Here is a 121,896-nt window from a genome sequence, read left to right on the forward strand (position 1 = left end):
CAGATGTTCTTAAGGGACCAGCGCATAATTGGTGGTGTGTAGCAAAAAACACAGTCCACAACTGGCCTGAAATTAAAGAAGCTTTTCATGCAGCTTTCCTACCTCCTGACCACCCCATGGAAGTAGAGGAGAAGTTGAGGGATATGGTGCAGTTACTCGAACAGTGTTTGAGGGATTTTTCCTATGATCATCAAGCCCTTTGTCTACGGTGGAAGCCCGATATCACAGAGGCGAAGTATGTGAGGAAAATACTCAACAACTGTAATCCCAGTATAGCGTTTTGCCTTCAGGGCACGGTCACAGCCGTGGATCAACTGTTGTCTATAGGCACATTAGTGGAAAAAGATTGCACAGCTGAAAAAGAATATTGGGGAAGAGTGGATCAACAGAAAGCTAAGGGGACACTGATCAAAAAGCCCCAGGAAAAGTGGACCACTAAGAAACCTGCTGATGTAGTGACCATAGTGCAGCAGGGGAAGAAAATTCCTGTAAATCTCCTACATGTTCCCGTAGTGGTGAGAGGAGAGGAGTGCAGTGTAGAGCTGTTTTTGACACTGCCTGCACATATTCCCTCATGCTGCACAGCCAATGGTTGGATGCAGTCCGGCAGGGGGCGCAACTAATGCGCAGTGAGAACCAAAGCTTTGGTCTTGCTGACGGGAATGCCACATGGAGCCTTAGGGAAGGTAAAGCTACTCTACGACTGGCATGACATGATGTGGTCACCAGAAACATACATCATCAATGATAGCAACCTGGCATTCGCCATCATTCTAGGCTTGGATTTCCTTACCAAGACCTCAACCATTATCAACCTGGGTGACCGAACATATGGAGTAAAGTGACCAAGGGTTACACTTTCTATTCATTCCTTCCTCAGCCTGCTGAGATCCATGGAGACCGAAGAGATTGCCCCAGATTTCTCAGCTCATCCATCGGAGGTTAGAGAAATCTTGAAGGCTAACTTCAAATAAAAAATAGGAATGCCCTTTTCTTTAGGAACATGTACACACCTATGCGTGAAAGGCTGTGTAACAGTTGCGATCGCCTTGTAAGCACAAGAACACTTTGCAGGTCACACAACGCACTCAGGTTCTTCCAGTGCAGCCTGCTACCCTGCAGCGAGCTGCGTTCTTCACGCTGATCATCTCTGGGAGATGGGCATTAGCCCTCCTGCGGACTGAGACATGGGGCACTGCCGTCACAGGACGTTTGTTCCCTTGATTTGAGTTGTCTTCTTCCTCTGACTGTTCAGAGAGGTCTGCATCGCTTCCTTGACCGTGAAGCTGGGCCAAGAGGTTTGTAGCCATTTCGGTACAGAACTCAAGGAACTGCATGATGCTCTTCTTTGGTGCAGCACATATTGCGAGGTCTTTGCGGTAGAAAGAACTATACTGGCATTTTTAGATGTTTTATTTAGCAAAGTCTAATCTAGCCTTTCTATTCTTGAGGCGTATGAGTGGCTTGCACCATGCAGTGAACCCTCTGTATTTACTTTCATGCAGTCTTCTCTTTATGGTAGACTTGGACATTGATACGCCTACCTCCTGGAGAGTGTTGTTCACTTGGTTGGCTGTTTGAAGGGGTTTCTCTTCACCATGGAAATGATTCTGTGATCATCCACCACTGTTGTCTTCTGTGGACGTCCAGGTCTTTTTGCGTTGCTGAGTTCACCAGTGCTTTCTTTCTTTCTCAGGATGTACCTTGTTTCACCTGCATGGAGAGCTCCTTTGACCGCATGTTGTCAAAATCTTCCAAATGCAAGCACCACACCTCAAATCAACTCCAGGCCTTTTATCTGCTTAATTGATAATGACATAACGAAGGAATTGCCCACACCTGTCCATGAAATAGCCTTTGAGTCAATTGTCCAATTACTTTTGGTCCCTTTTTAAAAGAGGGTGGCACATGTTAAGGAGCTGAAACTCCTAAACCTTTCATCCAGTTTGAATGTGGATACCCTCAAATGAAAGCTGAGATTCTGCACTTGATGTCCATGTCCATTATATAACTATAATTGGAATATGTTTCAGTAAACAGGTAAAAAAACAAAACTTGTGTCAGTGTCCAAATATATATGGACCTAACTATATGACTGCCAGCTCTACCCACTGAGTTATACTCCGGTGCTACACATTTATTTGTTTTTTGGGTTTCTGAACAAAACAGAAGATCACCTTTGGCGCAAATCACACCTCTCTTGTATACAAAAATCTCCTTCTTGTCCGTGCTCTCGCGAGACTTGACGGCAGACTCTCACCATAAATGCACTGTGTGCGACAATACTGACACCTGCTGGTCATCTCCCAAAACATGGTAACAATACAAAGCAAAACAAAACAAACAAAACAAAGGAGCTGATTGTGGACTACAGGAAGAGGCAGAGAGAGGCACACACACCCATCACCATCGACGGGACTCCTGTGGAGAGAGTCAGCAGCTTCAGATTCCTCGGGGTAAACATCAGTGAGAACCTGACATGGACTTATCACACCAGGGTCATATCCAAGACGGCTCGACAGCGGCTCTTCTTCCTCCGCAGGCTGCAGAAGTTCAACATGGACTCCAGGATACTCAGCAACTTCGACAGGTGCACCATCGTGAGTATCCTGACTGGCTGCATCACCGCCTGGTATGGCAGTTGCACCGCCCTCAACCGTAAGACTCTACAGAGGGTGGTGAAAACTGCTCAGCACATCACCAGGACGGAGCTGCCATCCATGGAGGACCTCTACACCCAGCGGTGTAGAAAGAAGGCCGGTAGGATATTAATGGACCCCCATCACCCCAGCAACAATCTGTTCTGTCTGCTGCCGTCTGGCAGACGGTACCGCAGCATCCGGACCAAGACCACCAGACTCAGGGACAGTTTTATACCACAGGCTATAAGACTGCTGAACTCCTGAGCTCTGTGAATGTCTACTCACATCTGTTTATAGTACACACATACAGTGGTATGCAAAAGTTTGGGCACCCCTTAGGAAAACCACTGCATCAGTTTGTCACTTGCTGAGCTTTTGAAGCAGCAACTTCATTTTAACATATGTTATACCTTATGGTAACAGAAACATCTCAGTAGTGAAATAACTTTTATTGGTCAAACAGAAACATGTTTATGTGCATTCAAACAAAAATAGGCATGTGCATAAATTTGGGCACCCCTAAGAAATAATTCCATTAATATTTAGTATTGCCTCCTTTTGCTGCAATAACGGCCTGTAGACGCCTCCTGTAGCCACAGACAAGTCCCTTAAGCCTGGCAGGTGGTATTTTGGCCCATTCTTCCACACAAAACGTCTCCAGTTCAGTCAGGTTTCTTGGCCTCCGTGCATGGACAGCCTTCTTCAAATAAATCCATACATTTTCAATGATGTTAAGGTCTGGGGACTGGGATGGCCATTCCAGAACATTGTACCTGTGCTTCTGCATGAATTCCTTGGTGGATTTTGATCGGTGCTTAGGATCATTGTCCTGCTGAAAAATCCAACCCCGGCGTAGCTTCAACTTTGTGACTGACTCTAGAACATTCTTGTCAAGAATCTCCTGGTACTGTAAGGAATTCATGTGGCCCTCAACTTTAACAAGTTTTCCAGTACCTGTGCTAGCCACACAGCCCCATAACATGATAGATCCTCCACCAAATTTTACAGTGGGCAACAAGTTCTTTTCATTGAATGCAGTGTTTTTTTTTTCGCCATGCATACCTGTTCATGTTATGACCAAATAACTCAATCTTGGTCTCATCTGACCACAGTATTTTGTTCCAAAATGCTTCTGGCTTGTCCAGATGTGCTTTTGCATACCTCATGCGACTCTTCTTGTGATTAACACTCAGGAAAGGCTTTTTGCACATCACCCTTCCAATGAGCTCTTCCTGGTGCAAAGTACGCTGGATTGTGGAACGGTGAACAACTACACCATCAGCAGCCAGATGTTGTTGTAGTTCTCTGGAGGTGGTCTGTGGCTTCTCTGTGACCATTTTCACCATCCTTCGCCTGTGCCTTTCCCCTATTTTTGTCGGCCTACCACATCTTTCCTTCACACGGACTGTTCCTGTGGCCTTCCATTTCACAACTACGTTTCTGACTGTGGAGACAGACAGTTTAAACCTGTCAGATAATTTTTTGTACCCTTCTCCTAATTTATAATGTTGGATTATCTTAGCTTTCAGGTCAGTGGAGAGTTGTTTTGAGGTCCCCATCTTGCCACTCCCTAAGAAAGAACCTAGGCCAGGCACAGCCAGCTATTACCTATGTTAAATAGCCTTTTTCATGATTGGTTCCACCTGTCTTTGTAATTGAAGGTCTAATGAGCTAATCAAAGCAATTTTGTGCAGCAACCTGTCAGCTATAAATCCGTACAGGTGTTGAAATGAATGCTATTTATAAGGGTGCCCAAACTTTTGCACATCCCATTTTTTGCATTTTATTTTATTATAATAAAACTATGTAATGCTACCCTAAGAATTTTGGTCTGGAAAACACTAAAACGTCTACATCTTTGTAGGAAAACAAATGTTGTTGCTGTGATCTTCTATTATAAAGGAAAAGCAAATTGTCATGAAATCTCAGAGGGGTGCCCAAACTTTTGCATACCACTGTATCTATATATTATACACATCTGCCATACATATCTGTTTATAGTGCACATATCTATATATTACACATATCTGCCATATACATCTATTATACGTAATATATGCATCTGTCCATACCTCCTCATTCAACAGTGTAAAGTATTTAAATTACTGTACAGTGTATTTAAATACTTTCAATGTATATATTTCACATCCTCAAATCTTTAGTGTTGTTATTGTAAATATTCTTCTCTCTTTTTGCACTATTTTATTTATCTTATTTGTACCATGTATGTTGAGTTGTTGGAGGAGCATGGGATATAAGATTTTCATTGCCAACATATACGTTGTATATGCTGTGCATATGACCAATAAAACCTTGAGACAATATTGACCACGAACATAACCATTTTAACACAATAAGTTACTTTCCCAACCATAAGCAAAACACAAAAACAGCATATTCTCTTCTATTGCTTACTTGTAACTACTAGATAACTTGAATAATACAACTGTATGCCACTTATAGACAAATCATGCTGCCTTGACTTGGGCCTTTAACTGTCCAAAGACTTCTTCCCGGCTGACTAGGTGGATCTTGCGACTCCAGCAATTTCAATTTAGGGGTCCGATATAGAAAAGGCCTGCACAACATAGTTCCTGATACTCTGTCCAGAGCGGTTGCACATCCGTCCGCAACTGCCTATGTGGCCTCAAACACCTCTCACTGTAATTCTGACTTGCCAACTACCCTGTCAGACATACGAGAGGCCCAGGAAAGGGACCCTGAAACCAGTGACCTGTAAGCCAGATAGGATAGGGTACACTGTGTTTCAGGGTATACTGTACCGGTGGTCGCCTGTGAGAGTAGGGACAGAGCCCTGGGAGAAGCTGGGGATCGATCTGATGGGTCCTTTTCCCCGCAGTAAAAAAAGGCAATTGCTTTCTCCTTATAGTTGTGGATTATTTCACAAAGTGGGTTGAAACGTTTCCCCTAAAAGACAGCAAGACTCACAGGATCGAGGCCGTCTTGAAGGATAAGCTCTTCACCCGTTTCGGAATCCCACAGGAGTTGGTTTCTGATCGGAGAGCGCAGGTCATGAAATGGCTAACCTCTGTAAATCCTGGGGAGTAACACAAAAGTTCACCACCAGCTATCATCCTCAAGTCAATCTCACAGAACATTCCAACCGGACCATCAAGTCGATGATTACTTGTGGGGACACAGCACAAGAACTGGGATCAGTGGATCAGGGAGTTTCGCTTCGCCACCAATGCTGCCTATCATGAAACAACAGATGGGTGTGCGGGTATCCGAACAGTTTATTGATTATTCCTCGCTGTATGTGTGTATGAGCAAAGGGGAACTAAACAAGCCTGGATGTTGCATCGCCCACCTGTCGCACGTCGCCGTGGAGAGGACGCGTGTGCTGAGAACAAAGGACTAGAGTCTGGAGTGGGCTTTAAAGACAATTTTTGTTAAGCGCCGAGCTGACCTTTTTCAGCTTTGTATGTTTTTGGGCTTGGCAGAAAGGCTGATGATAATAATAATAATAATAATAATGTTAATAATAATAATAATAATAATAATAATAATAATAATAATAATAATGATAATAATAATAATAATAATAATAATAATAATAATAATAATGATAATAATAATAATAATGATAATAATGATAATAATAATAATAATAATAATAATAATAATAATAATAATAATAATAATAATAATAATAATAATAATAATGATAATAATAATAATAATGATAATAATGATAATAATAATAATAATAATAATAATAATAATGATAATAATAATAATAATGATAATAATGATAATAATAATAATAATAATAATAATAATAATAATAATAATAATAATAATAATAATAGTAGTAATGAAGCATAAAAATGAGCATAGTAATGAAGTGTTTCTTTGTTTGGGGGTTAAAGGGGTAGTTTTCCGCTTTGTTGTTTCTATTATTCCCTTTCTAATAATATTTCTGGGCAAGTATCCCCTTGCGTTTAAGTTAACATTGCTATTTTGAATAGCTCATTGTTACAAGCTTGTTTAAAGTGTGTTTTTTCTAGCAAACTGTGAGGCTAATGGTAGCTAACTCAGTATGTGTATTATGTGTGTCCTTTGAAAAGTAAAAGAAGAACTCAGTAACAACAAGAAAGCAAGCCTTGTCATTATTGGGGGACTTTTGCACGTTAAGCTAACTGTCTAGCTACGCCAAAGGATACGCGCTGTAAGGGCCGTACAACCTTCTTTTTTTTTTATCCCTGTGGTAATTCTGACAGCGGGTTAATTGTTTAATTTGTTTCTCCACTCATTTTTCCCTTTTTATCTTTGCCTGACTAATCAATACATGATGTTGTTACTTTTTATGTAAGCAACCTTTTAGTCGTAGGAGCTTTCGCCAGCACTTTCAAACACAAAATGTCTTTATTTAAATGCTAAATGCATTTTCAGTGTAGTAAAGGCATCTACTGTATATATGCATCGCAATTTCTGTGTTTTGATGCATATGTTCATAAAGGTTTTTTTGTAGCTTTTACATTTTTTTTAGCCATCTTCAAGGTTTGTCAGCAGTCACACATTTTCAGAAATGTTCACACCTGAACTATTGTTCTCGTGGATTACACCCAAGCAGACAAGATTTTTGTTGCCTTTTAGTTTCTGTCTATGTTTGGTTCAGACCATCAAACAAAGCTGTAACTATTGTTGGAAAGTTTTGGTGGCCTGTTATTATGTGCTGCACAAATCCACAGAGGACAATCAAAACAAAGCTAGACCCCCAACATCATAACCCACATTATCTGTGTTGGGAGGATTTATCCATCTCCTCTGTTTTGACCAGCAAACAGACAAAGGTGATTTACAAGGATAAGAGCATTAGTCTCGACTGTAAGTAGGCAGCATCCAAAATAAATAACAAAGAGGACGGGACATGATGTGGAAGAAAGTTCAATCAGGAAAGATAATGCAAGTAAACAAAATGGCAGAAGACTTTTCCATTGACCCTATTTATTATTGATCTGTAGGGATACAACCTTCTTTGCACGGTGGCTGACACTGGTGTTAGTGCGATGGTGGAGGGACGACTGCAGTGAGAGCAGAGAGACTAAGGACAAATCTCAGGACCTCTTTAGGAGTAATGCGTAAAAACCTGTCACAGACTTTCTGGAGGGAAATAACTTTACAAGAAAAACGTCACTTGAGTATTACTGGATACAGCCCTGTATTGCTTGACAAGAAAAACTGCAAAGTCCAGTTGAAATTATTGCATAATAACTGGAAGAGCTCTGTTCCTGCTTTAACTCTGCACATCAAACTTTATTTGTTTCATGATAACACTATGAATCAGCAACACCACCAAGGTTTGCAAGGATCTGAGTAACCTCTTCAAGGTGATTGATAATGCGAAAAACTAAATGGATCAGGGGAATCTTTTCTCTCTTACTGAATCAGAAATGGATTGAGAAACACATATTGTAAGATAATCCAATACAAGAAAAAGTGTGTGTCTGTCTAACCTCAAGAGATCCTGAAACAAAATGCCTCTTGATAGTCAAAGACAATGGCAGGAAAGTCCAAATAATAGGTTTGATCTCCTGGTGAGCCTTTGACTGATTGATCACTTTGAGAGGTTTTGGAGTTTCATTTATTTTCCTAAAGCCCTGCGCCTTAAAGGATAAGTCTGCCACTATGGTCTAAACAAAACAAACATTAACAGTCATTCATCGTGCAAACCTGCTGTTTCAAACATTTTATCCAAAGGAACTAAGGCATCTTGATTGTACGTGCTTAGGGAGCAGAGCAGAGTATGCCTGTGTTTCAAAGATTGCATCATGTGTCGAGGTGCAGCTTCAAAATGCTGATCATTCTTGTGGGCAATCTGACGGAAATGAAGTGGATTTAAAAAAACTAAACTAAATGTCTTTAGAAGTTTGCAGTTTGATAACAGAAGACAAAGCTTCATCTGACAGCTATGTGGGTGTGACAGTGTGCCAAGTCGCCATACAACAAGCTTTGAGTCATCAGGATGGACAAATAATTAGGTGGATATAGAAGTGTGGGAAGCAGAGGCAGCCTACGTTCACCTTTGTGGTGACCGTAAACGTCTTCCTCACCCACTGAAACAATGTGCAGTTTCCACAGTAGGAACTGATTGGCAGCGCTTTGAGATTACCAATAACAAGGCGGACGAAGTGGGCAGATTACATTTTATTAACAACTCCTTCAAGCTGATTGAAGTTTAAAATGACCACATAAAAGCAGTGGGTTTTTTACTAATGTGATTTATAGTCGACACAGTTTGAGTCATTATCTGAAACTCCTCTTCGCATTTATTATTCAGAAGCTATTCTTCTGGTTTGTTTATTAAGTAATTAATCCGAGCACTGCAGAAACCAGTGACTGAGGTTATCTTCGTTTTTCTTGTTTGAGGAACCACATCCTCACAAGACAATATAAATAATGTGCCGTGAAAAATCGTCTGCCGTAAAAGGCCAAAGGAAAGTAATAAAAGAGAAGTGAACATTATGAAGAGTCATTCTTCACATTTACATACCCTAAAATATCTCTCCATATTTCAGTTTCCTCAGGGATAACACTTCAGGCTATTAATGAGAGTTTCTTTTCTATAAACCAGGCACAAGGATAAACATTAAAACCCTTCTGAAATGTCTGACTGTCTCTCTTTCTAAAGTGCACAAGGTTAACTACACTGAGTGTTATCAAACTTTTAAAAGTTAAGCCAGGGGTAGCTTTGAGGTTTGGTAAGGGGAAAGAGATAAAGTGCAGACACATTACATAAATATTCTATCACTATAATAGCTGAGCAATGCGTGTTTTAGAGCACTCAGCAAGTTTTTCTCTGCAGTTAAAAAAAAAAAAAATGCTTTTGTCTTGAAGGACCGACCTTAAAAAGGCAGTAATTGGCATATAAAATCTGTCTGTACTTTGTGTATGGAAAACGTAAAGCTATAGGCTAGATAGCATTCAGCAGCACACCCATAGATAGAATGCACACAGCAGAGCACACACAGTTATAAGTCCTCTGCATTTAACCCATCCTAGTACTAGGAGCAGTGGGCAGCTATCGTGCAGCGCCCGGGGAGCAATGGGGAGGGGGGATTGGAGGTGTCCGGTGCCTTGCTCAAGGGCACCACAGCAGGGCCTAGGAGGTGAACTGGGACCTCTCCAAGCAGTCCACTTTCCATCTTTCAAGTCTGTTCGGGGACTTGAACTGGCGACCCTACGATTCCCAGTCCAAGCCCCTACTGACTGAGCCACTGCTGGACCATAATGTCTATTAGCATAACAATAACAATAATAGCACATAATACTTGTTACTTAGAAGTTGGAATTAGTTATATCATTACTTCTTATTAGGTTCTGGTCCATGATTGTGGTATAACAAACTTAAAATGTAAAATGTTGGATTATCAAAACTGATTTTCAAATACAATAATACACAGGTTGAAAGAAATCTGTGAATTAGCTGTTCCGGTTTCAATAACAAGAAAAAGGTTGGAAAACGTTTTTAGATTAGCTTTGGTTCTGCATGGCAGTGTTGTCCTAAAGTGTGTAGAAGTTCAGGGTTTTTCTGTTTAGTTTTTCACAATAAGTAAACAGTAGTCTGAGCTACAATTGTCTGCACAGGCAAACAAATACATAAATGTATAGGCAACTAATGACATGTAAATAACATACAATGCATGTCAACCTTACATTTTTTTTTGTAACTACATTGACATGTTTTTCTGCCACTTATCAAGGTAGCGAGGCAGCAAGGTAAATGTAATGTTCTTCACTCCAGTCACGTTCCCCACCTCCTCCCGGGGGGACTCTGAGGCATTCCTAAATAGATGATATGTAATCATTTTCAGCGTGTGGTGGGTGTGCCCCGGGGTCTTCTCTCCTCTGGCCGTGCCTCGAATATTTCAACAGGATTCATGCCAAACTATCTCAACTGGCTTCGTGTCATAACAGTGAGCTGAGGGAAAGGTGGTGGACTGCAAGTACATAATTCACATTTTTTTGTGGTGAACTCTGACCTTATGTGTATTTTCTATGATGTTTGACCTTCACACTATCACATCAACAGCTGGGGACCGGCAGTTTTTTTACTATGGAATACAGAATGTTGATAGTGACTGGTTCAAATGGTTTTCTTCTTGAGTTTTTTTTAGCTGTGGTGCAGTTGTTTGTCTCTGTTTTCTTCTACAATCTCTTCATTTCAGCAGCTACCCACATCTCATCACTGTAGGTGAGGGTTATAGCCATAAAGAACTTGGTAAATTGAGCACTTCTTATTAACCAAACTTTACCAAGACTGTCTGGCTGATATGTCTTTCACCATTCACTACCCTCACTGTAAAGCACAGCCACAGGCACCTTTCTTATCAGATAATTTGCCTTTACATACCTTCCTAAAGGTACAAATGTTGTGCAACGTAGCCTTTGTTACGGCCAACTGCTGTTTTGAACCACTCATAACAGACTACTTACCAGCAGCAATATTTTATGGCGTCTGATTTATAATCCTCACTGATCCTTGACGCTGATTAAGATAGAGATAGCCAGATTATTGAGTTTGAAACATATTTTCATTTAGGAACACCACTCTTGAAAGCATAGGGGCAACACTGCATTACATTTAGTTTAATTGTCTTTTCATAACACAATAACGCAAAGTCGCTGAACTATCATCAAGTATTATATTTTGGATTTGCCTCAGATTCTGTCTAAAAACCTTGGAAAAAATGGCTTTAGCGGGATACACATGCTTGCAGGCTAAAGTGTCTGCCATAAGTATCACCCTCCACCACTCCACACCTTTTCAACGAAGTCAGTCAGTTCAAATAACATTATAACTAATTGATGATTGCCTCAGGTTTGAACTGGTCTTCCATTGATAGCGGTTTTCATTTGAAAGCATTGTGTCCCTCAATAAGAACTGGGAAAGGAATCAGATCACTTTAAGATAAAACGTTGTAGCAGAATTGTTTCATTCAAGATAGATCTGGTAGAGCTGTAGGTGCTGCAAAGCTGCTTTCAATGAAGCCGAAAGTGATGGAGGTTGCATCACCTACATGTCCATAGGAGGAGAGGGTATTTGTGTTGCTTGAAAACAGAAACTAACTGTCCTTTTTGACAGGAAAGCAATGAATATAAACTGCAGAGCTCATTTCTCTCTGGATAGTTGACATCATTCCTGCTCTGGTAGGTGTAATCAGATCACAGGAGATCAGTTTGATACACAAACACGTGCACATACAGAAAGGGAACATTGTGTCTGTTATTTCAAATGTTGAACCACATAGTGATGATGGCAAAGACAGTTCAGTCTAGCATGTTGCTGGATCCACCACCTGCAGCATCTGACACATTTTTAATAAGACAGCCATCTCTTCCTTTCCTGGATGTCCACTGATCAGCAGTCAGTTAATATCCTGTTGGGTGTGGAGTAAACAGAACACACATTGCTACACGCACGTCCATGTACATACACACAAAGGACCATAAACACACCCTGGAAATGAATTTGGAAAAAGGTTTTCATCTACAATGCTTGTACAATGCTGGATCCTGTTAAATATCTTCTAAAATACATAAAGACTGCCACCATCGAGAATATGAAACTTTTAAATTGAAGGATTACAGAACATACATACTAATACAGTGCCTGAATTGATTGTTTTACTGCTTTCCATTCCCGTCAAGATCACATTCAGCCGACAGGTTCACACTGCTGACTTCATTGACAGATCTAGAAATGCACTTTAGCACTTGGTCACTTCAGTGAATCCTATCACATAACTAGTTTCACACTGTGGTAAAAGCATCATAAGGTTATTACTTGTTAACTGACCACATTTGTATAGACCCTAATCTGCAAACTCAGTGACATGGATACCAATCAAAGTGCAATGGAAATCTGATGCATATTAGTATTTCAGAAATGTAAATGTACTTTTTACGAAGGAATTTATTGCCATCTAAAGTAAAGTTTGATCAGAATATAGTCAAACAAATAGCATTATTATTAGTGTAGACTTACAACCTATAAGCTGGGCATATATAGTATAAACATCCTGTAATTCGTAGAAATAGTACTAACAGAAACTTGACAAAACCTCCTAAAAAGATCCCATAAATCATCAATTATTGGATCAATGTTTAAGACACATATGTACTGAAATAATCTATGTATTATGGAATAAATTATCCTTACAATACTACAGAACAGGAATCCCTCAGCGAAAGGAAAGCGGTTGTATTTTAAAACCAACAAACACTTGCCTTTGAGTTAACCTTGCTTTTAGTGTTACAGTACTTTTTGGGTTCCTGAGGGAGAGTATGTTCTTATCTTCCTAGTTGTCTTTGCTTTATGCTTTTGCTTGATGAATAAAATATGGCTCAGACAGAAAATGAACCAGTGAAGGTTTTATTCTTGTCCTAAAGATGTTATTGAGTGATCTTACACTGCTGCAGTCAATCCACTATCTGACTGGAATAAGAATTACATCTTTAAAGTTCTTCATCAATACGCTGATGCAGTTTAATCATACACTGGTGGCCTCAGTAAATTGTGGCACTGTACAGTTCCAACTACAACTTCAGCTACTTTAATGATTTTTCAATGAAGGCTTTTTAAACGGTGAGGCCTCGCAGACATACTGTACAGTGTAAACAGCACACAGCATTCTTATTCCCAATCTTTGCCTTATGGAACATGCTCCTGTCAAGTTTGCTTGTTGTTCCAAAGTTAATGAATATTTAATGAAGTGAAGTGGGAAAAAGCATGAGGTGCAGAAAATATGAAAAAGACAGAATCCCTTTTGAGCACAGCTTTTACTGCAGCACCAACCTATCCTTTGAAATCCACATTCTTGGAGTCACACATTTCTGTTTTTGTTCTTGCTGTTTTTACAATGGAATACATGGATAACTTGTGGGATAATGGGTTTGCTGGTAGTGATGAATCTTAAGAGAATTTGATCAAATCATTGGTTAAGTTGCCAAAAAACAATGCAGTTTGTTGCATTGTTTTTTTGGCAACTTTTGGCAAGCTGTTTCTTGCCTACTCTCATCCCTCTCACCATGTTGTTTTTGGTGACAGTGTAGTACTGTTTTCATTGAAAAAGCTTTGATAAACTACATGCTCAACACTAAGTGACTAGTTGGTGACAAAGTGGATCATTTACAGAGGCTAATGAATGTGTCACACATTTCTCTCAGAAGTTGGAGGAGACCAAAAATAGAGCTAAAAAAAGAATGCATATTGAAGCATTGCTCAGGTGGCCAGAAAAAAGACCCGTATGAATGAATATGTATAAAGTAAACAGATGCATTACAAGTTAAAGTGCTGGACTGAACTTAAGTTGAAGTTTAACATTGAAATTAGTTCCAAAGTTGATCATACAGTATGTGCCATTTATCAAATTATTATCTGCAAACCCATCACTAATGTGTAATAGTATGTGTTTGCATTTTTTTTTTAACTTGTAGCCCATAAATAAAAATGGCAGTGTGTTATTTTTAGTTCAGTTATTGTTTATTTTCTAGATTCTGTCATGATTTGAGCCACTGAAAAGCAAAATAAAATACATTTGTTTTTGAGCGGACAGTTATTCAGTAAGTTACGGTTGAAACCTCCCTGTCTTCTTCTCCCTAGCATCATAAATTTAAATCCACCGCTGATTGCTCTGCTCAGCGGCCACAAAACTTGGTGACACATTGAGACGTACTCATTCAGGGAATCATTCAAGCCGTCCTTCAAGCCGTTAGGATCTTATGTCTTGCATGACTAACCTGCCACAGAAAATAACTAATGCCCATTGGAGGCCTGGACTTCATTCATCACACCCAAACACACACAGCTCCTCTAGCTATCTTGGATTTTCTCATGATTAATTACAGCTGGTCTCTTTTTAGAAGCCACATATTTGAGGATTTATAGTATTTCAAAATGCTCGATTGAAAGCTATACATCTACACATTTCACCAGAGGAATGCAGGATATTAGCAGCACTATTACAGTCTTTTACCGTAACATTTTATAAAGATCTGTAACTTTTTAAAAGGGATTGCTTGCTTTCTGATGGAAGGATTAAACCAGTGACCCTTAATTTATTGGAAGGTTATTTAGGGCACAGCCCATACATATCATATCACAGATTTTGGTTGACTATCTATTTTCATCAAATTAATATAGCAGACTAAATGACTAATTGAAATTGTTTTCTAAAGTGATTGGAAACATTTAGGTTTTGACTTAGATAGGTAGTCCTAGAGGAAAGGTCAGTGGATCTCCAGTAATCAGGGTACATTGTGTATTTACTGTGAATTTCTGTACCAGATTTAATGGTAATCTCTCCAGTATTTGTTGAGACATTTTTTCAATTTAGGCTGACATTACCATCCTTAGAGGCTTGTTGCTTGTGCTGTGGTTTCAGCTCCAAGTGTAAGAAGTGATCGTTTTTCTCTGTGTTATAGTATTGTTGATGTGATTCGTACAAAAAATTGTTAGGTGGAGCGCTAAGTACAAAACTCTACCACAAACATTTTACATTTTCGAACCATGCTACCTGGTTCTAAGCTACCGGTGTATTGTATATTATGTTTTTTGGACCATGTAGGTGTTTGTCAAGCATTGTTTCTCTTTCTCATTTCTTTCCCTATGCTCATTTCTCAGTGGCCTCTCCAGTAGGTGTTTGAGCAGAGCTCATTTGTCAGTGAATAGCTCACTCTGTTAAGGATGGGTGTCGTTAGCCAGCGACGACAGGGCCTTCACAGTCAAATAAGCTTCTCAGCATGGGATCCCAGCCTTGATTAAAAAATATAGAGAAAACACCCTGTGGAAATGATGAATTGCTGTGCTCAGGTGGAGATAATAGCATTTGAGGTGAAGCGCTGCCAAGAAGAAAGGGACTGCAAATGTGTTGGACGGCCAGTGAAGCACAAACCCCACAATCACAAAGACATACTTACATGCATAAATGCATGCATGCACCGACACACACTCTGTTACATTATATGGAGTGGAGTAGATAAACATGGTTTTGACATGTAGTAAATCTAAAGCTCATTGCCTTTGTTCCTTCTTCCAGTATTTGTCCTTGCATAATTGAGCAGTAATCTATTCCAGGCCTATTGTTGATGCACATTTTTTTCCCTCCTACAATTGGATTTGGACTCCACTGCCTTTGGACAACGTTCCTCACATTCCAACTAGAAATGTGAAAGCTTTTTATTATAGGATCAGCTTAAATCTCCTTGACGTTTTTGACTTGGCGTCGATGCATTTGAAGTTGTGAGCGTTCTCTTCCTACATCCTTTACAGTATATAGAGGTCTTCTGTTGTATACGTTTTTATGTGTCTGAAAGAAACCAGCATCAACATCATTTGTTGTTTGAATTAATGCTCAAGGTTTGAGTCAGTGTCACCTTTAATGGAAATTTGATAAATGTAACTTTCAGGTTTGTTCCCTCACCTCATACAATATTAAACAAATATCTTCTGACAGACCTGCTGCGTTGTGAACGAGATCAGTGTTGGGAAAAACTTCTGCTTATCTTATCCCATGTCCTGTCTTAGTGAAGGACAACAACACAGCATCTGTGATGTCTCACAGAGCCTAGCTAGTCAGAGTTTGGTTTGACTCTTCTTGCATTGTGCGATAACTTCTACAGTGTGTTCAGTGAAACAGACCCTTAGGAGAACAGAGGAGAGCTTATCACCCATCGCTATCACACATAATGCTCTAAATAATAACATTGAATGGAAATATGGATGATGGTGTACATGGGGATTTAGTTTATGATGTTAGAACATGTGATCACTGAAATATAGATGTGTTAAGCAATTACCGATGTAATAATTATATCTGCACAAAGGAATTAAAGCTGGAGCAAAGTAAATATACCTAAATAATAACACACATGGTTGTATACCACATGAAAATACTACATTTAGTGATAGATGGACAAAAAGAAGGGAGGAGAGACACATTTCCATTTAAATGTTTCACCTTCCTCAGAAAAAAAAATCCTCAGTTTCTACGCCTTCTGGACTCTCATTGCACACAACAAAACACATTTGCAAGCATGTCTCTCCACACGGCACCTTGATTTATTTTTTTAGTGGTGGGTCTTTACCTCCAAGCCGTTTTTAATCGTGCTGACACAGCCCTGCGACTTGCTTCACTTGTCTGTATAATAGGGGTGTCACCCCGCCGGCAGCACACAGCTAAAGTCTATTATGGAGTAATGTTCCAATACAATTTTCTTAATCTGCAAGTGCATGTTAGCATTTAGCCGACTAAGATGACACACATGCACAGGCTCACATAAGCACACTGGCACATAAAGACAGACAGATGGACAGATAAGGCGCCTGAATCAAATGCAAATGATTGAATCCATTACAGAGAAAAAACATATCTAATATTAATTGCCATTTTCAGGAAACAACACCAAAAGTGTGTGTGTGTGTGTGTGTGTGTGTGTGTGTGTGTGTGTGTGTGTGTGTGTGTGTGTGTGTGTGTGTGTGTGTGTGTGTGTGTGTGTGTGTGTGGTTCTCTGAAAAAAGAGTGGACATAAAGACTGAGCTGCCTTTTTTCAGTGCATTCATCATCCTGAGTAGATCTGCTTCTGCATCCATTATTTCGGGGATGCTGTTTTGTTCCCGACAATAGTTTTCTGTTTACTAGCCTCTGAAATAAAGGCTCCTTGACACTTTGTCAATGAAACCAGAGCTGTTTTTTTACCTAATACACCAGCCACAAGAAGCGTTTTCCCATTGTATCAACAAGTCATTCAGGAAGACAAAGCCAGCTTCACCTCCTCTTTCACTTTCTCTCTCCAGCTGTGTGATGTGCAGGTGTTTTTGGACAAGTGACAGGTTCTACGCTGTCTCAGAAGTAACAATCTATTAGTGGGACAAGCCCAACAACAAAAGAGGGTCAGCTTTGTAGAGACATTACAGTTCGGACTCTGTGCAAAAGTGACAAATACGGAAACTTTAAATCAAGAAAGTCCGAAGAAAACTCCCTCTAGCTTCGCAGGTCTACAAGAGAAAATAATGGTCAAGTATCTTGCCCATGGATACTTGACAAGTTTAGGGAGTTGGGTCGAACCAACCCTATATTAATTCACTTGAAACAGGATCTGTACCATGGCCCCTCTGACTCATTGATACAAGGTCTGTGCCCAGTAAGCCCGCTGAATAACCCATTCATGTGTTTTAGCTTTTATTGTAGACGTCTACATTTTTCATTTCTTGTCATAAAAATACTGTATATCTGCAGACCTGAATACGCCGACAATAGCATACTTAATTGTCTGTCACTACATCCGACCTGAGAAATATTGTATTTCTCATGAAGGACAGGCCAACACAGGCAAAGAGACAGCTTAATAATAACACATCATATAACCCTTCAGGCTTTCTTTCACTTTGCATTTTTTAAAAGGATGTTACAGTTTTGTTTTAGATGTTGAACATGCCGCCCCATCAGGCCAACCAGTGTAAAACTACACTTTTCTAAATGTATTTATTTAGCTGCCATAAACATGGTCTCTCTAAGTCCTTCATCATTTCTTTTATTACTTAAGTTTTATTCTTAATTCATTTCTGTCGTAAGTTTTCTCAACAGTTGAGGATGAATCAACTTTTTGATTTGTTGCCGCCTCGATGCTGCTGCATCTTCACTCACTCTGCTGGTTTTGACCTCTCCATCTTATCATCAGTAGTGGAAGATGAGAGCAACAAGCGATCATCTTCCTCGTCTGTGTCGCTCTTTAATCTCACATCAATATGCACATGATTGTTGGTGGTAGATTGTTTATCATCACATTTGGAAAAAGTTCCCTTGCAGAAAGGCAAAAATCAGAAACTAATGTTGAGATGTTTACACAACACAGTCCCCGAGTTTCCTTCAACAGTAAATCAAGACATTCTTAGTCTTGAGAAAGGGCTTTTAAAAAATATTTATAACCAGGATATTATATAAAACATGAAAGGGACATGCATGTATATTGTCCTTGATGTGTCCCATCATTCACTTTACAGTGGATAAGGTGATTGTTAGTATTCTTTTTTGAAAGAAGCCAGGGAGCTCAATTTAGTATAAAGAATCAAAACGGGGTCTGACTCTGTCCAACAGTTACAAAATGTTTGGTTCAATCTGAACAAAAACCACAAGCAAAAAAAGCATATTTTCTATGCATAGCGGATATAAATCATGTTAAACAAAGTTATATCAAAGGAAGTGCATACAAATGAAAACTAGTTTGAACATAAAAAGCTATTGTATGGACGCTGATGAAATGGATTATGTTGTTTGAGGGGTTTCAATTCAAGCTGACCACAGCTGCTGGTATAAAGAAGGAATCCAGCAACTGTTAAATAATGACTCAACCTCTCTTAATGGTGGCAGCAAAGCCGATAAATCAGCTGGAACAGAAAGCACCTTTTAGGGTATCAATGGACGATTCCCTTGATTCTTCTTTAGCCTCTTTCATGATTGAATGAGAAAAAGGTCAGAGCGACTTTTCTCATTGTGATGGTCGTAAAGGAAGACGTTGACATAATGTTGTCCTTGACACAGGGTGTGTCCTCGTCTGCAATGAAAGTGTCTATTTCCTTCACTGCCACTACCGTGCAATTTTCCCGGCCTGATGATGCTGACACAGTGATTATCCGAGCCACAGCTTCAGTGGCTCTTGGAAATGCTGTCATCAGGAGTCATTCACTCAAGTATAATCCCCTCCTGATCAATGTTTCTCAACAACATGCTTACAATGCAACACACCACATGCAATCACAGAAAAAACTATCTTATGCTAAAGAGGATAACCCTGTGTCCTAATACAATATATACGCTTCACATATCACATATCTGCGTTACATTTAAAAAAAATGCGAATAGATTGGTTGAAAGCTTTGGAAAATTGCTTTTAAATGTACACCAGATTGTTGTGTGTTTGGATCAAATTACTAAATGTGTTGTAAAATGACTTCTTTGTTGTGACGTTTCCAGAGAAAGCTTCCAAATATACCAAGCAGACTGTGTTATGAACCATGTTTCAGGGGTGCAACAAGTTTTAAAGTATGGGTGTGTAGATAAGCAATTTTCTGCTTAAATGTTTGCTATAAAACTAATTGATTACAGCGTTAAGAGGTTGTTTAACTGCCTTTCAGAAGCAAAGAACATATGAATAAATAATTAAGCAATCCTTGAAAGCCACAGCTTTACATGATGATAGAACGTGATTTTTAATAATGCAGTTGCAGGAAAAGAACTGAAATAAGATCAACATTGATTTAAACTGTAGAGTCTGGATGGTGATTTGAACCCATTGCAAATTGGAACATTTCTTCTGCAAAGAGTAGTACAGGAATATACTTTCCCTGGATTCTAGACACTGGGGTTTAATGCTTGTAGATGGATGGACGTAATGTGGAGGCATCTGATGATGGAATGAACTCTAGGCTCTGGATGTGATGAACATTTTGGGGGGAGGAAGCTCCCCCTAAAATGACAACCGACAGCTCCAGAGAGGAGAAAAATGCAACTTCCACAGAAATGATATGGATCAATAACATGTTTGAAAAAATGTGGTTGGTTTACCAAGAGTGAACATCCATGTACAGCAGATTAGTTTGAAAAGACAGAGAGAGAAATTAGTAAGATTGCACAAAACTTCCTGAAGTACTGCTAAGCTTCATTTAACACTCTCTTTCTTGTACGACCTTATTGTTTTCTCTCTCTCCTCTGCCCTTTTCCCTTCCCCTCAGACTCCACTTAGCAGATTTATAAACCTCCATATTTCTTTATTCCAGAACATCCTCGGTTGCCAACCGCTTGAGTAAGGTTTCCCAGCGGAGCATCTTCTCCTGATCAGCTGCTCCATATTTTACCTCTTTGCCGTCCTGTTGCAGCCTGAAGATTGCCAGTCCTCATCTGGCCTGCTCTGATGTTTAATTACGCCAACCATTTTTTATCCTAAATCATACACTGTCCATAAGACTTGAATCTCTGTCTACTCCTTGACATTAAAGCAAATTACCCTAAAGGTCCCAGTTTTTACACATTTATAAAGCTTTTTATCTTCCAGAAAGGATATGTTTATCTGGTTGTGCGTGAGTGTGATGACTTTGTTATACCCTTGACTCTTCCTCTACCACATGCACCTCTAGCAGGTTAACAGTTTTGGTGGCTGAGATCCCTCTCCGACTGTGGCTGCGAGGGAGTGTGGCCGTCTTTCAAACAGAAGGTTGTGGGTTCGATCCCAGCCAAAGCAGTCAAAATGTTGATATATCCTTTGGCAAGATACTTAACCCCGAGCTGCTCCCTATGGCATGGCAAACATAATAAATCTGTTGCCTTCTCTGCAACAAAATCAGACTCCCCATTCAGTGCCAAGACAGTCCCTTATATACCCATAGCCCCTCCCAGTAGGCTTGTCTCTCAATTAGTCAACAATTACTACAGAACAGTGTATTATCTGCTTGTTGACTTCCTTATAAATCATAACATATACGCCATATTTTCCAACAGTGTATGAATTTTAGTTGACAGAGCAAGGTGCACTGCTCTGTGTGAATGGGTGTAAAGCACTTTGAGGGGTCGTAAAGACTGGATAAAGCACTATATAAGTACAGTCCATTTACCATGATAGCTATATAATGGAGGGCGTCCAATTAGACTTCGATCGTCTCTTTGGGAGTAATTGTTATCACTTTAATGTTTCCCTTTAGCAGCACCACTGAAATGTGAACTTTTCCAAAATGTACAGCCAATGAAATGACAGATTGTGACAGCTACTGTGATCATGGTAATCATTGTATCTGTTGACATCCTCATGTCCTTAGCCCTGTTTTAGTTCTTTTTTTAAAGCACATTTTATGCAAGCCTTCCAAATGTTGTTTCCAAAATTGGGCGCTTTTCCATCAACTGGCTTAAGGGGCAACATACCACACCGTCTCTTCAGAAGTTAGCGCTGTAGGCTTGCATGGCTGTAATCCACAAGAGACAGTAGAAGTAGAGTGTATGAACCAAGAGTGTATGCCATTTATGAGAGAAAAATGGTGAGTTGTCTTCAGGAATTTGTTTGTTGAATACAAGTTTTACCTTTTTGTCAGCTAATACATGGATAAACATGTCATGCTGTCCGGAGACAAAGACATTATTGGAATTATCCAAAAAGCTCAGAAAGTATTCGACAAAGTCATTTCCATAATACATTAGTCATGAGTGAGCATGGAAATGTTCTCTTCCTGCAAATGAAGACGATTTATCAACATTTTCAAATTCTATGAAGCTTTTCTAACACAATCGTCAAGATGTGCACAGAAAATATTTATATGGAACCACGGCTACTGTGGTGGAAGCTTCTGAAGCAAAGGAGACCAAACTCAGAGACACTGGAGAGCAGGAACTAAATGGCAAAACACTGTTGGGTTTATTCGGAGTTACGGCCGGAGAATTGACAAGACATTTACTGTAGACACGAGTTGCCACAGCGGTTGCCAAACCAATTCTGAAGATCTCGACAATAGGAAGAGGTTTTAACTAGTTCCAAATGGATAATCAACATTCTTCAAACATCAGACTAAACAAGCTCGGACAATATGTTTGACTTAAACTGTCATCTAGGTCACAGATAAGGTGTTTACCGGAGCATCTGTGTCCAGATAAACTGGAGCTAGCTGTCCCTAAACAATAAAGCCAATCATAGGTCAGCGTGAGTTTGTACCCACTGTGGGAACAACAAGGCTTCGGAAGCCCAGGCTGCCCCTCCTTAATGAAGACAACAGCACCTGCAAGGCCGTAGAGCCAGGTCAGAGGAGGACAGAGAGAAGAGATGCAAGTGAGCTGAAGATTTACAAGCTTACACAAAATATTCCCTAACAGCTACTGTCATTGTAAGCTTGTCCCAATGCTGACATAAACATTCAACTTGAATGTGCATCACAAAGCTGGTGGCATGATTGCCGATTCTTGGTCCAATGTCGTGGTCCCCCTCGTTTATCATGGATGTCTCATTAATTTTAGAAGCTCACAGCTGGGAAGCCGCATGGCTCGGAACAATAAAGCGATTGAGAAAACAGCCACAGTCTGGAAACTGTTCATAGTTGGCCAGTCCAAGCTAGCTTTTTTTGTTGGCTCTTCCTGGTTATAGTAAACAGAAAACAATTTCTGCACATGCCAACTCATAAAAAGAATGCTCCAATGCCTCAAATATATAATTTAGATGTAAATGCACATGAACTGCTGTTGCATAGAAATGAGCTTTGAGGCAAAAGGGGTCCATTCAAACATATCTCATTAGGTTTTGTTTTACATAAGTGGGGAATGTGACAATTTGTAGGGGGGAAAGTTTGTTGCGGGTCCCTCTGTGATGATGTTCAGTTGGTCTACTTGAGCTTTATAAGTATAATGAATCCATACATTAAACACAATGTATGATCATTCTTCACATGCATCTCTATAAGTTGTCTAGCCTCAATAAGGTATAACTTTTAATCACAAAATATTATCTATACACAAATAAGTGTTATCAGGTATGTTTGAGGTCATATTGCTTCAGTAGAGCAGATAGGTGAGTATATTTTACATTTTGAGCAAAGTAAAATGCTTTCAGAAACATCAAGTTTCAGCCTCACAGAATAACAATGAGATGGTTTTCTTTTAGCTGATTAATTTACTTTCATTTCCGAGATTGAAGAGCCAACACACCGACACCAAACTGATGCATCATGCCCAGTGATGATAATGATGTCGCCGGCGCTACTTGTCTGTGACACATCTGTTCAGTTATGCATGAAATTACTCGGACTCTTGAGATTCACAGATGTAAAAGGACAATGTTCCTGAGGATAAAAGCCAAGATTCAATAGTTTGAAGAGCCAAAATTGAAACTCATGTGCAGGTTTTTTTCCTTCTCTTCACAGCCACAGTTCTCTGCATGATGTAGGTGATAACGGTAAAGTTACAGCACAAATACAGGTTAATCATTTTTTCGTCACAAAGAAGTAATAAGCCCGAAAGCACTTTTCAAAGTTTCATCCTATAGAAGAAAGGTTCAACTTTCTTTAGAAACTTAATTTCATGACACAAAGGTCATTGCTGCATTCATTGAGACGTTCAGGATCAACCAGTTTAAACTTTAAAAAAGAGTTAACCCTAACCCTAACCCAAGTGTCACGATTGAAAGACGTAGATATACATTATTAAATAAAAAAGGTGTTTTTATGTCACCTATATGAAGTAGCAAAAGGATAGCTATGGTTTTTATTCTACTTATATTAAGTAATCGGGAAATACAGAGACCAAATTAGGTTAACTTGATGTGCTATTTAAATCAAATCTGTCATAACATTGATCCATTTAACCATGTGTTTATAAACCATTGTTGATGCTTAAACTGTAAGAACACACCCAAACACACTCACAGATACAGTATATACTCAGTCATGTGCGACCATATGCATACCGCTTGAACTTCAGCCTCTTGTATAATAGATCTAGCTGATTTACAGTAGAGGGGCAGCAGTGGCCAAAGAAATGTTCACACTATGTTGACGGCCCGCGGCCCTTTAACAGTACTTGCGGCGATGTTAATAGGTCAACATGAGCTACAAACCTAGAGGGGTATCAGCCGAGCAGCATTATGTTATGTGTAACAGAGGGTGTGATTAACCTTTTCACAGACACAGAAAGAAAACAGAGGTATGCACACTGTTATGCCGTAGAGCACACTAAATGTAATATCAGCAACAATATGTGGCATTTCAAGCTCAAAACACACGCTGCGGGCACTGGAGGTATTCCCACCTCCTTACCTGGATTTACGTTGACCTATTAAGGTTGAGAGGTCAAACTCACTCATCAGTGTCTTGGCTATCCACCAGGCAAATAAATCAGGACAAAATAAATGAGTATATATAACATATTTATCATCGGCTGTATGAGCAAAAGAGTGTCATTATTTTTCATTAACTCCATGTTTTTGTGAGGGAAAAACAACCAGCATTAATTATGTTTTACAACCTTTGGGGATCAAAACTACACGGATTTCATAAATTTATCTGAAAAAAGTATGGTATCCATAAAAAAGCCCTTAAACACCATTTCTCAGAAAGAAAATGCATACTGGGTCCTCAGGTTTAGAGAGGTGGAGAGCAGATGCTCACACACGCACGCACGCACGCACACAAACACTCTTGGAAGATAACATAACATTTGAAATCAGGTAAACTTTGACATGTTGATCACTAAACATCAATAATGTGAACACTTTTATCCGTACCGTCCACATGTCCATGCAGTTGACAGATTAAATTCATTGAGTTACGTGGATTATCAGATCAACACAGGTTGTAACTGTCATAACCTGAGATATAGTATATTATGTTGGATTTATTGTCCTCCCTTCATAATCCACCTGCAAAGACAGCTCACAATGTCAAAGAACAGAAATGATGTGTGTTGTGTGTTCGCAATATAGATATTCTTGCACCTGCAACCTATTTCATGTGTCTTGAATTATATGACATGGTACAGCATGTGTGTTGCTCAATAAATCAGAAACAATCTAGATAGAGAAAAATGAAATACTGCTATCTGAAAACTATGAAAAAAGTTACAAAATATATGCTTTCCTACCTTTTCATTTCACTTTCAAATTCAGTATTTCTGCACCATTTCTGCAGTCCTTTCCCTGTCTGTCCTTGCCAGATTATCGCTGCTGCTTTGTCGTTTCGGGTCTCGCTTTCCAGGCCCTGAACACTGCATCCTGAACCCTGTTATCTGAACCTGTACCTTGCTGGTCTGCCATAACTTTTCCCTGACCCATTCCTACTGCTTAGGACTCATAACCTCCACCAAGAAGGTTATTTTTGGATCCTTGTTTTTCAGTTTTTACCGGGAAACTATTGCAGCAATTTGAATGTAACTTCCAAATTACAAAGCTGGAATACCGAAAATAGGAACATTTGGCTCTGCTTTATAAGGGACTTTACTACTTGTGTTTGTCAGCTTAAACATCATACCTTAAAATAATTATTTCCGTCTTTTCAATTGACTGCATTAAGGTCAGTAAGATGCATTTCTGTATTTCTGAATGTATAAAATATTATCCTGAGTATATGATTGTTCACATTGTTGTCATTGTAATCTGAATGTCATTGTTCAGGCATATAGAGCACAGTGTGTGAGCTGTCATTTGTACTTACAAGCCATGAATTACAGCTTTTCACTGGAGTCTTTTACATGCCAAAAACCTATAAATCCTCTGTGTGACAGCTTAATACAGCTGCATTCTCAAACACACAGAGAGTTACAGCAAGGGTAGTACTTTCTAAATAGGATTTAACAGATTCCTAAAAACATGTCTTACATAAGGCTGTTAAGAGTGGAACACAAATACCTGATTATATTGAGTCAAATGTAATACATTGAACCAGAGGATTGATTCTTAAAGCTGCTGAACAAAAAGTATACCGTAGCTATACCGCGTGGATGTCTGTAAACACACTAACAAAGAGAAGCTCTGCATCATTTACTTAACAGGGAAAAAGAAGACGGGACAGCTACAACCTTCATGTGATGGATTGAGTTTATTCATCATGGTAAGGGTTTATAGGAGAAAACATGTGTGCCATTTATAATTTATAGGAATTGATGGGCCTTGTGATGCATTCCATGAAAATAATCCAATTCAGAGTGTTATGTGCATCATTTCAGATCCTCAAAGGGGTAAAAATATGCAATAAATCACACACACTGCTCAGTAACAAGGTATCACTGCGTAAGTAGGTGGAACAGAACCGCAGTGGCAGGATGTCTGGCTGCATATTCACAGGATATAATAACCGCTGACTTGTGGAGTTATTTGATTAGCAAACAGTCATTAACGTCAATATAAGGCATTAAATATACCAATAACATAATGATTAATCCCATGGGGATTTAAGACATTTGCAATCCTCCCCGGATGAACTCTTGTTTATTATGGGTTTGTATTGGCATGTGTTATGTTTATCAGCATTTTGAAGCATTTGTAGATGTTAAATTATGCATGCTTTACCACCGATGTATAAAGCAAAGCCATCTCATGGTTACTTGACCTCTGATGCAGACTTCTAGTACTGCACCTAACACATATTTTTTTCACACATTTAAATATAGGTTGATGTTTCTTATTGAGTACTCTGATTATTGTTGTCATAGTCTATAATAGTGGAAACTGTCCAATTGTTCTTGATTTGTTCTGATCTAAGGAAGCAGACATCGCTTTAGACACTTCTGTGTCAAGGTGAAACATTTGCAGAATCAACATCACATTCAAAATAGGCTTTTCATCACTTTCATGGTTCAGTACTTCAGGAGGATGTGGCTTATCATCCTGACAAGACCATTTCCATTTTAGTTTTTGACTTTTTGAACCTGAAGTCTTTGCTGGGATTTCATTAATGCCGTGCTTTCATGTCACGCCTTTGTGTAGGGATGTTCAACGATCATCCCCAGTGCCAACCCTGGTCTGTCAACCACAGTTAATCGTAGCTGTAGCCACATGTAGTCATTTTTATCTCCAGTAACCTACTGATGTTGCAGGGAGAAAAGAAGACAGATACAGAAACCCCCAGAAGTGTGAAAAGAGATGGAGACCACCATGGGTGGCCTCACAGACTTCAATGGTGACAGGAGTAATAAGTAGTAGGACATACACAAACAAATGTGTGCACACACTAAGGTTGGTTAGGATTGAGTTGACAGATTGCCTCCAGAGTCTTAGAAAATAATCTAGAAAATAGAGTTTCCTCGTCTTCTGTCTCATCACTCGAAGATTAAAAAAGGACTAGGGAAACACTATCATCAGCTGTCTGACTGGATAAAATATGGAAAAGAAGAGTAGAAAACGCTTATCCATTTCAAATAGGAAATTCAAAATACATGACAAATAATCAGAAGAAGAATCTGTTTTCAATATGTTTTTAAGAGAAAAAGAGTGTGGAAACAGGAACAAAAACAATGTGATGCACTAGTCAGAGATGCATAGATTAAATTTGAGGAGTCCGTCGTTGTATAATAGATTGTATGGATGGCTACCTAAATGGTGCAAAGCTGAGTAAATTAAGCCAGAAGAATTAGCTTCAAATTTCCCAAACCAGCCTAATATCAAACTGTTTTAGAGATTGAAGCAATCTGCCGGAACAGAAAGTCCCTGAGGCAGAGTCTCCGAGGGAGACCTTTGAGAAGAAACTATAAGAGAGCAGAATGAGATTCTGGTCAGAAAGTGCTGCCACAGCAGTTGGAGCCTGGAGTCATGCCATGTGGGGTTAGATGCTGGGGATTTGAGTCTACTCCATCTCGGCAGCCTTGAGCAGTGTTCAGTATTTTGGTGGAGTAGAAAAAAGGCAATTGTGGCATAAGAGAAGCACAGCTATGAGAGAAGTTAGCCGCAGCTGAGGCTTGACGAAGCCTTGGCTGGTTTGAGTTGGGGAGTATTTTATGAAAAGTATTAAGGGCAAACCAGACAGAAACACTACATTTATTCCCCTCTGAAAACATACACTGCACTGGATGTGCTGTAGGCGGAGGAGTTATTATATAGTGGGTGAAGAAGAAGAAGAAGAAGAAGAAGAAGAAGAAGAAGAAGAAGAAGAGGAGGAAGAAGAAGATGAACCTTTATTAATCTCCCTAGGGGGAAATTCAGTTTTAACTCGTCTTTATATGCGGTGTGTGAATAATGAACTCTGATTCATTATAATGCATGCATGAGAAAATGTGTGTGCCCTTTGCTCACCACTCATGAGCTTGTATGAAGTCATCTCAAATCAAGGTATGGAAATAAGGGTTGTGTGTTTTATAGCAATACAATACGTATCGTGATGCATATGTTAGACTTAGGTGTATCAATAATTACGTACACCCCTAATGGAAATCTCTGGAGCTGTATTCCAATGTCCAATTCTCTGGACGTCATGTTCTCATATATATTGCAAATGAAGTTGCTCACTTTCTTCACCCTACATCCCCAGGCCCCCAGCCTGTCAGGAGAAGGAGACAGGGACAGCCACCAAGTTCACCACTACTCCTCTTTCACAGCAGTTCCTATTACTAAACGTTCGCTGATATTAATAAAACATGAATGTAACATGACATTTCCAACAGTTACATTGAAAGCACACAGATGGGTTTCTGTCTTAACGTGTTGCTTGAATGGCCCAAATGGCTTGTATGTCCTGGCTAATGTGCGCTAACTCACCATGATGATGTTTTATTTATGATTTTATGAATTATTATTGTAAAGTGTCTTGAAAAAGTATCCTTTGAATAAAAGCAGAAGTAGTAGAAAGCACGTATCAGCATAGCAGATATAATTGTCCGATTTCATCTTGTCAGATATACAGTATAAATTATGTGCCGCTTGACGTTTCAGTTCATTGGGGAAAATGACAGGATTTCTTTTAGCCATGCTAACGGTATAACACAGCAACGTCACTTGATTGCCACATAGTCGTTTCAACTTTGACAATCACCTGATTTTCCTCCATGACCAAATAACAAAACCAAGCATTCCCATCAGCCTCAGCTTTAGTTTTCATTCAGTGTAATATCATAGCAAATTTAGCATTGTAACATGCTACATCCTAAAAATAGTGAACATTGTACCTGCTTAAAACCAGCATGTTAGAATGACCAATGTGAGCTTGTTAGCATGCTGATGTTAGCAAATTGCTGAAAAAGATTAGTATTTCGTCCAGTATGCAAACAGTTTTGCTACGTAGTATTTCTTTTAGGCTAACAAGGTATGTCTGAATGCTGCACAGGTTTGCAAAGAACTTAATTTGAAAATGAGAACGAGAAGGAATTACTTTCATGATTAAGACATTTTGGGGTGACAATGAAAAAAGTGATAGCTTCATATCATCACTGAACCCACCTACAAGACTAGCAGAATCTCCTATCCCTCAGGTCACGCCGTTGTATTGAGCTTCATACCGGACCCAAACTATGTCTGTATAAAGACAGCAGTATGCTGAGCCTTTATGCAGACACATTCAAGAGCGGGGGAAGGCTGCAGCTCAAAAACATATTGTATAATTCATGTAGTGTCTGTACCCTCTCGCCCTGCGCAGCTTAATAATACATACACTTTTCCCACCATGCCTTCACCATAAAAAATATGCAGTACAATCACCTCAGAGCTGTCATTTCAAGAGGTTTAAATATATGTTGAATGTGGCAGCGGAGCAGTTCTTCTATTATTTTGTGGTCATGGTAAACCAATCTGGCCATCATCAGTTCAAACGTGATTAATTGTGTTATTACAAAAGCTGCAACCATAAAGACAATCACCCTCAGCTGCTCTACGTGCTCATGGTCAAATGGTAGCACAATAACGCAGAATGTAAAAACACACACATTTGATATGGTCTGGCTCCAAACAGCGAATAGAGGGTTTAATTTGTCTATTTGGCAATCTACTGTTGGTGGGTACAATGGTGCAATTTTTTAAAGGAGATATTAGTCAGTATAGGAATTAATATCAACTGTGGTGTTAATGTAGCTCAGGACAGTCCAATCGACCTTTTACATATACATAGCAGAAATCATTTGTTGAAAGGACTCATTGGAGATGTGCACTGCTCACATGTTTTTCTATTGGAAATAAAATGTATTAAGAAAGTTATGAACATGTAAGTCAGAAAGTAGGTCTGGGCAAGGTTTGTGAAATGTATAATGAGCAGATGATGCTCAAAATCCATTTGACCAACTCTCAGCTTAAAGCATCAAAGAACAAAGAACATTCACAATAATTCAACTGCCTTCTTCACTATTATTGTATGAAATCCACCATTTATGTTTTTTTACTATTGCAAAATAAACGATGTGGACTGTTTACTATACAAACATGTCTCATAACAAAATTTCGCTTCGGGCCCCAAGTTGGCCAGGGGCAGCCCTGAGTTTAATTATCACACAATATGCAATCCTCCTCAGCTTTGTATAGAAAATCCGCATCTTTCGGATCATTGTTTGAGTTTAATGGACTATACCTCTGTCACCAATCTCAAAGCGCTCTATAGCACATCTGAACCTTTGGTGGTTTGCACATAGACACCATTTTTGTTGTCAAAACTACTTGCAGCACATCTCCTCAAAATGAATGTGCTGCTTTTGAAAATCTGCCACCAAGACTGCAGTCATTGCAGTGATGGAGGTATTGTTATCTATAAGTGAGGCGAGCGAGCAAATGAGATGGTTTTTCAGTCCTCAAATCTTAAATCAGATTAGAGGACACTCAAACTAAATGCACTAGGTTTCTAGGCTTGGTAGATTATCTTCACACATGAAGCACGTATGGTAATTCACACTTTAATATGAGGATGAAAGAGGCTATTTTCTTGTACAAAGCCATTTTCAAAGGGCTTGTTTGCATCATGACTTTGATTTACATAAATTTCAAAGTCAATGAGATAACAGCACTTTTAGTTTGAACAACTGAACAACAAACAAATGTGCAAATTGTCCCTGCAGCTCAAAAGTACAGTAAGTGCTTGATAATATATAAGGAGATGGTTTCGAGTGGAGTTAAACAGTACACTGTGCAATTTAGGCAGCGCTCATAATTTATATGATGGTCCCTTAATAAACTGGCTGTAATTACAGTGAAATCAAATCAGAGGTTGCCTAATAGCTTCTGGCAGAGCTACTGTATGCACCTCTTCCAAATTTTTCAGATCTCTCTTTAATCATTATTAGAGGCTTAGTGTAATTACTTCTCAGTCAACTGTTAACTTTCAATTACTGATAAAGATTTTTGCAGTTTCTCTCTTTAAATCTCTATAAGAGCTGCGCGCTGATTGGTTATTTGTAGAACTAAATCTTAGAAAGCGGTTGTTATTTCTAGCTAATTACAGTGCAGAATGGATAATGCGCAATGAAAGCTGAAGTGATCAGTATTCACAGAATCACACGACTTAGAGCCGGCGGATGGACAGGCTCTTCTATGGTTCAGGGTGAGTCTTTTGATCTTGAAGTGACCCACTAACATGGCCGACTATTGACATTTCTCTGTGATTCCCAGTGGGGTCTGAGACAGCAGGAACAATATCGACCTCTTCATAAAAGAGATAAAGGCAGGAGCGAGGTCACATGGGTTGCTGTATACATGTGTGGATTGTGCTGAAAGCTGGAAGATTTTTTAAAAAAAGGATCGAGAGTCTTGAATAGAGCAATGTAGCTACTGTGTATTCTCTTTCTCAGCCTGGGTAAGAATACACAAGAAGCTCTGCATTTCCATGTTGTCAGGACTGCAAGTGACAAATCTATCTTTTTAAAAAACTTTTCTAATTTCAATTTCATTTTAAAATCAGCTTGGTTAGTTTGCAGCATTAGAATGAAATGGGATAGGATGAAACCCTCTTTATTGGTCACGCACATGCACACAGCAGAGCACACACAGTGAAATTTGTCTTCTGCATTTAACCCATCCTACTACTAGGAGCAGTGGGCAGCTATTGTGCAATGGGTAGGGGGGATTGGAGGTGTCCGGTGCCTTGCTCAAGGGGCACCACAGCAGGGCCCAGGAGGTGCTGGACATCTGCAGTTACTTGCGGTCTTCCTCTAACATTTGCGAGTTTTAGGCAAAAGTAAGTTGTCTTTTAGGAGGCTTTCCCACCAGACCTCTCTGTTCTGTTCAATTTATTAAGGTGGGTGTAAAGGATGATAGTCAAACACTGGTATGGAATGAACACCTGGTAGTCAGAAAAGACAGAATGAAACACATCAGTTTTCAGCAAGTTACATCATTAATTGTTCTCAGCAACCAGACTGCATATGAGTCGATATGTACTGTAGCTCTCATACCAATTGGACCTAACGAGACACGGTCGGCAAACCTGGTTGCTTTGAAGCATACAAAACTCTTAAAACGTGTAATAAGAAACTGTTGTTTTTAAATAAGATCAAGTACAGTAGTTATAATAAACCAATCATATGGTAAATGGTAGAATGATTGTGAAGCATGAGGTTTATAACGTTAATTCTGATTATACTCAAAGAGTGAAAACTGAATTTCCCCGTAGTGGGATTAATAATCTTGGGATCTTCCATTCACACACAAGCTGTTAGCATCAATCAATGTAAACAGCTGTGAGAAATATTTCTCTTGTGTGACTATTCAAGGAGAATAAAACCCTCCATGTGTGCTTGGGGTAAGAAACAGACTTTGCTGCAAACTGTGCAAATTGAACTTTTTGCACTGCTTTAATATCGACAGGCTACATCTTCCCACTCATAGCTTTGTGTGACCCTTCACAGCTACTGTGGTTTTATTTTTGACACTCATCACTCTTTCCCGTGCTTACACTGACAGTTGATTCACTATGTTTTAATACTTTATTCTCTCTCAGCGTGTTTACTCATGTGCTGAAAGCCGGCGTTCAGGTACAGGAGTAGTATTTTCAAGTGAGAGACAACAATGCTCCAAAAGAGTCATAGGCTGCAGGTTGGATTAGGTAAAGGCTCAGGAAATAGAGAAGACATTGAATGTGGAGTAACAATATTTACTTTGATGAGCAGGATCGAATGTAATGGAGTTGATCTTGTAGTTTATTGAGTAGTTTAAAGTTAGGCTTTTGCTTTTCTTATGAGACATTTGAAGAGGACTAATGTTGTGTATATCTTGTTTTTTAGTCTAACTTCTGTGTTAAATTGGTTGACTAGAAAGATACAAGTACACTGCTTCCACCCTTAAGGTTAAGAAATGTTAGGGTTGATTATTATTAAAATTCCACCTCTGCACTCCTTGCATTTGGGCCATATGCCCAATAGACTGTGTCAGCTGCTTTTCACCATCGTCTGGTGATTCAGCTGCTTTGAATTGCCCTGTGAATTGAGGCTGCTCTTCTGACTTGACGTCCCATTTGTTTTAGATTATGCAAGTTAAACTAAATAAATATTTTTTCGCAAACCTGACACATTTCTTTCTTGCTATTGTTTAAAACACATTACAAGAGTGTTAATATAAACACTGAATCAATCTGATTACAAAATAAAGTCTTTCACACTTTCATAATCATGAATTGTTTTACATTATCATGCAGCTTTGCTATCGTCAGCAGCAGTCAAACCCTGCCAACAGTACCGATGGCATAAGTTGTGAGCAGTCACGCCTGCTCCTGCAGTGCCCCATGAGAGGCTTCAAGCTCCCTCACATCTCCTGTCACTGAAGTCCCCACATCCTACAGGGTGCTTATACTTCTACGGCAACCTGTCAGAAGGAGCGCCAACCTCCTCCGCATTTCTTGTCTAAACTGACTTCACCGCCCTAAACTACAACTGAGAGCTGTTTCACACTCCTGAGGGGACAGAGCTGCTCAAGAGAGAGGGGACTAATGGCAAAGGAAGAAGAGAGGAGAAAGGAGTCTTCAACATTTTTTCAATTTTTTATTTATTTTAAGAAGCCCTAAGGAATGATCAGCGGAGGGTGATGTGGATGATTCATGTATACAAGGAAATGTATTTAAGACTTGACATTTGCTTAAAGATACAAGAAGTAGTCGATTTGATTATAATGGGTTATCCAAAGTCATTATTTCCTCTAAATTAATATAGCCTTCAAGCCAGAAAAGATTCATCTAACTTTTTGTACTTGCAAGCTACTTAGTTAAGGGTAGGGCGAGAAACAAACTTCTAGTAGAATCGGTGAAAACAAATCCTTTGTGGCTCTATAACAACATCCCACTGCTTAACTGACTTAAAGAATATGGAAAAAAGAAATATGTATTTTTATTTAATAGCTATTTAAATGTGTGGTGCAGAACTGAATATGTGGCCTATTGCTTTCACAGTTGCATGCTAATGGTTTCTAAAAAATGAAAACCAAAATTCAGCAGAAAAACAGATTGAGTATTGGTAGCTGTCTTACACACTTGGTTATTCTGCTCCCTGAATTTTCCCTCAGTCATGTTCTACATATATACAGTATATTCTGATACGTTAACACTGTGCATCTCGGTTGCGAATGTAATCGATCATTATACTAATTATATTCAACACCAAACATTATAACATTTATAAAGGGGTGATTGCAGGGCTGCTGTACAAAATGTAAACCATAGCTAGCTGTACATAACAAATGTGTAGCTAGTTAAAGGATAACTGTTTTATTTTGTTATTCCGAGGGACTTTTGCTTACACCAGGGGTGTCCAAACTACGGCCCGGGGGCCAAATGCGGCCCGCAGGCCATTTTGAATCGGCCCTCAGCACATTCTAAAAGTACAATGCAATATGGCCCACAAATTAAACTTTTGCTTGTCTTATATTGTACTTCTCAAATATATATGTTAAAATATATTAATGCCGTTAGCATATATTTTTCTGTATGTTGCCCTCTGTGAAAAAAGTTTGGACACCCCTGGCTTACACCGTTAGTAACAAGCAGTTACATCTGGCATGGATGCCAGTACACCTGCAGTCAGAGACAGTGTTTGCTTTGTGCAACCGAGCTGCAGCTTCTGAATACTATTATCTACAGAATGAATGTGGGTGTTTAAGATATTTGTAGGTTTTTGTTGAAGTATGAGTGCAAAGCAACTGATCTTTCTGAAACAATAATTAGTGTTATTTGCAGAAATGGGTAATTGGGTTGGAACTGCTTGACAGTGACAGTCATCCAACCCTCTCCAGCTCAGCACACCAGCCTGACAAACAGCCGCTGACAAGGGGTGTCATTGTTATAAATGGGACCTGAGTGGATTACCTTTGATCTCTCTGAATTAGTGATCAAACTCACAGAGCGTGTGCACACCTGCCTGTGATGGAGGATTCTGCCTCCCACAGTCTCTCACTGATATCTGGATGCATCGTGGAATGGAGGAGGAGGAGGATGAGAACAGAAGGTGATAAATGTGTTGAGAGTGTTGGGAAAAGGAAGGGAAGTGATATGTTGAGTCACACATACTGATATACACAAGTCAGTATCAATGCATACAAAATGTGTTCTACACTATTTTATTCGCCACTTTAGAAGCATGGTACTATCTATAACAATGTTAGTTGACTGGTGGGATTCCTTTTGAGCTGAAGTCTGAATAACTTTAATATATTCTGTATGCATTGCCTATAAAAAGCATAGACATTCATGATTCCCAGTGGATGCACCCTAATGACTCTGGGGTTCCCCTTTTCTAGCGCTTCCATGAGGTTTTAATTTCAACTATTATTAAATAAATACATTTTGAACAAACATAAAGTTCCCACCTCATATTACATTGCAATAGGTTTTGTTATCCTTTAACATTTCATCCACTGCAAGTGTCAAAATAAAGAAATGCCGCCTCAACTTCACAGATCTAAAGGCACACAGAGCATGACAGTGAAGGGGACCCTGTGAGATTCAAAATGGGAAATGTAACCCCACATGCAAATTGGTGTGGAAGTCACATTGCGGATTATTCAAATATCGGTGGCAATAACATGCTCTGTGCTAAAACCAGTAATTGATGTTGTATGGCCCCAAATAACAAGTTGTATTACCTCCTGAAGTCATTTGAAGGAGTCATTTGTTGGTAAAAACGAAATATTGTAGCTCTAATTATGCTGATTCTCATGGCACTAGGTCAAAGACGCAAGACAGCCCGGCTAATGGTAGACTGTTGTAAAGTGGAGAACCCCGCATGAAGCACATGACTGAGCTGACTAATTGATGTGACAATCAATCCTCTCCTGTGAGCCACTATGCAGTGCAAGTAGAGAGATGAAGAGGAAGACAGAAAATAGAGTGATTGACCCTCCTGGGAAGCTGTTAGAGTATGGAAGGCCAAAGGAAAAAGAAAATCGACACTTAAAAGAAATTGTAAACACTAAAGAGTGTGATGAGAAATACAGTTCCTGATGTGCCCTTTTCATTTCTCCTTGGTCAAATGTCAACTGACAAAAGGGGTGAAAATTCACAGTACTTTGAACCTTGAATATATCTGATCCTGCCGATTCAAGGGTTTAGTGATTCAAAGATTTAAAATTGTCTTGAAACCATGTTGTATAACGAACAAACATATTTTTATGGTTTTATGTCCCAATATCGATAATTTCCTGCTTGAATTTATGTACAGACAGAGACATTTCCGCTTCAGTCAGAGTGGATAGAACAATCTTTTTGCTTTCACCCTGAATCCCTGTGCTGGCTCACTTCTTCAGAAAGGATGTGGACTGAGACCAGGACTTTAATTGTGCTGGACCATGCCAGCACACGATTTGGACCCTTCCTGATTGGGACCAGCACAGACAACATGTTGTAGAATCTGGCACTTCATCTGTTACTAATAAAATCTGTGATTCGCTTTCTATAAATACAATTCTCCATTCTAATTTCCAAACAAAGCACTGACAGGTAACAATATTTTGGCTCGAGGGTGGCGAGATTGATTTTCCCCCTTGTGTTTAGTACTACTTTTCACAGCAATAAAATGGAAGCTGGATCTCAAATTATAACTTGCGTTATGATTTTTACAGGATGGAACAACTCAAATGTAAATGTGTGTAAATGTAATGTCCTCCTGCAGTTACAGACACAATTTAGAGTTGCTAAGGACAGACTGCTTTCGGAACAGATGCTTGCTTGCTGAGGCTTAACAGCTTTTCCTGATTTAAAATGTGCATGAACTCAATAGCTCAACTCCTGCAGCAGCTGTTGGAATAAATTAAAAACAAAAAACATTACTTATGATTCAAATTTACAACGTCTTACCTGTTTTCAAGTTTTACTACCTCTTTTTCTATTTGGTGCAGACTGAGCTGCCACACGTGTTAGAGCAGGAACCATTGATATCGCCCTTTTGATTGGCTAATAATTGATGCATTATTAGTAATGACGTCGGGTTACAGAGTAATGTCACCGTGTTGTTGCCGGACGACCACCATGACTGCAGGAAGTCACTGAGTCTGAGTTGATTGGCAAGTTTTAGAGATGGTTTATTTTACCTTTGGACCGAGCCACACTAGTTTTTCCATTATTTGTGCAAACTAAGCAAATTCTTGTTTGTTTTTTATTCATAACATTTTTGCAATCTCTTGCTTTTAACTGCTTAATGCACCCCATGCCATCCATCAATCTATCACCTACTGATGCATTTTATCTCTCTCTCTCTCCCGCTTGTGATTGTGGGATCAGACAGAATAACTTGAGAAGCATATCCTGATTTATTCGCCCACCCCTGCTATCAGCTGCATGCTGTGCCAACAACCCATTAGCAGGGAATTACAACATATGGTAATTACTCACATTCATTTAATTAGAATCCCTTTTCTCCCTCTATTAGAGTTTAATGCCCTGCGAGGGAGAATTTCTTACTTGGATGTCTGATTAGACAAGATGTTTGAATTAAAATAGAATGCGTCAAAAATGTGCCAACATTGCACACTGTCTTTATGAGCATATAAATAAACTTGAGTTAAATGCATTTTATCCCCAAAATATTTGTCTATTTTTTTAAATGTGTATGCTTATAGGCATTTTTAACCATTCTCTGTATTTTAATTATTCACATAAAAATCTGTATGATTTACTGCATTTTATAACATGAAACTTACTAACTTAATAATCAACCTTGCCCTGAACCATAAAAATGAAGGACAAACTTTACAACCTTGTATTTTGAATGAGACAGAGAAGCAGTGACTGGTTGAGGGTCAATGCTCTTCTGTGACTTTCTGTCTTGTGTTCAGGCCGTTCATCAAACTCCACCTGACACCTTTACATGAACATTATACACTTGTCTTCATTCATCTCTGGAGCTTCTCCCTTGAAATGTAATTCCCAAGTCAAGATTAAAATTGCCACTTCTTTGCACAAGAGCTGAGCCGTTCTCAATGTTTCAATGATGGCACTTTGTCCTATTTGCAGCCCTGAAATGAAAACATTGTACCTATAAGCAGACGTCTAATGCATCAGACATGCATTATCTAGTAATACTTATAACTCATTTCATTTGCCCTCCGTGTCACAACTTGCTCTTACACAAAGACTTTAACAGTACTTTAGCCACAGCGTGTCTGATGAGTGGAAAAAAAGAGGGGTGTTTCAGGCTTGTAACGTCTAAACGGATTTGTAATTTGACCCTGATGAGATTGAATGGAACATTTCAAAAAGATGGTTCTATCAAATTTAATGGTGAAAATCATGTGACACCTTCAACAAATTGGATCCTCAGCTCTGATCCAAACTGGCCATGACAGGAGGTTACATATCTCGAATTAGGGTAGTAATGCATTTCCAACCACTTTGAGCTTCATCCATTGTGAGTTAAAATGTATTTCGCTGGTTTGCAATTTTTCCAAAGGCTGTTTGATGGTTAATATTTGGTTTTGGATTTAAAAGTTGAGTCTAGTAATATGTAATATATTTTATTTGTCATTAAATGAAAGACCAAAACCAACAGTTATAAATATTATCTGGCCTTATAATAACTCCTTCCTCGGCACTAAGAGAATAGAAATGCAATACGGTTGTACTGGTGACATGGTGTTTCACTTTCAAGCAACCATCACAATCCAACAACTTCCCCACAATATTCCAATCAATAACAGGCTTTCAAAGGGCCAATTATATAACGTACTCCAATGGGCCAATAAGATTACTACAGTAGATGACTTGACTTGATCCAATGGGTCAATCAAATGAGTCTATCCACTGGATCAAAACAAAGTACTATTTAGGGACCACTAAAATGACTACACTGTTAATCAATCAAAATCATCAAAATACTTTATTAAATCCCAGGGGGAAATTAGGTTTGGTGACAATTGCACCATATTTAAGTGACAAAATGTGCAGAAATATTCCTTGTAGCCACAGGTACACAGCGCCCCAGGCACAGATACGAGGCTGCATGTTGTTTAATGACTCATGGTGAAGCCCTCGATGCAAAACGCTGTAACAAAAAAGCTGATATTGGTCATGTGTTCATTAGAGCGACATAAAATGAGGTGAAGTGAGGATATGTTAAGCAGCTGGGCGTTTTATGAAATAATGATGATTAAAAAAGGGTCCTCACATGTTAAGGTGTACAAAGGTGTACCAATGTGCTTGCATGTCAGCTTCAAGTATTTGAAATAGTGTGTCAGACCATTACTGCTGATTTACCTTTGCACTTATTTGGCACGTATTGCCAGAATACACATGGATTCTCCCCCCCCCCATACACACACACACACACACACACACACACACACACACACACACACACACACACACACACACACACACACACACACACACACACACACACACACACACACACACACACACACTCTAACAGCCTAGCCTCCTGTGAATATCATAGCATCTGCTGAATAATTATTCCACAGCAGGAAAGTGTGGTGTTTTTTTTTAGGATAACACAAATATGTGAAATCCCTAAAAGCATTCTTATATCCCGTAGGGAGGAGGAGAAGTAAAAACTAAGAAACACTAATACTGTAATCGTATTAATTAAAAGGTTAGAAGGTAAGGTCAGCTAATGAAAACAGGTGAGGAAACCATTTTAATTGGGCTAATCTCATTTTGCTGACATGACATTTGTATAGCTGTTTAATACAACGTGAATTTCCAGTGAAAGTTTAAAGTTCTGTAATCTTAACATTATATTCGAACTTTGCAGCTTTTCCAGACTCAGTGTGGATGAAAGTCTTGTTATATCATCTTATCTTGTCTATAAAAGTGAAGAAACTACAACTTCTGCCAAGTTAATCAGACAATTTGGCTCCAGTAACATCCCAGAGGGGCTTAAGGGCTTTCCGGCTAAAATAAGTGGTGAAACACTTTAAGTGCAAGGAATACTGAACACAATGTGTTTATTAGGATCTGTTATATATATATATATAAGCTTACTCAGCATTTGGGCAGCCTCCTTGTCTGTCTTTAGATCAATTGGAAATGAGAAAATCTGCGGGTTAATCTCGTTTTGCAGTGTTTTTAAATAAATCATTTTTTCTCGTAGTCAGAAATCTTCACTGCAGAAGCGCTCACATACACCTTCTTTGCAGTTGTTTTCCTTTCTTTATTCTGAAGGTTTCTGCAGAGGGGGCTCGTTCATACGAAGTTATACCAAAAGGTATCTAAAATTCCCTTGAACACTAATATGTCGACAACACTAAATGAAAAAAGAATTGTCACGTTTCAATTTTGAAGATTTCTTTCCCATAAATACATGAAAATGATTGCATTTAATTGCAAAATGCTTCAATTACATATTTTAAACATCATTAGGAATATAATTATTGAACTAAGGAACTAGGGAAGTTTCATGGTGATCTGTTTTAGCTAAAATGTTAAATCCTATTCAGTAGTGTCTCCCATAGAGTGTCATAAGCTTTAAAGCAAACCGAACATTGGCAGTAAGTGAATCCTCTGAAACTGGATACTCAATCTTCGAAAAGTAAAAAAAAATGAGGGAGTGGAAAGACTTTATTTCTCACTGTTAACTGTATGTGTATTTTCTACGAGTTCTATGTGACTGCTATTTTTATTTCAATATTAGTATAGCCATACTCAATACTGATTTGTATACTGGCACAATGTTTACAGCTGCAGAAAAGGCTTTCATGTACACAAGTTCAGTTGTGATCTGCTTCTTGGTGAAACTGTGCTGTATTCTCCTAAAGCTAAAGTCATTATTTGTGTCTGTGCATAAACATTGCCTTCATTACCTATGCAAATTAAAAGAGAAGCATGGTACATAATGGACAGTTTTGAGCAAATTACTTTGAATCTTTATTTTAATAGCAGTCCTGCAAATAAATGTATTATGTCACTACTCCATGACCTGTATTTACAGCGACAAGTCATTCCATTTATGACTGCTGTGTACATGGAAGCATGTTGCATTGCTTCACTAATCAAAAACAACACATTTTTCTTCACTAGTTTAGTCGGAAATATGTTTAATCTTTTTTAATTTTAATCTCGAAAATCTTGTTTATTTGAATAAACATGTTACAGGTGAGTGAAATGCTGTCAACGACTAGCATTAGTATGCATCCCAGTTGACTCGTCTGTCCTATACAGTTAGAATGCATCCAAGTCCAGATGTGAATGCAGTCAAATGTAACAAGAAAAGAAAAGTGAGTATCTTGGATCAACTCCATCTGATTGAGGATTATAGACATTGTGCATCTAAGTGTAAATGTATTGTTAGTTTCAGGTCGCACACGTCACCTCTCAACACCTCTGTAATGGGATAACGTAATCAGAAGCACAGCTCACTGAACATGCTTTACCTGGGTTGCCTTCACACAAATATGAAAGGTTACAAAGGGTTTCAGACCGACCAAACAAGAGGAAACAAAGAAGATAGAAACCGACAGGGGCCACTTTGTACTTACAAGGACAGTCTGATTTAAATATTGAACTAACGATGCTTCCTTAGTTGTAGATATAAACACGTCAGCTGCTATGGTTGCATATGGTCAAAAAAAATCCAGAAACTTTCTGAACATTTTCCAATTAAAGTTAAGCTTGGTTATTTTGCAATATTTCAATATCAATATCAAAATTGTACATTTGACAACGTTTTGATAACATTACCAAAGTGAATATATTTTGTATGGTATTTCAGATAATGCGCATATATTAGCCTCTGGTAAAGTACGACATGTATTTTATAATTCATTTGTTTGTATACAGCCCCCTTTAAAAGTATTTTTCCCCATTAGTTAACTTGCTATCTCAACACATGTAATATATTCAACGAATAAGTGGATTTCTTTGGCAAATGAATGTATTATGTCTGTTGATTGAGTACTAAACGGTTTATTTCTATCTGCATATGACATGGTAAATGTAGTCTGAGCAATTAGTTTTTCATGTTGTATTTTATTCCCTTTCCTTTTCCTGTGAATTTCCCCCAAAATCACGTTACTTCCTGCAATCCTGGTTAGAGCGCCTACTTACAGTTGAGTTATTCATGTTCAGACTCCTGGATAGCATTGCGCTGTAAGGGTGATTTAAGCTGTTTTTCTTACTCGCTGCAGTGTGTGTGTGTGTGTGTGTGTGTGTGTGTGTGTGTGTGTGTGTGTGTGTGTGTGTCTTTGTCGGCAGCTGTTCATCATATCAGTGCACAGCATTGGGCTGAGCTGTGGGTGCAGGACATTTACAGAAACAATCTGCTCTCTGTAAACTCTCTGCCGTCAGTGTTTTGAGCCTTTCTAAACATACAAATGAGTCTGAATTAGTAGCTGTTTACTCTGTGTTTCAATCTGTCCTGTCACTGTATCTAGTCAGTCGGGTCGGATGGATTTATGAGGGCTTGCGTGATGTGTTAGTGTCTACTAATAGACTCAGTGACATTGCGTTAGACATCTACAGTGTGCTTGCGAAGTACACGACTTAATGCCGGATGTCTAGGAACACTGAGGTTTTCTAAGAAGGTACAGTAAAACATGTTAACAGCACAACAAGTGTTTGTTTTCTGTTTTGAGAGCATTGTTAAAAATGAATTGTAGTTTGTGTTGATTTAATACGTTTGTTTTTACTTTATTATTGTGTTTGTCAACATTTTATTATCCAAATAAGAATACATATCTTTTTCAACGACCGTGGGTAAATATAATAGATAGATTTGATACAGTTTGCCAAGAGTCAACAGATATCCACTAACCATTGGAATGAAAATGCTTACTTTTTAAAAATAATACATGAAGATGTTGAGGATAAATGGTTTGATCACTAAGGAGAGGTTCAAGAAGCAGCTTTGTGTTTGCTGTGAAAAAAATACTGTGTTAACACCTTCAGCTCAGGCACAAAAGACAATCCCTTTAGCTTCTTGGCTCACAATCCCTCGCAGAGCAACACATTCCCCTTGGATACATTTTAACAAGAACTCCTGGCTGTGCTCACTCCCAATCCCTCGTGTAGTCAGCATTTAAAGGTCGGTCTGCATGGTAGGATCTGAACTGACAGACCTTTGGGTGAGGAGCCAAGTTCAGGGAGCATCCAGTGGCAGCTGGCGTCAGGATTAATGAGCTGATCCCTATTCCATCATTTCCACTAGACAACACAACTGTAAGGAGCAAAAGCTTGACCTGACTTAATGCGTACAAGTGGTGTGTGTGTGTGTGTGTGTGTGTGTGTGTGTGTGTGTGTATGTGTGTGTGTGTGTGTGTGTGTGTGTGTGTGTGTGTGTGTGTGTGTGTGTGTGTGTGTGTGTGTGTGTGTGTGTGTGCGTGTGTGTGTGAGCGCAGTTGGGCAGATGCATGGGTATGTTTGAGTGGGCTCACCAGTGCTAACTGTCTGGGACAGGTGAGTCATGTGGAAACAACATTATCCTGGGGCAACCTGAGGGGGAAATCCCACTGGGACTTAGACTCATGCATAACTTGGAGAGGAAAGTTTCTGTACACACAGGTGTCTACCTGCTCTTTCCTCTTTAGCACTGTAGCCGGGCTTAAAATTAAAAGAAAGTGGACCCAATATTGTAGCTCTGGCTCTTTTCTCTTGGGTCTTTAAAAAAAACTTGTTCTGACAACACAAGGGATTAGTTAATGGGACACTAATATAGTTATTTACAATCCATTTGGCAAAAGAATACTCATTAGCGACTTGTCATTAGACACAGATCCCATGCATGCCTGTGGTCACATTTTTTGAAAAAATATTGATCATTGGTCTACCACTGAGATGCTAAATGAATGCTCCTGAGACAGAGGGCCTGCTTAAATTGATAAAGTGATTGCATATTGAATTAACGCCAGAATAATGGACTGATTACATGTGTCATTACTGTTTAACAGCAAGAGATATAAATGATGTAGTGTGTCTCAAAACAGCTTGATTCATGACATTCATGAACATTCAGGACTGTTTGTTTTCCTGCAACACTAAGGTCCAATTCCAATCTGGTCCCTACGTCCATTTCATGACAACGTGAACTCAGTTTTGATTTAAAGTCATAGCTGAATAAAAGTCCACTCCTTAATGTGTAGAAGTGTGATTCATGGACTGTAAAATAGATGTAAAAACAGCTGCACAAGACTGGACAAACTTCCCTCTCGCTAAAATAGGAATTAAAGAAAACAAAAACTACTAAGCTTATTTAGTGGCATTTCTTTATTGTAAATATCTGCTTGTTTTAAATCTGATTTTTACAGGCTACTTATGTAGTGGTTAATGCTCTCAAAAACGCAAAAGTGCAGTTTTCTTTAATGCAGCTTGAGACCTGACTCCTCCCCCGACCACTCCCCTCAATGTGATTGGTTTTAAATGCCCCTGTTGGCCTTGGTGCTTCCGTTTGGCTCTGTCTGTCACGGAGGTACAGGTAATTACTGGATGAATCGGTCGCCTCAGTCTGTTGTGATATGCTCACTTGTTTTTCTTACAGTTTGCCCTGCTTCATATTCTCCTGCACACCAGTAGTTTGATGAAACCTGTGGTGAGTAGGGCCAAAACATTTAAATTGTTTGTACGCCTCATGTTTTGCTAGTTCAACCTTTTTTGTAGGTTCACCTGCTGCTGTTTTCCGTGTAGTTTGTTTAGATTTGAGCTTTTCCCCCTGTGCTCTTCCCACTTTAGTTATCCTATTGTTTTGCTTGGAGTGGTTTTGTTTGTATTTTAGCTTTTGCTTTGTACCTTGTCCAATTTAATGTAGTGTTTACACCAACTGGGATCTTTTTGTTAAATTTTGTTTCAGTTGTTTCCATAGATTTTAGTGGAGCAGAGAGCCAGTCATTGGGGGGAGGCTAGTCACCCTCACTTTAGTCAGCATCGATGCAGACTTGCTCTTTAAATCAACTTCCAATCCCCACTAAACTTAAATATGGCAGACTCTCCATGTTCTGACACACAGGGAGTGGAAAGGGCAGAGTGTGTAGAAGTATTTAGATGGTCTCCTTTCGTGTCAGAACACTCGCTCATGACCAGCAGTAACTCCTGTTCTGACCATCACCTGTCTGCATCACACACCTGCTCACCTGTTTCCCATTGCTTTCATATGCCATGAAGAAAGTATGCCTTTCAGTTGTTGTTGGGTTTTTTTTGTTGACAGTATGTAAAGACAAGCTTCCATCTCAGTCTGCCATATTAACAAACATTCCCACGTATCTGAGTGTTTTGATGAGCTACATTTCTGGTATTAAACCATTATTGTGTTTGGTGGGAGATGTGAGTGCTTCTCTGGATCGTCCACAAACAATAATCCTGAAAATTGCAATATAAAGTGTTTCATTAACTCAATGTCATTCATCCTTTGCAGAATATTTCCCCCTACCTCTTAGTTTCTGCCTTTTCTTCCTAAAAAAAGTCCTCCACCTCATTCCTAATAGATTTTCACTTAACAAGGCAGTGCTTTGTGAGTAACCTTATCTTAAGAAGGATTTGGAACAAACTGTAATAAGAAAGAGCTCTCTGTCCCCTTTCTGTCAGGAGTACACGGTCAAGCATGATATTTTTTTACATCTGTATTTTATTTACCCCCACACAGCCATCAATCCGTTTAACGCCGTCACAAGTAGTCAGACTCAAGGGTCATTACTCATATTGTTGTTCACTTCATGAGAAAATTATAGAGAATTAGGAAGAATGGGCGGACTGATGTCATGTGATGCATTTTTCTTTTTGCGGGTAGTTTTTGGGTTATTTACCTTTGCAAAACAGAGACTGGGGACCTGTCCTCATCATCTCGTCCTGCCTCTGAAGTGTAACATCTGAAAAAACACAAAGCTTTGACACAATAGTCCGTCAGAGCTGAGCTCAAACATTTTTCAGGGTGGTGGACATGTTTTGTTTTGTACCTTTTGGCAGCAGATGGCAGATTTGTACTCGATCTAACTTCTCAGTGTGGATGGAACACAATTTTGTCTATTTCTGTCTCAGAAGAAATGTCTCCATTTCGCTCTGATGAAACGTAGGAATGTGTGCTTGTGCTAGCATAAATGGGAAGTATTCTCATTGGTTAACGTGCAGGAAACTTACCGGTGCACTTTAAAGGCGATGTCAGGCGATAATTTAGATCCATTCTATACTGTAAAGAATGATATTGTCATGTGTATCCATACCATTCTGCATGTTTGTCCTAGGGCAGTTTATTGTGGTCAAACTGACAGTTGGTCATTGAAACTAAAAGTATATTGGTATAATCTTTCACTAGTTTGTGTTTTTGTTGACATTCAAAATCTGTGTATTAACAAGTCACTCAAATTCAGCCTTGAAAAGTTATACCAGCGAGATGGGGTTGGATCATTTTTACATTTCCCCTGATATCAATCATTCTAACAAATGTACTGTATCTCAATAAAAGACTGAGTACTGCAAACTGCAGTTGTAAAAAGACCCATGATTCTTTCAACAATTCAGTTTGAAAAGTCCAAAAATGTAATGACAGTTAATGAGTCTGCAGAGATATACCTTTTGCACTTTATATTAATATTAAAGTAGCTCTGAAACAGTTTGGAGTCTCTTGAGGTCATACAGTTTGCACACTGAGAATTTGCTCATTCATACCATGTTGTGTGTTAATATTTCATGTCCATGCAGGCATATAGGGAAATCATTACCATTAACATTACAACAACCCTAAGGCCGCTGCTTAATTAAAAGCCAAGAATTGACAAGAATTGTCCGTAAGTGAAGCAGGTTGTGTTTTTCAACCTGAATCTAAAGAGTTGGACCACACACACTGATGTTCATAGGACAGAAATACAGTCGAATAAAGTGAGCACACTATTTAACTTAGATTGCTCATATAAAATATATCCTGTAACCTATATGTTTTCAGTAATATCATAAAGATATTTGAAGTGACTCGCACAGGGGCTTCATCAAACTGTGGTTAATACTTTCTTGTCTTGAAAAAGCTGAAAATCTATTTGAGAGATAGATGCAGTACTGTGTGTTGACCTGTCACTCAACCAGCAACTGAATCAATAGCAGGATGTGAAGCAATTACTTTTCTGCTTTCAGGACATTCAACATCAGAGGGTGTGTGGCGTAAGTGTGTGTATTATTGGTATGCCGGTCAACGAATGAGACAGAGGGAATAATGGGTTCAATATATGGGTTAGAATTGCCTCCTCTTACATCCAATTGAACAAGAAGATCCAGATACCCCATGATCGAAGTAATTAAAACTATTCACTTACAGAAAAAGGCAATTTGGGAATTAACAAGCATTCAAATTGAAAATAACTGTAAATGTTGAACAGCTTAATTGATCTACAAGTACATTTGTAAGAACAATTTGGAATTTGAAAATCGATTAAATTTTGTCAGGTCTCTGAATCAAGTGAAAAACTGTAATGTAGTTAAACACTTTTCTGCGGAATTTTACAGCAAATTAATCTAAACCAGGCATTTTCAAGCCATTTAGCGAGAAATGATTGTTTTTTATAATAATGTAATACTTCTTGGACTGTTGTGAGTATATTATTGCCAGTACTGGTCTTATTTCTTATTCTTTTGTTTATTTACTAGTCTTCCTTTTGTTTGATGACTTGCCTGTGTTTCTCATCACGTTGGCCTTTGTACAGCACAACTGCTGCAAATACTTTTACTCAGGAAATCAGATAAAAGGAAACACAGCTCTAGAACCAAATTGCCTTCAGGGTTATATATAAAAAAAACAGTTCTTTTTTTTGATTGGCAAAACTGTAGTGAGCAGCAGACTTGAAAATGGGGAGCTACAGGGAAATGCTGGATGTTGAAATTGTTGAAATTCACAGTATGAAAAGTACTTGCATTTCTTAACAGTTAAAAGAAAAGGTAGTAACACTCTCAGTCTGTTAGGGGTTCGTGAGTTAAGAGTTCAGTCTCTCATAACTTTAATGAGGATGGATTAGTGTGAGAGGGTCAGGCGTCAATCAAGCTCTCTGTGGTAAGTAATTAATTAAGGACTCATCAGTAAGGCGGTCTGTTAATTAAAAGAAAATCGTCATTGCTTTTTAAATATTTGTTTTACTTACCGAAGCAAGCTTGTTAACTCCCACGTAGGACTTAAATAAAAAAAACAATATATAAATGATAACATCACAAATAAACAAATTCAGAAAATGGCTGTCTTATTGGCTACATTTGGATTTATTGTTTTTAAAGTTCAATGATTGGCCTAAAAATCAATGTATCAATATCAAATATATATCAATGTGAATAAAAAGGCTGATCCTTCAATTGATATGAACTGCAGGTTTTAGATTTAGATTTGGAAAGGAATGCGTTTCAGGTAAGAATGTCATAAAAAAAAAGCTGTGTTATGTTTTAGTTCTTGAGGGATATGTTGTTTCCTTGAGGATATGATATTAATACAATTATGCCTTTGTTCTGTGCTTCAGGAACAGGGAGGGGTTTAATCGTTTAAGTTTTTACATGGGAGAGGCAATAAAGATATCTGCTTCCTTCTTGATCAGTCTCCAGGAGGTTATAATGTGCACACTCATCCTGCTTCACTTACCACTAAGTCTTAAAATGCTCAAATAAAGATATGATGGGATTTATTGGAGTCTCGCTGTTACCACATGCTGCTATTGCAATGGGTTTCAAATCACTGAGGGGAAAATGAGTCTGTTGATTAGGAAGAGTCATTAACTGTGACTGCAGAGTACAGGGAGGTGTTTGTGTTTTCAGACTGTATTCCCTGTTTATGGTATTTAAATGTACATTTCTTTTGTTGCATTTCTAAAGACAGCTCAGTACTTTAATTAAGTTAAGTAAAACAAAAACAAACACAGGTCTTCCCCCTGTGAGTAGGTTGTTTGTGTCGCCTCTAACACGTGACTCACCTAACCTAAACCTAAAACACTATCTTTTCAAAAACGTTAGCCATTCATTTTGTTGTCTAAACCTGAAAAACCCATAAGTAATTATTATGAGTTCTAAGATTATTATAACTCTGTCTGGTCATAAAAAAAGTTAAAAAATGTATTCTGTCTCATACGACTATATAGAGAGGTTGTCAAAAACAAAATTGAACATTCCTAAAAAAATATTACAACACTTTAAGAAAAACTTGACACATTACATTTCTGACTCTTCAAGTCATTCAATGGACACTCCATTTCCCTAGGATGAAGATGCTAGGTTCAAAGACAAATCTGTCCATTTAAGCCCACAAGTTTTTTATTTCCACAAAAGCTCTCTCTCTCTCTCTCTCTCTCTCTCTCTCTCTCTCTCTCTCTCTCTCTCTCTCTCTCTCTCTCTCTCTCTCTCTCTCTCTCTCTCTCTCTCTCTCTCTCTCTCTCTCTCTCTCCCTGTGTGTGTGTGATGTGCTCAATTTCTTCATTACCATTTTCTATACTTGAAGAGCCTGCTAATTAGCTTTCAAGGAGCTGCTATTGATTCAATTAAAGATAAAATATACAGAAGAGGGAAAAGAAAAAGCTGTTTAATCAAAGTATTTAATTAACTAAAAACGCCGCTCTCCTTAAATTAGTACAGAACATGTAAAATAATTTCAAGACACTTTATTTGTACTTTAAAGTGGAGCTTTACAAAGAACTCTCTCGAGATTAATTCACCAGGAAATGGAGAATAATAATAATACTTATTGGAGATCATCAGTATAAATGAAGGTGATTTCTGACAGACAGTCCAAGAATTGCGCATTTGATTAAAATGTATTTGCAGAAACAGGAAGAAATACTGCTTATGGCAACATAATGCTGAATACTGCCTTCTCCATACACCAATGGCATTATTAAGGGGACTTTAAGGGACTTTGTTTTGTCATGTTCTCTCAGAACTATCTCTCTCTTTCCAGTTTATATTGAAGACATTATGAGTGTTTAATCTTTTTTGTTGCTCCTTGTGTTGGTTCTTGCTCATTACTTCCAAATACATGTCTCTGCAGTGTGGTATAGTTGATATAGGAGGAGAATAAGGCTGAGGTGTGGGTTTATCATTAATGACATTTCCAAGGTTTTCTCAGCTGGCAGTTTCCTCAACTTTTGTAGCACATTGGCGAATAGTTGCAACAACTAGGTTTCTGCAGTCTCATTACTAAACAGCCCCTACCTCAAAAAGGGGAGGAGGACATATCAGCTGAATGCTGCAGTTTTTTATATTTGCTCTGCTTAAATCTGTGACATTAGTTTGGCCTAAAACTCATACTGCTTGAACATCCCGTGCAGCATTAGTGTTTATAACTCACCACAAAGATGTGTGTTGTTTCAGGGAACACTTTATCTTAATCTGTACATCATTTGTGGTTTTCTCTGTACTCTAAATCTTTTATTTGTATGTAAATTAGCTCTAAAATGATATGTTAGACAAACTAAGCCACAGAAAAATCCTACTTACTTTATTCTTGGTTTTAAATAAATTCATAAGCAATATTCTGTATAAATTTAAGTTTTAACATTGTAAAAGTAACAGTCGTTTTGTTTTGCTTACAGTGCAACATACAGAGACTGCTAGTAATTTGTAGTCGGGCTACATTGCAAAAGTGAATGTGTGTGTTTCTGAAGCACTTTCACGGTAGAGCTGGTAAACGCCCAAAGGATGCTGCTCTAAGATTACAGGGCATATCACATCAACACTGTATCGACTTAAAGAGTAATGTGTGAGGAGGGACGAGGCTTTAGAAGTCCTGAAATTTAATGCAACTAATGCATGCAAATACACTTAAACTAGGATATATGGTTCAGACGAAGGCAGAATAAGCAGGAGGGGGAAAACTAAAAACTATTCCTGTAGGAGTTTGTTTGGGAATTTTCTTTGGATAATGAATATAAATAGAATTTTTTGGGGGATATTTAGGTGCTATCCAAATGAATATGGCATCTTCTCCAAGCTCAATTTTATAGGTATTTAGTCAGTCTAGGTATCCCCAAATACTGTTTTGCCACGGGACCTCTGGGAGGTCCCTGCACCTGAGCTTGAGAACCTCTTCCCTAAAAGAAATGGTGTGTCAAAACGACTGTATTACTAGGAAACACGCCTGTGGTTTCCGTCGATTAAATTCACTGTGTGTGTGTGTGTGTGTGTGTGTGTGTGTGTGTGTGTGTGTGTGTGTGTGTGTGTGTGTGTGTGTGTGTGTGTGTGTGTGTGTGTGTGTGTGTGTGTGTGTGTGTGTGTGTGTGTGTGTGTGTTTAAGGTGCACAAAGCAGGCGATGCCTTGTAGCCAGTCCCATCTACACCTTACAAAAACGCAGATTTGAAAGCAACTTGTTGACGTCTCTGTGATCTTCCTCCGGAGCAGAGGGGATCGCATAGGCACCGGGAAGCCCCCGTGTCTCTCCCCGGGGCTGCTGAAGGCAGCACAGAATGAGCTGCGATTTAAAACATCAGATGGAGCTACGCACACATCACACTTTTCACACATTTTTTTTGCCGTTTAACTGTGTGAAAAGACAATTTTGAAGGCTGAATGTCATAAATTAGAGTTGCTTAAGTTTTTCCGGGACAACTGAAATTACTTACGATTGTACTTACACGCTCTACATTTCAGATGAGATGTGAAGTCAAGAACATCTCCCGAAGCAGTACGCTGGTTCTCTCTAAATATAACCAGTCGTACTACTTGCATGTTTGTACTGGACGTGAGTAAATGAAGGACACCGATGCTGGGATTCCCTGTTTGCTCTTGTGCTCCGCTTTTGTCAAAGAGAAAGAAGACAACAATTTATCAAATAAGGAAAAAGCATGGTAAGTTTAACGATCTTTCCTCTTTAAAATAAGTACATCACCTGTTTGTTACAATTACGTACCAATGTGGGGCGGAGAAAAATAGGCATTATTTATTGTTTTAAGTGGATACGGAGTCAACAGTGAGGTCTCATCTTCTTACTTGCTAAAAGAGTTGAACTAATGTAAATAACATAGGATCAAAATCTTAGAAGGATCAACGATCCCAAACACCAGAGATGAAACAGAGCATGATAGGGTCACTTTTGATCAACACTGGCACAATTGAAGTCCTACTAGGACTATACTGACACCAAAAGAGATTAAAATGTCCCAAAGTATGCTATGAGGGGGACACAGTAGCTATATGAGTTCCTTAGGGGAAATAACACCAGCCTCATGGGTTTAATCGTGTTATTAACTGCACGGCATGAGGAAAAAATAAGTACACATGGTTGAAACCTGCATGAAGCCCCGGTGTGCCAAAACTGATTTGAAGAGGGAGAAGATTGCTGGAGGAGGCAGAAAATAAATTAATTTAAGCAACATTTCAGTAAAACTTAACAGGGCTAAGCTTCTTCTAAAAATAACGATAAAATGAAGCTGAAAATATATTGCCTCAGACTTATTGTTTTGCTTTTGTTGAATACCAAAGGATTAGGCTGAAGGCTGGAGAGGAGCTTATACAGTATTGTGAAGAAGCCTATTTAATTTCACATTGGGCTTCAAATCCTGTATGAAATGAGCTTAATAGAGGCCAATGGTTGGCCATGATGCTGACATTATTTTGCAGCTTGCAGCCTTCAACCCTTCACAGTTGTGGCACATGCAGCTGAATTCATTAAACAGATAAGGGAGAGTGGGCTCTATTCAAATTATAATAATATTCATATTTGACTTGGCCGTTTGTGGACATAAATTACTAACATCTTCAGAATTTACCAGAACATCTTTGCCATCAGCAGCAGCTGGTGAGGAGGAGCAGCCCAACCATGTAGTCCATTTGAAGTTGCAAAAAATAGACCTTGCATTTTTCTGCCTGAAGTAGCTGATGTGAGAGATCCTCAGCACAATGAAATGGAATCACCATGGTGGTGCTCTGATGAAAAGTACCTTTCAGCACACAATGTACCTCCATTTCATCTGGAGACTCTCACATGTGGAATTTCGTCTCTCGCTTTTGCACTGACACCCTTTCTTCCCCCATCCTCTCACATTACATACACACACACACACACACACACACACACACACACACACACACACACACACACACACACACACACACACACACACACACACACACACACACACACTCAGTGATGCACACACACATGGCTCTCCAAACGCACCTTAACAACCTTGGTGTGACATAATATGTAATTGAAGACCCATTAAACTCAACTCAATTCAATTCCTATTCATATCATGCAGTCCCCTTTCCCTACTTTATTATGACACTGTTTTACAATTGTGGGTAATTGGAAACAATTGTGAAACTGAAGCATTATGATGCTGATGAAAATATAATTTTCTTAATAGAATCATGAAGGAGTCCCCCCCCCCCGCCCCCCACTGCTGAGACATGAGAAAGCATATCACAAAGAGGACTCATTTGTAGGTCATAATGTAAATTATAAAATCATGGTTTAATAATTAATGCAAGAATAAATGCCTGATGGTTCCGAGAGTGCTGCACGTATACGGAATAACAGTTCTCTCTAATAACATCTTCAGAGAATATAGGGGCGGAAAAAATCCCAGTCCCATGAGATATATAGGGCTAACTAACTCTATGCTGCAAGCCAAGGACAATGATCTCTCATTATTTTGTTAGCCTCAGTCTTAGCAGGATGTCAGACTGTATATGTATCCATCAGGGGTATATTTAAGGACCCATGTTCATGTATTAAAATGAGGTTCAAATACTAAAACATGAGCTGGAGAAAGCTTTTTAATCATGTCTTGGAGCTAATGTTAGCTTTATGAGCTATCTAGCTACAGCTGATGCAATCTAGCAGAAGCAGTTGACAATTCAATATAGCAGAAATGACGATCACCAGCTAAAATTGCAGAGCATGTCAACTACCATCTGTAATTAAAGACCAATTGTTTGTTGTAAATCTGCCAACTGGCCAGTTAAAAATCCTAATTTCCATCATTCATCATGGATAGGATTGTGGCTCCCATGGGATGAATATGAGCATCTTTGTTGTAGCAGACATACCAAAGATATGAACAGCACACACTCTAATGCATGTTTCCTTAGGTCTGGCAATGCATGAGAGACGTTTAATGTGACTGGAGGTAATTCACTTGCAGGACTGTGTTGAAAAACTAGAACAAAAAGCAGATGTGTGCAGTTGACTTACCGCTTCATTCCACACTTTCAACATTTGTTTCTACTTCTACCTCCAAAATATCACTTTTTTCAGGAACTGCCACACAACATAACATAGCTAACACGTTAAACCACTTGAGTTAATTTAACAGTCTGTTCGCTACAGTGTTTGTCCTGCACACTGATGTTTACAGTACTGTGCAGCACGTGAGTTGGCTGAAAGTAGCTGAGCAGATGGTGGGGCAGCCTCTGTGAAGAAGACTTTACCATTCAGCTGTAAAACACTCTGCCTGAGTATGTTTCTTTGTGGCAGCTCTTTCAAGTGTCAGAGGAAGCCATTCTCATGTGCCAAGGAAATGTCGATATTAGATTAATGGCCAAGTGATACTGGAAGGAAGATGAAATGAATACTGACATTGTGCTCATTGCCTTGCTGCTGACTACTGTCAGACAATCTAAATTCCCAAACTTCTGTGAGAAACTATTAGACAATGTGACAGCATGTCTCAGTGCAGCACAATTTACAATTCCCACAACTACTACAACACAAAAAAAGGGTTCTAGAAGCAAAAACACTCCGGGCAAAAAGATTCACTTGGCAAGCTGTAGACAGTGCCCTCCAGAAAAAGTAAGAGAAAGTAAATATCCAAAAAGGAAAGCTTTGACATCAAAAGCTGAAACTCAACATCACAAGAAAGACAAGTGGAGGAAATAGTCTTCACAAAACACCAATCGCAGTTGTATCAAAAGAAGGACTCCAGTCACGGTCATCAGATATCCAACAGCGTGTTAAATAAAACATTCAATGAAACAAAGACACTAATAAACACATCGCAGTGTGAACCATTTACTGAAGCAGGCTATATAATGGTTAAAATTTGGGAGGACAATCCTCCTTAAACTCCAGACCAATTACCTGATTCTCCAACATGGAAACTACTACTGGCATTTCAATGAGGGGAGACCAATTAAGAGACAGGCCCAAAGGAAAACTTTGCAGATTTTCAATAGACGTTGTATTGTTGCAGTGTGGGTGGTTTGCACAAATGAACAATATTTGGCTTCCCCTGTGTTACTGGCGTGCCCACTCGGTAGCCAAACGTTGTTCATTTGGATGTATCACAGACATGCAACAGTACAGACATGCTTGACGTTTTATTTCCCGGAAATTAATCTATGTGATAGTGTGTGCACAATAAGGAGAAGAGTCATAAAGATTAAGTGTGAGCATGAGTCCATCATGACCATAGCATTTTACGAGGGAGGTAAGGTTATGAACCATACAGGAAAGTCCACCTGACACTGGTTATGGTGAAAGAGAGAAATCAACCCAGTGATCCACCATACAAAATCTATGTGCTTACAAATGGTTTCGCTTATTTGAAGCGAATATATCAGCATTCGTCTTGTTGTTCTGAGTTTGTATCTCTATAGTTTGTAGCACTTACTTTTAGTCATTCTGAATAGAAGCAATTAAATCAAGATGTTGTCGAGATTGGAAATACATGAAGACTGAACTGTACCACAGCGAAAGAGGTTTACAAACACAACAGATTAAAGTTTCAAAAACTATGTGTTGAATACCATGATGAGGAGGAAAGATAATCAGGAAGGAAAGAAAGACAGCAATAAAGAAAAACTGCTAAAACTCAGGTAGAGATTCCCCTCACAAAGCATCTGAGATTACTACACTCAAGTCTACCCCTAACCCTGAAGCACAGCTTGATCTATAGCGTTTATACTATTTAAACTGGAAGAATATAAACATTTGCAAACCAAATCGCTGGTATGCTTCCCTTCTTTCATCAAATCCTCCTTTCACTCTTCATGCTGTGTTTTCTCTTTACACTTGAATTAAAGCAATCCATCAAATTGTGACCGAATCAATGGTAATCCCATCGGATTTACAGGCAGGATTATCCACATGAGATTGGGCTCAGTGTGAGAAAGCAGTCTTTCACGCTCAAAATAACATGCCCGTCTCTCTGTCATTAACATCATTTTACACTTTATTTTAAGCCGAGTAGGAAATCCAATTCATTATATTGATTTAGGAATATGTTAATCATACTTTGTTTATATTCTGGATGCTGTTAAACTCAGATTGATGTATTTTTGTTTTATTTGCTGACATTTTTGTTGCAGTTCCTTTACTTTCCCTTCTCTCTTTCTATAGCCGCAGTTTTTCTTTATTAGTGTATCCCTTCAATCTCTGACCAATAACACTCAGGCTACCCATATAATTAGCCCTGAATCGTAACATGGGGTCCTTCTGATGAAAGTTGCAATTATAGATCATGACAATTTGTACTCACCGTGAGAATGACAGCCTGTGTCGATACAGGATCAATACAAGCCTGCCCTCCTCGCTCTCACCACGGCAGCAACTCTGCCACTTAGGCCATTAGTGGTCATTATTCCAAGGTTGACTACTTGTTGAAAGATGCCTTTTTCCATTACTTGAAGCCGGTTGAAGGAGGTAGCTGTCTCGCTTTATCCGAGAGTCTATAATTTGTTGACTGAAAGCCTGTAGGGACGTATTTTCGGAGAAGTGGAAAATACCACAAGGCAGTAAAATTCAAAGAAGACAGGGTGTTTGTACTGTTGCACAACTAGAGCCATGACACAGCGTCAACTGTACAGTATGTCGATTTTAGAGTTGTTATTTCAGCAATTTTAATATTACTTACTTCACTTTTTCCTTAACAGGAGAAGGAAGTTCTTACTAATGTATAAAGCATGATTTTATTCCTAACATTGCAGTGCTCTTTGATGGATCATGCTCCATTATAAACAGTTTTAGGTGGCACAATTGTGCGATTTAAGAAATGTCTTGCACTTTGAAATATCCAGTATCATCCTCTGATGCACGATCAGTGTAACATCACTTTCTGAAAGCTTTAATATCATCCATCTAATATCTGTGTGACTGTGAAATGACCGTCAACCTTATTAGTCATGGACTTATTATGTTAAACATTCCCTGTCACAGTACAACTCTGCACTGATGAGACGTCACTGACAGCTGCCTTGTTGTCTCACTTCCACTGACTGCTGTTCAGTTTCAGTTTGCTAATCAGGCAATCAGGACTTAAAACTTTGCAATGTGACATGCTATTTATTTATATTTTTTGGGGGCTTTTTGCCTTTAATCAGAGAGGACAGTGGAGAGTGACAGGAAAGTGGGGGAGAGAGTCGGGGTGGGATCCGGAAAGGACCACGGGTCAGGAATCGAACCCGGGGCGCCGGCATACGGTGCAGGTGCCCCAGCCAGTTGCGCCATGGCCGGGGCCGTGACATGCTTATTTTGACAGTTACCAAACATTTTTATGAATGGAAATTGCCCACACAAGTACAACTCGTACTTTTGATTGGTTTGGAGATGGATTTTCCTTCCTCTCGCATCCTCTCTCTACTGTCAGACTGTCTGTCTTTTTACCCATCCTTCTTCGGCAATTGAGTAGCAGAAATCAGGAACTTTCTGCTGAGGAGCATTTATTTATAGACAAACTCAAACCTACACATTTCTAAAGTTGGCAACTTTACTTCTAACTTTACTTCCAATTTAATATCTGCTCGATTGCCAAGAAGTTTCTGCTCTGAGCATATCCACACACGTCTTGAGTGGCTCTCCCTCTATCTTCTTCTCTTCAACAATTTATCCGCACTTTTCTCTTCCCTACTCCCATAACATGGAGATGGTCTACCAATACTTTCTGCAATTGGTCTGAAAATCAGATGTAACTTAGAAATTAAAACTAACCATGTCTCAGTTCAATCCAGAGTGAGACCACTTCTTTTTGTCAAACCAAGGGTCTGGTCCGGACTGGGTCCGGGGGAGATTTGGCAGCTGGTCTGAATTAAACTCAAAGAACCAAAGTCTTTAGACGTAGGTAAGGTTGAAATGTTGCCTTTGATACACAGCGTTGAGCCAGTATGAATGGATAGGGTAATCACCTGTGGATTTTTTAATTGGGCAGGAGTCTGGTCATGTCTCTTTTGTTTGTTTGACACAGAGGTTTCAAAGTCTGTCGTTATAATTCAGACAAGCCTCTTAACAAAAAGTTGAAAGTGCCTCTTTTTGTAGAGTAGTCTGTTATTAATTGACATCCCCTTCTCTCCCTCTGAAACTTGCCTCTAATTTTGTTCAACACTTCTTCCAGATTCAGAGTCAAGATGTCAGAGTTTCTGTTTCTTCAACTTCTAAATAGGCTTTTGCATGATTTTGCTATGGATTTGCAATGCTATATGGATCCATCCTGCCTAATTGACAATAAAATCCATACACCATCTCCATGGAAGTTTCAGCTGCATGTCGAGCACTCACCAACTACCCTTTACTGCAGAAATATTTACAACTGGTTTGATGAAAAGTCACAATATTGACAAATCTCTTTAGAATTTTCAGTTTACACTAATGATAATGATGATGAACAGAAAAGGACATACGATTTAAATGATGACCTGTTTAATGTCACAATAAGGTACTTTATCAGGTTTAAAAATAAATATTAATACATATAATACAAATATTGTAGGACGTCTGCACTTTTGACATTAAACCCTTTTTTAAAGAAACATGAATAATCTGTTGCAGTTAAATGTAAACCCATCGCAAGAGTTCTTCTAATCTAGCTGACATTGATTTTTAAGGAACATTTCAAGTATTCCTTGTTTAAGAGATTTTAAAAAGCACACTTTGTTTTAAAGTCCCTAATTACCTTTTATATGTCAGTCAACACTGGCTTATTGTCAAATGGTAATCCTTCAAAAATACTCATTCAAATTTTAATTGACTGCCTGGAGTTACTGTACAACCAACATGTTTGCAGCTACAGAAAAAAACAAAAGTGTGTGTACTTGGCACAAACCGTACAGTGGGTTGATCAACCCACTGTACGGTCTCTGCTAAGATCACTCTGCCGGATCATCTGATGTTGTTGCAACAGAACAACCGCTCACCGCTGTAGCTCATTTTCCTCACAACATGCTGTGCTGCAGGGCTCAATTCATGGCCCAATTTTAGTACACACTCATCCATGTGAGTCCTATGTTTTATTTCCCTGCCATGTTGATGACAAGCCCTGCCTCTCTATTACCACATCTTAGGCCTGTCTTAGGATCAGGAGTGTAATGTTGCATTTTCTTCTGAATCCAAAAGCTATGAACAAAACTCTGCACTGAAAAAAACATTCAATTAAAGTCAATCTTTCAGGTTTTTTTTTTGTGGTATGTTTACATGTGATTCCTGGAAGAATATCTATTTATGAGTCCATTAAATTAACAAAATTCTGCCTTCTTAACGGTAACTAAAACACATATTAGCATGAAATCTGACCACACCTTAAGGAAAAGTGAAAATATTATCGCAGACACAAAGTAGAAAAGAGAAAACTATAACTATTCATGTGTTTCAGTTGTTTTTGGGGAATGTGATTACTTGTAAAATTGACTGGAAGATGCACCAATAAAGTGCAATACTGACTCCTACTATAACTTAATCTTATAGCCCTGTCTTGTAAAGATGTACTGTGTTAAAAATATAGTGCTAACACCTTTTTATTTCACTTAATATTCTTCTCACAACCAGTATGATTGGTTTCTTGGTCTCATCATATCATTAAGCGGCCATCTTTAATGTGCTGTTCTCCATGCTGTTAAATGACAAGAGATAGTTTAAAAGCCCAGATGGGACACATAGATCTTCATAAAAATGGTTTGCTACTCGTTCAGCTTTCCATGTGACCATGTTGTTGATGCATGATCCCATCTTCAATGTGAAATCCTTGATAAAGTCACCTTTACTCCCTCTTATGAAAATAGACAGTATTTTGTTTGTAAAACAGTTTGCACCTTGTTATATTTAGTCACGCTAACAATATTCTTTTTCGCTTCATGCCTTGTATTATCACTTTAGAAACCCAAACCTGTAATAGGCCTTTCATGTTGTCCTCTTCAGCGCTTCCGTCAAACGTCCGCTGTTGTCTCCTCGAGGGTTCATTTTTTCCCAACCTCTGTTACACCACTGCCCCTTCACTTTCATGACTCACACTCAAACATAGAAGATACAGATAAAACCACTGCTGCTCAACATCAACCACTTATACGAATCCCTCTTCACTTAGACCCATCAGAATTACATTTGATATTGTTGGTCAAACAATATTTATTTTCCTATATTGGCACACAGAGCTTTTTTTGATGATATTTTGTCATACTTAATCAACAAATGCATATCACCAATGCATCAGTCATTTGGTTTGTTTTTTATCCCTTCAAAGTATTTCAGACATTGCCTCGCCTTGGTGCTTCTGTTACCAAGGTTTAGTTTTGTTGTGATTTAAACCATTTTAAGGCTTTGGGACAGAATATCTGAATCATTTGATTCAGATATTCAAAAAAACAGTATGACGCAAAAGAGACAGACAGAGACGGCATGAAAGGGAAGGCTTATTTTATGTAATGTAATCCTCAGTAAATACTGTATGAGTTTTTCTGCATCCCAGAAATGATGCTCACGAAACTACAATTTCACACTTGAGTTGGTAACACCTTATAATTGAAGAGCACTGTGAAAGCGGAGACCCCGGCCAAGGACGGTGTCCATGGGTGAAAAAGTATTCGGTGTATCCGCAACGTGATTCACATCAGCTCCAACATTTAATGGGTTGTTCCCTGGCCCTTTCTTCACCCTTCCTCTAAGTTTTATGGAAATCAAGACAAACAGACAAACAAACAAACAAACAGACAAACCAACACGTCAAACCTCCATGCTGGAGGACAAATAGTAAGTAATGCTTGACTCATTCTGATTTAATGCAGGATGTATCATTCATTTCAGTTGCTCACCATTAACACATTCTCAAGTCACTGACCTTATGTGATTAGTTCACACTTAGCAAATAATCGTGTAAGGATTGTTAAATCACAGTTACTTCATAAATGATTTAATATGTGGTAGCTGTTAAAGTTAATTTCAGACCCATATATTTCTTCAGCCTCCCTAACAGTAACTCCTACATCACTGTCTGTTTTTTATCAGTCTTCCCTAAGTGTCTTCATATAAAAATGTATTTTTGGCAGGACAGCAACAACTGTAACCGTCTCCTTCTCCAAAGGTGGAGAGTTATGACAAACACGTCCATGGTAGCGACAACAGAACACCTTTGAAGTGGGGGATTTTGGGGTAATGCCCCTAATGTTAACATTTCTAATGAATAATTACCTTGTCATGCACACAGGATTAATATGGTGAGCGCCGGGACTTGAAAGCCAGAAACAACTCAGTCTGCAACAACTTTGAACAGAATGTACATCTATTTTGTATCATTGTTTGAAAAATGTAAAGTCATGGTTGATATTTAAGTCCTTGAAAATAACAAATCATTTATAAAGGTTTTCGAGAATAGTTGTCGTTTGTATATAGTAGACTGTGCAGCTACAGCAGCAAGTATTACTTACAGCCTTAGTTATTCTGTAACAACATGGTTTATATAAAAGTAATGTAGTTATACAGCTCCGGAAAAAAAATAAGAGACCATTTCAGCATGATCAGTTTCTCTGGTTTTACTATTTATAGATATGTCTTTGAGTTAAATGATTTTTTTCTTTTTTCGTTGTATTCTATAAACTACTGACAACACTTCTCTGTGTTGGAATTCAACAGACACTGGAATGGCTGCCATACATACAGAGATAAAGATTTAAGAAACTTATGGAGTGGTCTTTTCATTTTTTCCATAGCTGGAGTTATAACCTTCAGTATAAGGGGATTTGTTCAATTTCGTTACGGGAATAGGAATGATATTTACTCATTGAAGCTTTTTGAAAACGATTCAGCCCCTGTGAGTGACCATTTTCTGGGGGAAGAAACATTTCAGGCATTAATTTGTTTAGAAAACAATTGGTTTGTTAATAGCCCACTTGAATTGTATTTGTCCTGATGGGTAGATGGAAATTAGTTTGTATTTTTTATTCCAAAAACATTTATTTTCTTCGAACAATTTCACAAATGTTGCAAAGGAAATCGTGCAAGGGTTATAAAGAACTGAAAGCTCTCCCAAACAATGCATACTGTTGATTCTGTGACCAGATCACACGTTTCAGGAGGGAAATCTTTTGTTTTGTTATTACATACTGTAGTTAGCACTTTCAATGTTCTGATGGCAAGCTCTTTTTTCATCACCGCAGATTTAAACCAGACACTCGTTTTCCTGTTTGTTTTCTTCTCCACACACACACACGCACGCACGCACGCACGCACGCACGCACACACACACACACACACACACACACACACACACACACACACACACACACACACACACACACACACACACACACACACACACACACACATACACATACACAGCCGACTGACAGATAATCTGTTCATCTTTCAAAGGGTCATGAACACACAGTGAGGAGTGTATTGCAGTGAAGTGGTGTAAAAAAAACACTGATTGGAACTTTGCCTCAGCAGTAGGAGGCTTTCATGTGTGTTTCAGGCAGAAATTGATGGGTTGTGTTTTGAACCGTTGTAACCTGCTGCTGTGTAACCTGTAAATTGGGGGGGGGCTTGTTAACACAAAAAACAAACTTCTCAAGAGGCTACATTGTACTATTTTCTAAAATCTGTTTCCGTTCTATCAGCTTACAGAAGAGCTGAGATGATCCTTCCCAGCCTCTATAATGAGTCCTGAGGGTTGTAACCAGAGGTTTAGACGTATTGCTGGGTAACATTAGCTCCCTCCCTGCAATCTATTTATCCTTCACCATAAATGAGCATGCACCTGAGAAGCCCCTTCCATATCCTCCAGTGCCAGTTGAGGATTAACTATGTGGTATTTCCTCTTTGCATATGCTTTCATGTATGTGTGTAGGTGGATTGTGGTGCAAATAGTGCATGTATGTGTGATACATGTGCATGCTTGTGCAAAATCCCACGCAGGATGAAAAAAAAACACTTCATTCTTCCAGGCAGCGGCTAACAGTAGAGTTAAGATAAATCATTGAACCTTTGAGAAATAATGGGATTTAATTGCTATTTTCTGAAATGCAGGGTGACTTGCCAACATGTCACAGTTTACATGACAGCCATTCATGAAGTGTGTCTCTTTTATTCTGCGAAGCATACTGGCATGACTGTTATTTTATTATATTGACATGGATTCCATCTCTCTGTTGTCTGTTTTCATTGTTTGCACTTTAACCTTTGGGCTGCACTTGGACCGAGATCACTTCTGAAGTCAAGTTGACTGTTCATACATTCCTACAAATCTATATTTTATAGTTTCACTTTCCTTCACATGATGCCGCCCAGCCATCTACAATTCAGTATCTGCATGGTGCTATGCATACTCCATTGTTTTGAACACCAGCATCATGAACTGCATACTGATGTAATGATCAGTACACAGTGAGCCAACTGCTTGGCTATAGGATGGGAAAAAAGCGTGTGTGTGTGTGTGTGTGTGTGTGTGTGTGTGTGTGTGTGTGTGTGTGTGTGTGTGTGTGTGTGTGTGTGTGTGTGTGTGTGTGTGTGTGTGTGTGTGTGTGTGTGTGTGTGTGTGTGTGTGTGTGTGTGTGTGTGCTTGTGTGTAGGTGGAAGACAAACACAATGGAATATTTATGACATTTCTGCATTTCTCTGAATCCATAAAGAAAATGTGTTGATGCCTCTTATACAAAGAGTTAACTAATGTTGAATCAATTTGAGCATCTTTTTAGGAGAATAATAACTTTGAATGACAATGTATATTTAACATTTGATTATCTAGATGATCTATTATCTTTTTTTCAGGCTGCATACAGCCCCAACAAAAATCAACAAGAAGATAAAGACTGTTTGTATCCTGAGGGGAAATAAAAGTAGGCAAAGCATTCACACAAATATTGGAAATGACACCTTGTTTGATCTGGTAACAAAAGGATTTTTTGTCCATCCATCTTCTCCCGCTTTTCTGTCAGGGTCACGGAGGTAACAGCTCTAGCAGTGAGTCCCAAACTTTCCTTTCCCTGGTCACATCAACCAGCTCTGACTGGGGAATTCCAAGGCGCTCCCAGGCTAGAAAAGAGATATAATCCCTCCACCTGGTCCTAGGTCTACCCCTCGTTCTCTTCCCAGCTTGTATCCGCGATCTCGTTCCTTTGGTCATGACCCATCCTTCATGACCATAGGTGAGGGTAGGAACGAAAATGGCCTGGTAGACAGAGAGCTTTGCCTTCTTGCTCAGCTCTCTTTTCGCCACGACAGTGCGGTAAAGCGACTGCAGTACCGCTCCCACTGCTCCGATTCTCCGGCCCATCTCACGCTCCTTTGTTCCCTCACTCGAGAACAAGACCCCGAGACACTTGTACTCCTTCATTTGGGGTAAGGCCTCATTCCCTACCTGGAGTGGACAGTCCATCGATTTCCTGCTGAGAACCACGGCCTCAGATTTGGAGGTGCTGATCCTCATCCCAGCCGCTTCAGCTGGCTGTGAACCGATCCAGTGAGTGCTGAAGGTCACAGACCGATGAAGCCATTAGGACCACATCATCTGCAAAAAGCAGTGGTGCAATCCTTAGCCCACCGAACTGCAGACCCCCCTCCCCACTACTACGCCTTGAAATCCTGTCCATGAATATCACAAACAGGATTGGTGACAAAGCACAGCCCTGGTGTAGGCCAACTCTCGACGTACTACCGAGAACCCGGACACAGCTCTTGCTTTGGGAGTACATAGATTGGATGGCCCTAAGGAGAGACCCCCTCACCCCATACTCCCGCAGCACCTCCCACAGTAACTCCCTGGGAACCCGGTCATACGCCTTCTCCAAATCCACAAAGCACATGTAGACCAGATGAGCGTACTCCCAGGCCCCCTCCAGGATCCTTGCGAGAGTGAAAAGCTGGTCCTTTGTTCCACGACCAGGAGAAAATCCGCATTGTTCCTCATCAATCTGAGGTTGGACAATCGGTCGAACCCTCCTTTCCAGCACCTTAGAGTAAACTTTCCCGGAGAGGCTGAGTAATGTGATGCCTCTGTAATTGGCACACACCCTCTGAACCCCTTTTTAGAAAAGGGGAACCACCACCCCGGTCTGCCACTCCTTCGGTACTGTTTCTGACTTCCATGCAATGTTGATGAGACGTGTCAACCATGACAGTCCCTCAACACCCAGAGCCTTCAGCATTTCTGGGCGGATCTCATCCACCCCCAGGGCCTTGCCACTGTGGAAGTGTTTGACTACCTCAGTGACTTCCGCCCGTGAGATTGGAGTTGATCCCCCTTCATACTCCAGCTGAGCGGAGTTGTCGGGTTCAGGAGTTCCTCAAAGTGTTCCTTCCACCCCCCTAATACCCTATCAGTTGAGGTCAACAGTGTCCCATCCTTACTGTACACAGCTTGGATGGTTCCCTGCTTCCCCCTCCTGAGGTGTCGGACGGTTTTCCAGAACAACTTTGGTGCCGACTTAATGTCCTTCTCCATGGCTTCTCTGAACTTCTCCCACACCCGCTGCTTTGCCTCGGCCACAGCTGAGGCTGCTGCCCTTCGGGCCTGTCGATACCTTGCTACTGCGTCAGGAGTAGCAAGGGATAACATATCCCTGAAGGCCTCCTTCTTCCGTCGGACGGCTTCCCTGACCATCGGTGTCCACCAGGAGGTTCAAGGGTTACCGCCCCTTGCGGACCTTGAGACCACAGCTCCCTGCCGCAACTTCGGCAATGGAGTCTTTGAACACCGCCCACTCTGGTTCAATGTCCCCAGCCTCCACAGGGATGCCAGAAAAGCTCCGCCGGAGGTGTGAGTTGAAGGCCTCCTGGACTTGGGATTCCTCCAGATGTTCCCAGTTCACCCACACTACACGTTTGGGCTTACCAGGTCTGTCCAGACGCTTCCCCTGCCACTCGACCCAACTTACCATCAGATGGTGATCAGTTGACACCTCCGCTCCTCTCTTCACCTGAGTGTCCAAAATGTGCGGCCTCAGGTCCGATGATACGATACCAAAATCGATCATGGACCTTCTGCCTAGGGTGCTCTGGTACCATGTACACTTATGAGCATCCTTATGTTCGAACATGGTGTTTGTTATGGCCAACCATGACTAACACAGAAGTCCAGTAACAAACCACCACTCCGGTTCAGATCAGGGGGGCCGTTCCAATCACGCCCCTCCTAGTGTCTCCATCATTGCCCACGTGTGCATTGAAGTCTCCCAGCAAGACTAAGGAGTCCCCTTCACGAGCCCCATACAGGACTTCTTTCAGGGTCTCAACGAAAGAAAGCAGGATACTCTGAACTGCTGTTTGGTGCATAAGCACACACAACAGTCAGAGTTTTCCCCCCCATAACCCGCAGGCGTGGGGAGGCGACCCTCTCGTCCACTGGGGTAAACTCCAACAAAGCGGCACTCAACCGGGGTTTGTGAGTATCCCCACACCCGCTCGGCGCCTCACACCTTGGGCAACACCGGAGAAGAATAGAGTCCAACCCCTATCAAGAAGTAAGGTTCCAGAGCCAACGCTGTGCGTAGAGGTTAGCCCCACCAGATCCAACTGGTAACGCTCCACCTCCCGCACAAGCTTCGGCTCCTTCCCCCCAGAGAGGTGACATTCCACGTCCCCAAAGCCAGCTTCTGCTGCCCGGGTCTGGTCTGTCGAGACACTCTGCTTTCACTGCCACCCTTCTGGCAGCGCACCCGACCCCATCGCCCGTAAGTGGCCCGTGGGACGGGGAAGTGGAGGTGTTGCCAACGTTGCTTTCTCGGGCTGTGCCCGGCCGGGCTCCATGGCAAGCCAGACGAGGATTCTTTGTAAAAAAAGAAAACAAAAAGAAAAGCTGCAATTGTCTATTCCCAAGACTCCTTTTATCTAAGCCCTCTTAATTTACCCCATCATGAATCCCCAACATCACATTCTGTTGATGTAAAATTCCCCTCACACACACACACACACACACACACACACACACACACACACACACACACACACACACACACACACACACACACACACACACACACACACACACACACACACACACACACACACACACAACCACAACTAACATTTACTGCATGCTTGAGCAAACACCAGATATTAGCTGACAGGAGAGGTAGCAATGTCTCTGCCTTCTGTGGGCAAAATCAATTAGTCTATCTCCATTGGGGCCATGCAGTGTTCTCAGGCCTGCTGGGTTCAGAGGGTATAACACACACTGCAGCATCAGCTTGGATTTGGCCCAATCCTGAGAGGAATGAATTGGATTTGTAGTGAACGGGTGTGTGATGCAATGAGGCTAACTGGGCAGGGCTGTGTTATTGTGTTTCGGCTCCAGTCATGCTGTTCGATAAACTCACAAGAACAATCTCATTTTTGTGTTCTATATCATTGTGATCAGTCTCGGTTGTTCCAACTTTTCCTCTTGTTTTAACGATGATAAATGCATGTCTCCTTTCATTGGGCTGAGAGATGCTTCCCTGAATTAGATCTTCAATTTCAAAGCCAGATGTAGGAGCCAACATATTTCACACGAACATTATACAGCCCAATTTAGGTAGGGCCAGCTCTTGATTGAAAATCTTTTTCCTCTCATCCATTCATTATGAACCTCATTACCTCATTGTGCTATAAATCAGACCCTGAGGAGATAAGCCTTGTCCTTGACTTGTTTGATGTGTAAACAGATAAGCTTTCGGCCATCTATCTAACATGATATGGGACATGTGTGTGTGTGCCAGAAACATATCACAGGGACAACTGAATGAACAACTCAACGCTGCCCACGACGATCGGCTTACTAAGCTCACTGTGTGGAGTGTGTCAATTTCAATAAATCAATCTCTTCACCACTGATGCGATGAAGTGTGACTGTAAGGCAGTCCTGCTGGGTAATGCTTCACCCATTGTCAGCAACAGCTATCTCTAACACATCTGCACGTCATGGTTTCTTTTTGAGATCTGAGAAATGTTTTAATGTCACACTCAATGTCTTCTGCGGTTCTGGAGGGAGCTTTCTTTGTCAGAGAGATATTACCATGGTAGTCTACATTTTGGCTTAAGACTTCTGAAAAAATGGAGGCATTATTCAGGCATGGAGGTTCAATTATATAATCTGTTCAGTTGCATTATGAGAAATTATGTTTCAATTTTCTGTGTGTTTGTGTGACTCATGGGGACTATCTTTGCCTTTACTGCTTCAGTTCTGACCTATATTGTATAATATATATAATGTACTATGAATTGATGGGTTTATTTGACAGGATTAAAAATAAATGAATAGACAAACGTTTCATGGAGAGAAAAATACCTAATTTGTGCGCTAAAAATAAGCACAAATAATGCCAAATTCTTGCGTTTACCCTTCACACCCTGACTTAGGCTTGGAAAACCTGATTTTAATTCTGACATTGGACTGAGTAGTGTGGATGTACTGCTAAACACAATTGGCTTAGTTATAGAAACATATGTATATGTATAGACTGTTTAGTTGTAGTTTAGGCAGCTATTGGTATAAACGAACCACAGCCTTATCCTCAATACTTACCATTAATAATCTATACAATGCAAATAAATAACTGTAAACTGTGGTATTTTTGCCTGGGTGCGTACCATCAGTATTCTGTGCCTGTTTCTCTGTACATATACTGCAGTTTGATTCATAATAGTTTGAATGCTCATCTGCGAGCCTATAAAGAATGTGTTAAACTCACTAGGCTGTTTACATCTAATTTCATACCGTATTTTTTATTAAGCATATTTATTGTCTCAGGCGAAGCACAATAATCCCCCACCAGGGAAGGCTGCCTATCAACACATTATTAATGGAGGTGATTTGCAGAGTTTTATCAGGAACAAATATGCACTCGGAAATGCTTGTCTGTGCCAACAGAAGGATGTGTTGACTGTGTAAAAGAAAAAAAATGTATCACTGTGGCAGAGCTGTGTTCCTCAATATTCAACATAACTTTGTGGATGTGAAACAAATAGCAGTCCTGTGAACGCTCATACATATCTCATTCTAATAACAATCCCTTATCTATTCCTATTTCAGTAGTACAGATTACAGGGAATACAGAGACACGTGGTTACAAAACCTATCCTGTAGTAGTGTGATTGAATGAACCTTTTTTTTTTTTTTTTACTTTTTTCCTCTGAATTACAAGTGGTTACTATCCTTTCTGCTGCTCTTAAATAATAAATTACAGCAAAGCTAACATATGGAAAGCTGGAGGAAGGGAATGCCTTCTATGGTGATTAACAGTCCTTTTACCCACTGTGACAATGACTGTGTGAATGTTGAGAATAGCTGGGCAAACTAGTAATAACTTACTTACATGTAATGAATCCACAAAACAACTGCAAGTCTGTTTATCAAGTCATAATGCTCTGTTTACATGTTGAGTTTCCATTGTTCATGTTCCTTTATTGCTCCTTATGTGTTCTGTGTTTTATGTAGGGGGATTGTTTGTTGATGCTTGTATCCAGTACGGGGGAGGGGATGATGGTACATTTCAATAGGACTAATCTGACTTTGCTCTACTCTTATTTATCTCACCTATAGGATGAACGTGCTGCAGAGAAAGCTCCATGACTAAACCTTCCTCGCTGGATGGGCGCTGCTTCTGAAAGGCTTTCTGAAAGTGAAGAGGGAAAGCTTTCACACACCCAGTTAGCAGGGTACCTGAAAAGAGGATTTTCTTTATCGACTTCTATACAACGAGCATAAGCTATACGGATAGTTAAAAATCATCCAAAGGATTTCTGGATTTTTTTCCTCCTCTGCATCATGGAAGTGTAATGTTCTGTCTTTCTAATATCATCAAAGACACCAGCCAAGTTTCAGCTCAAATCTCAATTTAGAAGGCTTCACGTGGACACGGGAACAGATAAGACAGACAACAAGCAAGCCTTGTGTATCTTTCGTCATCTGTCATCCTACATGCAGCTCCCAGCATAGCGTTATTGAAAAGGAGGAGTCCATTAAAGCATTTGATAGATAGGAAGGTTTGGTCTGAAGGTGTTGTTGCCGGCTGGCTTCTGGCTGGAGATGAGATAAGAGCGTTGGGAAGAGAGAAAAAGGAGTGCCAAGCTGACAGGAGCTGAATACAAATTAGGATTCCTCTCTCCAGCAGCTACACCAGTGAGGCGAATCAATATTAGAGAGGCTAAATGGACATATTAGCCGGCTTCAATTACAGAAACATTAGTTGTGGATGAAACTAGATGATTGCTATATGGTTGATATGAAATTGCAACACAAGGGATATTGCAATGTGAAATTAGTTGCATAAAAGACAAGCTTAAGCATTTTCTTCAGCCCAAACCAAAAATGCCACGCCACTGTACAGTCGTTTTCAGTGCCATGACTGAACTGATGTAATGAGGCTGGTTTGAACCTTGGAAAAAAAGAAGGTTTAAAAGAAGCGGAGGCGAGATGGAGCTGGGTAACAGCTCACTGGACTACTTTACCAGTAACTTCACAGAGATTCCTGTCACCATTACAACTCCACCCTGGAGTGAGGCGACGATTCTCGGTTTCCAGATCTCCCTCTCAGCCGTGTTAGCTCTTGTCACCTTGGCTACCGTTCTCTCAAACGCCTTCGTCATCGCCACCATTTTTCTAACCAGGAAGCTCCACACACCTGCCAACTTCCTGATCGGCTCCCTCGCCGTCACAGACCTGCTGGTGTCTATTCTAGTCATGCCAATCAGCATCGTCTACACTGTCAGCAAGACGTGGTCGCTGGGGCAGATTGTTTGTGACATCTGGCTGTCATCTGACATCACCTTCTGCACGGCCTCCATCTTGCACCTGTGTGTGATTGCATTGGACCGCTACTGGGCCATCACAGACGCACTAGAATACTCAAAACGCCGCACCATGCGCCGGGCTGCGATCATGATTGGGGTAGTGTGGGTGATCTCCATATCTATTTCCATGCCTCCACTTTTCTGGCGGCAGGCCAAAGCCCAGGAGGAGCTCACAGAGTGCCTGGTGAATACAGATCAGCTCTCTTACACTCTATACTCCACCTTTGGCGCCTTCTACGTTCCCACGGTGCTTCTCATCATCCTCTACGGACGAATCTATGTTGCAGCCCGCTCCCGCATCTTTAAAACGCCGTCGTCTTCTGGGAAACGTTTCACCACAGCACAGCTCATCCAGACCTCTGCAGGCTCCTCTCTCTGTTCTCTAAATTCTGCCTCCAACCAGGAAGCCCACCTACACTCTGGCAATGTGGGAGGTGGGGGGGGTTCACCTCTGTTCATGAATAGTGTGAAAGTGAAGCTGGCAGACAGCGTGCTGGAGAGGAAACGTCTGTGTGCGGCTCGGGAGAGGAAAGCGACCAAGACACTGGGCATCATCCTGGGCGCTTTCATTATTTGTTGGCTCCCGTTCTTTGTGGGCACGCTGGTCATGGCCATATGTAAAGATTGCTGGTTTGATCCAGTGCTCTTTGATGTATTTACCTGGCTGGGATACCTGAACTCTCTCATCAATCCTGTTATCTACACCGTTTTCAACGATGAATTCAAACAAGCTTTCCAAAAACTCATGAAATGCAGACGCTTCTCTTGAAAATAACTGATTAAAACTGTTAAAGAGGGAGTGAAAAAGAGGACAAAGAAGCAAGATAATAACTATATTGGAAGAACTGTGTATACTTAAATGTCCCATCTTGTGTTTTTTATATCAAACAGCTCTGTGCCATAGCTCTTTAGATACCTAAAGCATATCCTTCACATAGGCTTAATCATGCATGCTATAAAAAGGAATTCTTGATCCCGAAGAATTGTGGAACTCTTCTTGAAAGACAAAGAAAGAGGATTTCAAGGCCATTTAAATGTCACTGGGACACTTGTGTTATTTATTTGACAAAGGCAGAGAAAACAAGGATTGATATGACAGTGTGGGATGAGGGAACTCAGAAGGACTGGATTTAATCCATCGGAAATGAAAAGCCATGAAATATATGTTGTCTTAATCTCTGTGTCCTTCTGTGCTGCTGCTCCCATATAATGTCTCTGTGGTACAGTAAAGTACTTAGAAAAGACTGCAAAACTCTAGAGATTCAGTATATGTTGCCATATTCAGTATGCAATTATATTTGAAGTGATGTGTGTATGTATGTGTGTGGGTGTGTGTGTGTACTGTATGTGTGGGTACAGGTAGTTACTTTACTGTAATATATGCGTGTTTGAAGAAGGGAGGCTTGTCAAGTGTCTGACATTTATACATGCTATTCCCAGTGAGAATTGTCTCGTCGTTACAGAGACAGAAATGGAAACAACATTTCCACTCTGCCTCTGAATTTTAAGTAACAGCAAATGCCATAGCAACAAATAAACCCATTCAAAAACATTATGAAATGATGTGCTCTGCTATAAGGACAGGGATCAGAGTTGCGGCTTTTGGGGGCGAAGTTGGACTCTATTTAAGTGATTTAATGTGTTTGTATTTTCAGTGTAAATGCTTGTTTTACAGTTCAGTAATTGAGTATCATTGACAGATGGTATAACCTCTGCAGAAGTGTTTTCAGGATAAAATCATACTATTAGTACAACTATTCTTACTTCCATATGAGAAAACTGATCAGTGCTACCGATTGGCTGATAAATAACACACTGCTTAGTGCATAAGTTTATGGCAACAAAGAAATGCAAACTTAAAAATGAAATGTGCTTGGCAAACACAGTTTTGAGGAATGATAAAGTTAATTTAAATAATTCAAAGTAATGTTATAATAAATAGTTTGTGTTTTTTCAAATAAGGAAAAACATTATTTCTTTTATTGTATATTAAATGACTATATTTCCCTTTTCAAAATGTTAGTTCCTCTCATTAGAGACATGTTTCCTCGACAAATGTAATACCCCAGAAACCAGGATGGCTTTTTTTTCTCAGGTCTATTGCAGCAGATTAAATGAATAATTTACAGTTTAACATATGTTGCTGAATACATCAGATGTCCTGTAAACAGTCACTTTAATGCAAATTACCTTTTTTACAACACTCATCCTGAGTGACAGACAAGACAAGAGGGTGTAAATTCAAAGCTATTTTTTCAATCAATGTCAGACAAGATGAAAAACTACATGTAATGTATGATGGGTCACATACAGGACATATTTCCCTGTGCATGTTAAGGTCACATGAAGGCCATGGTTAACTTAGTATGTGCTGACAGGCAAAGGGAAATGCAATCAGAAATAACAACTACAGAGACGGTGTTAAAAAAAGAAGTGACTTTGTTTAAAGTAATAAAGACAGAAGCTTAACAGAGAGACAGCTCCCTTACGTTAAATCATAAATGACCTTTCTGCTTGAGAGTAACAACAGGCAACCTTTTTGGTGCTGAATGAGGAATATGTCACTGGAATGCGGCTAAAATTTGCTGCAGGTCAATTGAATCATTCCTTTGTGGAAAATATCTTATTTACAGCCTTTATTATCAATAGATATACTTTAAATATTAAGGTTGAGACAAAGAAAGGAGACAAATCAGGTTTTAAAGAGAGGAAGTTGGATAACCTTCAATCAGTTCAAGAGGCTGGTGGTGTGCAGCTCATTTGAGTCAAGAAATGTATTTAATGATTCTTTGTTCAATCCCGCAGAAAGGATGAAGTCACTAAAAGAACTACAGCATATGTAAAAGTTTGGACAAGAGATTTAGTTTAATCTTTAGTGACTTAAATGTCCCCTATCATGCAAAATGCACTTTTTGCTGTCTTTTATACATACATATGTGTCCCGGTGTGTAAGGAGACTCACAAACTGTCAGAAAATACAACCCTCTCTCTTTTCCTCCTTACCCACATCTCTAAACACGGGGGTACAAAAGAGCTGATCCAGATTTGCTGCCGATATGACGTCATAACCGAAATGTGGGCTGTCTTCATATTGAACTCCTGGCAACGTCCCGCCCACGTGACACGTCCCAACCTATCGTCCGCAATATACAGTCGCGAGCTGAATCCCCTTGAGCAGCTCTGTGTCTCTGTGCAGGAGGGAGTTTGGAGTTGTTATATATATAATACATATAATGTCACTGTTCTAGTGGTAAACACTGAGAAGTGTTTCAGAAATAATGCTTGATGTGGTTTTGAACATAATTATGGTGTTTAATCACGGCAGCGTTTAGCTGAGTATCTTCTCCGGGTAGAAAACTCTCTTCACAGAGGAGAGAGAGCTCCATGATGCTTCAAAGGGGCATGGCCGGCTTCAGCTCAGCTCAAATTTAAAGCAACAGTCACAGAATCAGCATTTCAGGAACCAGGCTGAAATAGAGGGGTATAAGGCATGCTACGGTGGGTAATCTGTTTGGTATTTTGAGCAAAACATTTCACAGACATGTTTTGTGTAGATATTGCCCTACAATATATTGTTAAAATATAGCATAATAAGAGACCTTTAAATTGACTCGCAGATGCACTTAGGAGTCCACCTTTACCACGTCTGGAGCAGAGCACAGAGTGACCTAATGGTTGCTGCCATCAGTTCTTCATGTCTGGCTCTCAGAGTGCCAGCTGTACACTATACATCTATATATACATGCATACACCATATGCATCTCTGTGATACCATTGCTCTCACTGTCTCCCACTGGTCTGAAAATGACTAGCTGGATGAACCAGTGGAGATGTGGTCAGTGCTGCATCAGACTAATTTCAGTCTGATAACTAAATTATAAAATAAATCAATTATTAATGTGCATTTGTTTGTATACTTTTTCAACCGTGGCTGCAGTTGAACCACCGGCCCACTATACTGAACAGTATAGAGCACTGTAACATGTTATAGATGATCATTCTAGAAGTATTGGTTGATTTCCCTAGCATCAAATAAACCAATACTTTTGACATAGTATATACACAGATATAAGGTAGACAGTAGTTAACATTTGGGAAGCAAAAAGCTTTATTTTCAGCAGTGAAGTTCAGAAAGTCATCTCAACATTGAGTGAAAATTAAGTTGAAATATATCACCTAATGTAATATTTGGGATTAAATGTAATGGTTTGCAATGTCAATGAAATCAGCCTTCGGTCAGAGTTGTCGCTAAGCTGCACACGGCTATTACAGAAGTAAAAAAGGGCAAAGACATTCATACTTTTCCTTCTAGCATATACCAGCTACAGCTTTAAATAAATAATCAATAGACATGGAAGCTAACAGCTAATGTAACCTAATTAATTACACCGTGAATATATCAAGCTCTGTGAAAAGAGGTCACATTACCCTTGCAGTGTTACCAATGATGTTCTCTTTTAATTTAAAGGCCGGTCACATTTAACAGTGTTAGACAAATACAACGTAATTATTTAGGATACAGCATTAAAAGATACCACAATTAGCCCATCAGCTATTGATTACTGCCTCTGGGAATCCCTGAGGCGTGCAATTGTGTCTTAACGAGCTAGTATGTGCCTGGTAAAATTATAATAAAGGAATACCTGCAAAGGACACAATGGATAAATCTTTACAGCTGAGTTGGTTAAGCAAATGTCAAGCAAATTCTTCATACTGGGTTTAAATCAGGCTGCATGTGTCTTTCTCCTCTGTGAACTCAAATCAAATAAAGAATAAAATGCAAAAGAATTGCACTAAAGGGGAGCCAAAAGTAGTATCACTTCGTATCAGACTGGCTGGGGGACCGCTTCAGAAAATGTTAGGCTGTCTGGAGCAGTGAAACCAAAAGGTCAGGATGCACTTAACCTCTCGGGAGGAGGGCTGTCACTTCTGCACTCATTCTCCACTAAACAAAATCATCCCCCTCCAACGGGCACTGTTAGTCAGGGTGAATGGCAACATGGTGCAACTCCACCATATATAGCGTAATGCAAACCCAACCTTTATATATACTCAGCTGCTTTAAAAATGAAAAACATTCCTTCGGAATATTTGAGAAGATATTATGCAGTTCAGTCACTTCCGAATCTGTGTCTGCGAATCTGTGAAAAAGAAATACACTTCATGTAGATTGTATTTAGCATGACACTTTTTAAGAAACAAATAGTTGAAATGAATGATAAATGACACGTAACTAATTCAACTTCCTGCATTCTTTTGTTTATTCTTCCTTTATCCTGACTAGAGCCTTCCTGTGAACACAAATACCAATATATCAACACACCTTAAAAAACTCCTTTCTGTAGGCTTATACTGAGAATTGCAATAGATTACAGAGGATACAGTATCTCAATTATGCAGTTGTTCTCAGCATGAGACAGATTGCTGTCCACAGTTGACTTTTTGATTAGCAAGCACATTATGCAATCTGATGGGCGTCTCACACCGAGACACTTAAACTGCACTATGTCTATGCGTCCAAATACACGCATATGTTGTGTGGTCTAAAGGCCTCCTATGTATACAAATCCACACACACTCATAAAAAAAAAACTTTGCTAATTCAACATACAGTACATGATTGCAAACATGGAGGATAAATGATTCAAGAGGCTATTGAATATTTTATACTTCATGCCTTGTGTAAGCCAGTGGTTTCAAATCCTTTCACTTACTGGTAAGGCACAGCACGGGGTGGAAATGAAATGAAAAGAACATGCAGGCTCCATTGAAATTGTAATGAAATTATTTATACCACACAAATACTACTGCATGAATATATTTCATCCAGAAAGAAATGTTTTTTCTCCAGGGAGACAATAAACGAGACTTACTGAAGGAGAAATAAAACCACCCTCGCAAAATAAACTGAGGTAATCAATCTAGTTAATTAAATTCATCTCCCAAACTCTCAGGGAAGCCGTGAATCATAGCCGAGATTTAAAAGAAATATGCTAAGGCAATACCCAGATCCGTGTCGCCTGTATACTCATTCCTTTAAGTAATGTTGAAAGATTGTTTCAAATATTATTTTGTTCTTTTCCCTTTCCACACAAACCAAGAAATATTTGTTATGCATGAAGCCGGAGCAGCAGAGGTCCTTAAAAACATTTGTTTAAAACATTCATGAGCTTAGGACACATTAGCGACCTCTGCTATGTGTCATCTAGACACCTACTACGTGAAGGTGTGAAGTATAGCGCATCACTTCTGTGGGTTTACCAGAAATGCCAGCTTTGCAATTTACAACCCCGGCAAAGGGTGAGAAAGAGTAAAATCAGGGAGTATGGGGAAAAGCACTGAGTATTTGCTGATTCTACAAGAAAGCTACAGATTGGACTGAAGGTTAACCAAGCAAGAAAAGCGCGGTTGGCAGGCTGAACTTCTTAAAATGTGATCAACAGCTGCATGGGCAGAATTCAGAAGTGAGTAAATCTCTCTGGTAATCCTTGAGCAAAGCAGAACTCACTCGTACCAGTTTTTCACTGTGAAATATTATGGTTTTTTTATGTCTGAAAATCATCCAGCAAGAATCAAATAAGCCCAGAAGCGCAAATCTGGAGCCGTTGAAGTATGGTGTGAAGTTCAGATGTTTATGAGACCCTACAGCCAAACATTTTGATTTTAATTGAATGCTGTATTTGGTTTGAGGCTTTGGGAAAGATTTTAGTTGACAGCTCACAACAATGCCCCAACACCAAGGAAAAACTTGGGGGTTTGTTTTGCAGAACCAGTCATTCGTTATGTTTTCAGTCCCAGTTGCATCTGCCTGAGAGCATGGCAGCACAGAAACAGAGCCGATTGCCCAGGGGGGTAATCTGCTGGTGGATTATTTTCACAGGTTCTTATGGCAATCCTGAAGATTTCCTCCTTCACTTTATTTAAAGTTTAAATATTTCTTTCAGTTAATACATCATTAGTTTGTTTTTACATTTTCAATATGAAATCACCAAACATAGTGACCTTTTAATTATTTCTGTTATTATAAGTTGTACAAGACGTTAGACCAAAGTCTCCTAATTGGACTTTCTTTTCATTCATGGATAAGATTGAAAACAGTGTATTTGCATAGCACTTTTATAAAGAGGGTATCTTGCTCAGAGGTTTCTCCTCTCTTCAATCCAATTTCAGTTTCGGACACTTTTAAAATACTTTCAAAGAAAAGTTTTTCAGCTGCATTTACAATCAACTTGGACCCGCTATCCTTTGAAATGTATTCCATTAAAAGTTTCAAATCTCCAAGTAAATATTCAGCGAGTACTCTCTGGGAACACTTTGTCCCTCCTTCCCCTCTGTCTCTTTCTTCAAATAGATCTATGATAGAGCAGTTTAGACTTGTCTCATGTACTTTCCACAGTCGGGGAGGAGACTCATAATGATGACCATAAATCTTTGAAGCAAAAGGAGAAGAGAAAAAAACTGATGCTTAAAGCAGATGCATATAGATGCAGAAAATAAGCATGAGGGTGAGAAGAGACAGATTTTTGATAAGATTTAAGAAATCCACAGTCAATCAGTCACCAATGAATCAGTTCAAATCTCATTTTGAAACAAAAATGACAGATGAAAGTAATTACCGATATGATCTAATCTATCTCATGATATTATCATACTGCAGAATTTGTTGCAATGATTTATAGAGCTTCTAGACAACTGAGCTTCCCAAAAGCTGCATTCAAGTTGCAATGTATAATGAAGTTTTACATTGCCTTGACACAATAATCCTTTCATATTCTCCTCATTGGGCAACGGTGAGGTGCTGGCCAGGAAAAGGTTTGGATATTAAAGGTGACTAAAGGTCCACACAACATTTATTTAGCAAACACATGGCAGGTAAAGCCTTTCATAAAGGAAAGGGGCAGTCACAATGGAGAAGCAGATTAACTTTATGAACCCCTATTGTGAACTATACCCGCCTGTAGGGTCGTGTAGGTGATGGATTAGGAAAAAATAATAATAATAATGTCAGCCACCATAACAACAGAGAAAGAGACTGAAACTGAATATACCTTTGTACACATACAGGCAAATGTTTCCATGCAGTGACATGAGAAGGCAAGCTGCATGCACAGGTCACAGATACAGAGACACAAAGACAGATTAATGAGCAAACAGGCAAGATGGCTTCCATAACAACTCCTGCAGCTCACAACAATGTTAATCATGGAGTTCCAGGCAGAGAAAATGCAATATCTTCAAGTGTGTGTGTGTGTGGGGGGGGGGGGGGGGTAGAGAAAGAGGGAATAGGAAAGACACACACACACACACACACACACACACACACACACACACACACACACACACACACACACACACACGCTGGTGATCTATCTAGTTTAGAGCAGATGAACCTCAGTTGAACCCTAATGGAATGAGGCATGGCAATCTTCTTCATTTAATACATTTTTTAATTATTTTTATCATTTGAAGCAGATGTTTTCAAAGTCTGTGCATCCAGAGTTGGGAAATAAAGCAAATCAAGTAATCTTCAAATATTCTTTTTACATAATTTGTATTCCTTTATTTATTTAATTTCGAAGAAAAACAGCCATGAACCTGCTTGAAGACTTGTCCTTTAATTACGACCTCCAAGTACATGCCTCATACACACTGACTAATCCTCACACTAAGAGATTGAACACCTGGGGCTACAACAAGACAAATACATGGCAGCTTTAATAATTTCTCTGTAATCAATGAGTAGACATTGTGAAAAGGAGAAATGAACCCTGATACCCTCTCTCATAAAAAAAACAAGCTTCCATAATAAGAAGAAATCTCATTCATTATTCATATGCAATTAATTTAAAGTGGCCATAGAAAGCATCTATCTGGTATTTTAAATTGTTCTCTGTCTACAAAGAAGATATATAACTTTGATTGATCCAAAAAATGTCCAGATGCAGTTTTACAGGCCCATTTACAACCCTATGATTTGGTCCTAGAATGAAACAAGCTGAATTGCCTTATTTGGGGCTCATTTAAATAATTATGACGAGCTCTGTTCTGATTGGCTGGTTTACAAGGAGCAATCATGGCTGCCTCACCGACAGAAGTAAGTAAAGTTCGCAAAACTGTGAGAGATGAACCATGGAGGCTATTGGCATCCAACCTTACATGTTTGAGCCTTTGTCGGAGGAGGAAAACCGATGAATTTGAATTGAACAGCCAGTTGGTCGGAGGTTGGAGAGCAACATTACGGAGTGGTAAGTGTTAGCGTTAGTGTTTCCAGTAGCTGGTGTATGCAAATGTTGGGGCTGTAATTCACCTGTTTTTACTGCTGTGATATGCATATTCATGATTTGCACGTGAAGGAGGAAACAATGGCGTTTGAGGTTCACGGTATGTCAGCTCAATGTACCGAACTCTCCTTATTCAACTATGCCAAGGTACAGTTTTCCATTCTATGACACCTATAAAGTCAGCTCTGTTCTCTGGAAAATGATCTTAACAACAAATTATTTTACATGTATGTAGAATTCCTCTTTAAAAGGAAAAATATATTTTTAAAAAACTAAATGTGTCTATTATGCTGTATACGTATATGTTTTCACTTCTGTATCACAGTTGAAGAATTCTTATGTGGAGTTTGTGAAATACACGTTTTATGGCATTGCTGTGCGTGAAAGTCCTGCTGTTATGTCGGTCTCCACACTCTTTACAGACACTTGAAATAGCTGATAGGACTCCTGCCATCAGTGGTGGGCTGCAACTCCACTGCTGAGCGACCAACCGAACCATCTCACCATCCTACGCTGTCCAGTGGCACTTCCAATGAATACTTAATAGCTGCTTCTCCCTCAGAAAGCTCCTTCAGGAATTAAAATAAATCTTGTTTTTCAGACCTACACTCGAGCAGATGTGTCACTCAAAACTCACAACAATGTCTAGTCGGGTTTGTTTATTTTCTCTATAAATAATTTAAGAGTTGACAAGTTGGCAATCTAGGAATAAAGATGGAACTACGGCAAACTTAAGATTGTTTAAAGTTGTGTGATTTTTTAAAATAAAAAAGATATATAACGATATTCACTTGTATCTTAGTATTTACTAACATGTCAAACATGACTACAACCCCTTATCCATGAAAGCAACTGGGTAGCATACTTAGCATGGACGTATTAATAAGAACTTCCATTCATTCCTCAGTGCTCAGTTTCTTTATACACAAAAGAAAAGATAAAGCTTCCTACATTGTCATGAACAAGTTACATATAACATCCACTATTGTTGCAAATAAATGATTGCATATGTTAGTCAACATTGCTCTATGGGCACCGGCAATCCTCAACGAAATGTCTCCCTGTCTAACTTATATAATAATTAAATCCCAATTTTCTTTCTTTGTAAATGCAACCATGGGGCGAGATAAAATGGTTAAGTTTTTCCATACCTGCTATAATTCCAGCAAAGCGACATTGGGACTAATTATTGCGGCATGGCAAAATGCTCTTCTGGTTTTCGGCACATTTTGAAATACCCCAGTAATTTGTAATTACGCGAATCCGTTCCTGGCTGAATCACATTTTACATTCTGAATCTGTGCCTTGAGCCTCGAAGCAGAGCCCAAAAAATGTTGATTGCAGGGATAAAAGGATGAATTAACATAACCCTGATCAGACATCCACAACTCCCACACGTACAGTAACATGCAATTATGTAATTATCCATTCAAAAAGCTGTTTATTTACAGGCAGATGATTGATGTGAAATGCTTTAAGGTATTATTCCACTGTTGATGGTTTCTTTCTTCTTTCTTCAAAACTGCCAATACACAGCATCATCTTTTCCATCAATCTGAGGTCCTGGTGTCAAATTCAAATTTCTCCTTCTGCGAGGCTATTTTGAACTTCATGTCTGGCTTGGAGCTACCCATGAAGCTGCATTTCTTTTTCTTTGGAGCTCGAGTACATTTATAGGTCAAGTTAGATGTTATCTGGTTTGAGGCACAAGCACAGCCTTTTATCGATGTGGAAAAACTGGCCTTTCTGTCAACCTCTGTCTCAGTCTCCAGCCGCCTGTATTCTCCAGATTAGCCCGGGCAGCTGGCTCATTTTCTGACCTGAATACCTCACCAGCAGAGGAACAGAGCCCAGGTGGAGAGAGAATGCAAAGGAGGAGATAGTATGAAGAAAATGTGAAAAGGATAGTGACAGAGAAAACCCGGTCTTAGATAGAAGAGAGGGGTCAGAATACTCACTGACAGGGAAGTAGCGCTATTTCATTTCAGAAGCTTTTCAGGACTTTATCTCTTATTCAACGCAGGGGATGAAAGCAGAATGAAAAAGTCAGAGAGCATACTTCTTTTAAGCTCTCATGATCCACTAGTTTAGGAAACAGATAGTTTTTTAGAAGATAAACCAATAATAATCTTAATCTCAGTATTTCTTTCTATGGCTGTACAACTCTCTATGTTTATCAGCGAGGCAGACACAGCATAGCCATTACAAGTTCTCTGGGGAAGTGACTGGGCAGAACTCTGCGACCACAGGAGCAGTTTTGAGTACTTCGCCAAGCGTTAATGTCTGTAGATGGAGATATCACTATAACTGAGCAAGATTCAGTCAAGAACATTACAGAGGTGTAGTTCATCAAACTAAAGGTCACGTTTGAAAAAGGTTGTGGTCAATGTTTAGTACTTTTTTTGTGGGTATAAATTTGCCCGGTTTTCCAAGTTGCTGCCAGTGTCCAAGGAGCTTTGTGGGTAATGTATATACCATGTTTTAAAAATAAAATAAAGCGACTGGATTTGGGTTGTCAACCAATCAATCACAGCAACTGTTGGTGAAACGAGTAATCAAGGAAAACATGAGTTTAAATACAAAGTTTTCTTTTGTATTAGAACACCTACCTAAAAATGAATCAGTCATGAAATTCATCTCTGCAGTGTTTAATTCTGATTATTCAAGTAGATTCTCTCGTAATCCTTTGGTTCTTTCAGCCTTTCCTCGCTTGCTCTTCCTCCTTTTACTGTACTGACAGCTGCAGCTGTGACAGGCCTTTTCATTCCCTTTTTTTTTTTTTTGATAGATAAAGGGAGGTAAAAACAAATAATACAAATAATGATTTGACCCACACACGGAGGGGATTCAGTTTCATTATTTAATTGTCCTCCACAGTGTTCAAAAAGCCTGCAGATTTCATCTATAAGCAGCAGAAGAAGAAATAAGTTTGCTCTGCCACAGGAACCTTATCCTCTAAACAAGCCATTTCAACCCAGGACTGACAAACTACAGTGTTAGTACCAACATCGCAAAGAGATGACAGCTGTAGCTGAAAACTCTGTGTCTCATTCATCATAAAGAGCCAGACATAAACACATGACAGCAGATAATGTGTGAGGTAACTGCCAGAGTTTACGCTGTACCTTCACGTATTGCATTGTAACAAAAGCGTTGCCTGTCAGAGGTATCAGGTTATATTTAGGAGGATGTTTGTGGGTACATGTGCTGTTCTGTTCCCGTAATTGCAGGCATGCTTGGGCATTCAGATGCTCACCAGAGATACTTTATATAGTATTTTGCAAAACTTTTAGCTCATTTCGCATCATGGACTATAGGAGAGGTTTTTATAAGGATGAAGCCAAGTGCTTGAAATATGACTGCAAAATTCAAGATTCATGGGAAACATGCTTATTCTCTTTTTTTGCAGAGTTAAATGAAAACTTGTACCACTGTTATATACGTCTGTTCAATATGAGGATCAGACAAGCAACTGTTCCTGTATCCGAGCATTAATAATCGAGGTGAGTCGAGGGAACGACAGATGTCCTTACTCTGGACAAACAAGGAACTCTTCTTCATATTAAGACAGATAAGACAAAAATTAGGATCTTTTAACCTGACTCTCGTTAAAAAATGACATTTCCCAAAATCTCAAGAAATCCCTTTAAAAAACATGACATGCCATTTTTTCACATTGCAAACCCTGTTATAAACAAACATAGCCTTTTTACATGATGCTGCGTTGATTTAAATATATGTTTATATGCCTTTTTCTTCCTTGCATCACACATAATTAATATTTAAAGCCTGTTTATGTTTTTTGCATGCAGATATATGGCAGGTGGGGAATACACGTGTGTGATGACAGTTCTCTTTAATGTTTTATAACCACCTGACAGATCAGAGCTACCGGCTTTTCTTCTCTCCTGTATTCTTACATGTCTTTTATCTCTAATCCTCATAGACAAAAGGGAAAGAAATATCACATTTTCACATCAGCCCCAGCTCAGTGCTCAGGTTGAATCAGTGTTGACAAGCTGAGGTTTTCAGCTTTTCCAACAAGTCTTAGCTTGGCAACAATGGCTTAGCCAGAGACTGCCATTTCATCCAACATTGACTCAGTATGGGCCAAATTCACCACTTGCACTTCACACAGCTTTATCTCAAAATGCAGATTGCAAACCATACCATACTTCTGTAACTTCATGCAGTATGAGCGTTTGATGTGCCAGCTGTGTTTGAATTTGTATGCATGTGTGTGCTTTCTGAGAAAGAGATGAAAAAACCTGAGGGCTTTTCCTTCTTAAAAGCCCGGCCCCTCTGACCTACCACAATCCAGACATGAGCTTTCAGGCTGATTAGAGAATTTAAATTGGGATCTGTTGAAAAGATGGTTCCTATTCTCTACAACTACATACTTGTAGGATTTTCTATAAAAAACAACTAAGTGTTTAGTTACAGCCTAATAATGCCATTTATCCTAAATTACTTAGTTCAATGGCTTTGTATCTCCACTTTAAGCTTAAAATAAATCACAAATTCAGTCATGAATTAATTAACTTTTGAAAACACGAAAGGGTTAAACTTGATTTTGAGATTAGCTCTTTTCAATTTGAAGTGTGTCAGATAAATCCAAATAAGGTCCTATTTTGCTGACTTAACTTGCATAACCAGGATGTCAAAGTCTATTAAAGCCCTCATAGCCCTCACTGTGCCCTGAGTGGTGGGTCTTTAACATTTTCTGGTAAATGGGCAGGTCAGATACCAGAGCAAACGGGAATGTACTGATTCTGAAAAGGCCTATTATTGCTTCAGCGAGACAGAGGCGAGGATGGTGGTTTACTGAAAGAAAGTGTAACAAGTCAGCCAATCGATGGCTATTATGTCTGTGTCAGAGCTGAATGGTTGGCGTAATTGTTCTTAATGAAGTTCTGGATTAGAGATGACTTGTCTTGGAAAGAAAATAAAAACAAATTTCCTCTCAAAGAACCTTGCCTTCATATTCTCTCTTTTAACATCTAGCTATATATGAATCTAAAATAAGTGAAAGCTCTTTAATGTATAACATTCCTGTGAAATGTTAATATGAGGTGGACAAAGTCTTTTGGAGTCCTTTGAACAGCCTAAAATGCAACTAGCATTTTATCATAGCCTACATAAACAGCATTTGAAGTACTCTGTAAACGCTAATTAATGTAAACAAAAGCTGGTCTGTTTCATTCAAAGGAATACAAATAAGTCTCTAAGCTAAATAATAAATGCTGTCTTCTGATTTTGTTATCAAAATAAAGCTTTTGCGTAAAATCCAAGATGTGCTACTGAGAGCTAGACGTATTGTCGATTTGAAAGTGATAAAAGGTGTCCCTCAAGCACAGCATTTCTGTAAAAGGCAGAAATAAAGCTGCAAATAAAAATGCAAAGGGTATGGCACAGGGAAGAGCTTTCTGGGGAGCGCTCCAACACCCAGGGGAAAGGAGAGAGGTTGGAGCTGGTGCAGCATGAGCTGGAGGTTGCAGAGCGTGAGGTGAGTTCCAGTGGAGTTGGCATGAAACAGCAAGGTGACTGCAGAAAGTAGCTACAGGCTAAAAGACTATAAGGTCACTTGGGAGGAACTGGAAAGTTAAATCCCAAAGGACGATGTTCCTCAGGCAGGTTGTACACAATGTTCTTGTCTTCAAACATCTTCACTGCTGAGGCAAGACGAGGGCTCCTGGATGTTGTCTCTGTCCTCAGTGAGAGCGCTCCATCTGGATAAATCACTCCAAAATCCTAGTTGCTATAATATGCATGACAGCGTGCTGACAGTAGCATGCTAATGACAGGATCTTTTTCTCTAACCACAGTCCTTTTGAGATTCAGTAATGAGCTAATATTTTAAATATTACTCATCTGCTGCTGAAGATGTGATATCATATAAATCTGTACCAAATAAATTGTGTGGCCAGATTATTGGTAACCAACATGGACAAGTATTTCTTAATGCCCTTAGGGAAAAAAACTACATTCAAACTAACATCTAACTATTCGACTACTTAGAAAGCTTCATCTGCTTATGAAAAGCATGTGAAGAAAGCTCAAGGACAGATACTCAATGTACCTTGAGGTAAGACTGTTTAGTCAAAAAAGGGGAAAGGTTCCTAGAAATCATCCATCTAGAAATGTTGTTGCGTAATAATAGTCACACAGGGATGCTTACAATCTACTGCTAAGCTCTGAAAGGTCAACTGTTCCTCTGAACCGGCAGAAACATCTGTCATTTTGTTTGAAAAATCTTTTTTTTTTTTTAAAGTTACAGTAGTATGGTATGGTTTATTACCTGAATTGGACATTTATTAGTGTTAGAGTTATCTGGGAAGTGCCCTTTTTACCAAAGACGTTCGAAATGTATTGAAAAACATGAATTACAATCGCTTCTAAATCAATCTGCCAAGCCATGACAGTCCCCTTTCACAATGAAAGCAGGCAAACAGGGTTATGCAAGTGTGAGCCTGTGTGTGACAGATTGCGTCACAATCAATACGCATTTATGTCTTATCATTGGGGATCGTGCACCTGCGATACAGCACAGTGATTACAGTCAACCAAGCCATCTTTTCTCCTGTTACACTCTTTTGTTCTCTCCAGCAGTCTTCTTCCACCACAACAACCTGTCTATTTCACTCTCCCCTTAACCCTTTCTTTGTCCTCCTGACAAATAACACGCTTTTGTCGAGCTGCTCTGCTCATTAGGATCCATTGGCCGGACAGCTTTCTTATAGAACAAGCTGGTGTTATGGCGACTCACATTTCACTTACTGTGCTGCACAGCTCTGGCGTAAAAGAGGTTTAATTGTCATGGCAAAGGATAACTAATTTCAAGGTGATTCTCAAAGAAAGCTTTAAAGAAATATTATGATGATGTGTCAGGAAAAGAACAACATATGAGAGAGGAAATAGTTTTGAGCCTGAAGTCGATAAGAAAAAGTCTATTGGACAGATTTATGTGGAGGAATACAATATTTATTTACTTATTGGAGGACTGAAGAAATAAAAATGTCCCCTCACATCACTGATATTCTTCATTACACAGCTGCCTGTGAAAGTCTAGATTATTTATTGCATTTCTCTGTGTACTGTCTCACACACACCCATCCACCCAACTGTGTTTGCACACATGCATGCACACACAACAAACTTTTCCTTCTATGTTGTTGCACTCACTGCTGTTGTTGAGACAGGAAATGAAGGGAGCCGTATCAGCCAGTAATAACTGCGTGCTGATGAAGAAGCTCTGACCATGCACAGAGAGATGGAAACACAATGAGAACAGCACACTCTTACAGCCTGATCAATACACACCAGTCTTCAGCATTGACAACCAGAATAGAAAACAATCCCACTCTCTTTGTAGCCCACACATGTATTCATTGCTCGAGTCAATCTTTACTTCTTTTAATCATGTTAAGAACATTTTTGGCGCCCTGTAGATGTGAAAACAAGTGTAAAACACAGAGGTACACTATACTTAAACTCTCTAAAAGAAGTGGGGGTGCATAATCTATCAACCTACAGACATAGGTGAAGAAATTCAAGGATGATAATCCCATTGAAGTGTGTTAAGTAAATGCGTATTAAAGGATTTATGTGGGTTCTTATTTTTTAAGGGTGGTGAAAGATGCATTATGTCACTATCCTGTATGACATAATTTTCTACAGACTCCTTGGTCTTTAATGTAAGATTTATGGATTTTTGGAGTACACCTGCCTTCAGGTAAATGAAAACCTTTAAGAATCAATTTACACAAAGTTGAAAGGCATGCACCACTGCCACCACATGGACCGAGTTACGTATTGCAGCAACATTACAGTAATATATTGAGAAAACAAGCACCCAGGATTCACTCAAGAGAGTCAAATACATAATATCGGACTTGAATCAATCACAAATGTTATTTGTAGTTTCAACATTGAATATCTGCTTTTCAATGCTTTCTGTTTTGGGTGGTGTTAATCATTGGAGATGAGGTGCAGATGTGAGGATCTTGATCATTGCATCAGCATTAACATTAACATGAAATATGACTATGTTTTTTGGACGTTTTTTAATTTACATTCTTACATTTTGCCATATTTCTGCTATTCTAACTATGTATAACAGTGATATTATTTACTTGACACCACCCTGGTCCAAATCAGGCGAGATCATGATAACGTTTTTACTCATGAATATACATTGATGAATGTTTTGCATTCGGGAATTTGAATTGGAGGAGGTTAAAACTCAAATCCGAATGAAATTCATTAAACTTTGATCTGTATGAAGACAAAAACATTTAGCAACAAATGTAAGTTATTAAAACTGATTTTTCCATCAATTTATTTGCCTTTTTAGATTAAATGTCTACGAAATAATCAGTTTAATTTGAAAGATTACTGTTTATGTGTATTATTGTATTACATACTTTTATTTCAAGAGAAACACTTTCAATCCATTGCCCTGCAAGTCCAGCTCTACTTTTTGAGATCCAACACTGCCCTCCTGCGGCACTTACCGAACATTACAACCAGCAGAGGGCACGCATCTCTCAGTGAGGCTGGAGGACACATCAGCTACCAGAAAGTGCAGCCACCGGCAGTAGTAAGTTGGGCGCTGACCGCGATCACAATCGGTATTTTCTTTAATCATGCACTGTACATTTTTAACAAAGCGTGAGTTGTTGTGCTATGCAGCCACCGCGGAAATAGGTTGACATTTCGCATATGGCTCGGGAGCAGTCACATGGTTTTTGCATGGTCAGTGAAGACACATCAGTATACACTCTGAGACTCGTTCATCAGGCTTTAGCTGTCAGTGTGTGACCACAATTTCACCGCAACCTGCTGACACCGGGATTCCCATCTCAGCAATGCCTCACAAGAGCAAAAAAGAAAAGGTAAAGTTGATGTTTGATGCAATGGTAGGCCTACTTTGTTATATGTTAACATTGGGTCATTTGTTTTAAGTTATTTAATTGATTCCTTACTCTTTAGGAAACAAAATCTGGAAGATCTAAAAAGCCTGGAAGTAAAAATGGGCCTGCTGACGACCAAGATGTAAGTATTTTTGTTTACTTTTCACTGTTCAGAGAGAACTTATATTGGCTTCTTTTAAAACATGTCTGCAAAACTTTAAAATGCATTACCAACATGTAGAAAAGTATAACTGATTTTTTAAACACTACAGGGTACTGCAATATAGGCTACCTTTTAGCAAGGTCAGTGTAAAAAAAAGTTCTAATTGCTCTTATGAGGATGTTACATTTACTTTTTATAGGACCCAACTCTTTTTTGCTGTTGTGAATGTAAGAAAGTAAATGTATTTAGTCTTTTGTCTTTAGTGTTACTTGGTGCCCTATTTAACAAACAGCCTTAATGGCACTTAGGAGGTTCACTGTAAACTTCTTTTGACCTTTTTGTAGAAAATGTTTAGCATGACTAAGGCAAAGATGCTCATGTGAGATTTCAGCATGATCTTATGACTTGATTTTCTCTGAAAACACTGACATTCAATCGCTAGTTCTCCCAATCATGACTTGTGCTCTGAGTATAATATGAGCCATTGTAGCGGCTATTTTTGTCCATTTCTGGCAGGCATCAATAATGTTGAGTAACGTGCTTTGAGATTGGAAGAGACCTGATTGATTGACAGCTGGGCCTCCTGTTTGTTCTAATGACAGCTGTATCTGCTCCATCCATGCTCAATTATTCCGTCCACTGAGGTCCATCACAAACGCTGTCAACAGATGCAGTGCAGTATACCGCCAAGTATGATCAGGTTGCTTCACTGAGAATCACCTGATCTGATTCGGAAAGGAACTTGACCCTAGCCACAACATCCTAACTCCTTCTCTTTTCCCTTCGTGTCCTATGTTTTTCCCCTCCTCCCTTTTCGTGTCCTCACCCTCTCCACTCCTTCTCCTGCTTTAAACTCCAGAGTGACACTTGAGTAAAGTGATTCCTGTGCTATTTCCTTTGGGTGCAAGGAACTACCTCACTCTACTTTGCTCTAGTAACTGGAGCTCTTCCTTTACGATTCTTGTTTCTGCAGGGCTCCAATAAGAAAGTGCCTCCTGCAACTCAGGTGATGAGGGTGAAGCAGCTGGGGTCACACTCAGCCGTGAAGCGGGAGAAGAGGTTCAGCACTTCCTCCTTCCCCCTCAGTGCTAACAGAGAGTTGCAGAAACTAGCTGCACTGGCAGGTATGCCTCACTCAATATACAGTTTCTGTATTTTTATCTTCAAATACAACAACTCCACTACATTTCCCTCCTATGTGACGACACAATGATAGGCTGTTACAGTTCTCCTGGAAAATGCTAGCTGAGCTTTATCTAGATTGCATGTTTGGCCCATATGGATGAAGGGAATGCTATTAACTATTCATAGCCTTGGTGGATCCTCACAACCGCCTTTTTAACCTTTGCTCACTACATAATTTAATAGCTAAGCAGACTGCCCATCAGCTTAATCTGTAATTCAAATTATGTGCAATCAGCTGCATCTCCAGCCATTCAGTGGAGGAAACAGATATTGCTCGGAAGGGCTCGCTTGTGTAAGATAACTCTGACTCAGTCTGAATGGACAGTGGTGGAATCTGGGCACAAGATGTAAGCCCAAATTAAACATGAACCCTAACTGGTGACATGTGTTGGAGCACCAGGCAGCTGAGAGGCCTTCAATATACTTCAACGTTGCACTTTAAAATAAGGTTATTCTGAAGAGGTTATTCTACAGCCTGATCAAGCAGTAGAAATAACTGGGATTTTAGTCATTATAAAAGAAGTAGCTGCTCCAACTGCAAGTGGTTAAGTGTTGATTGATTAGTACGTATCACACTGGTGCTGATTCCTGAGATGAGACAGTGAGGTTGAGGTTTGAACATCTACATCAATCTTTCATGGCTTCTTTGTTTACACACCGCATTACAGGCAGGATCTAGCCTAAGTGGTTTCCTGTAAACTATACGCAGCTATGCTTTGTTCTCATACCTAGATGAGCCTGATGACACTACAGAGAAACCATTGAGGTGTACAGCCCAGAGGATTTGCAAGTTTGAGGAAGACATGGTCACAGTTGACTGCATGTGACAATTAATTAAAATAAACACAAAAAAATAGTTTGTTTTTTAATTAAAATAATCCATTTCTGTGAGTTACTTGGAAAGGTGAATCAGGCCAAAGAGAGAAATACAAGAGAAGACAAATGGATTTTTTGTTTGAAGCTAAAACTGGCTTTAGACTTTAAATGTGTGCTCTACATATCTGACCAAATACTAAAAGAGAAAGAGGTGGACAGAAAGAAAGGACATTTGGATCTGTAAGTGTGCGCCCTGACAGCATCAAATCAAAATGTATGGATCCAATTTGAGACTCCCCAAATTTCCCATTTTTTATTTTGAATATCAAGAGACTACAGACATCAGTCCAACTTGCTGCCTTTGGCAAAATGTTGTCCATAGCAATACAATGCATGTTTGAGTAGAGGAGTAAACAGTGTGTTGTTCCAAGTGTGAGTAAAACATTTAGTGATGGGCTCCTGTTACAGACATAGGTCACAGACACTCTTGGATAAATTGCTCAGCCTGTGCTGCCATCTTCTGGCTGGAAATGGGAAAACTGTTGTTTCATTGACTTAGCTTTTACAGTAAATTGTTGAGAGTTTTCACATCGTTTAATGTCTAACCTTTTTTATTAGCTGTCTCAATTTTGCAACTAACTCTGTTTAATTAATAAGGGCAGTGTATGTGTTTTAAGGCCACAAATCTATTGAAAACCACAAAAACCAAGATGATATTCTTCCAACTCTCAAGACTTTCTGACTTCGTTACCTACTGTCTGTTGCACTTAATTGCAATACCATTTGTTCCTAAAAAAGATATGGAAGTCTAAACCATGGACACATACAAACTATTTTGTCTTTTGTAAAGTCTCACTAATTGCCTTAAACAGATTGTCATCTGTCAATAATGCAATTATGTCACTATAATGGACTTTTATGTTTGGTCTTTTTTTGTAGTTCTTTTACTGTTGTGTGGTTGTTTATTTGTCTACCAGCCTAGTGATAACAGATGCAAAATTAGCTTCTATGTCACTCTGATTCAATTATTTTCAATGGTGCACTGTCCCAAAAATAAACAACACAATAATACAATTCACGGGGAGCATGTTCCACTGCAGATTAATCCACATTTGGTGCATTAGTGAGTGTTTACCTGATCATGATGGGGTGCGTGGGCCTGACCCCAAATATACTTCAAAGCGTTTGTTCAAAAGACTATTATGGTATGTGTTTTGGATTGATTTTGGACAGCAATGGAGGTGTATGGAACAGAGAAATGACATCACACTACATTAATGATACTGGATATTGCCTTCATTTTGGCTTTTGGTATACTTAAAATATAGAACATCATCAGAATACTGTTTTGTGTCATGTATTTTTGATCGAGTCTGTCCTCTCTATAGGAAGTAAGTGGCAGCTTTTAGAAAATACCGGCGCTCGTTGTCATGACCGAGGAATGTAATGGCACCTCTTGGAAAGGCTTTGGCCCCTTAGTGAGAGAATGCCAAGTGAGAATTGCTTAGTGATATACTTGGCCTTCTTCTAATCTTCTCTCCTCTTTTAACCTCCAGAAAAAAGAAAGAACTGTTGAGGAAAAACACAATCCACAGTAAAATTATAACTACAACTGCTGAGAAAAAAATCCAGGCACATATTTGTTATCTATGTCTTGAAAGTGTAACTAGTAAGTGATTGAAACATGACTTACGGAATGTGGTTTTGCTTTGTGTGTCCTCTGATGAATCACATGAGAAGGACAGCTGCTTCATTATGTAAAGATGAAATGCGGATCATATGCATTTCTTGCCTTGGAGTTAGATTTTTTTGGTGTAGATTCTTGAAATAATGGTCAGTATAATAATACACAACCTTTGTGTATTTGATATATACTATGATATTCAACTTATATGATATATATTTTTTGACTATAAAGAGATGTTTGAGTCCCTATATTAACTTTCATACAGGCTGCAAAATGCTGATCTGAGCTGCAGCAGTTTCCTGCGCTGTGTGGCTGTGCAATTTATTTTTCTATCCTCTCGCTTTCATTTCCTGTTTACAGCTAATTTAGTTAAGCACTGTACATCACTCAGAATAACATAATGCAGCAAATTCTGCCTTTGCCTGAACATTGTGAGTCACAAATCCATCTTTCAAAAATATATTATTATGTTACAAAACGGTTGATTGAAGCTTTATTGTGTTCCTATTGTGAAATCCAGTAAAGTATCTTTCATGTCTTTTGAAACTGGATCTAATCCTTTCTCCAACTTAATATTATTTGCTCATATTCAGAATGACTATGCCACACATTTACATGGTCATTCATCTTGTGTAGTGCATAATCACACACATTTCTGTCGAATTGCTTTGGTTTTCCTTGCTGAAGAGCTCTGGTGTTTGAGTCCACATTCAGCCTGTCCTCAGCCCCTCTTGCGCTTTCTTCTTGTATCATCCTCTTCCTCATTGAATCCAAAGATTTGAGGCCCCCTCTGACCCTCTTCTCCACCCCCCTATGATAAAGCACGAAGCAGAGATGACAGGAGAAAACAATGAGAGACTTTGAAGATTCAGCCAGGGCCTCTCTCTCCCTGGGCACACTCGGAGTAAGTTATTTCCAGCTGCTTATCCTAAATCAGATTATGCTGAAACCCCTGCTAATGGTTAAACGGTGGAAAGGATTTAAGTCAATCTGATCTAAGATCTGTGGCAGGGCCTGCCTCGCAGAGCGTCACCAGCGACCAGTCAGTGGGGAGGAGGAGCCACACCAAAAATTCCAATGAATGTCCCGCCCCCGTTGCACCTCTCAGCCAATCAGCTTCGCTCACTGCAAGCAGCCTTTGCCTCCATTGCTCCAGAGCAGCCTGACCTCAGCCAATCAGCTGGCTCCTTCACTGCTTACATCACTAACTAGCCAGTTCCCTCCAGCAGCAGAGCTTCATTTTCTGATCTGCTTTTGTGCTAAAATGGAGGCTGGCCTCTCGCCCTGAGTGGATCGCCTTCCTGGTTGAGGTTTAGATGTTGACATGCAATAAATCTGGAGACAGGATGGTTGTGGATGCACCTAATTCCAATGGGCCTTTTCAGCCGGTGGCTCTTATGCACTTCAGAGGTACGTAAGGACATATTATTCCTCCTGTACGGTGCTAGGGTATTAAGGGGAGAGCTGTGTGTTGCTGTGCTGCTGTTCCCCTCCACTGGTTACTGCTTGTTAGTCAGCATTCAGGCGTTTGAGATAGCATCAGTGTTACGGTGCCGTGGAAAGCCGCTTTATTGTATTTAAAACGGGAACTGGGGAATGGTTATCCTATGGGTTGTGTGCATTTCTTTGGGACACGGCAGCTACATAAAAATCTGGTTTAACTAGCTAGCTGCTCTCTGCCCATCCCCCCGCCAAGCTAGTGATGTCAAAGGAAGTGAGGTCATAGCATAGGGAAGGGTCTTCTCCTTAGTTTTTCATGTGTTTGACTGTTTTTGTGTGATTCATATTAACATGTGCAATTATCAAGTAAAGCCTTTGAGGAAGAACGAATCGATACAGCCCCCTTTCGCTCTTCATCCCCGTCTTGGCTGCTCTTCCTAGCCCAGCATTTTTGTCACACTCCAGTTCATCTGGGCACACATCGGTCATAGTGTGTAGGCTGTAGACAGACACAGCTCTGCAGCAAGCAGCCCCTACCTCCATCTTCCCATTCCTTACCCCTGTGAGCAATATTTAGGCACCTATGGCACGTTTGTCTCCAAATTACACACATGAAACTCCCAATGTGTATATCTGTGTCATCAAAACGCTGCTGTCAGTAAGAGCCAGCCATAGCAGCAATGTTCTAGGATTCAAACATCGTCCTCTGCCTCTTAATGTGTGTACAATGTACTCAGTCATGTTTGAAAGGCCCAGCCTGTTAGCACTGTACCCGGGTGCAGCCCAGCGTTAGATGAAGCCTCAGGCAATTATTGATCACACTCTATTGAGCCACAGAGGGGCCAGTGCCTTGAATGACAACTCAGTGTTGATGAACAATCACACTCTCTCTCTGCCTCTTTCCCCTCTTTGTGTCTCTCTGTCATGCTGACCCTGTTCTGACCAAATGTCTTGTATCCAGATCTTTCTAGATTGTGTCCAGAAACACAGTTGGTTGGTTGAAACAGAAACCTGGCCTCTGCATGTTAGAGTGACTCCTCTTTGGTTTCGATGAGGGGAACTGGAACTACTACTTAACCAAAAACATGTATGCACATGGATTTGTATAGCTTGGAGCTCCACAAACCACCAAAATGATTAGGTGGCCCTTCAGCGTTTTAACAAACATAAGATCATGTTATCTATATAGCCCAGTATCACACAGTTTGCCTCAGGAGGCTTTAATGCATGCATTTACATTCCTACTGCACTACCTATTTAGACAAATTAATCCCTGGCCACCTTTCAGACTTCACACCCCTACATTTCCCTCAGTTTGTTTTAAATGCACTCATGCCTGCTTTTAGACCCATGTTCATCCTATCAGACATTTTAGGAGACAAATTATCTGTGTGAACAGTGTGAACCGGGCCTTTGAATCTCAATTGCTGCCTGTCTGTTTCTCTTAAATGCAGAGCATCATTTTTAATAACCGGCACAGCAAAGCTTTTTGTTGCCATTGTCAGTCACAAGGGAGCTCCGAATTGCAGGCATGACTGTGTCTATGATTCATATTTTGAACTATTTTCAAACTACACACGATTCATGGAAGGTTTATACCTGTGTTACCTGGATGCATTCTCATATGTTGCTGGAAAAGCAGCCAAAACTGCAATGCATGAATGGGGCCAACCTAGTTGCTCATATGATTTTTAAACTGCAGCACACTGTGCCTGTACATGGATATAAATAGTAATCAGTCAATGTTTACATTGATCATAACATGCCGTCGATAAAGCAGAATGCCAAACCAGTCCTAACCGACTGGCAGCTGTTCATTTGACCCATTTTAGAGAAAAAATAGAAACTGTTGTATCAATGTGACTCCAGTTATGTTATCTTTGTTTTGAATGGGGGGGGGGCATTAAGATAAATCTCTCTCTGTTCTTCACAAGACAAGAAACGCATGTGTGTGTTGCACGCACATGCTTGTCCCCCTCCTAAGGCTTCTATTCGCTCCATTAATAGTCCTCACATTGTGGGTAAGATCAATTTTGGGATCACAACACTGGGTCTTTTATCTGTTATACAACAACCTGCTTGATATTTTAGCAGAACAGAAACTTCATAAAGCAAGCAGACAGACTTATGTAATAGGAGCAACGTAAGTCCGACAGGTCAGGGGTGCAAGGCATGGAAACACATTCCAGTGCAGCTCCATGTCCCAGTTCAACCAGTGCAAAACTTGTGCGAAAGAGTGTTAGCAAATGGGAATGAACACTAATGAGTAATTGCAACGATATGTTTCTATAAGGGTTGAAACTGATGCACCTCAGCTGACCTAGCAGGCGTCGTTCTAATGCGCGTGTCACTTTAGAGACAATTATAATAATGGTAAATGTGTGGAATGAACATCAATCTCTTATGTGTCAGGCGAGCTGGCACTGGTAGTGTTTTTGCTGTGTGTGACAGTGACAGGGCGTTTAGCCGCCAAATCTTCATGGAAATGGCCGATAATGACACACGCACACACTTACCCTCTCCTCTGGAATTCCCAACCTCTCACTGTCATCAAGATAAATTGGCCGACTTGAAACTGACACTGCAGTGTGTGTGTGTATGTGTGCGCGCCAAGTCTCCATTATGTCTGAATAGGATATCTTTCTCCTTACCTAGAATCTGCCTATTTGCAAGAATGTCAAGCGTGTGTGTGTGTGGCCTTCTCTGGCCTCTGTCGCTTTGTGTACATTCATCGAATTGGGGCATGAGTAAACTTTACCTGCTTATTTTCCCCTCTTTATCAAGTTTCTCCAGCACTGTTCTCCTTCTTATTACACACCTGCATTCGTTTGTTATTATTTGCTCATTACTTACCTATATTCAAATGAAACAAGACGGAAGTTCCTGCATTCATTTAGTATGTTTGCAGTGCTCTGTTTCCCTTCAACAAATAGTTATTATTAATAATTGTTTCCTTGTTGGAACCCGTGTGCCACATTCATAAATCATAATTTGTCTCACAGCATCATTTTCTTATCTCTGTAATTGGAAGTGTCCTGCCTACAGGTTACCGCACAGTCATGAAAACAAATGGGATTCTTCTATTATGTTTCCCTTTTATGTATATTCCCTGTACGTATGTCATCAAATTCCATTCACCCATGCCGCCGACGTCCTCATTCATGTGCAGACACAGCCTTCGTGCAAGCCCATTGTGGATGCCACACCCTTTACTGATGAGTAATTACGGGGTATAGAACAGAGCAGCTTCATGTAAGGATTATTTGATTTTGCACACTGCACTTCCCCACATCATTGGGATTTGATTTTCATAAGAACAGTTGCACAATCTTAATGTAAAGCTACTGCAGGTGTATGTGCTGTGTAGGCAGGGATTCCTATTACTACTCCCAATAGAGAACATGGTTACCAGTAGAGAAACCCTTATGAAAGCCTAAATATGATTCTAGCAAACGGATCACATTGAAGTCTTGTTTTATTGGTGCATTGTAAATCATTTGATCTGACAGACCTCTTATCTGTGTCACATGCAGCTGCTTCATGCCTGTGTTTGCCTATTTTAATACAGCGATGGTTAGGCTTGTACTCAAATTCTTTTAAATCAGTCAGGGAAGAAACTTGAGATTACACACTTGTCTGTTATTATAATCTATAAATTGTAGTATAGAGGTTATTCTGAATGAAATTTGCAGCCTTGAAGTGCCTTATTTGCACCTTACTGTACATCACCACACACATGATTGTCTCTGCAGAGGAACCACACCACAGGAATGCAGAACAAAATGCCCATCTGCCATCCCACAGTCTTAACAAAAACATGTCGTGCCCACCCCTGATCAGCTCTAAAGTGTAATGGGTTCTTTCCTGGCCCTTTCTACACCTTTCCACCAGGTTTCATGATATTTGGGTCTGTAGACTCACCGTAATCCTGCTGACAAACCAACAAACAAACCTGTTGCCCTTATTTCCGGTCTTTATGCTAAGCTAAGCAGTTGTTAGATTACCATTACGACTAGCTTCATATTGAAAGACAGACTAGTGAATGGGGATATTATTTAAACAAATGGTGCTTTCTAATGAGGGATTATTTGGGTAGCTAAAGAGCATGTGTTGAATGTCCTCTAATGTGACTTTCAAAGATAACACAACATAAGAGAAACAAGCTACATCAAAGTTGTGTCACATAACTATATAATTATGGTGTCACTATATGTGTTTATAACGGCACCACGTGAGCAGGAAGGAATTTTGGGAAACCAAGATGGATTTTCTTCTCTGTGTTGTCATGTGTGACGTGTGGGCTCTGTTTGTTTACGGCTCTGTGCTCATAAGTGCTGGAAAAGTGGAAATGAAGTGCAATAAGGAAGTCCTCAAACCACCATGGACAAATATAATGACAGACCTGAATAGCTGCGGCTCCTCTATAAAAAAAAATATATATTTTCAGTGTGTGCTTCAAATGGCTAGACTTATGACCATTCACCTAGTTCCCAAATCCTTCATCCTCTCCTCTGCACTTTAGTCTTCGTGACTCATTTGCCTTCCTTCATCTCTCTCTTGATGCCTCATTCCTTTTGCTATCCATTGCTGGTTTCAACTTATCTTTGACAGTTACACCCCGCTAATTTTTGTTCTGACCCCTCACTCTTTAAACACGGCTCCTTCTCGACCACCTTCTTTCATAACCACTGTGTAGCGTTGCGACTTCTGAACGCTCTGAACTCTTTCATTTCTTCACTCACAAACCTTACTCTCCCCCCTCTGTCTCTTCAGATGTGGCCCCCGCAGAGCAGGAGAAGCTCTTCATCCAGAAGCTACGGCAGTGCTGCGTTCTCTTTGACTTCCTGTCCGACCCGCTGAGCGACCTAAAATGGAAGGAAGTGAAGCGGGCGGCGTTGAGCGAGATGGTGGAGTACATCACCCACAACAGGAATGTCATCACAGAGCCCATCTACCCGGAGGTGGTGCACATGGTCAGTAACACAGGAGGAGGTTAAGTTAGTTTGCAGTTGAAGCTAGAGATGAGGGTGAAACCTGGGACAAGAATAAGGTCAGGCTGTAGCTGCGGGTAGGAGCTGAGCATCACTCGGTGTTCCAGCTGAGGTTTATGATCAGGTTTTTCTTTTTAACTCCTTTTTATTTCCTTTGATCAAGTGTAATCATACAATACAGCCATCTGTTCAGAGACACAACACAGGCATGAATGTCTTATGGGCATCTTCCTGATGTCCATTTATATCTGTGTTGTGATGAGGTTTTGATGGGGCTACTTGCTTAGGGCAAAAGAGCCGGCTTTCTTAGCTGGCGTCTATTCAGTCACTTACAAAAACATCCAAACATGCTCAGAGGATTACCTTTTCAATTATTTTCAAGAACAAAGTGGGTTAAAGCCAAACTGACCAAAGATGCCATTTACCTTCTTGAAATGATCTAAAGGATTGAATATATGCAAATGATAGTTTTTTGAGTGAACTTTATCAGCAGAAGTAATTGTTGTTTGTTTTTGTTTTTTTATTAATGATTTATGACTAAACTTCACCATCAGCGAATCCCATCAAACCAAACCAAACCTGATAGATGTTCTGCTCATCCCGTCTTAGCCTTGGTGTGCAGAGATACAGAAATAACCCTACAAACATGGCAAAGGAAGAGCATTTTACTGGAATACAAACTATTGTCTTCCTACAGTCAAAGCCATCTGCAGAACGGCTATAATCACAGTTTTGACTTTTCCATTTAAAGTTTCCACTGTACGGTTTAATGCAAAGTCATCTTCACAGCCTGTTCTGGGTTGAAGTGCAGCACAGCTCAGATAGTCTATCTACCTTGTAGCCTTGTAGATATTTCAAACAAGGCTCCCAGTGTTTTAGTAGGCCACCTGCACTGTCCCATGATCTGCCTGCTAGGGAGCAGCAGCCCACAGGGGAGTCAGTTGACACTGTGAGAGACCAGAAACACAACACACTTAGATTATTGTGGACCAAACCCTCGGAGGCTAGTTGCAAGGACGAAGTTTAACTTGAACCTCTAAAGAACAAATATTTTACAATGTCTAAAATGGGACACTTGATAGAAATGAGATACAAACGCACTAAAATGTGTTACAGACTTTTAACGAAATAACAAGTCCTCGCTGTTTTTTTAAACAATGAGTTGATTGACAGATTTCCAAGGTGAATCATGAAACATGGCAATAACCCGCGTTCCTAATCATTTAACACAAACGATAAGAACTGAATCAATGAGCCGTAATCCTCCATATGACATCGGCATTTAGAATCGACCTTTTGAGCAAACTTTCTGTGCGTCAGACCATGTGGGGGCTGTGCTGTAGGCCTTAGTAACTCAAAGGTGCGGTTACTTTGATTGTATTTAATGCTGTAAATGCATATCATTTATGAAAACACGTACGCAACATATCTCTGTACATTGTGCACTGAAATGCTTCAAAACGTAAGGAAAATGATGCGGGATAATCGTGTGGTTTCACTTTTTGGTTTATATCTCATGATGGGAAACATTCAAGAGTGGGAAACTTCTGACAGGAAGTCCAGGTCTTGTGTGTTTTTGAAAATCAGTCATATCCTATTCTGGGTACAGCTATTGGCATCGTGGTGGTCACAACATGGCTTATCAAAACAACAAGCGGAAGTTAACTTTTCATTTTCAATATTGTTTTCTCTTCTCTTCCAGTTTGCAGTGAACATGTTCAGGACATTGCCTCCATCGTCCAACCCCACTGGAGCGGAGTTTGATCCAGAGGAAGACGAGCCAACACTTGAAGCTGCATGGCCACACCTCCAGGTTGACATTTAAATCATCGACTCAACTGTTAAAAAAACAGCGAGAGGTTTAAAAAACAAAATAAAGTAATTCTTAACCCGGAAGAGCCTCCCAGCATGACTAAAGTGTGCAATTATGAAGTAGAATTTTGTCTATCTGATTTGAAATGTGCAGTTTGCTCTACTTTGGTTTGGAATTGCCTCAACTTTCACCTACTCAGACCATTATGACCCATTTTGCTGGAATTCCGCCACAGCATTCATTCCTCTCATTGTTGTTTTCTTGTCTCGGTTGCAGCTCGTCTATGAGTTTTTCCTTAGGTTTCTAGAATCGCCCGACTTTCAGCCTAACATAGCGAAGAAATACATCGACCAGAAATTTGTTATGCAGGTAAGAAGTAAAACTACTCTGACCGCACAGAGGAAAAATCCACAATAGCAAAGCACTCTTTGCATGGTGACTCTCATTATGGTAACATGTCACTTCCTTTGCAATGTAGCTCCTAGATCTATTTGACAGTGAGGATCCCAGAGAGAGAGACTTCCTCAAAACCACCCTGCACAGGATCTATGGAAAGTTCCTGGGGCTGAGGGCGTACATCAGAAAACAGATCAATAACATTTTCTATAGGTCAGTGCAGGACTCCCTCTGCTCCCTTTTAAAAAAACATATTTACCCAGGTGGATAGTCAATATTTGAATCATTGGTTTTGTTTGTCCCTACAGGTTTATCTATGAGACGGAGCACCATAACGGTATAGCTGAACTACTGGAAATACTTGGAAGGTACGGCCCGTTGCTGTGATATTAGGCTTTTGTTGAATAAAGCTGAAATGTAATTTCCCCTCTACAATAGGGAACTTACTACTACTACTACTTGTCAGGTGTTCTGATAGTACTTTTGTGTTTCTCTCACAGCATAATCAATGGATTTGCCTTACCACTAAAAGAAGAGCACAAGATTTTCCTGTTGAAGGTTTTATTGCCTCTACACAAAGTCAAATCACTCAGTGTCTACCATCCACAGGTGAGTTTGTTGAGCACAAAATGATTCATGAGAAGTGTGATTAGTTTTTTTCTCGTGAATGGAAAGCGAGACACGCCAAAATAATTATTTCCCCCCCCACATTTTTTTTTCAATATTCTTGTCCAAACCTGCTTAGAGTACACTGTGATCTTTTCATGAAAGCAGCAAGTCATTTTGCAAGTGTTGTAGTAAAAAACTGATGTTGCATGTCGGAGCTTGGCTGTCCCTCGGTTATCTATGTTTCTGTTGTAGCTTTTTAGTTTACTTATTTGTATTTGTCATTTTCTAGCTGGCCTACTGCGTGGTGCAGTTTTTGGAAAAGGACAGCACTCTAACTGAGCCGGTATGTCAAATGAAAACATGGTTGAGTAATTGATCATTTCTTTAAATATGAAGGTGGTGTTTGTCCTAGATTATGATTTTCTAAATGAATACAGTGTACAGTTTATTGATGTTTTACTGCTTATCCTCCCTTCTCAGTTATTCAACACCGTATTTATCGGTCTATATCATCCCTACAGGTGGTAATGGCTCTATTAAAGTACTGGCCAAAGACTCACAGTCCCAAGGAGGTGATGTTTCTCAACGAGCTGGAGGAGATCCTGGACGTCATTGAGCCCTCTGAGTTTGTCAAAGTGCAGGAGCCTCTCTTCAGACAGCTGGCCAAGTGTGTGTCCAGCCCGCACTTCCAGGTACTGTTTGTGTTCTTTAATGAGTCTCAGTTCTGTGTAAAATGTCCTAGTTAATTTTAATTATGTTTAGTTCACCTTCTGTGTTACGTCAAGTGTTAATTTAATAAGTCTTGGCATTTAAATCATACGTTATTCAATTTTAGTCAGTTGACATTTTATTCTTTTCTTTCTCTATAGCCCTAATGTTAACTTTAACTTGAGTAAATTACTTAGAGCCCTCATGACTTTGCTAATTGTGTGCTGCTGCTGTCGTCATTGCATGGCATGTTTAGCACTGAAAACTGAAAAGCTGCTTTAAAAATAGTTTATAGTATATCCCCCTTTTTTAATATTGTCTTTATATATATTTAGGTAAAGTTGATTTAATGTATATTTTAGTATTGTCACTTTTTTCTTTTTAACAATAGAACATGTTGATAGTCAAAGTTACTGTTTAAGGATGCTCGCTCATTGTCTCGTCTTAGTCATGGACCTATATGAGTCATAGTTTTCGGTAGGGAAATGACACTGCTTTCATGTAGCTGATGAGCAATGACAATTTTATCAGGAAATAAATTCCTCCGATGTGACGCTGGCTGTCAGTGTATGTCAGCCTGACTGAGGTTTTTTGTGTAGGTGGCAGAGAGAGCTCTTTACTACTGGAACAACGAGTACATCATGAGTCTGATCAGCGACAACGCAGCGAAGATCCTGCCGATCATGTTCCCGGCTCTGTACCGCAACTCCAAGACCCACTGGAACAAGTAAGATGTCAAACGTTGGTTGTACACACACACACACACACACAGTCCTTAAAAGTACTTCACACTGCATGTGACACCAGTGTGACACAACCGATCACATAAGTGATAACTCTCAAGTGTGTGGAGAAATTTCAGCTTGGTCACAGAACGTGCTCTCCTCCTGCACATCAATTAAACACTTCACTAGATGTATTATATGATATTTTTAATTCAATATATTGCTAAAAGTCACATATTTGTACATAAGTTTGCTGCATTTAGTGCATAACAAATGACTTTCATTGACTTATTTATTTAATAAACTGAATATATAACTGAACATGTAATTAAAAAGTATTCTGATTTTTGTAATCTATTAAACCATTGAGCGAAACAAAGTGCATTTATAACCCACATTTAAATATCATTGTATACTAAGTATCGGTAAAGTTTCAGACTGTTCGGTGGAAAAGACATTTGAAGATTTCTGCTTTACGGTTAAAATAAAGTAGGATTAAAAGTGTCACGATCAGCCACTGGTGCTTTAATTATATTGTCATCATTACGTCAGGTAGTAATTGTCAGGAGCTCTAGCTTTTCGCCAAGTGTCAGACCACATTCTTTTTGATTTCATTTTACATTTCAGACAATATGTTGTTCGGAGGGACAAAATTGGGCTTTACAGTAATGTTTCGTGTGTTTGCATTGGACTCGTGACCGACTGTTTCTTGTGTGTTCACAGGACCATCCACGGCCTCATCTACAACGCTCTGAAGCTCTTCATGGAGATGAATCAGAAGCTCTTCGATGATTGCACACAGCAGTTCAGGGCTGAGAAAAACAAGTAGGCACCGCAGACTCTCCTCTCAGTTAATCTCTTGTTCAACAATAATGTCTGAGTGACACAGAATTGCAATCAGTCTGAATACCGGCGCTTAATGAGTGCTGGGTATCACATTTATCAGTGCAGTGGAGCAGATTAATGACCCGAGGTCTGGTGCTTTGTTCAACAGAGAGAAGGCAAAGTCTAAAGAACGTGAGGAGGCTTGGATTAAGATTGAGAACCTCGCCAAGTCAAATCCACAGGTGAGCATTGTGTGCCATCCTTTAACCTCACCTGTTTTTCCCCTTTCTACCCCAGTGTGTGTGAGTGTGTAGCACATATATTCATGAAATAAGTGTCTTGTGTTTTCTGTAAGCCAGTTATGTTGTTGAATTGTAGTTCCCCTTCCATCTTATCCCATTAAAGGGATAGTTCACATAGTTTGAGGGGGGGCTGTGTGAGGTAATTATCTGTGTATTACCTACAGTAAAGGCAGTCGGCATGCCCCTAGTTTTGGGAAGCACAGGAGTATGTGTAGGGAAGCTAAGCATTGTCCTGCTGTGGAAGGGGGATCAGAAAGACACCACTTTCCTTGCAAAGTGACTGTTTATGGGAGTTTAGTTGCCCTACCGTTGAAAAGGAAAATATTACAGATATAGCATCCACTTAAAGTTCTACAAAGGCTTTTTCGGGTGCATGAAACCATTTTTTTGGGTTACCTTCTACAGCCGTACAAACTGTAGCTTAGCCTCCCTGCACATAGCCATTCCTGCTTCTCTGTGCCGAACACTATTTACTGTAGGGAATACACAGACTAGGGATAAGTGCATACAACCCTACCTCAAAACCAAACTAACCCTTTAAGGACTTCATTTGTTCATACTAGACTTAATGTTTTTCCAAATTACACTGCTAAAGATGGAAAGAACTTGATAAGTGGTCGTAGTCTCAGAATGTTCGTAGTTGTGGTGAATGCTTGAATCATTGCGCTCTAAAATGTTCTCTGAAGAAGTGTGTCAATACATTTAAAGAGTATTCTTGTTCAAACAAACACTGTCCCCTCCCAAAATCTGAATCTAGAAATCCCACTAAAGTACAATATTACTTCAGTGTTTGACATTTAAGGAAGAGTTTTAGTCAATATGCTTATTCACTTTCTTTTGGGTGAAAAGATTCACTTCATCCACATCCTGATAAATTGAAGTTACAGCCAGCTGGGTTAGCATAGCTTAACCCCAAGACTGGTAACTGGGAAAAACTAGCCAGGTTCTGTCCTATTTAATCCTTATTCTTGGCTAGGTACAGTAACTTCCCCGGCGTCTTCTTGTCAACCAGTGGAAACTTTAGGAAGTCAGTGTGCCCAGCCAGAAATACCCCGGCACTTAAACCCGCTGTCAAACAACAATTTATGTTTATACCGTTTTGTTTTGTATAGATTAAACACTTCCTATTTAATGTCTTAACCACAATGTTATGAAGGCGCTGGTTTTTGTAATCGTTAGACGGAGCACTGCTCTTTGTAGTCTTTCCTTGTTTCCCAATATTTTAACTACTCCTTCTTTCTTTAAGTATAACAAAATATTTGTGTTAAATCCAAACAGATCTGTAAAGCAGCATTAATGTTCCACAAAATCTTAAGTTCGATTTAGTCCTTGATTGAATTGATTCTAGCATCCCAAGCCATGATAATTTAAACATTTTCCACACAGTTGCTTTTTCAAAATCAACACATAATCTTAATAAATCAGTATTAAAAATCCTTTTAACTCTACACCTCACCTAGAGTAGATCGGCTTCTTTTAATCAGTTCAGAGCCTCTTGATTCATTCTTCTTTGCATGCGACTGAAAGTCTTTTCTCCATCCTTTTGTGTTTTTGTTTTTGTTTCTCTTTCTTTTCAACATAGTTCTTTATGTATGTTGATTCCTCTGACCTCAATAGTCCTGTAGCAATGGAGACGGATGTCCCTTTGATAGAAGATGTTCAGAGGTTAAAAAAGACAGTTGAGGAGGGCGCGATTCAGGTAAACCTGACTTACTCTCTGTCTCTATTCACCTCCCCTCTTATAATCCCTTAGATAGGCGTGTGTGTTGCCAAAGCTTGCAAAGTCTAAGAATGACATTTCCATAGAGTAATCATTGCTGTATAATTCCTGTATAAATTGAAGTTGGTTTGTTTCTTTTTGTTTCTTCCCTTTTTTTTTAACTTAATTCTTACACTAAATGCATAAACTGGCCGGCAATGGACTAAACCCCGGAATCAAAAGCTTTTTATTTTGAATCGTGTGCTTCCTGTTGCATGTTGTCTCAGTAATATGGAGCCCCGAAGTGTTCAATATAATGAACTAAATAACAAGATGAATAGGTTTTGTAAAAATGAATTAACTACTACTAATAATAATACAATTATTCAAACTCAAATCAGTTTTTGTGAGATGCCATTATGTAATAAACGTATTAAAAAAAAAACCTGAATTTATAAAAAGTGGTTAAAGTGCTTTTGTAAAAAAAATGCATTATGAAATAAAACAGCCTGGATAAATTATTTAATAAAATAAGTTAAATAAAAACGCACTTATTTAATAGTACTCATAGTTGATATTTTAATTTATTCATATCATATTTTATCTTGTTTATTTTATATTGAACACATTAGGGCTGTATAACTGTCTATATATTTAAATCACTGTTGTTGTTGTTGTTGTTGTTATAGTTATAACATCATTGTCTAGCTATGGGGGGCTCTGGCCTGGACATGTACACTGGTATTTATGAGAACAGGATTTTTCCTCCAATCTAAAATAAGAAATATTTTTAACATCAATGAAATAGTCAAATCCTCAACCTGGATTTTATTTGTTTTCAAAAGGTCCATATCTAGTGGTTGTTTGTTAGGGGTGGGGGAAACAATCGATACAGCATAGTATCGCGATACTTTAGTGGCGATATTGTATTGATACACCGACATCAAGTATCGCTATTTTATTATAGAAACTATTGATGTTGCAAATCCAGATTTCTGCTAACAATTGCTTTTTCAATCCACTAAATGATGCTGCGCTTTTTCTTGTGCAGTCGTGGCCATGGGTAAAGCCATTGGGCTTGGCAGGAAGTTAGTCAAAACAAAGATGGAGTCAGGAGAAAGAAATCAGTATCGTGGAGACGCTGACAAAAGGATAAAACTCATAAATGAATAAATACCTGTGTACATGTCAACTCGGCATCAGTAAGCCAGTTATACAGTTAGTCCTGGTCTCCCTGTTAATTAATTTTCCTCTGTAAATTAAATGTTGTGCTCATGCTGTCTTGCCTCATCTCAGCGATATGATCAGAACAGAGAGGATATGACATGGAAATGAGAATGTGAGGGGTTATGATTAGGCCTAACTTTCTGCTCTTGTCTCGCTCAATCCGACAGTTGCAGCATGACCAGCGGAAAGAGCGGCCTATGGTGCGACGAAAATCTGAGTTGCCTCAGGATATCTACACCACAAAAGCCTTGGAGTCCCACCGCAGAGCTGATGACATGTTGACCACCCATGATGGACTCTAGGTCCCGCCACCTGCCGGCTCTCTGTTCAACTGCCCCCTTTACCCTCGACAGCCATGGACATCTTCTTTGCCCAGGTGCCAGAATTACACTGGCGACCCATGTTGGGCTCTCCCTCCCTCCTCCCACCACCAGTTTACCCAGAATCCTCAGTTCTCCTCCATTCCTGCTGCCCAAGTGCAGAAGCCCTGTTTCTTCTTCCCTCAGATTTCTGCTTTCTCAGGTTTTTGTCTTTATTTGGAGAAGAGTGGGAGTGTGTTTGTTGTGTCTTTTAGCCCTTGCCACATTTACGTTCTGATTATCCCCCCCCCCCCCTTCGATTACCTTCCTTTGTCCTTCCCTCCCCCTGTGGGTCACTGTAAATGTGGAACCTGGGAGTACGGATGCCGAAATGCTGGTTCCTTCATTCCTTCTTGCAAACACAATGGATTGGATGTGGAAACATAGGAACTGACTGACTCACTGTCTAAGGATCGTCTCTTGGTCTGTGCTTGGTTTTTCGTTTTTCCGTCAAAGGGAACAAAAACAGACCCTGTTGGTCAGATGAAAGACAATACTTTCCCGTCATCCGTTGTGCGTTTTTTTTCTTTTTTGCTAAATCTAACAGACATCTTGTCAGTGCCAAGACTGTTGTGTTCTTTTTGTTTGTTTTCATGTTTTTATCTGTGACTTTAACAGGAACACCTGCCTTTGTTTTTGGTCACTGGTGTTTAGAAGAGTTTTTGTTTTTAGTATAGCGCGCCAGACCAAACTGAGGCTCGTCCTTAGCCTTGCAATGTCCAGGAAAGGAGGCGAAGAGAGAGGAAGTTGTCCTGTGGACATCTGACTCTTTCCATTTTATTGTTTTGTGCCATATGCCGCTCTTTGATATGCTTGCTTCCTTATGTTCATTGGCAATATTTGAATACCAGACCATAGTAATGAATATACAGTTCAAACAATGGTACTTACTGTTTTAGAGTTGGACAGATGAGGAGGAACCTGAGTGAAAGCTGTTTGTATTTACTACCTAAAGTTGCAGGAGCAATATCCAGAGCTTGGATGTAGCAAGGAGAGCCACACACACACACACTGTAAAATGAATCGTGAGGATTATCTTTGTAAAGGAAATATAATTGGGGATGTGTTTTGTTGAATGGAAGAGGGGGCACAGATCTGTACTTTCTCTACACCTAAAAACACCACACACTTGGGAAAGAAAGTTAGGACCTTTGCTCATTGTGCTTCTTTTTTAAAGCATGGAGGTGTATTGGTACTGTGCCATAAAGATTTGTAATGTTCTAATTAAAAATAGAAGTTAATTTATTATAAAAAATAAGATCTGGTAACCTCAGTAGCTATTAACATAATGACATTAAATGAATAATACACTTGATGAAAGCTACCAGAAAACCATTCCTAGTTTCAGTTGTCTGGTGTGCAGGTTGTGTTGTATCCCTTTCAGTGAGGAAGCTGTGTAGAGGTTGGGAAGATATCTTTCAGTCAGTACCATTGTTTCAACTAAGGAGGTCTGCTAGATTTCTTCATATTTGATGTGTTGTATTTCTTTGTCTTGTCTCTGGAGGTTAAGTAGCGTGGATGTCAGGTCTTTGGATTTTTTTTGTTCTGGCCATTCAGGATGCCCACATGCTGAAACAGACTGGTATCAAATGGCCACAAAAATGCCAGATGCTGAAAATAAAACTGACATTGTGACTTGGCTTGTTAACTGTATTAATACTGTATTTGCTTGAATGCAAAAAGATGTAAATTAAAACTACCATGTTAAACATGTACCTTTTACCCTGGAGGAATGCCATTCACCAAACTGATTTCTGTTGTCGAGGTCATTGCATTTATGAAACAGTCCTGCTTGCTGGGAGAGGTGTTTTATGAGTTTGAGTCAAGAGGTGTTTGAGGCGAGTGCAGAAAAACAAGTCGGCCGTGATAACGAGATGATTTAAAAATGATTTGGTGGCTTGTTCTCTTTCTGCAGGATCTTTGCAGATCTTTTAATTTCACATATAATTTCCAAAACATGATAACTTAAAGTGTCCTTTTGTATGTGACCTGTACTATATGATTCATTTAATATTGTATATATGATTTACCTTGTTTCATGTAGTGTTATATATCTAGATTAATTTTGTACAAATTGTCCCTCTGTACAGAATAAAACATCAATAGCAAGTGAAAGAAGTCAATCTGGCACATACCGTCTTATTTCTCCTCTTCTTGTTTTTGAATGTACTTTCAGCCACACAAGGATTTGGAAAATGTTCTTATTTTTATTATTATCAAATCTGCAAAGTTTCCTCCTTCCTCTATATAACTGACAAATGTTCATGCCCGTTGTGTGCTCCTATCACTGTCTTTAGTGGTGTACAACTATATAGTATAAATAAAGAGATTATTTGAATATATATTTTCAACTATGCATCCATTTTGGCTTTACTTGAGTGGAAGGGCACATCTTAAAGTCCTATTTTGACACATGCTTGGATACTGTAGTGTATAAAGTACAGCCTATTTGCTGAAACACAAGTACTAAGACTTGTTTGCAATGAGGGTATTCTTTTTATTTGTTTAATGCCACCATCAAGATGCCATGTTGGTCGGGCGCTGCTGTGACCACAAGGGGGAGCCATATTACTGAAACATATTTTACATTCAGAGGTCTATTATCGAAATGCAAAAAAATAACATCTATACACGTCAAGCATTTATCTCTCATGTCTCAACTATCCCATCACTGACTGCATTCAGCAATACAATTATCCATATCTCAACAAGCGCTAAACTAAACACAATCACATACACCGCAATGACCATGTCTGTCTCACTTATTTCTGGCTTCACCCTGAAATGTAAAAGTCTTCTGTGACTGCAACCCAACTTTTCTATAAAATAATTTCAATAGATTCAATATAGTGAGCCTGTGGTCCTGTGGTTTAGGACATATGTTTGTCATCAGTGTTCATAGTAAACAATTGTCTTGAGAAACTAAACAAGAAACTCCAATATGTTGCCATCCCCTAGTGTCTGGAACGGTTCCTCTGACGAAGTAATTATAAACAGACCAACACAAAGGTCCAGTGATATCATCTGTCTCTTAAACGCAACTTTATCCATCAATTTAAATGTACATATCTTTTTTATTGTCTGTATTTGGGGAGCACAATAGTACTGGGACATTACGTGTTTTCCTTGACTCTTGAGTATGAATTGTATACTGTTTCACAGAGTCTTCCTTAATACTACGTTTTTTTAAATAACATTTTCCCTGTGACTATAGTCTTAAAGATTAATGTGCCTTAAGTTAATGTATAAAACAACATTTCCCTGGTTAGGCCATCTTAAATAGGACATATTGCTGTTTTTTGTTTTCGTTAGATATGAGAGTAACCGAAATATCTTATGGATTGGCCTTCAACTGACAATAATTATTAGCTGAAGCCATAGATTTGAGTTCAGTCAATGGCCTACAAATGATAGAAATGCTGCTGCTAATTGCAGGCATCAGGAGAGCTTTTCATTTCCATGAAACAATTTAATAGAGTTCCAAATAATTAAAATAGATGATCTTGCAATAAACAGATTTGACTTGAGGAAGTGATTTAAGTGTGCAAAGCTTCTTTATGGATAGCGAAGAAGAATTAGGTTTTTCCCAGAAGGAACCAACAAAAGGGTCATCCTCTTTTTGTTGCATGTGTTTTATGGATTACACCCTGGTTCAGTAATGAGAGTTACTTTGTTTCGATGGCATTGCCCTTGTACATCGGTAACAGTTGGCTGTAGTAGCTTAACTCCCAATTCGGAGAGAGAATTAAAACTAGATGTCACACAAGGTGAAGGAGAAGTCACGAGTCACGAAGGATTGGTGAGCGGAGAGCCAATTGTAAACAAGTGTTTGTTTTTAGGAAGGGGCGGGTTTCACGGAAACTAGACTTTACTTTTTTCCCAGAGACATTTCTGATCCAAAAAGATCTGTTGCCTTGTCCTAAGCTGACACTGCTGACATAAATAACCCTAAAATACACAGTTGGCCTGAAGCACAAGTGTTTCCACACTCTCTTCCGCTTCAATAGAAGGTAACGGAGGGAGGGACAACCAAACTTTGATGGTATTTGAACATGTTTAGTCCTGTGAGATGTCCTCATGCAGCACAACAAATGTCAGCAACAAGTGTCTGCAAAACCATGAATAAATCGACAATTGGTATCATCTTTTACCCTCTAAAATTAATTCAGTTATATACATAAAGAAAACTCTTCTTTTTTTAAACAAACTATGCCCTTTTCTTTGCCTCCTATCACAGAAAGATAGCGTTTGGGTTTGTGACTGCTGTGTCATGCAAACAAAATCTTGTTTCAAAAACACCATATCCAAACTAGGCCACAACAGTTACCATCGTGGCTCCCTGTGGCCTGTTGTGAGGAAACATACTGTTGTCTATCCAATACACAGCCAAACATGCAAAACTAGCTTTCGACAGTTACTAAATGATGAACTTGATAGATTTAGCCTTAGAGCTACAAGTTTATTTGCTTTCCTGACTCTGGTTATAACAATAGCATGGTTGTTTATCAGAGTGAAGTTTGTTAATATAACAGCTAACATGCTCTAATCATATGTATGTCATTGTTTTGTATTTGTCTTGTGATGAAGTGTTAATACAAAGTTTTACAAAGTTTCTCTTTTGAGCTCTGCTATTAATTACAGCACATCTGTAGGTACCGAGAAGAACTCGATGTGCTCCATTCTCAGAGAGTCTTTGGCTATTGGTGAATATATACACATCTGGGTAGCAGTGAAATTACTATTAGTTTAATTAATTATCCTTTTGTGTTACATTTTGTGGTTATCCTCTATCGTTTACTTCTGGTTCCTGCATATTTGACACCAATCGTATTGCTATACCAGCAACCTGAGCCTCCTAGTCTCTTTCTGCACCTCCACTAGTAATCTGAGCATGACATCGGCTTATTTCACATCCTCCTCACCCTCCTATCCAGTCACACTTTCTTTACCTTATTCAGTAAGAACAATATTTAAACAATAGTAAACATCTATAATATGAAAGAAATAATAACAATATTAACACTAACGTTTTCAGAGCTAACGTAGTGCAACATTTGTTTTTACAACACTTTTTTTGCTGCCTGGTGGGGATCAGGTGTTGTAGTGCAGCAGTCGTTCTGCTCTGAGTAAAAGGCTTTAATGTGCTGTGACCTCGGTGATGATGAAAGATTATCAAAGTAATTTCAGCCTCTCCATCTCTCCGCACATTAACCATGACCCAAAGTGATCTTGCAGACAGCATATCATTCTGTTTCCTTACTTCTTTAAGTGTTTATATTTGGGACCTATTAAGCACTATCACTGACAGGTAGCTTAAACAGAGAGACTGCATCACTACATATGAGTGGCCATTAAACTCAAATGCTCAGTGGTTTATGTGAAGTTTGTTTTCTTTTGACAGCTATATTACTAATAAGGCCACACCATCACTAGATATGTCAATTTGGGAATCTGCCAGTGTGACTCCAACATGTTTGTCATTTATATGACATCTAATTCCTACTGAGGGCAATGAGATTTAAGTAACAGACCACATTTTTGTTTTGAAAGGATTGAAAGACTGTAAAGGTATAAGTGCCAAAAGCATGAATAGACAAAAAAAAAAAACAATGAAAATGCTACTTTAGCTTCATTAAATTAGCCGTTCTTGTTGTATGTGTGTAACTAGTCTGGAAATACAAACAAATGCCAAAATGACTTCTTACTGATCCAGGTCAGAGCTGCTTTCTCAAATCCCACAGCATCTCCGGCTTGGGTATCGCAGTTTTTTGTTGCCAAGCTGTCCTCACTTGCCCTACCTGACTCACAGGTGGCTCCGAGCCAAGTCTGACAGACTGCTGGAAGGAAAACCTGCCACCATCTGGAACACAGAGAAAATGTTGCATTGTCTGTCTGTCTGTGTTTCTGTCTGCCTGTCTGTCCATCTGATTTGCAGATAAGCCTTATTCACCTGGGTTCACCTGTTCTTATTTAGAGCTGCCTGGAAACCCAGCTCATTTTAAGAGGCACATTCAAAAAACTGTAGTTCAATCCACCTTTTTTTTTTTGCATACACATTTCAATGGGTTTTGCAAATAAAAGGAGATATGTTCTTCTTGATTTACTGGTAATGTTCGCCACTATGCAGAACACAGGAAGATTTGTGGTAGAGAAAAAAAAGGTCCATAAAAATGGCATACTACCATACGTATAATTATTTGTATAATTGACTGTTAATTTGCCTTCATTTCAAAGGTCACAGCAGAAATTAAAAAATATTACAGACAAACAACCTTCCCGGATCTGAAATTGAAACTACATGTCCCAGATTGCTGATGCCCGAAAATGAGGCTCTGATTGTTATCATATATACTCATAGATTACAAAAGTCAATTGAAGCATAAGCTATAGTGTTTCTGTTGTCGTCTTTATTCCAAACGTTTGCAAACAGGACCAGAGGAGCTTTAAAACGAGTTTCAAAGCAATTACATGATGGAGGATGTTTTGGATTTGTCCAAGATCTTTCACATTTGAATTTAACTTTATGACATGGATAGATTACAGATAATGATCTGAAAAACATGTTCTTATAAGGACATATTAATAGGCCACATCTTTGTGCTGTCATGTTGATAAATCATCTCTGGACTCATCTCTAGACTCCACTGTCTAGATGTGGTGTCAGCAACTCTAATACAACCTGAGGAAGTTTGGTGCACCTGATTTATTCTGGTGTTAGGCACCCTAACACAATCACAGATCATTGGTGAATATCATTATGCTGTGTTAAGACATCTGCTTCCTTTTTATACAAAGTCTGGTATATTTAATTGCATGCAGGCAGCAATAATGGAGCGAAATGAAACTGCTTTAAGCTACAACAAACAAAACATTTTTTTTTACTCTGGATTCATGATGAATAAAATGGCAGGGGGGCTCTAAATCTGGCAGAGCTGGTGTTATGGCTGCTGAATTTGGCAAACCTCTTGTAACTTTGGCCAGGACGGTCATAAGTGTTACTTATTTCCTTCTTGTTTGACCAAACAAAAGCAATATACTCTGAGCCTTTCAGGTGCATTAGAGAAACTGTTGATATGAAAAACATATTGTCTAACTGACTTAAGACATGAACAATTCGGTTCAACTACTTTCATTACTCTCATGGTTTTCTATTCGCTGTTCCCAAATGGATTTTTTTTTTTTTTTTTTTTTAATTGGGAAATCTGTGACTTGAGAGATATAAAAAAAGGTCCTGTCTCCTGACCTTTAATCCACTACAGATTTTTTTTTTTCTCTCTTAAAATGAAAAAACTCTTAAGCGTCCTCTCGTAACACGTGGCGGTTTACTCACCTCAGAAGCCTTCATGAGAAGCAGCCGTTTGAGGTACTGAGTTGAAGTCCTGCTTTGATCCTATAGGGGGGGGTGTTACTCTGCGGGGACTGGATCACGAGCCAGTGATATAGGGAAGATGAGAGACGGAGAGGGCATGTGAGGTGAGTGCCAGGGTGGCAGCCGCAGAAGGGTAATCGATTAGATTACCCTGTTGGTGGTTTCAGCCTTGCCTTTCTATCTCTCTCTCATTATCCCGAGCTGTGATGTGACTCATCTCATTATCTTCAATCAAGAGTGTAGAGGTTTGAAAGCCACTGATAAACACAGCATTTTTACCCCTGAAGGATGACATTGTATATAATGTTTTTTTTATATTGTGGGTTGTTTTCAATCTTTGCTTGTCTTGTGGGAGAAAAGTCCCTTGAGATGAGGGACTCCATCTACATAAGATTATTGTTATTATACTGCTGTTTTGTTATTTCCACTTGCTTCTACTTGAAAGCAAAGTACATTATATTTAGTGTACTGTATTCTTTTTTAAATCACATTTCTTTCTGGTGCATTAAATATGATCCATTCACTTTCACAGTCAGACCTACATCTATGCAGAGCTTTAATCACAATGGGCGGATGTTAAAAATGAAAGCGCTTCCTTTCTCAGGCAATACATCTGGATAACTGACAGGTTCTCATATAAAGAGTCTTTCAAACGCAATGCACAGGGGAAGCAATCCAGTGAGAACTGGAAGGACACCAAGATTAAAGTTACATCAAATGTTAAGGTAAGCCAACCTCAAGAACAGAATGGACAGTGCTATGTTTTTCAAAAACATCTGACCCTGGACCTAGGAACTGACTGTTTGGACTGGTAAGGGGTCAAATGCCATTGACCTTTACACCTTTTTTTCCTTATAAACACTGTGCAAATACAATCTGACAATCAACTTATAAGTTACAAATGTGACAGGAGAGAAGAGATGAGGAAAGAATCAATAAAGTAGCTTTCCTTAGCTTCAATATAATTTAACCAGCTCTTATCATGGCTGACACCTCCACACTTCCACAAAATGTATTTTTTATGAAAAAATACAACACACACTTTTCAAATGTGTATATTGCAATCGGCCTACAAACCAGTAATGATGCAGATGGAATTAAAGGACATGCAGTCAAAATTGTTGTCATCCAAAGTACTACTAGAGGCATGTTGGGAACGTTGGGAGTCATAGCAGAAAAAGCCGCTGTTATAAATCTATTTCTGATTATCCTTTATCTTCTCTAATAGGACTATCAGAACCATGACGTTCATCACATTAAGCTCTGATAATTTATAACAAAAACAAATACCCGTTTTATGTAAACACTTGTTGGGCTGCTAGACCAAATGTCACACTGCACTTGATCAGTTTTTGTTGGAACAATTTTAGAGAGGTTTGCAAAGAGTTGTCCATTCCACTTAGTCTCATAGTGTATCCATTTTATAGGCTGAAAAACAGAAACAGCACAAAGTAAATCCTTCAGATATGAATGTGATCATAAGCTTGTCGCCACAGAACTGTGAAATAGACTGGTAAATAGAATGTGTGTTATATATCTTTGCACATTTTTCAATCCAGCGAGTACTAGGGTAGCGGGTTGCTAGGGTACTATTTCACACACATACTGTCATAATCAAGCACACCTGTGATCAGCCGGACGTCGGAAGAAATGTGGATAAAGTGTGCCTGCTGTCCTTATTCGGTAAATCTGTACTTCCTAACATCGTCTCTGTACCTCAATCGCCATTTCAAACCAAGAGTAAGGCTTTGCTTTCCGGGTGTAGACTGCTTGAGACGACGGAGCGACGACCCGGACGGTTCACCTCAACAAGCAAAGGGTAAGTGTTGCTGCTGTTACGTCCCCACTAAAGTCTAGGGGACCTGGACACAGTAACACACGACAACCAATTAATGAGCAAGTCAGATTAAATGTAGACAGACAATGTTTATTTCTAATAACTAAAGAATGAACAACAAATGTTCTTCAGGTGAGGAGGAGGAGGAGACAAGGGAGATTGTGCCAAATAAAATAAATAAATATAACAAAAAAAACAGGCCTATCTCTACATACCTTCTGAAACAAACTCAAACAAAAACCCTCACTTCCTGAACTACTAATAATTGGACAAAGCAAAATACAGGGGTGGCAACTATCCGCTAACCTAGTGTGTCTAACATATGTTATCTACGTGATGAGATGTAAAGGGTACCCCAAACTTACCTAACTCCTCCACCTCCCACCACACACACACAGTCACAACATATAGCACAGGATACACAATTGTCACAGTAATTTAACACGCAGTCAAATTGAGGCTCTCCAGTCAGCAGCAGGCCCAGCAGTGAGACCCCCTGAGAAGGCTTCCTGGTTGTCTCCTTTATGGCTGGTCCTGGGTGCTGAGTGGTGAGCTGAGGGTGAGAGGAGCCAATCAGTCATCAGTCAGAGATGCCCAGGCAGGTACTGATCAGCTGCTGATTAGCTGTAGCGAATGACACACATATAAATCCAAACAGTATGTTTGGACCTGATAATAACCTTTACATAGCACGAGATAGTGCATCAGCCAGAATATTATCGGCTCCCTTTTTATGGCTTATTTCAAGGTTGTAGTTCCCAACAATCAATGACCAACGCATAAGGCGTTGATTGTGATTGTACATTCTTGCAAGAAAAACCAGGGGATTATGGTCAGTATATACCTGAATAGGTTTGACACTGGAGCCAACATAGACCTCAAAGTGCTGCAAGGCAAACAATAGGGCTTAAGCTTCCTTCTCAATGGTGGAGTACTTAACTTGATGTTTGTTAAACTTCCGGGAGAAGTAACTCACGGGATGATCGATGCCCAGTGCATCTGGTTGCAGAAGAACGGCCCCTGCTCCAACTCCACTGGCATCGACCTCAAGCTTGAAGGGTATCGAAAAGTCTGGTGCAGAAAGAACAGGAGAGCAACACAGAATACCCTTAAGGCTTTCAAATGAGTGTTGGCACTCCCCAGACCATACAAAAGGTTTGGAGGGACTGGTCAACGTAGTCAGTGGGGCTGCCACCGAGGAGAAGTTTCTGCAAAAACGGCGATAGTACCCTGCCATTCCCAGGAAGCGGCGAAGTTCCCTCCTGGTGGATGGCACCGGCAGGGAGGCAATTGCCCTGATCTTTGCATCAGCAGGGCACACCTGCCCTCGGCCAACCTGTTGACGGTACCTTTTCCAAACTCACATTTGGCAAGGTTTAGTGTTAGGGATGCAGCCGACAAGCATTTAAATACTTCACTTAAGGTACTCATGTGGCTAGGCCAGTCATTAGAATAGACCACAATGTCATCCAGATATGCCTTACACTGTGGAACATGTCCCAATACAAGATTTACCAGCCTCTGAAAGGTGGCAGGGGCATTACACATCTCAAAAGGCATCACAGTGTACTGAAAGAAACCGTCAGGGGTTACAAAAGCTGATATATCAGAAGCACGCTGTGTTAAAGGATCTTGCCAGTATCCCTTTAACATGTCCAACTTACTGACAAATTTTGCGGGACCAATCTCATCAATGCAGTCATCAATGAGCGGTAACGGGTGTGCATCGGGGACAGTGACAGCATTGACTTTGCGAAAGTCAGTGCAGAATCTGGGACTTCCATCTGCCTTTGTGTCCAGCAGACAAGGTGAACTCCAGGGACTAGAGCTAGGCCTTGCAAACCCATTTTGAAGGAGATACTCAACTTCCTTTTTCATAACTTCCCTCTTAACTGGGTTAACCCTATACGCACGCTGTTTGATGGGCAAAGGGTTGGTCAACACAACATCATGAACTATGACAGAAGTTTGTGAGGGAGTGTTATTGAAAAGACATTCAAAGTCAAATATCAGGGACTTAATATCATTTCCCTGATTATCAGGAAGATGAGACAAGTAGTGGGGCAAATCCAACAATACCTCAGCATTGCTTAGTCTTGCCCCCTGTGGTGTTGCATTGCGCATCACCAACTCATCTTCATCCTCATTTGAGCTCACCTTTGAAATTGAAGCCATAGGAGAGACTAATGTCCCCACTTGGTGAGCTTTGGAAGACTCATTTTGGTCATCCCGGGAGCAGTACCTCTTCAGCATGTTGACATGACACACTCTGGTAGGACGTCTGCGGTCGGTGTTTGAATGACGTAATTTGTTTCACCAAGCTTCGTATCTACAACATAAGGACCAGAGAAATTTTAAGAACCCTTAATGGTCCTCTGACCTCATGTCCAAACACTAACTCAGCAGGACTAAAACCTAGAGACTCCTGAACAGCCTCCCGGGCAGCGAATAACGCCAAAGGAACACCATCATCCCAATCTCTATGAGACTCATGGCAATGTTTTCTTAGCATGCATTTCATGGTCTGGTGAAATCTCTCTAGTGCCTCCTGACTTTCAGGATGATACGGGCTGGATGTCACATGCTTGATACCTAAGGTGTTAAGTACCCGGGCGAACACTTTAGACATAAAGTTGGTTCCTTGATCAGTTTGCACCACCTTGGGTAGACCAAAGAGGGAAAAAAACTTCAAAAGTGCCCTGGTGACAACTGGAGCAGTGATTTTCCGTAATGGAATGGCTTCTGGGAACCTAGTGGAAGCACACATGACAGTTAAGAGAAACTGATTTCCAGTTTTAGTTTTTGGCAAAGGTCCCACACAATCCACAATCACTCTTTCAAATGGCTCCCCCATTACTGGAATGGGGATGAGAGGAGCAGGGTGAATCACTTGATTCGGCTTACCAGCAACCTGGCATACATGACTTGATTGACAATGAAGAACAACATCTGACTTGAGTCCTGGCCAAAAGAAATGTTTTAAGACTCTGTCATAAGTTTTTGTTACCCCCATGTGACCTGACCACAGATGATCATGAGCCAAGGACATCACTTGAGAACAATAGGCTGTTGGCACAACAACCTGATAAATTGCACAGGAGTCTGACTCTTCACAGGCCTCACTAACCCAACGACGCATCAATAGGCCATCCTCGATAATGTAGGCCCTCTTCTTTGACTTAGCGTCTTCCTCACTGGTAACAGAAGAGAGACATTTGGAAAGTGTTTTATCACTTAGCTGGGCTGCCAAGAATTCTTCCCTAGAGGCAGGCAGTTGTACAAGTTCTGTGCAGTTACGGGATGATCCAGCACCAGCAGACCGGGCCTCCTCCGGCAGCTTGTCCGACTCAGTCATGACATGAGGAAACTGCCCTGTAGCAAGAAAAGAGTTAGACAAGTCATCTCCATATTTTTTTGACTGGGCCCTTGTAACCACACACGCAGGAAAGATCTCAGGAAGTACTTCAGCTGTTTTACCTGCGTCTAAACTTAAATCAGGAGAATGAATGACCTCCGGTACTGGCCTAACTTTGCCCCCTGCCAAGTCATTACTAAGAATGAAATCCACCCCTTTGATGGACAAGGCAGGAAGAACGGCTACTTTAAAGAACCCTTTTACAAGAGTTGTGGAAATATAAACATTGTGCAAAGGGGCCGCCACTAGTGTCATGCCTACACCTTGAACAACAGCACTTGAACAACATGATGAGCTGGACGTTAACGGTAAGATGCCTTCTCTGATGATAGACTGAGAACCTCCTGTGTCCCTAAGTACCTGCACTGGCAGCTGGTCTCCAGGATCCCCTGTTAAAGAAACAAAGCCCTTTGAAATAAATGGTTTAAATGGGATCAGGTACATCATCCTCCTGCGATCTTTCAATGTCTGATAGTGACACTTCTTTAATGAGCCCCATGCCTTTTGGCGTTTGTAAACGTAGTGAAGGTTGCTGTTTGCGCTTCAAGGTAAGACACTCTGAAATAAGGTGACCTGTTTTGTGGCAGTAGTAACACTCACGAGGCCCCTGAGGAGGTGATGGTGGTCCTCTAGATTTTTCAAAAGGAGTGGGGCCAAGATCAGGTCTCCCAGTTTGAGACACTGCAGCCTTGTCTGGGCGTAAGGAAGAAGAAAACACTCTTTTGTGAGTGAGTACAAATTCATCCGCCAAGATCGCTGCCCTAGACAGTGAAG

General features: G+C 39.7%; 3 protein-coding genes across 5 annotated transcripts; all 3 read left to right on the forward strand.

The window, feature by feature from the left end:
• The first annotated feature begins 52,179 nt into the window (after window positions 1-52,179).
• htr1d (5-hydroxytryptamine (serotonin) receptor 1D, G protein-coupled) lies at window positions 52,180-73,052 on the forward strand. Its single transcript, XM_063909174.1, has 2 exons — window positions 52,180-52,242; window positions 70,114-73,052. Exon 2 carries the CDS (start codon window positions 70,987-70,989, stop codon window positions 72,130-72,132), a length of 1,146 nt encoding a protein of 381 aa, XP_063765244.1. The 5' UTR covers window positions 52,180-52,242; window positions 70,114-70,986; the 3' UTR covers window positions 72,133-73,052.
• Window positions 73,053-86,039: 12,987 nt separating this feature from the next.
• On the forward strand, window positions 86,040-91,731 carry LOC134881140 (serine/threonine-protein phosphatase 2A 56 kDa regulatory subunit delta isoform-like). The gene is made up of 5 exons (XM_063908284.1): window positions 86,040-86,184; window positions 89,444-89,538; window positions 89,636-89,698; window positions 90,693-90,843; window positions 91,637-91,731. Exons 1-5 carry the CDS (start codon window positions 86,040-86,042, stop codon window positions 91,729-91,731), a joined length of 549 nt encoding a protein of 182 aa, XP_063764354.1.
• Window positions 91,732-94,609: 2,878 nt separating this feature from the next.
• On the forward strand, window positions 94,610-110,843 carry ppp2r5ca (protein phosphatase 2, regulatory subunit B', gamma a). Of its 3 annotated transcripts, none has more exons than XM_063908580.1 (14): window positions 94,610-94,817; window positions 99,621-99,820; window positions 101,541-101,651; window positions 101,928-102,020; window positions 102,130-102,260; window positions 102,356-102,415; window positions 102,548-102,656; window positions 102,946-102,999; window positions 103,178-103,348; window positions 103,964-104,091; window positions 104,813-104,914; window positions 105,084-105,156; window positions 106,799-106,915; window positions 108,310-110,843. In XM_063908580.1, the coding sequence occupies exons 1-14, from the start codon at window positions 94,724-94,726 to the stop codon at window positions 108,442-108,444; spliced, it is 1,578 nt and encodes a 525-aa protein (XP_063764650.1). In that variant the 5' UTR covers window positions 94,610-94,723; the 3' UTR covers window positions 108,445-110,843. The 3 variants fall into 3 exon arrangements, with proteins under 3 accessions (XP_063764650.1, XP_063764652.1, XP_063764651.1); XM_063908582.1 differs by having other exon boundaries at window positions 106,834-106,915; XM_063908581.1 differs by lacking the exon at window positions 106,799-106,915.
• Window positions 110,844-121,896: the final 11,053 nt, after the last annotated feature.

Source organism: Eleginops maclovinus, chromosome 19, assembly GCF_036324505.1.
Source record: "Eleginops maclovinus isolate JMC-PN-2008 ecotype Puerto Natales chromosome 19, JC_Emac_rtc_rv5, whole genome shotgun sequence".
Lineage (NCBI taxonomy): Eukaryota > Metazoa > Chordata > Actinopteri > Perciformes > Eleginopidae > Eleginops > Eleginops maclovinus.

Bases quoted from the DNA above. Each gene is read 5' to 3' on its own strand.
- htr1d (XM_063909174.1), top strand. From the start codon at position 70,987: ATGGAGCTGGGTAACAGCTCACTGGACTACTTTACCAGTAACTTCACA.
- LOC134881140 (XM_063908284.1), top strand. From the start codon at position 86,040: ATGCAAAGGGTATGGCACAGGGAAGAGCTTTCTGGGGAGCGCTCCAAC. The intron at 86,185-89,443 runs GTGACTGCAGAA...CTCGTTCATCAG, and splicing joins AGTTGGCATGAAACAGCAAG to GCTTTAGCTGTCAGTGTGTG. The intron at 89,699-90,692 runs GTAAGTATTTTT...TTGTTTCTGCAG, and splicing joins GGCCTGCTGACGACCAAGAT to GGCTCCAATAAGAAAGTGCC.
- ppp2r5ca (XM_063908580.1), top strand. From the start codon at position 94,724: ATGTTGACATGCAATAAATCTGGAGACAGGATGGTTGTGGATGCACCT. The intron at 101,652-101,927 runs GTTGACATTTAA...TCTCGGTTGCAG, and splicing joins CTGCATGGCCACACCTCCAG to CTCGTCTATGAGTTTTTCCT. The intron at 102,021-102,129 runs GTAAGAAGTAAA...TTTGCAATGTAG, and splicing joins ACCAGAAATTTGTTATGCAG to CTCCTAGATCTATTTGACAG.